Source organism: Peromyscus maniculatus, chromosome 1 (genome assembly GCF_049852395.1).
Source record: "Peromyscus maniculatus bairdii isolate BWxNUB_F1_BW_parent chromosome 1, HU_Pman_BW_mat_3.1, whole genome shotgun sequence".
Classification (NCBI taxonomy): domain Eukaryota; kingdom Metazoa; phylum Chordata; class Mammalia; order Rodentia; family Cricetidae; genus Peromyscus; species Peromyscus maniculatus.
Window position 1 is genome coordinate 108,081,900 of NC_134852.1, and position 121,896 is coordinate 108,203,795.

Here is a 121,896-nt window from a genome sequence, read left to right on the forward strand (position 1 = left end):
ATCACACACACTCACATGAGCATACACACACACACACACACACACACACACACACACACACACACACACACACGCACAGGCTGGAGAGCACCTTTGGGTGAAAAAAAACGGTGCTGTAACACCTATCTGCCCACACAGGACTCCTGGAGATGGTTTGAAAGGAGAACGTCTTGGAAATGGGCCACAGAGACAGAAAAGTGAGCATTTAACATGAAGACGACTGACCCCATCTCAGATCCTCTGGTTTTACAGGGATGTCTGGGAGGGTAGGAGTTTGGTTCCTAAAACACACTCATTTTGGCATTGGGATGTGAGGCCACACAGTGGGAAGCATGGTTATGGTGACCTGCTGTGCTGCAGGGCTCCCTGCTTGGAATCTAGCATGTCTGGAGAACATCAAAGTCTGCTCCTCACTGCCTCAGATGAATCATCAGCACAGTGTGATAAAGCCTGGGACGGCAAAGCCTTGGAGGCACGCTCCATGGAATGTGTGACACCCAATCCTGGAAGCTCAGACAGCCGACATCTCGCTGGGTTATCTCCCAGTTCTGTGATCTGTCAGCCCTGCCTTGGGAGAGGCAAGCTCACCTTTGTTCAAATGCAGACCCAGGGCGGAAAAGCCTGGGAGGCTGGTCTCTCTGGGAAATAGTGACTCACGCCAAAGTGGTAGGTGGAGGACAGAGAACCACTGGAAAGGGGGAAAAGACGGTGGACTCAGGGAGAAAACCCTGAAGTGAGAAGGAAACAGAGAAGAAAGAAGGAAAAGGCAGAAACACAGAGAAAAGAGCCGGACAAAGACCAGAGTTAGAGGAGGAGGAGGAGGAGGAGGAGGAGGAGGAGGAGGAGGAGGAGGAGGAGGAGGAGGAGAAGCCAGTCCTGGTGACATACATTTTTAATGCCACATTTGAGAGGCAGAGGTAGGTGGATCTCGGTGAATTCCAGGCCAGCCAGGGCTTCTCTCTGTCTCTGTCTCTGTCACACACACACACACACACACACACACACACACACACACACACACACACACCACTCACAAAAACAAAACCACTAAAACAAAAAATTAGAGGAAGCAGAAAGAGAGAAAAGGGACAGAAAAAGAAAGGAAGCATGGGGACTGGGGAGGGGGTGGGGCTGGCCTTTGGCGTCCTCCAGAAGAATGCTCCTGCATCAGATCCGGCAGGACACAAGACACAGCTGGGGGAAGCCTTGGCTTGCCTGTAGGTCTGGCTGTCAGCCAGCCTGGCTTGCAGTGTGTGCCCTGTGAGAGGGCAGTTTGTAGGGATCAGTTCTTCTGGGTCCTGACCTCACCTGGGCGGACTTGAAGGCAAGCATCCTTATCCGCTGAGCCATCCCTTCTGGCCCAGACAAAGGGATTTGAAAACAATTGTCACGCAGCTGGGAGGTACCAGACTTGAACATGAGGCAAACACAGAAACAGGGATGCCCACACGCTGTGTACCCAGAGGGTGGCATAGTAGCCCTAGTGATTTAGCAACAGGCTAAGGCCCTCCAAAAGGTGCATACTCTTGGCACAAGCGCTTAGACATAAAGAATGCTCATTGCGTTGCTATTTACGATACAGAGAAGGAGAGGGAGAGAGAAGGAAGAGATGAAATGTAGCTTCACACACTTAAGACAAACAATATGAATGTGTAGCTACAGTGTGGGCAGAGGCTGGGGACAAATGGCTAACTGAGGTGTCCACTAACGTACCAAAGCGGATGCTCACCACCAGGTCCTCCCTGCATCCCTCACTCCCTACCTATTATAGGGTATGGCTGGCATACACTGCCCCTACCCTAAACTTCTCCAGCCCAAGCACTGGGCTGCCCTCCCCCCAGCTGCCCTTCCCTATGTAACCCAACCATTTTGTTTACCTGGTCTTTTTCATCTACCCTTGACCCTCCTGGCCTCTTGGTCTGGCTCTCCACTCTTCACCATCCCCTCTCCTCACATGGTTCAGGGGCACAGCCACTCTGAGCTCTCCCAGATGTTCCTGCCTCTGGCTATGCTCTCCCTTTTACCTACAATAAACTTTCTCCCCTACCGTACTTAGGAGCAGTCATGTCCTTCCTTTTTATTTTTTATGTTATTTTTTTCCATTCAGCTCAGTTGGTAGAATGCTTGCCTAGCATGCCTGAAAATCTGGGTTCAATCCCTGGCACCCAGTGGCACATGTCTGCAATGTTGGACTTTGGAAGTGGAGGCAAAAGAATCAGGAGTTCAAGGTCATCCTCAGCTCTGTAATGAATTTAAGGCCAGCCTGAGCTACATGAGACCCTGTCTCAAAACCTAAAAATAAAGGTGGAGAATGATTAGAGGAGGAAACTGACGCCCTGCCCTGGCTTCCACCAAGTACATGCTCACAAAAGTACCATGTGGGCGCGTGCACACACACATCACATACATGTACAAAAATACAAAATTTCTAATTTAAAATTTTTTACTTATTTTTATTATTTTAATTTTTTGGAGCTGGGGAGATGGCTCAGTGATAAAGAGCACTGGCTGCTCTTCCAGAGGTCCTGGGTTCAATTCCCAGCACCCACATGGCAGCTCACGACTGTCTGTTAACTCAAGTTCCAGTGTATCCAACACCCTCATGAGCACATACATGCAGGCAAAAATACAAATGCACGTGAAATAAAAATAAATAATTAAAAAAGTGTGTGTGTGTGTGTGTGTGTGTGTGTGTGTGTGTGTGTGTGTGTGTGGAGGGGTGTTATGTACCTGTGAGTACAGTGCCCTAGGAGACCAGAGGTCTCAGCTCCCCTGGAACTGGAGTTATATGTTGTTGTGAATCTCTGATCAAGGTGCTGGGAACTAAACCCAGGTCCACTGGAAGAACAATACACGCTCTTAACCAATGATATATTTCTCTAGCCCCAAATAAATATTTTTTAAAATAAAAATAAGGAGGTCAGGCATGGTGGTACACATCTTTAACCCCAGAACTCAGGAGGCAGAAGCAGGTGAATCTCTGAGTCTACAGAGAGTTCCAGGACAGCCAGGGCAACCCTGTCTCAAAAAAAAAAAAAAAAAAAAAAAAGTAAATGAATAAAACTAAAGGTCTGGGGAAATGGCTTTAGTGGTCAGGAGTTTGCACTGCTCTTACAGAGGACTGGAGTTCAGTTCCCAGCACCCACATCCAGCAGCTCACACCGGTCTGTAACCCCAGCTCCTCAGAGTGCTGACACCTCACTGGGCGTATGAAGACACCCACAGACACATGCACGTAACTAAAAACAATAAAAATAAAAAAGCTGCCGGGTAGTAGTGGCGCACGCCTTTAATCCCCGCACTCAGGAGGCAATGGCAGGCAGATCTCTGTGAGTTTGAGGCCAGCCTGGTCTACAGAGCGAGTTCCAGGACAGTCAAGGCTACAGAGATAAACTCTGTCTCGAAAAAACAAAAACAAACAAAAATGTTGATACAAGTTTGGCAGGCACTGCACTCAGTACTTGGAGGAAAAGAATAGCCCAGTGCCAGGTGCGGTGGCCCACACCTATAGTCCCAGCACTTGGAAGGCTGGGACAGATGGGTGGGAGTCTGAAGTCAGCCCAGGCTACATAGTAAGGCCCTTTCATAAATATGTAAACAAATGCATAAACAGAAATAAAGAAAAATAAAAGAGAAAGGTCCTTCATAATACGAGAAAATCCCTCATGATACTAGACAGGGGAATAAATGCATGTATGTATGTGTGGACATGAATATTTAAAACAGCACAATTCAAATTTTCAAAAGGATAAACATGTGACAGAGCGTCACTAACCTCTGTCACCCCACCCTGTTCAAGGTCATCTTGAATTTCAGTTCGGTTCCACCCTTGGTAAATTGTTTTAATCATCTAACATTGGTCCCTCCCTACAAGCCTTGTGCTTTCCCTGGGGAGTGAATCTTCTCAAAGTCTCTGGCAGGAGGCCAATTCCTGCTCTCTGCTCTCACTGTGGAAGCCCAGTAATTGAATTCACCAGAAAACTGCCTGTCGCCATAGCAGCAGGGATCATCAGCTATGATCCGGGTCAGGGTTCTGCCCCTGGGGCACCCTGGGTTACCATCCTCCATGAAAACAAGACAGCTTAAAAATGTCTTTATGACAGTTCCATCCAAGCTTCCAAGGGAGGGAAGCAAGGGTCCTGCCCAGCTGTGGTGTCTAGGCCCTACGAGCAGTGTGGCACAATATTCCCCAGGGCACAGGAGTGCATCTGTATGTCAGCAGCAGTAGCCAGCAGCTCTCTAATTGGGCTTAAGGCCACACAATAAGAGAGAAACCATGTCTGCTACTGGAAACCTAGTTAACCACCCTAGACTAGCGAATCATGCCTCTTGAAGGAGAACCTGCACCTAACCCTTTACTAAACCAGTACAGACCAGCTGCATACTAAATATTTGTCTTTATAACCCTCAGATAAGTATAGATCTCACCCCCATCAAAGAAACGTCTCCTTGCAGCATATAGAGACTGTTACAAAAAACCCGCACGTGATCTAAGTGCAGAAAACAAGAATACAACTGCATTAAAGACCCGGGGATCAGAACAAAGGGCTGACAGAGATTGTAAGAGCCAGAGAAGCAGAAAGCTGGCTGTGAAACTTGGCCTCCTAGAAACGTCAAAGAAGCTACACCCATGAATTCTCATCGACATGACTGTCTAAACATGACCTGAACAAGGACGACACCAATGGCCTTACGAGTATGCACGGAAGGGGGTATCTTCTGGGGCAGCGTTCTCAGTCTGTGGGTCATGACCCTTGGGTCATAGGAGCTGCATATCAGATATCCTGCATCTCAGATATTTACATTACAATTCATAACAGTAGCAAAATTACAGTTATGAAGTAGCAATGAAGATAATTGTATGGTTGAGGGTCACCACAGCACGTGCTGTATTAAAGGGTCCCAGCATCAGGAAGGTTGAGAACCACTGTCATGGGCCTCAATCATAGACAGAGAACTCCAAGCTATTGAGCCATGCTGAGAGCAGGAGAATTAGTTTTCCCCAGGGAGGAGCCTCCAAATTGGTTAACCAAGCCAAATGGTCATCCCTGAAAGCATGCACATCCAAGTAACTTTATATAAACCAAGCAGACTATATTCACATGTTTAGGAATATATACACACATATATTCATATATGTGCACATAAATTCACATATATATGTATATTATATGTGTGTGTCTGTGTGCCAATGATTGAAGACAGAGGTCATGAAAACCAGGAGAGCAAGGAGAGTTCATGGGAGGCTTGGAGGGAGGAAAGGAAAGGGGAAATGATGTAATTATCTTAATTTCAAAAGTACTTTTAAAATCGTATTCCTGGCATGGTGGTAAATGCCTTTAATCTCAACATTCAAGAGGCAGAGGCAGACAGATCTCTGTGAGTTCAAGGCCAGCCTGGTCTACATAACAAGTTCCAGGCTAGCCAGAACTACATAGTAAGACTCTGTCTCAAAATGCAAAATAAAAAAAATAGTTATTTGTATTTTATGTTTATGAATGTTTTGTCTGTATGTATGTATGTGCACCACATCCATGCCTGGTGCCAGGGAGGTTAGAAAAAGTCCCGGACCTGGAGTTACAGAGAGTTGTAAGTGAAATGATCAAGGAAGGGTCATTTTCTTCTGAGATTCAAAGGCCACAGGAATCCAGGTAGCCATGGCAGCCATTGAGCCCAGGGCCTCACTGAAGTATTTATGTAATCCCAGCACTTGGGAGGCAGAGGCAGGTGGATCTCTGTGAGTTCAAGACCAGCCTGGTCTACAAAGCAAGTTCCAGGACAGGCTCCAAAGCTACACAAAGAAACCCTGTGCTGAAAACCAAAAAACAAAACAAAACAAAAAAAACCCTCGGGCGTCAGATATCAGGGTAAGAACCTGATTGGTCAGAGAGATGGCCTCACTGTTCTTAGGACCCCCTTGCCCTGTGCCACGGTCTTTGATTCTGCCCACCAAGCCTGGACACTCTTGCTTTGGTTTCCATTTTTCAGTTTTCGGGGAACAAATGCCTTATGGGTATAATATTCAATATTCAAAATATATTGTCATGCTGTGTTTAGCTTGCTGAAAAGCTCTGGAGATGGGAGCTGGCCTTCCTATTTCAGACCCAAGCACGTTTGTCTCAGGGTTTTCTTCAAAGCCCTGTGCTGGGTCAGGCTGGCCCCCTGACTCTGTGGCAGGGAAAAGAAAAACAATAAATTGCCCTGAAAGAAAGATATCTCTGTAATTACACGTTTTAGCTCTGACTACTTCTCCCTTTCTTGGTTCTTATTTTTTAAAAATTGCTTCCCCATACCAGGTCATCCATATCTCTGAAGCTCTTGCTGAAATGTAAACTTTCTCTCTCTCGGGGCCTGTAAGACCGTGATGGGGGAGGTTAAAAAGCTCTAAAATTCCAAGCAGAGAAAAAGTTTTCTTAAAACTTGCAATAAAAAAGCCTGGCAAATGTATGTATACAAGTAATCTTAATTTGTTGCATGACATGTGTGTAATTTGGCTTCAACTCTTGTTTAGGGAAATGAAATAAAACGAAACAGTAGGTATGAGAAAAATGTTAAAAATGGTTGTAATGTATGCGGTTCTATTTTTCAGTAAAAGAGGTTGAAGTCTTTTGAATAAGGATGAATTTTGTATGATGGAATGAAATCTTTGTCCTAAGAACGGAAAACAACAGATGGGAACAAAACCATGAAAGTTTAAAGCCAAGTCCCCAAGGTCTGAGTACATCAGACAAGGTTTGAGGAGGACTTAAGGATGCGGTGTGTTTGATGAGTGGCATCTGTACATTCTGAAGGTCAGAATGGTCTACTGGCGGTACCAAAACTGACTTGAAAATGTATTCTCATCACTGATGCCCTTGCTAACTCTGTTCAGCTTAACCATTTGGAGAAACTAAGTCATAAGGAAAACTATGGTAAATTCTTCTAGAAGTCTCCTTACGGAAACCAGACTTAAGCTGTTCTCTCTGCAACTATATTCTTTGTGGTAAATTAAGCTTCTCAATAGGAAAAGTCTATTAAGTTAATTAGAGCTTGTGAGAGTACACTCTAAAAAGGATCAAGAGAATAAGTTTCCCAATTTCTCCATGGACTGTATTTGTGATCTAAAGTTTATTTTGATACTGAAAGAGCTTCAATTTCAAAAAAATTGTAAATTTAGCTGGGTGGTGGTGGCACACGCCTTTCATCCCAGCACTTGGGAAGCAGAGGCAGACGGATCTCTGTGAGTTCAAGGCCAGCCTGGCCTACAGAGCAAGTTCCAGGACAGCTAGGGCTGTTACACAGAGAAACCTTGTCTCGAAAAACCAACTAAAAAGAAAAGAATTTGTGTCATGTTATGTACAAATGTAATTCATTTCCAGAGGGCAAGAGGAATTTATGTTTCCCATTGTATAGTTAAATATATATGTACTGTCAAAGTTAAACCTAAAGCAAGTAATCCAAAGTAAATTTCTAATAAACTTAAATTTTAATGTAAAATAATATTTAAAATTAGTTTTTCTTTGCTTTCTGTTTTGGTTTTTTGAGACAGGGTTTCTCTGTGTAGCTTTGGAGCCTTTCCTGGAACTCACTCTGTAACCCAGGCTGGCCTTGAAATCACAGAGATCTGCCTGCCTCTGCCTCCCGAGTGCTGGGGTTAAAGGCTTAAAATTAATTTTTTTTTCTTTCTTTTTTTTTTTTTTTTTGGTTTTTGGTTTTTGGTTTTTCGAGACAGGGTTTCTCTATGCAGCTTTGCGCCTTTCCTGGGACTCACTTGGTAGACCAGGCTGGCCTCGAACTCACAGAGATCCGCCTGCCTCTGCCTCCCGAGTGCTGGGATTAAAGGCGTGCGCCACCACCGCCCGGCTAATTTTTAAAACTGTGGAAAATTAAATCTTTAATGATAGGATAAATTCATTCTTGCATAGAACATACCTATGCTCAAGTATTACCCTTTCTTTTGGGAGGGACACAGACCCCATCAGAGTAAACTGGGTGCTAGCCTCATTACAGGATAAAGATGCTTGGGGGAATAAGACCTGCCAGTCTGCGGCAGCTGCCTCTGGCTGTGTAAACCAGGTCAGGAAAACCCCTCATTGTCTATAGGGAAGATAAATTGCTCATGTTTTGAGTGACGTGCGCGTGTGCGTGTGCGTGTGCGTGTGCGTGTGCGTGTGCGTGTGTGTGTGTGTGTGTGTGTGTGTGTGTGTGTGGCGGGGGAGGGGTGTCTTAGAGTCTGGACCCACATCTTAAATGTCCCAAAAAAACACAGAGGCAAATAGCAATTACTCTGCACTCAGCGTCTGAGATGACATATGAGGATACTGTGAACAGGGGACCTTCATACATAAGCCTGCCACCGGATCAGTCTGGAAACTACATGCAATTGGCCACGCCCTATACCTGGCCTCTGAGTTTCCTACCATTAGCAAAATCTAATTCCAGGGCTGAGAGGTCAATACCTGATTCGGTAAAGAGTCCCCCAAAGAGTTTTAAATAATGTAAGTATAGGCTCTGCACAAGGCCGGTCGGCAGAGCAGGCTAAACTATGGACACTCATTTGATCGCAAAGTGGAAGAGCGTCATCCTGTGGATCCACCACACCCAGGTAAAGAAAATGATCCTGCCCAAGGAGGGAGGAACTGGACCATGAAAGTCCACCCACACCAGCTTCTCTCAGTCACCTTGCAGAGACATCAGGGACCAGCTCTCTGGCCCTGTTTCAGTCACAAACCTTGAAACCAGGAGGTCTTGCTCAGCCAAAGCTTAAGAGAGTCAACAGGGGACATTTGAAGACGGGCATCACCATGTCCCTTCCCTTTGGACTCCTGGTAATATTAGTCATAATGCTTCCTATAGGGCTACCCCTAATGGCTCCCCCAGGACCGGACCGTGACACAAAATTCTACAAAAAAAAAAAAAAAAACCAAACAAACAAAAAAACCAGATTTTTTAAATAAGTTATGCCTGGTTATACATCCAAATAACAAGTAGTCCTTATAAATAATAAAGAAGGTCAAGAACCTCTGTTTCCATAGCTGGTTTGGTTGGAGTCATGGCTGACCACCTTACTCACAGCCCCCAAAGGGCCTCTCGTCCTTTCCCTCCTAGGTCTAATGGATCCTGCAGTAACTGATTGTTAGATGTAAAGCAACAGGTGGCCACTGTTAAATTAATGACCTTAAGGGTCCAGTGTCTGCCCTGTCATAAAATCAAAGATCTGAAAGTGACTAAAGAAGGGAGGGAGGAAATGGGCAAGAAACACTGTCATGTCCTGACTTCACCCTGACTCCATCTTGTGTCTGCTCAGGAGCTCTCCAGCCCTGGCCCCTCTGAAAAGTCACATTGGCCTTGGCAACACATTGAGACTTTCCACGAACTTGGCCATACTCAGATCCATAACCAAATATCTGCTGAATATATTACCAGAACACATGTCACCAGGTTCTATTTAACAGTAAGCTGCCATGTAGGTGCTGGGAATCGAACCTGGGTCCTCTGGAAGAGCAACCAATGCTCTTAACCGATGAGCCATCTCCAGCCCCCATAGACAGGTTTCTATGGCAAGGCTTCTTAAATTTAATTCACTTGTGACCCCTTAGTGCCCAAGAAATTTTTACAGGACCCTAGTGTACAAGGATATAAAATAGGCATACAAACGAAACATTTATTACTAACAAACATAAAGAATTATTTTTTTAAATATATTTATTTTGTGTGTTTATGGATATGTGTGTCATAAAATGCATGTGGAGGTCAGGACAACTTTTAGGAGTCGCTTCTGGAGGTCAAACTCAGGTTATCAGTTTGAAGATAAACACCTTTCTCTACTGAGCCATCTTGCCTGCTCAAAGAAATTTATTTTAAAGCAATTATTTGTCATGCATATAATTTTATTGTTCATTAAAGATAAAAACAGATTTTCAGCCGGGTGGTGGTACTGGTGCATGCCTTTAATCCCAGCACTCAGGAGGCAGAGGCAGGCAGATCTCTGTGAGTTCAAGGCCAGCCTGGTCTACAGAGCAAATTTCAGGACAGGCAATAAAGCTACACAAAGAAACCCTGTCAAAACCAAACCAAACCAAATCAAAACAAAACAAAAACAGACTTTCATATCAACAAGATAGATTTCATTGCTTATTTTTAATGCCAAGAATTAAATTGTGGCTAAAATTTGATATTGTATGATACAGAACACTGTCAACAGTTTCCAGTTGATTGATATATTGATTTTGCAATTGTTGATGCTGAGATGCCACTTTGCATAAATATATATGTAAAAGTATGCTTAGGGCCATTTCTGAAATTTTTGGAAATCCTTTCTTAATCCTAGAGTTTAAGAGGAGGATTTGAGCATTCTAGCCAGGAGGATTTCAAATTGGAGATTGACCTTGACCACACAGTAAGACCCTGTCTTGAAAACAAACAACCCAGCATTGCTTAACACCCCAGAAACTCACTTGAGAGGCAAAGTTTATTTGTTTGTTTGTTTGTTTGTTTTGAGACCGGATTTTTCTGTGTAGCTTTGGCTGTCCTGGAATTCACTCTGTAGACCAGGCTCATCTTGATCTCACAGAGAGAGATCCACCTGCCTCTGCTTCCCGAGTGCTGGGATTAAAGGTGTGCGCCACCACCACCTGGCCTTCTTAGGTCTGAGAAAGAAAAGACCCCCAAGCACCAGCCTGGGCTGATGCACACATCTGAGGACTTAGCAGAAATTCCCCCCCACACCCTTATTTTTAAATCATCAGAACTTGGTAAGCTGGCCTGCATGTTGGACTTGGGGTCCCAGGAGCACCATGCACAGTACCTGGGGTTTAGGTCCAGCCCTGGGAACTTGATGAGTAGGTTGCTCATAAATAGCACTGAAAAGAGAGCTGAGAATCCCTACAGGCCACACACCAGTGGACTTGGACCTATAGCCTGAGACCAAACAGGGAAGGGCATGGATCCCTGGCTGGGCTGGAAAGTGTGTGCTTGAGATGCTCTGGGAGTGGCTGGCTACAGAAGAATGTCCACAGGAGACACTATTTGCTCTCCAAGTTTCTATTTGTCCAAGAATGACTCACATGACTTCCATTGGCCAGCCCTTCCTCCTGTATTGTGGTCAACCCTTGAGTGAGGGACAGAACAATGAAAATGTTTGTGACAATAGATGGGCCAGTATTTGAAATCCAGCTCATAGCTGTGTGACTTTGGGAAACTCATATTCCCTCTCTGGTCTGCTTTTTTGTTAATAAAATGGGATAATGACTATCTTAGTCATTGTTCTATTGCTGTGAAGAGACACTATAACCAAGTCAAGTCTCATAAAAGAAAGCATTTAATGGGGGATTGTTTATAGTTTTAGAGGATTAGTTATCTATTTATCTATTTAATGGGGGATTGTTTATAGTATTTAGAGGGTTAGTCCATTATCATCATGGTGGGGAGCAGACAGACATGGCACTGGGACAGTAGCTGAGAGCTTTACATCCTGATCTGCAGACAACAGGCAGGGAGAGAGGTGAGGGTCTGGTATGGGCTTTCGAAACCTCAAAGCCCACTCCCAGTGACATATCTCCTCCAACAAGGCCACACCCACTCCATCAAGGCCACACCTCCTGATCCTCCCCAAACAATTGCACCAACTAGAAACAGAGTACTCAAATCTATGAGCCTAGGGGGGACATTCTCATTCAAACCACCACAGTGACATACCATACAGGATAACAACAAGGGGCAAATAAAACAAATCCTGTGAAATGTTTGACATGGACAAGCACTCAATAAATAATTTCTTCCTTTCCCTTGCCATTTTTAACTTACTATGGTGGTTTGAATGAGAGTGGACCCCGTAGGCTCACATTTGAATACCTGGTCCCCAGTTGGTGGAACTGTTTGGAAAGGATTGGAAGAGTCTGACCTTGTTGGAGAAGGTTGGGGGCAGGCTTTGAGGGTTCAAAAGACTCACACAGCCAAGGTTATGTAGAGAGACCCTGTCTCAGAAAAAAAAAATTCCCTAGTACTAAGCCAGGCGTGGTGGCACACTCTTGGGAGGCAAAGGTGGGTGAATCTCTGTGAATTTAAGGCCAGCCTGGTCTACATAGAAAGTTCCAGATGAGAGTTATATGGTGAGACTGTGTCTCAAACAGCCATCCCTAGTACCAGAGGCTGGGCAGCTGAGTGGTACACTATCCATCTCCTACCAGCTTTGCTAAGATAATCCAATGAGTGGTCATGATGGTTGCCCGGGTAACTCTTCCGGGACTAGAAAGGTGCTTTTTTAAAACACTGACTCTTCACCTGTGATGGGAAACCTTTTGATATCGGGAAGCTGAATCTCAACCTCGGATCACACCAGTTGCTACCTACCACATCTGGACTTGCATCCCGTGATCAGGAATGAAAACTGACCACAAATATACAGGTCTCCGACCGCTTCACCCCCAAATCTCACCCTTCCCCACACCTTAATTCACCTATTTGTCTATTCCGCAAATATCCCCAAATCATACCCAGAATGTCTCCTTCAGGGAGACAGGTGTGAGTCCTGGTCTCCCGCCTCCATGTCCCCTCATACTGTCTTGCTTACAAATAAACTGTCTTTTCAAAAGCTCATTCCAGTGATTGGCTTGCTTCGTGATGCATAAAATCAGCTAGGATCGTTAACAGGGATGCTTTTCTCTTTAGGATCTTTTATGGATTTGCTACAAAGACTAAATCCATGTCAGCAGATAAAACAAAAGATAATGCCAAAGAAACAAAGGGTCTCTTGTCAACACTCAACACTCTGGGCATCTTGAGTCTCCTTGCAAGGGGTGTGCTTGAGGGTAAGGGTCCCTGAGCTGGAGACGTAGGAGTGCCCCTGACCTCCCAGCCACATTCTCTGTTTTTCTAGTCAAGGCTAAATTGACCAAGCTATCAATTGCCTTTGACTGAACCCAGGTCTTAGCACATGCTAAATAGGTGCTCTATCACTGAGTTACATCCCTTACCCAAAGACTCTAGTATCTACTTCTCCAGAAGGGACCTAGCTAGATCTGGGGCTTTTGGAAAAGAAGCTCAGGCATTCCTTCTGCCTATGTGGGTGCCTGCATTGACAGTACATGGTCCCCCAGATTCCTCCCAGAAATTCTATAGGGGTATCACCAAAGAACGTGAGACTCTCAGAGGTAGGGGTGTGTGTGTGTGTGTGTGTGTGTGTGTGTGTGTGTGTGTGTGTGTGTGTGTGTGTGTGTGTGAGAGAGAGATTTGTGGGTTGGTGGGTGAACAAAGGCTGTTCGGAGGTGAGAGGACAATGTTGGCTCCCTCCTTCCACCCTTATTGGTTTCAGGGCTCGAACTCAGTTCACCAGGCTTGTTAGCAAGAGCCTTTTCCCTCTGAGCCATCTTACCAGCTCAGAGGTGCCCAGAGCTAAAAGGATATGATAAGATAAAGAATTCCCAGGAGGGGTGGTGGGCTTTCCTGGGAGAACAGAGGACACTCTGATGTGGTGACAATTCACAAGGACACTCCATGGTGTGGGTTCATAGATGGTCTTTCCTTACAGAGGACGCCTCAGCCAAAGGCTGACGATCGAAAGAGGGAGCGCGCGTTTCTTCACCTTCCACCACAGACTTGGTCTTCCTATTCCTTCTGACTTAGCACCTCCCTCCTGCCTTGGGGCTCAGAGCCTTGTGCACCCCCACCCCACCCTGATTTTCCGCTTAGGTCCTCTTCCCTTCGGAGACCTCACTTCCCAGAAGTCCTCACTGACCTGCCTCGCCCCTAGTCCACCTTTAAGAGAAATCATAGCTTGTGTTCTGAGCTGACTGATAGATTTACAACTCTTAAGGTAAAGCCACAGGCCACAAGGGTTGCACAGGGAAGCTAAAACATGACTATTGTAAACTGTAGTCTTGTTTGTAAGAGTCTCAGAAAACTTCATTTGGAATTTGTATCTGGAAAAGGAGCAGGGCCATGATGGAAGGTCATGTACACAGGCACGGTTCATTGTGGTCTTCACACTATATCATTTGAAATGTCTCCATATAAAAGCAACATTGGCTCTATGTGGGCAAATTTCACACCGTTTTATTAATTGCGCTTGAATTCTTGATTCCCTGCTGATGTGAGACTTCAACCAGACTCCAGGGTGAGGGCCACCTTTCTCTTCCCATGTCTCCTTTGTTTTCCCTGTCCTTCAATTCTGCCTCAGCAGACACTCAGGCATTCTTTTAAAACAGATATACACCTGTAATCTCAGCACTTGGGAGATGAAGGCAGAAGACACAATAGTTCAAGGTCAGCCTGGGCTATATGAAACCCTGTCTCAAAAAAAAAAAGAAAAAGAAAGAAAGAAAGAAAGAAAGAAAGAAAGAAAGAAAGAAAGAAAGAAAGAAAGAAAGAAAGAAAAAGAAAAAGTGTTCCAGCACCCAGAACCCAGGAGGCAGAAGCAGGTGAGTGAATCTCTGTGAGTTTAAGGACAACCTGGTCTACATAGAATGTTCCAGAACACAGGGCTACATTGACTCTGTCTAAAAAGGGGGCATGCGCTTGCTTAGCTTGTAAGAAGCCTGAGCGTGAGCTCCAATACCTCATAAGCCAGATGTGGGGGCATATGCCTGTAACCCAAGAGGCAGGAGGATCATAGGTTCAAGGCCAGCCTGGGCTAAAGACCTTATCACAAAAAGAAGGGGAAAAAAGAGGAGGAGGAATAACAAGAGGAGGGGGGAAGAGGTGGGTGAGGAGGATGAGGGGGGCACAGGAGGGAGAGGGAGAGAGGGGGAAAGAGAAAGAGAGGGAGGGAAGAGAGATGGCGGCCAGATGTGTGGTACACAGTTTAATCCAAGCACTCAGGAGGTCGAGGAAGGAGACTTGCAAATTTAAGACTGGCCGGGTTACATAACAAGTGAGACCCTGCCTAAAAAAGAAGAAGAAGAAAAAGACAATCTTGCTCCCAGTGCAGTTCTGAAGATTAAATGGGATAAAACGTTCCAAACTCCCTGGCACAAAGGTAGGACAGCGCGGTCTAAGCCCGAAGCACTCCCTAAGGCCTAGTTCTCAAACTATTATCGCGCAGAGGAAAGGGAAGGGGGTAGCCGTGGGTTGGCAGGGATGCGTCCCTCTGTGGGGCTCACAAAGAGAGCCTTGTGTGGGAATGGTGGACAGGATGCCTCACGGGACATGTGGGCTCAAAGCTGCCAGGCCTGGGCTGGGCATTTTGCCACAGGTAGCTTTCTGAGGGCCCTTTCATCTGAGTCCCAGCTGCCACTTGACTGGCTGGCATGAAGCCCAGCTGCTCGGGGAGTATGGGGCTGGCAGCTTCGTCTCGGGAGGAAGAACAAAGGGCTGGGGTCGGTGGGAGGAGGCAGAAGGGAGCAGGAGAACTAGGCCAGAGGGGAAGAAGATCCCGTCACAGGCGGGCGCAAGCAGCATTCTGAATTCTTTTGTGGCCATAGCAGGAACCAAGATGAGAGGACAAGGACCCTTTTAGATAACGCCTCAGCCTCTACCATGTTACCGGCAGAGAACGAGACCCAGAGACGGACAGGGACTGCCCGAGGAAATACTGGGACCCAGTAGCAGAGCCAGAACTAACACTCTGGCCTCTTGTTTGCTTCAGACTCTGAAAGAGGCTCTTAATTCTCTGGGAGCCTAGGGGGTCAATGCAAAGGAGGTGCCCTTCCCTTATCAGAACTGTGAGGGTCAAATGTGCTAATAAATAGAGAAGTGTGTGTGTGTGTGTGTGTGTGTGTGTGTGTGTGTGTGTGTGTGTGTGTATGTGTGTGTGTGTATGTGTATGTGTGTGTGTGTGTGTGTGTGTGTGTGTGTATGTGTGTGTTGGCGGGTGGCGGGGTGGGGGGATGGGGATGGGGGGCAACTCAATTCGTCTTCAAAGCTCAGTCCGAGTTTTCTAGGCAAACTAGGGCAAAGGGCATTCAAAGCAGAGGGCACAGTGCAAACAAAGGCAGGAGTGCAGCCTGTCTCAGAACAGCTGGCCTGAGGGAGACAGGAAGTGGAGCTAGGAGCTGTTCCTCGGAGTGCTGAGCCCTCCGCTCCGGGTTGAAGACCCTTGAGAACTCTGCCTCGCCATGGAGTCTTCTGAGTCTATGCCATATAATATCCCTCTGGGGGTCAAGCTGCTTAAAGCCAAGTGCTTTGTGGAGTGTAAAGCAGGGAAGCATGACTCTGGGAGATCATAGGCCCCTCTACATGGCTTGGACACTTCTGCAGAATGATGGTATTCGAGGCACATACCTTGCCCGTGGCTGTGGTTTGGATATGGCATGAGAATATGCCGTTTCATGTGTTGGAAACTTTGTCCTCAGCGTGGTGGTGTTAACAGGTGGCTGAACCTTTAAAAGGTAGGGCCTCCTTGTAGGAGGTTGTTGTTGACCCTTGCCTGGTCTCTCTCTGGGATTTGATTTGAAATGTGATCTCTCCCTTTCTCCCATGTTTCCTTGATGCCATGCACCATAATGTGATCCAGTCAGGGGAGTTCTGACCAGAGACTGAATCAATAGGGACTTCTTTTTTTTTTTTTTTTGGTTTTTCGAGACAGGGTTTCTCTGTGTAGCTTTGTGCCTTTCCTGGAACTCACTTGGTAGCCCAGGCTGGCCTCGAACTCACAGAGATCTGCCTGGCTCTGCCTCCCAAGTGCTGGGATTAAAGGCGTACGCCACCACCGCCCGGCCAATAGGGACTTCTGATCCTTCATCCTCCAAAAACTGTAAGCTGAATAAATCTCTTTTCTTTATAAAACATCATGCTTCAGAAATTTGGCTGTAGTGACAGAAAATGGAACAATACACTCTGAAACAAAGCAATTAATTCTGCATGGTCAAGAGAGAGGACTGTTGAGAGAGAAAAGTCTTTGTCATAGTAACTTTTCTATTGCTTTAATAAAATTCTCTGGCAAAGGCAAGTTGTTTATTTGGCACACAGTTCAGGTCACGGTCCATAATAGTGAGGAAGTCACAACGACAGGACACATCTGGGCTAGTGACCAGCTGATTTGTCAATCTTATACAGTCGAAGATCCCTTGCCTAGGGGATGGTGCCACCCATAGTGGGTGGATCTTCTTACTTCAATGTAATCAAAATACTCATCCACAGACATATCCAGAGGCCCAGTTCCAAGGTCCTCCTAAGGTCTGTCTAGCTGACTATCATAGCCACAGAGTTCAAACTTGGCTCTGAAAATCCACGTGATTTCATGTAATTTCTTCAAGCTTCAGTTTCCTCACCCGCAGAATATATTTATAGTTATTTGTAGGTGTTAAATAAGAGACTGCGTTCAAACTGGGCATGGTAGCACACACCTTTGATCCCAGCATTCGGGAGGCAGAGGCAGGTGGATCTCTGTGAGTTCGAGGCCAGCCTGGTCTACATAGTGAGTTCCAGGACAGCCAGGACTATATAGACATTGTCTTAAAAACAAACAAACAAAAACAAAACAAAACTTTCTTTCCTTTGCCACCACAGGAACTCAAGGCAGAAAACTGGAGACAGGAACTGAAACAGAAGCCCTGGAGAAATACTGCTTACATTCATTTAGTTTAATTGGCTTGCTTTGCTGGGCTTGCCCAATTTGCATTCTTTCTTTTTTTTTTTTTTTTAATTCGGAGCTGAGGACTGAATCCAGGGCCTTGTGCTTGCTAGGCAAGCACTCTACCACTGAGCTAAATCCCCAACCCCCAGTTTGCTTTCTTATATAACCTAGGACCACCTGCCCAGGGATGGCATCACCCATAGCGGGCTAGGTTCTTCCAAATCAAGTGTCAAGAAAGAAAATGCCCCTCCAGCTTACCTACAGGCCAATCTGACAGTGGCATTTTCTCAGTTAAGTTCCCTCTTCCCATGATGACAAAAATCTAACCAGCATTTGGTGCTTCATATAATGCACCGATACACATAGATACAAACTTACACAAGAGATGGTGTGTATGCTTGTTATGGTTTTCACCACAGATTCCCACTACACCACTGCTACAATACTTACTAGTTTATTTTTTATTTGATTTATTTCTTTTTTGTTTGTTTGTTTTTTGAGACAGGGTTTCTCTGTGTAATTCTGGCTGTCCTGTCTCTGTAGACCAGGCTGGCCTCAAATTCACAGAGATCTGCCTGTCTCTGCCTCCTGAGTGCTGGGATTAAAGGCGTGGGCCACCACTGCCCAGCCATTTTATTATTTTCAATTCTGTGTGCATGTTTGTGGAACTGCGTGTATAGGCACATGTGTGGAGGCCAGGGGACAACCTCAGGGGTCACCCTCAGGAACACTGTCTACCTTACACAGGGTTTCTTTGTTTTGGCAAGCCAGTGAGCCCCAGGAATCCTCCTCGATCTGTTTTCCCAGATCTGGGATGACAAACTTGAACCACTGTACTGAGTTGTTGATGTTTGGTTCTTGTTGTTTTGTTTTGTCTTGTGATTTTGTTTTGGAGACAGGGTCTCACTGTAGAGCTTTGCCTGGCCTGGAACTCATTATGCAGAATAGGCTGGCCTCAGTCTCATAGAGATCCCCAGCCTCTGCCTTCTCTGTGCTGGGATTAAAGGCGTGCGCCACCATGTCAAGCCATATTGAGCATTTTTAATGGCTTCCAGGGGTGGAAGTGGGGTCCTTGTGTTTGTAAAGCAAGCACTCTATCAACCAAGACATCTCTCCAGGCCTGTTTTTTTTCTTGTCTTTTTTCTTTGTTTATTTGTTTGTTTGTTTGTTTCAAACAGGATCCCATGTACCCCAAGCTGGCCTAAAATTTGCTATGTAACTGAGGGTAAGGATGACCTTGAACTTCTGACCATCTGTTTGTCCTCTCTCTACCTCCCAAGTGCTAGAATCACAGGTGCATGTGTGTGTGTGTGTGTGTGTGTGTGTGTGTGTGTGTGTGTGTGTAGACTAGAAGAGGGCATCAGATTCCATGAAGGTGAAGATAACAGGTAGTTGTGAGCATCCTGATATGGGTGTTGGGAACCAAACACTAGTCCTCCAAAAGAACAGTAAGCAACTCTTAACTGCTGAGCCATCTCCCGGCCCCTATCTCTTTCTTTTTAACAGACACATTTAACACTGCATGGCAAAGACAGACAGTGATTTAGTGAACTATTTATTAACTATGTCTAATTTTACTAATGCAAACAGATCAGTGGTAAATATATTCATTCACATATCCCTTCAGAATGGTGCTTTTTAAAATTTCTGTTAGGTAGATTCCCAAGAGTGGGGTTCTTTTTTCTTTTCTTTTGTAGAGATGGCCATATTAATGTCTAAAGATCACACCAGTTCACATTCCAACCAGGAAGGTTTGAGCACCCCTTTCCTGTCTTCCTACCATCTCAGGCATTTACTCTTCTATTTCCCATATTTATGGGTTAAAAACAGTACATATCATTGCTCCTTCAACTGTTTGTTTAATTCTTTCTAAACTGCAGTAACGATTTAGTTCAGCTACTTTAGTTTTCATTTTTAGAGGTTCTATTGGGCTAAAAAAATTCTCCCCAGTCTTTAAAAAAAATTATATCTTCTTGTTCTTTACTTATGTTTAGGTTTCTGTTGGGTTTTGGTTTTGTAGATGTGTGGCTAGGACGCAGGTCCTGGTGCGTGCTAGGCAAGGACGCTACCACTTAGCCACGCCAGCAGCCCATGTTTTGATGCCCCCTTTGATTTATTTCATGACAGTCAATATGCTCACACCATATGCCTAGCAATCTCAGGGTCTGAGGGGCTCATGCTCGGCTCTGTTTGACTTTTCCTTGTGATTCTTTGTTTCCTTTCGTGGTTTGTGGTTCGGGACTGTGACCTCTTGCTATCTGTGTACATTCTTTGAAACTTGGTTTGATTATACTTTCACTCCGGGAGGGTTTCACTTTCTCCTTCCTTCCCTCTTTCCTCTCTTCTTTCCTCATGGTGTGTGTGTGTGTGTGTGTGTGTGTGTGTGTGTGTGTGTGTGTGTGTGTTTCTGGAGGGTCAAACCCAGACTTCATACATGCTAAGCAAATGTGTTACCACTGAGTTACACCCCAGTCTCTCAGGTTTTATTTTCTTTGCTGAGTGTGTGATTGCACTATCTTATCAGTTTTATTTGAATTAAGTTTATGGTTGTTGTCTCTGTTGATGACCATACTGGGCTCCTGTAGTGTACATATTATGCTCTTGTAGTGTAAATATGTTTTAGAGAAGACTTTTCTCACTCAGAACTAAGGAACGAAACAGGTAAGTTTCACAGCACTTGCCTTTGAGTGGCAGCTTTTTTTTTTTTTCCTTCTAATTTACCATTTTGTAGTCTCTGGTCTGACACTCTACCCTCTGAGAGCCCGGAGAAGTTATAGGTTACTCGAAGCTGATGACAGCCCACAGAACCAATGGAGTCCATGCTCCACATCTCAGAGCGCTTTTAACCCAGCTAAATAAGCACTACGGATGTTTTACAAAAGACGGGGGGGGGGGGGGGTAATAGCTGTAGAGTTTCTCAGGGGCGGGGAGTCACGAGCCTCTCGGGCTGGGAAGTTATCGACACGTGGCAGGACCGTGTTTCCCGCCCATAAGTTATCTACCATAAGTTATCTACCCAAGGCTGTGCTGGGTAGTCAGTGCGTGCTGCCCTTTTCCACCAGGATGAGCCTGCCGGCAAACCAAGCTAAGGAGGCCAGCCAGGAGTCTCTGCCCGCAAACCAACTCGAGGAGCACAGCCCGGAGCCCCGGATCGTGTGCTCAGACCCGGACATCGTAAGTGCGCCCCTGAGCAGCGGCTGGACGCCCCACCCCCAACCCCGGCCGCATGCTTTCCTAACTCCGGTCCATTTTCGTTCGCCCACCCTCCAATAGTCCCTACCTCCGCCCCCGGGGAGCATTTTTTTTTTTTTCCACCTGCCAGTAAACTCCTTTGATACCTGTGCGTCCCCGCCTCCTCTCCACCAAGCTCTGGGCAGTCTTTCATTTGCTTTTTTCTTCCCTGGCTCTCACTTCACTTAGTCTGCTTTAGTTCCTGTGTGTGTCCCCTCTGAGATCCCCCGGCTTGGCTAGGCGTTGTCCGGGGGTGGGGTTGGCGGTGGGGAGGATACTTCGGTTAGTCCCTTTACTCTGCCACCTGAGAGGAGTAGCCTGACCAGCTCCAGCACGCTCTCTCTGCCCCCAAGAGTGCCCAGCTTGCCTTCTGTTGTGGACTGGGTGAGAGGATTTGTGAGCGCAACCCGGGTTTGCTGCGGTGCGCAAAGCCAGGAGGAAAAGAAAGATTAACTGAAGTGAATGAGGCTAACACGGGAGCTATTCTCACAGCTGTAGTAGACCCCAAAAAGGAAGACGGGTGGGCATTTTATTGAAGACGTCTATATATGTCCATACAGGAAAGCACATACTCAGTTTTAGTTCGTAGATCAACCGTTACAGAGGCCAGTTAGGCCCAGGATGTGGCTCAGTGGTAGAGACAGCTTACTAGGAAGACCAGGACTCAACCCCAGCACTGCCAACAAAACAGGAACAACAAATAATAGTAATCATTCTTTAATTGAATTCCACAGCACATACCTACAATCTTTCTGGGGCATTTGGAGACTGCCTTTTAAAACAAATGGCCAACATGAACTCTTTTAGGACATGCTCACTCGGTGTCATAGAAGTTGCCTATCAGAAAACACAATGAATCTCTCCAGAGTTTTAGTTGAAATAAAAGAAAGGACAACTTTGGGGGTGTGTTAAGTAGGTGGTACTCCCGCCCCCCCTCCACCCCCACCCCCTACTCCCCTTCCCCCATTTAGTGTAGAAGTTAGCCCCTAAAGGTGCCCACCTCACTTAGCAGCTAACAGTAGTAAGTCTGGGTACACGCTCGCTAAGAGAATAAAATTCTCATTCTCATCAGGATTGAGTAAGGAGAGACAGCAGGCCCAGCAGCAGGCAAAGTGGCTCGTTCCAATAGTGTTAGGAGGATGGCATTGTTGGCTGTTTTCAAAGCTACCTGCCTAGTGTCAAGGTGTTCAACATTCAGGGTGTTTCATCTTCCCTGCTCAGGAAGGGCTTGAATGAGTTCCTGGGCGAAGGTCATGCATGGAGCCAGCACTGAACCTGATACCAGGTAGGGCAAGACCTGGGTTTATCAGAATACCAGGTTCTGCTGTGGATCGGGACAGGGTGAACTTCATTCAATATAACAGGTATTCATTGAGTGCCTCTGGTGTGCTGAGGCTTGCCAGTGGGTGCTAGTGATGTATATGGAGTAGGAATGTGTCCCCTTTCAAACCTCATGGTCTAATGGAGGATGGACAACAGGGGATCCCAAGGGAGCAGCTACTGTAACAGTAGCTCTACAAGTCACCATAGAGTCATGAGACCACCCTTCCGGAAGGCCTCTGGGGAACTAACTTGAGAGATGCTAGACTTGCCAGGCATGGTGACACATGCGTTTAATTCAGGCACTTGGGAGACAGAGGCGTGTGGATCTCTGAGTTCAAGGCCAGCCTGGTCTAACAGCAAGTTGCAGAACAGCCAGGACTACACAGAAACCCTGTCTCAAAAAACCAGAAGGATTAGAAGAAAGAAAGGAAGGAAGGAAGGAAGGAAGGAAGGAAGGAAGGAAGGAAGGAAGGAAGGAAGGAAGGAAGGAAGAATAGATGGAGAGATGGGTAGACTTGGTGATAGGAAGGTAAGCTGTAAGATATTGAAGTCCTGCAGCCCTGGGACCCCGCCTGCCGTGGATAGAGGGAGGGAGCGGTGCAGTAGGTGATTTTGTTCTGCGCTTGCTAGAGGCCACATAGTAGGCCTGTTGCAAAAGCCTTGGAAAGCTCAAGCCATTCAAGTGTTTAGTGCAGGAGACTCAGGTGTGCTTCAGAAAAAAAGAGCTCTGGTTCCCATGTGCAGAATGGATCCGGGAGTCGACCTGGCAAGGGGTAAGCTGCTATGGAACTTCCCAAACACACAGAACTGCCAGGACTTGGTGGTGAATAAGTGTGTGGGGTAGACTGAGATCAAGGAGAAGACACATTATCCTAGGCTTCTGGCTCAGCTAAAATGGGAAACAACAGGAGAGGTCAGTGTTGGGGGTTAGAGAGAGATCTTGAGGGGCCTAGAGAACCCCTGAGTGGAGATCTCACTCATTCACTCAGCTGAGGGGGATCTCGGGAAATGTATGAGTGCTGGGTAGAGCACGGTAAGATGTAGGGACCCTTCTGACCGAACTGAGTGAGTCAGGTCCATCCTTGCATCTCCATGGCCTTCACAGACTCGACACCCAGCAGGTTCCCCTCAGAGGCAAAGTCTCTCCCAGTCACTCACCACAGGCTTTCCTACCCACCCAGGAACAGGCAGGGGGACTGGTAGTAAAGACAAAGAGGGGCCTTCCTCCTGAGAGCGAAAAGACGTTCATCGTTCTAGGAACACACTGGGCAGTGTTTGTGGATGAGATAGGAAGCCATGACTGACACGGATGCTGGAAACTTTGTGGGGCAAGAAATAAAAGAGAAAGAAAGGAGCAGCATAAAGAAGCACGTGGACAGGGCTGAGGTCTTATTTGATAAACAAAAGAATGGGGTACAGGGTGTTAGAGTAGGAAACTATCTTTTGTTTTGTTTTGTTTGAAACGTGGTCTGATTGTATAGCCATGATACAATAGCTCAGATCCTCCCGAGTGCTGAATTATGTTTCAGCTAGCTAGGAAACTGGTTTCTGTAAATTAGCTTCAGGAAGGACTTTTGTTTCTGTTTTTGGTTTTTTTAGACAGGGTTTCTCTGTGTAGCCCTGGCCGTCCTGGAACTCACACTGTAGACCAGGCTAGCCTCAAACCCTGAGATTTGCCTGCCTCTGCCTTCTGAGTACCGGGATAAAAGGCGAGCACCACCACTGCCCGGCCAGAAAGGACTTTTGACGTGGCTGGGTGGACTAGACTTTGAGAGTTGGAAGGATTCGAGTTCTCTATGTCCATTTTGCTTCCATTTTCCCAGACGCCGAAGCTTAAGGTAGAGAAAGACAGTGAACTTCCGGGCATGGAGCTAATATTGGCTGCAGTGAGGCAGGAGTTGGGGTGGGCTGGACACCCACCCTAACGTGAGTTAGAGCAACTGATGGGCGTGTGATCCTAGCCGCACTCGTTGCTTCCCTGTCCTGTGAGTCTTTTTCTCTGGGTGTTCTTCATCTGTAATAGGAGGGCCTGGAGGGGGCCCAGGAGCTGAGCTCCTGCGGAACAGAGATGCCAACACATTGATTTATTCAAGGTCAGTCTGTGCTCCCTGACTAACTGCCTGCTTCATAGCGGTGACCTCAAGGTTAACCGAACAGCCTTGCCAAGGGGCCTTGAAGTTTAGGGGAGGCCGAAGGACATAGGTTCTGAGCTTAATTTTCCTCAGCTGTACGGTCTGGGTCCTGCTTCTCCTGTTGTCTCCCCTTTAGACTTCTGAAATGGCCCCTGTAGGACTTGTTGCCATGGCAGCTCAATTCTTTTTTTTTTTTTCCTCCAGCAGCTTGGTTGCCTTTGGCTCTCCTAATTCCAGTACAGTACTTAAATTGTAATAGGCAGTGCAACAGACAGGCTGAGAATGAGGTCATAAACCCGCGTCAGACTGAAGGACTGGTCCCATCACTGGCCCCCACTGACTTGCGCTTAGATCCAGGTTGGAAATCCAGCCTGAACCTTTAGCACTGCACAGAGGTGGTTTTTTTTTGGGGGGGGAGGGGTGGGTTTTTTTTTGTAGCAGCAGCCAGCACATCCTCTAATAAGTTGTAGTGGTGTGTCTCCTGGACATGTGCGCATTGTTGGCTCACTCTACTGTTTGTGTCTGCAGGTCGTGGAGCTGAATGTAGGAGGGCAGTTCTACACCACCACCATGGGCACCCTGATGAAACATCCAGGCTCCAAGTTCCCAGAGATACTATCCAGATCAGCGAGACACTACAAAGACGCACAGGGCCGCTTCTTCATCGATCGTCCCGGCACCTACTTTGGGCCTCTCTTGGACTACCTACGCACGGGGCAGGTGCCCAAAGAGCACATTCCTGAGGTCTACCGTGAGGCTAAGTTCTACCAAATCCATCTTCTGGTCAAGATGCTGGAGGATATGCCACAGATCTTTGGGGAGCAAGTGGCCCGGATGCAGTTCTTGCTGGGAGTGCCGAACTACAGAGAGAACCTGGAGGTCCTGCTGCACCTGGCTCGGGCAGAGGCCGTGGCGATGCGCTCGTCCAAGGTGGTGGTGTGTGTGGTGCACTCGGAGGAGGAGGATGCCAAGTGTGCGGAGCCGTTGCATATCTTGGAGGCCAAAAAGACGCCCGTTGTCAAATTTGGGCCCTGGAAGGCAGGCCCTGGGACGGAGGACTTTGTGCACTGCCTGGAGAAGGACATTAGAGCCCAGGGGTATAAGGTGTCCCCTCAGAGGTACCATCTGAGTAGGGACCCCTACACATGCTTCTGGATATTCGTCTTCACTTGGTGGTGATCCCTAGGAGGGGGCGCTGTTGGCTAGGGGCCGTGGTGGGACTTGTGAAATCAATTGCCATCAAAAAATCCATGTTCTAAAGTAGTTCCAGGCCTTGGGAGGCTGAGATAAGAAGATTCCTATGAGTTCGAGGCCAGCCTTGGATATAGACTGAAACCCCATTGAAATGGCTCAGGAGAGGCCAGGCTACCCTGACTCCACACCTGCTCCCCTCTGGATCCACATCTGCTTGCCAGAATAAAGTAGGGTTCTCCCATCTTCTGAGAAATGAAGCTTGTCAAATGTTTAACAGACAAGTGTAGCCGGAAATTTCTCCGGTCCCACCCTGCCCTGCGGTCCCACAACCACTTACAAAATAATCACTCGAGGCTTATATTAATTACAAACTGTATGGCCTATGGCTTCAGCTTCTGGCTAGCCAGCTCTTTCATCTTAAATTAACCCATTCCTATTAATCTATATGGTGCCCTGCAGCTGTGGTGTTACCAGTCTGCTGGCATCTTGTTGCTCCTTTGGTGGCAGCTGGTGTCTCTCTTGACTCTGCCCATCTCTCTGTATCTCTGCTTGGATTTCCCACCTGGCTGTAAGCTTTCTCGCCATAAGCCAAAACAGCTCAATTTATTATCCAATGGGAGCCACACATATTCACAGCATACAGAAAGACATCCCACAGTAGACAAAGGGTTCCTCCTTGCTTGCTGGGAAATAACCCTGATGTAAAAACTCCCCTAGCCTGTACCTGGTGTGATGTAATGTGGTTTTGTCTTTATAAACTCTGTGGTACTCAACTTGGGGGCCAAGAGTTCTTTGTGGCAGGAGTCTGACATCAGTCACAGATTATTAAAGGACTCTGATCTGGCTTCCTATCTATGGTGGTCTGTAACTTCGTAACAGTATCTTTGAAACAGTAGACTAGTGGCCTAGTGGTTCACACCTTTAAGCCCAGCAGGGAGACAGAAGCAGGTGGATCGCTGAGTTCAGGGCCAACCTGGACTACAGAAGGAGTTCCAGGACAGCTAGAGCTATATAGAGAAACGCTGTGTCAAAACCCATAAAGACAGACAAACAAGGCTGTGGGTAAACACACTTGCTGTGCAAGCCAAATGGCTTAAGTTGGATCTCTAGAGCCCACAGTGAAAGGACAGAACCAACTTTTAAGAGTTATCCTCTGACCTCCACAGGTATCCCATGGCATATATACACCCATGTGGGTGAGTGTGAGCGCACACACACATACACACACACACACACACACACACACACACACACACACACACACACACACACACACACGCATGCATATACACACAATTAAAAGAAACAACATGAGGCTGAAAAAAATGGCTCAGCAGATAAGAGCTTTTGCAGAAGACCTGGGTTTGGTTCCCAGCATCCCGGTGCAGTGGTTTACAGCTTAACTGCCTGTAACTCCAGCTCCAGGGGATCCAATGCCCTCTTCTGGCTTCCATTGGCAACTACATCCTCGTATACATACCTTCACACAGATACACGCAGATAGACATCATTTTTAAAAAGTTTAAATGGGCTGGCAAGATGGCTCACCAGTAAAAGGCATTTGCCAAGCATGGCAACCTGAGTTTCATCCCTAGGACCCACACAGAAGAAAAGGGAGAATTGTATCCTATAAGTTGTCCTTTGGCCTACACAAACAAACAAATACCAAAAACATTTAAGACATTTTCTAGCCAGGCACAATGGCATATGCTTGTGGGGTAAAGGGTCCAGCGAAAGAAACCCACCCTGGCCCTGAAACCAGAGCCGGGGAAAGAAGCTTGCGAGGTTGAGGCAGGAGGATCACATACAAAAGGAAACTTTTGGCTACATAATGAAACCCTGTATCAAAATCAGAAATCAGAAACAAAATACTTGCCCAAAGCAACGGGCAGAAAGGTCTGAACCTGGCTGGAGCTGCTAAAGGTCTGGGCTGGATCACTTCAGAGGTTCTAAGAGGATTGCTCAGCGTTTTGAAGAAACAGGAAGACACAGAAAAACTTAAGCCTCGAGAAGTCTGGTTCTCCAGTGTTCAGATGACAGGCATGTGCTGCTGCACCTACCTCACTTTAACCCTTCACAAGAGGAGTAAATATTATCCGGCATATTAGCTGCTTTCCTGCTCCTATGCTAAAAACACCACGACCAAGGCAACTTATAGAGGAGGTTTTTTTGCGGTGGTGGTGGGGATTTGGTTGGGGGGGCTTACAGTTCCAGAGGGATAAGAGTCCATCAGGGCAGGAAACTGTGGTAGGAGGCAGCACACATGGTTGTAGGAACAGCTGAGAGCTCACATCTGGAACCGCAAGCAATACACAGAGTGAACTGGGGATGACACATGGCTTTTAAAACCTCCTAGTGATGTACTTCCTGCAGTGAGGTCACACATCCTAAGTCTATCCAGAGTGCCAATAACTGGTGACCAAGTATTCAAACATCTGAGCATGTGGGAGGAACATTCTCGTTCAGACCACCACAGCTGGGGAGGACCTCAGTGGTGGAGTACTTGTCCAATATGCACTTGGGATGATCTCCAGTACTAAAAATCTAAAAGAAATTGAAAAAATCTAAAATACTAAATCTAATGTACCACCCAGTGAGTACCTGTATTTTAAAAAAATTTAAAATATTAAAAAAAAAACAAACGTATTTAAAAAAACAAAACAAAAAAAACTTTTGAGATCTAATTGAAGTTCATATATCAAACTTGCTTATTAGGAAATTTAATTCAATGGTTCTCACACTGGCTGCATGTTGGAACTAGTCAAGCAGTTTCAAAAAGTATGCCTGGAGCCGGGCAGCACGCCTTTAATCCCAGCACTCAGGAGGCAGAGCCAGGCAGATCTCTGTGAGTTCGAGGCCAGCCTGGTCTACAGAGTGAGATCCAGGACAGGCTCCAAAACTACACAGAGAAACCTTGTCTCAAAAAAGCAAAAAAAGTCGGGTGGTGGTGGTGCACGCCTTTAATCCCAGCACTTGGGAGGCAGAGCCAGGCAGATCTTTGTGAGTTCGAGGCCAGCCTGGTCTACAGAGCAAGATCCAGGAAAGGCGCAAAGCTACACAGAGAAACCCTGTCTCGAAAAACCAAATAATAATAATAATAGTATGCCTGGGCCCTATCCCTAGAGATTCTAATTGTGGCGTGTTGTCTAAACACTGGGTTTAAAAAACATCTCCCCTAGATATTTCTTTCTTTTTTTTTTTTTTTTTTTTGGTTTTTCGAGACAGGGTTTCTCAGATATTTCTTTCTAAAGATATTTTTATTAGATCTATTTTATGTGTGTGTTTTGCTTGCATGTGTGTATGCACATCATGTGTGTGCCTGGTGCCTGTGGAGGTCAGAAAAGGACATAGGACCCCCTGGAACTGGAGTTATTGATGGTATTGAACCATCATGTGGATGCTGGGAAACAAACCCCAGTTCTTTGCAAAAGCAACAACGAGCTTTTAAGCACTGAGCTATCTATCTCTCTAGTTCCTCCCCTAGATATTTCTAAAATGTACTAAAGTGAGAGAAAACTGACTTATTCTTTTAGCCACTTCTTAATTGAAAAAGCATTTGTTTATCCATTGCTGGGGATTAGACTCACAGACTTGCACACGCTAAGAAAAGTGTTCCTCCACTGAGCTGTATCTTAGTCATTGGTTCTCTGAGATCGGATCTTGAGGCTTGTCCTGGGCCGGGGTTATGGGTGTGCACCACAAAGCTGGGCTTTTGTTTTTGTGTTCATTTTTTTGAGACAGGATCTCGTATTACTCTAGCTGACCTAGAGCATGCTATGTATACCAGGTTTGCTGAAAATTTGTAATCCCCCTGTCTCTGCCTCCTGAGAACAAGGATTTCAGGTGCATGCCACTAAGCCCAATTTAAAAAAAAAATAGTTTTGATTTTAAATTACATCATGCACTAAGGCCAATAAGGATGTCCCTTCCTCCATCAAAGTTCTTCTCAGTTCCTTCTAGAAGCCCTTGAGATTAGTAGCATTGCCTTTTTATTTTACATCATTGCCTTGACCCAGGCTAATTAGTACTACTTGTTCTATTTGTTGAGTTTCCTGAGCTATGATATTCCTAGGGCCTATGTGAAGCTACAGTTAAGAGACTTTATTGGCGCAGTTTTTATTTATGATGGGAACACCAAGCTAAAACCAGATGTAGTATTCGTCAATATTGAACTAAATGCTTGGGCATTATATAAAATTTCCAGCTAGCTACTCTATGTGATTGTTCTCTGAGCATGAGAACTTTGGAATAGCCTAAGAGAGTCCTATACGAAGCAAGTAGTTACATGTCCAACTCCTTCCTGGCTTACTGAAGAGCTACCTCCTTGACTTATGCGGGGTAACCACAATACTCTTGATGTGGCTATATGCTTCCCCCCCACCCCCACTCTGCTCCATGTTAGCACGGCATAGTTCTCCCAGTATTTGCTACTTTTCTGTTGTTGTAATAAGGCATCATGACAAGGCAACTTGTAAAAGAGTTTAGTTTGGTTTGATGCTCCAGAAGCTTGAAATCCATAAGGGTAGAGGGAGGGAGGGAGGGAGAGAGAGAGAGAGAGAGAGAGAGAGAGAGAGAGAGAGAGAGAGAGAGAGAGAGAAAACGGCAGCAGGCCGCAGACATGGCTGTAGGCATGGCTGCAGGAGCAGACAGCTGAGCCCTCAATCTTGAACTGTAAGTACAAAACAGAGAGTGACCTGGGAACGGCAGGAGGATTTTAACGGTCAGAACCTATCCCTAGCGACGCACTTCCTCCAGCGAGGCTGCACCACCCCCTCAGCTTCCTGTGCCACTGAACTGCCAGATCAAAGGTTCAAATGCCTGAGACTGGGGGGTGCATCTCTCATTCCAGCCACCATACTCCTTATCACGCCTGCCTTACTGCCTGGAGACAGGGCCTCTCACTGAACTGGAAACTTCCTATTTAAGCTAGGCTGGCTGGTCAGTGAGGTCCGAGGACCCACCTGATTCTGTCTCCTGAGACTTGAACTTGGGTCCTTACTCTTGCATAGCAAGCATTCCTAACCGCTGAGCCATCTTTCCAGACTCTGACTTCCCCGTTTCACTTAGATGACAAGAGCCAGATTTACCCCTGTACTTGAAACAATGAAAAAACTGGACAAAATATACGAAACAATGTACAAAAGTGCAGACAGAACAGACAGCAAAGATTTGTCCTTAGTTACACAGCTAGAAACAAACAAACAAACAAACAAACACACTGAGCTGCTGTTGTGTCCTTTACCTCTTTTTCGAGAGAGACGGGGGATCCTGAGGTCAGGGAAACATGATAAGAGTTCATCTCACAAAAATGAAATAAAAAATACTTTTAAAACATACTAAATGGAGCCAGGTGGTGGAGCATGCTTTTAATCCCAGCACTTGGGAGGCAGAGAAAGGTGGATCTCTGTGAGTTTGAGGCCAGCCTGGTCTACAGAGTGATTTCTAGGACAACCAGGACTACACAGAGAAAGCCTGCCTTAAAACAAACAAACAAGGGTTGGGAATTGAGCTCAGTGGTAGAGCGCTTTTCGGTCCTCAGCTCCAGAAAAAACAAACAAACAAACAAAACAACGACAACAAACTTCAGTGGGATTAACAGCAGATGAGACACTTCAACCCCTTTGTCCCACAACAGTGGACTTGAAGTCATAGCAACAAAGGATATCCAAAATGAATCCCAGGGAGGAAAAAAACTATGAGAAACAAACAAACAAACAAAACAACCCAGGGCTGGAGATAGCTCAGCAGTTAGGAGCACTTCGTACTCTTCCAGAGCACCCAGGTTCAGTTCCTAGCACCCACATTGGGTGGCTCACAACTGCCTGTAGCTTCAGTTCTAGGGGATGAGACACCCTCTTCCAACTTCCACAGGCTCTGAATGCAATGTGCACGCACATACACACACACATAAAATAAACGTCAAAAACAAACAGACAACAACAAAACTCAAAGCATCAATGAGGTGTGGAACAAATTCAAATACCAAATATCCCTCTATTTGGAGTTCTTGGTGAAGTCAGGTGCTACTGATACAGTAGCCAGCTCTCTGTGGGTAGTCAGGGGAAAGGCGCATGGAGAAAAACTACAAGTGACTCCCCGTGTCACAGTCAGAATGGACACCAGGGTTACAACAGCAAGGCCGGGAACCCTAAGAATGAGGGAGAAAGAAGCTCACAGCCGGGTTGGGATAGCTAAGTGGATCTTGTAAGAGACATTCAGGCTCTGAGAGGCAAAGCCAGCGTCAGTGGGCAGGTTGTCTAGCTTCCGTGAGACACCGCCATATCCCCGCATCTGGGAAAAACATGCTAGACCCCACTGCGCTTTTCCAGTGTTGCTTCTTCTGCAGCGAATTCTAAGATACAGTTCCTAAGAAGGCCTCTACCCATTTGCGAAAAGAGACGCTAGACCTTCTCAACCTTCCTAATGCTGTGACCCTTTAATACGGTTCCCCGTGTTGTGGAGACTCCCTCAATCAAAAAATTATTTTCGTTGCTATTTCATAATTGTAATTTTGCTACTGTTATGAATTGTCATGTAAATGTTTTGGGGGATAGAGATTTGTGGAACAGGTTGAGAACCACTCGACTAGACCACCCCATAGACAAGGAGTTAATTAAGATAACTAAGAAAAACTAGAGCTACTTTCTGGAATCTGTGAGAACAATGAGCTTAGTGTAAAGTAACAACATTTGAAAGAGTTGCAAGGTCTAAGGGAGCAACCCAGCCAACCACTAATGCTAGAGAGACACAGTCAAGGTCAAGAACTAACAGAGTCAGAGTCGGAGATGGACAAAGGAGGCTTCAACCATCCCCGACAGGGTGAGAAACACTGTGATTCTGGCTGGACCAGGAGGACATGTGTAGAATGTGCAGTCTTCCATCTGGCCAACTACTAAGGCCAGACCCTCATGAAAAGCCCCAAGACCAGCTTACCTTGACAGACAGCTGTAGGCCTCCTCTCTGAGAGCTTTGCTTTCCTTCTACACTAAATCTTAGGATTCTCTGTCATTTTTCTTTGATTTCTTACTTTTCTGTAACCCTCTTTAATAAAATCTGCCTTGGGCTGGAGAAATAGCTCCGCAGTTAAGAGTGCTTGGTGCTCTTCCAGAGGACCAGTGTTTGAATCCCAGGTTCCACGAGGCAGTAACTTCAGTTCCAGAGGATCTGATTCCCTCCTCCGGCTTCTGTGGACCCCAGGAACATACATGTGCACAGACATACATGTAAGCAAAATAACTATATACATAAGATAAAAATAATAAAAGTTTAAAAAATAAAGAGAAAGAATAATCGGATTTAGAACATTGCTGTGAGTGTAGTAGGGTGAATAATGGTCTTCTGAATGATATGCTCACCTCTTAATTCCAATCTCTGGAATTTGTAAATGCTATCATGTTAGAAAAAGGGTGGAAGCAATTAAAGTAAAAATCTTGTAATGAGTCATCCTGGATTACGTACATGGATCCTCAGTCACATGACAAGCGTATTCAGAGAAGACACACAGAGACGGACGGTTCGACAGTTCAGAGCGCACACTGCTCTCGCAGGGGCCCGAATTCAGTTCGCATGCTAGGCGGCTCACAAACGCCTGCAACTTCAGCCATCTTCTGTCCTCTGAGGATGATGCCCTGACACACGTGGCATACACTCCACAGACACAAACACAAATAAAAATAAATCTTAAATCAATAAGACACACCGAGGGAAGTGAGGCCTCTTCTTTCCCTGCCCCCTCAGTTCTTATGTGTGTGGTGGGGGAGAGGTCACAAGCCCGGGAATGCTGAAGTAGCCACCAGAAGCTGGAGGAGGCAAGGCACAGAGTCTCCTTAAAAATCCTCTTTGGGCCGGGCGGTGGTGGCACATGCCTTTAATCCCAGCACTCGGGAGGCAGGGGCAGGCAGATCCCTGTGAGTTCGAGGCCAGCCTGGGCTACAGAGTGAGTTCCAGGAAAGGCACAAAGCTACACATAGAAACCCTGTCTCGAAAACAAAACAAAACAAAAAACAAAAACAAAAAAATTATTGAAGAAATAAGTAATCATTTCATTCAATACAATGCCTTCTCTTCTTCTTCTTCTTCTTCTTCTTCTTCTTCTTCTTCTTCTTCTTCTTCTTCTTCTTCTTCTTCTCCCTCCTCCTCCTCCCCCTCCTCCCCTTCCTCCTCCTCCTCCCCCTCCTCCTCCTCTTCTACTTGTTTTTCAAGACAGGGTTTCTCCGTATAACCCTGACTGTACTAGAACTCACGCTGTAGACCAGGCTGGCCTTGAACTCACAGAGATCTGCCTCCTCTGCCTCCCAAATGCTGATATCAAAGGCATGTGCCACCACCACCTGACCTCTTCTTAACAAAAAAATAAAGAAGAAGAAGAGGAAGAGGAAGAGGAAGAGGAAGAGGAAGAAGAAGAAGAAGAAGAAGAAGAAGAAGAAGAAGAAGAAGAAGAAGAAGAAGAAGAAGAAGAAGAAGAAGAAGAAGAAGAAGGGAAGTAAAAGTATCAACAAAATTCAAGATATCTAGGCAGTGGTGGTACATGCCTTTAATCTCAGTGCTCAGGAGCCAGAGGCTGGTGGATTTTTGAGTTCAAGGTCAGCCTGGTTTACAAAGTGAGTTCTAAGACAGCCAGGGCTGTTATACAAAGAAACCCTCAAAAAAACAAACCAAACTAACGCAACTAAACAACCAAAATCCCCAAAAAACAATGTTCAAGATAGTATGTTTTAGCTGTGCAGTGGTGGTGCACGCCTTTAATTCCAACACTCCGGCAGCAGAGACAGGCAGATCTCTGTGAGTTCGAGGCCAGCCTGGTCTACAGAGCAAGTTCCAGGACAGGCCCCAAAGCTACGCAGAGAAACCCTGTCTGGAAAAATAAAAACAAACAAACAAACGAAAAGATAGTATATTTCTTCTTTTTTAAATATTTATTTCATGTACATTCGTGTTTTGCCTGCATGTATGTCTGTGTGAAGGTGTTGGGTCCCCTGAAATTGGAGTTACAGACAGGTATGAGTTGCCATATGGGTGATATGGGTGCTGGGAATTGAACCTGGGTCCTCTGGAAGAACAGCCACTGCTCTTAGCCACTGAGACACCTCTCCACCTCTCTCTCTCTCTCTCTCTCTCTCTCTCTCTCTCTCTCTCTCGTGTGTGTGTGTGTGTGTGTGTGTGTGTGTGTGTGTGTGTGTGTTACCTGTATGTATGTCTGTGTGAGGGTGTTGGATCCTAGAATTACAGACAGTAGTGACCTGCCATGTGGGTGCTGGGATTTGAACCCGGGTCCCCTGAAAGAGCAGTCAGTGCTCTTAACTGTTGAGCCATCTCTCCAGCCCCAGTATGGTTCTTTTATGTGTAAGACTTTGCTTATCTGCTTGACTAACTGAAGAAAATGGCAGAGCTGGAAGATGAAAACTTCAGACAATACTAAACACAGCTGCAATACTCCAAAGGAAAAATGCAAAGAGGTAAAAATCTCTGTAGTTTGCCCTCACGGAGACATCCTAGTTCAAAGCACTACACCACGTTTTTTGGGTTTTGGGTTTTTTTGTTTGTTTGTTTGTTTCCAGATGCACACTGTTAATCTAGGGTAGCCATCCTTTTCACTTCCTGTTTATTTTCTCCATCCTTCCCTGTCTCCCAGCACTAACTGGCCTCTGCCCTTTCCCGCTGTGCAGAGTCCTCTAACTGGGCCTCCTAAAGGTTCCACAACTTCTCAGACAGCTCACCAGGTGCTTTAGGAACCAAGTGGTCTAACATGTGAGCCCGTGGTGGACATACCACGGCCAAGTCATGGAAGTCAGAATAAGGCAAGAGGAAGAGACTGGTGACAAGTAGACCTGAGAAACAATACTGCTTTTTAGGTGTGTTCACCAGAGGGCATCCATTCCAGGAGGGGCTCTAAAAACTTAAATGGACACAATAGTCCAGCCTATGGGTGTCAGTCAGTCTTTTTGACCAGTTCCTTGCACACTTGCTTAATGAAGTAATGAATGAGCAAAATGCTACAAAGACAGGTTGGAGGTTAGGGATGGGTTCTACAGTCCGGACTTCTTCCCACTGAAGCTAATCTTGCCACTGATACACATCTCACCTGTGCATAGCAAAGACTGGTGCTTAGCTCCTGAAAGTGCATCATTTTGCAGGGGACTCTCCTTAAGAAACAAGGTCTCATGTAATGTAGGCTGGCCTCCAAATTGCTATGTAGCTGAGGAGGACCTTGAACTCCTTATTCTCCTGGTTCCACCTCCCAAACGCTGGTATTACAGGCAAGTGCCACCACATCTGGTTCCTTTGGGGATGCTGTGGATTGAACAGAGGGCTTCACACATGATAGACACACAGCCTACAACGGAGCTACCTCTCCATCCCACGAGCACTCTGTGGTGGCAGATTTATTGCACTGCAAATCAGTTAGCTCTGCTAACTGTGACAAACTGTTGGGATGTCTGTCATCTCTGAGCAAATGGCACGGACAGCTTTGTTTGTGGGTGTTTACAAATCTGCTAAGAGCTAGAAGCAGATTTACTTTACACAGTGGGGTAATAAACTAGTATATCCCTCCATTCTTGGAGTTATTTCGGGGTGATATGACTCTCTCCCATGGGTTGGAAGGCAGATTCATTTCAGGACAGTATAATCAAGTGTTTTTCCAAAGGGCAGGTGCACATTAATGCTTAAGTCAAATCTATTATATTGTTACTTCTGCCATATTCTGCTGGCAATTTTTAATGTCAACAAAAATTCAAAGGCTGGGAAGATAGAGTCTACCTTTCCTTTCTTTTCTTTTATTTCTTTCTTTTCTTTTTTTTAAAAAAAATGACGTGGGTCTTACTTAGTGGCCAGAAACTCCCTATATAAACCAGACTAGTCTTGGACTCTCACAGAAAGCTGCATACCTCCGCCTCTGGAGTGCTGAGATTAAAGGTGTGTGCCACCACATCCAGATGAGCCTATCTTTTAATGAAAGAAGTCTCAAAGTCACATTGCCAGGGTGACACATAGGGCTGGCAGCAGGATTGTTGCTGAGTGCACACATGTAAACACACACAGTGAAGTCCGAAGGAAATGGTGCTTTTATACGTTTTACACAAAGAACAATAAATTTGTGAAGGAATGATGAGAATTGAAGCTATAGACTAGGGTGGCAAGCTCTAGAGACATTCCTCAGAGATCTGTCAGGGTAGAAGTGGAAGCTCTCGGAAGAGAAGGGCTACTTCACAGTTTACTCCGATTCACTACAGTTCCAATTGCCAGTCTCTGGTGAGTAAAACTTGGTATGTGAATGACATCGCTCCTATAGTGCTCATTAGCATGGCTTTTTACAAAGGTGTGTGTGTGTGTGTGTGTGTGTGTGTGTGTGTGTGTGTGTGTGTGTGTGTGTATTGTGTCCTCTAATAAACTTGCCTGAGGATCAGAGGACAGAGCCAGCCACTAAAGATTAGACATAGAGGCCAGACAGTGGTGGCACATACCCTTAATCCTATCACTCAGGAGGCCGAGATCTCTGTGAGTTCAAGGCCACACTGGAAACAGAGCCAGGCAGTGGTGGCACACAACTTTAAACCCAGTACTGGGGAGCACACACGCCTTTAATCCCAGGACGTGACATGGCTGGGTGGAGAAAGGTATATAAGGTGTGAGGAAACAGGAACTAAAGCGGTTCAGCTGAGACCCTTTAGGGTGAAGACTAAAAGGATTTCAGTCAGAGGATTGGTGGAGTAGGTGAGGTAATAGGTGGTGGCTGTGGCTTGCTCTGCTTCTCTGATCTTTCAGCTTTTACCTCAATATCTGGTACAGGGTTTTTATTAAAAGACCATCTAAGATTCGAACAGTGTGTGTGTGTGTGTGCACTTTTGAGGCAGGTACTCTCACTAGACTTGGGGCTTATACTTTGGCTAGGCTGACTGCCCAATAAACTCGGTTTGTCTTTGACTCCCTAGTACTGAGGATGATCCACACCGCTGTGCCTGGCTTTTATATGGCTGCAGAGATTCCAATGTGCAGCAGGTCCATAACTGATGGAGCCATCTCCTAAGTGTCTTCTACTCAGTTTTACATGTGTATGCACATGCATGTGGGGGCCTGACGACAAACCTGGGTGTCCTTCCTTCAAATGACCAGGACCTAAACTTAGACCTCCAGTACCCAGTGCTGGGTGTAGCAAAGGGTTAAGGACACCACTGGGATTTAGAGTCAGTCTAGCCAAAACTGTAGCGAGAATTCTAATTGGTCTTAAAAAACCTGGAGTCAGATATTGGGGTAGATATCTTCTCTGAAATATCAGAGAAGTAAAGGAGCAGCCAAAGTCTCCTCTTACCTCCACGACTCCTCAGACCTAAAAGGTGGCAAGCTCCTCTCTCTGCCCAGCCTTATCACTTCCTGTCTCCTGACTGTGCAGACCTCCAGACCTCTATGGTTAACTAGTGGCTAGCACCACCCTGTGATCTTCAGGCAAGCTTTATTTGTTAGAGCACAAACAGAGTATCCCCACACAAAACCAGCACTGTCTCAAGAAGTAGGTGGAACTGGCAGAGGAAGACACCCAACATGGACCTTTGGCTTCTACACCTAGCCGTGGACACACCACCCACACACACAAGGGTCTCACTTGTTAATTTAGTGTTGGCCACCAATTTGAGGAGCTGAAACCTCCAAAAACCTTCTGCTTAGGTGCTGCTCTAAAAATATGGGAGGCTTCATGAATTTGCATGGGTCATCTTTGCCCAGAGGCCAGGCTAAGCTCAGGGTCATTCCACTTCCATGATGTTGTTGAAGCAAGTGTTTATTCATTTACTCGTTTTATTTCGAGGCTGTTTTGTTTCCTATCTGTAGGATGGCCTTGAATTCACTATATACTGAGATGGGCTTGAGTTCCAGATTCTCCTATCTTTTCTACCTCCTGGGTGCTGCAATTACAGCTGTAGGTCACCACACATTGTTTTGTTTTTATTTGTGTTTGGCAGACCAAAGAATGTGTTTCAGTATGGCATTTTCATAAATATGTCATTATACTTTGACAGTGTATTTATTTCTTGAATCACTACTTTTAGTTTCAGTTTTTCTTTTTCTTTTTTAAAGATTTATTTATTATGTATACAGTGTTCTGCATGCCAGAAGAGGAAGCCAGATCTCATTACAGATGGTTGTGAGCCACCATGTGGTTGCTGGGAACTGAACTCAGGATCTTTGGAAGAACAGCCAGGGCTCTTAACCGCTGAGCCATCTCTCCAGCCCAGTTTCAGTTTTTCTTAATTTAACACATAAAATAATTGGCACAGACTTGCTATGAAGCTCAGGCTAGCCTAGAAAAGATCCTCCTACCTCAGTCTCCCTGGGGTTAGGAGGACAGGTATAAACTCATCCAGTTAGTAGTTTTAGACAGTTTAGTGACATGGATTTGACAGGATATCCAAATATTGGAATGTTAAGAACAGCTAATATTTATTCAAGGTACTGTTTGCTAATTATTTCCTTTGACACATTGTATGCTCTGTTGTCTCTGAAGTCTGAGATGCCGTCTTTTTCTCTGGAAAATGTACTCTTTTAAAGTTAGATGAAAAAAATCCTCCTAAGGAAAGTTGACCCTTCTAAGCCATATTCCTTTATCCAGCACACTTTGGTTGCTCTGTAACCATCTATTTAGGTATCTCTTTCCACTTAGACTATAGGATAAAGATAATCTTTTGCTGGGCGGTGGTGGTGCATACCTTTAGTCCCAGCACTAGGGAGGCAGAGGCAAGCGGATCTCTGTGAGTTCAAGACCAGCCTGGTCTACAGAGCGATTTCCAGGACAGCCAGAGCTACACAAAGAAACCCTACCCGATCTCGGAAAACAAAACAAAACAAAAAGAAGGAAAAAAGACAATCTTTTATGTGTTTTGGGTCCTCTATACCTACTAATCTCCTGTCTCCTCCCCTAAATATCCTACCCACATTAACTTTTTTTTGGGGAGGGGGTTGTAAAACTTGACAGTACCACATACATTCACTTACAGGCTGCTCTTGTTTCTGTGTTGTTTTATTCCATTGTAAGCATGTTTTTGTCAGGTTAGGTATTATCAGTATGTTTTTAGTGGAGGTCACTTGTTCAAGTACCAGAGCCTTACAGGCGCTTTTGGCTTCATCCTCCGTCTCAAGATTCTTTTCACTCTCCCACAGCTGTCAGAGGAAGTGTTGGTCTCTTCTCTAGAGATTCAGGGAACATTCTGATAGTTCTGACAGAGGCTTGGTCCCCGGAAGGATCACCAGCATACTTAAATCTTCACTTGTAGAGTAGTATCATTCAGGAAAATGATCTTAAACCTTTCATTAATTCTACAGGAAGCTTTTGCTTTATTGTGCGTGTGTGTGTTTCAAAATTAATGGTATTGTGTTTTGTTTTGTTTTGTTTCCTGAGACAGGGTTTCTTCTCTTTGTAACCACTCTGCTTGTCCTACTCACTCTGTAGAGCAGGCTGGCCTCGAACTTCTGAATTACTGGAACTAAGGAAAACGAACTTCAGGGGCAAGTTTGAACTAAGACTCTAGCAGGAGACCTCGGGATGGGACTTCAGCTCCTCCCGGAGAACACAGCTCCGGGTTTTGCCTCCAGCTCCGCCCCGCCCCGCCCCGCCTCAGGCGTTGACTCCGCCCAGCTTCCAGGACGCGCCCAGACTTCCGGCTCCGCCGGAGTCAAGGCCGCCAATGGACTCACAGGGCGGCCAAGCAGTCAAGCTTCCGGAAGCGGCCTCTCTATCCGCGAACCCCACTGCCTTGTGGGATTGCGGCGGAATTCGGTGTACTGGAGAGGTTTTGCAGGGCTCTTTCAGGAACTACGGAAGCCCAGAGTGCCCGTGCAGCCATGGCGGCGCACCTTAAAAAGCGGGTGTATGAGGAGTTCACTAAAGTGGTTCAGGTAAGCTCTGGCAGGAGGGGTCGTGGACCGGTCGGCGCGGGAAGGTTGTCCTCACCCCACGCTGTTCTGCAGACAGGCGCCTAAGCTTGTGTAAGCGGCTCAGGTTCAGGCTCTCGGGCTGCACGTCAGGGGGTGTGTTAGGTCGAGGCCGCTGTGCTCATGTGGAGTCTGCCTTGGTTTTGGTTTTGGTAGTTCTGGGGATAGAATTCCGGGTCCTAAGCATGCTAAGCAAGCACTTTAACCTCTGAGTCACACTCCCAGCCCACTTTGAAAACAAAACAAAACAACAAACAAAATTATCAGGAGAAACAAAGTGCTGTATAATTTTAAAAACTCATCTCCGTTACCTTATTTTAATCTCTCACAGTTTGGTCGTGCCAGATCGGGTTACATTTGCATCCCTCTGTTCTCGGCTGGTGGCAGAATCCCTCCTAACTCTCGTTCCCTACTGTGATAGACAAGGTGGGCTATATGCAAAGCTCCAAGGGGCTGGCCAAGTGGTCTGCAGAATTCAAGCCCCAGACAAAGCCGGTGAGGGTCACAGGACCGCTACACTGTCAGCCTCCCTCGGAGTTTTTTAAGGATAGGTGGACCAAGCTCCTGTCAGAACTGTCAGTGTGCTCTATAGCATGTCTGTAGACGAGGCAGATCTTCATTCTGCATCTCACATTTCCTCCTGTATACAGATACATATAAAATATGATGCAGACTTTTAAAAATTTAGTTTTTATTGTTTGGTAGTAGTGGGATTGAACCTAGGACCTCCTCGTGGATGCTGAGGCCCATGTTCTACCACTGAGCTACAGACCCAGCTCACTTGAGGATTTTGTTAAAATGCAGATTCTGTTCAATAGGTTGGTGAGGTGAGGCAAGATATGCATTTCTGACCAGCTCCCAGTTTATGCCAGCGAATCACCAACATTCCTCGATCTTTAGGCAGAGCAGTACCATTTAGGAAAATGATTCTTTTTATTTTTTATTTTTTTGAGAGACCAGGCTGTTCTTGAACATGCAGAAATCAGCCTGCCTCTGACTCCCAAGTGCCAGGATTAAAGGCATGCATCACTATGTCTGTTGGAAAATGATTATTAAACCTTTTATTCATTCATTAATTCAACAGGAGGGATTTTATTTATATTTTTAAATACTTGAGTGATTTCAGTGTACCATGTATGGTGGGAAGTGTTCGGCTACAAAGTCTAATATGCATCAGAGGGCCTACCTCTTGGGATCACATAGTTGGTGAGCCAGACAGTGCATCTATGTCCCTGGAACTGGAGTTAGACAGCTGTGAGCCACCAGGTGGGTGCTGGGAATTGAACCTGGGTCCTCAGCAAGAACAAGTGATATTAACCCTCAGCCATCTCTGCAGGCCCAACTATTTTTTTTTAAAGACAAGGTCTGAGCCAGGTGGTGGTGGCTCAAGCCTTTAATCCCAGCACACAGGATGCAGAGGCAGGTGGATTTCTGTGAATTTGAGGCCAGCCTAGTCTACAGAGCAAGTTCCAGGACAGCCAGGGCTTCACAGAGAAACTCTCTTGAAAAACAAAAAACCAACCAAACAAACAAACACAAAGTCTCATAGAGCCCAGGTGCCTCAAACTTGCTATGTAGCTGAGGTTGACTTTTAGCTTCTAAACCTGTCTCCACATCCTGGTTTGTGCAAAGCTGGGGATTGAACCTAGGGACCTGAGCATGCTAGGCATTACTCTACAAACTGAGCTACATTCCCTGCAGCCTCTTATAATAGCTTTGACTGAGAGTTGGCGTTAATATTTTGTTGTTCCTTTCTGTGAAATTAGTTCTGAACTTTGAATGAATCAAGGGTCAGAAAGCTTGTCAGACCTGCATCTGGGGCTTCCTTTGGGATTTTCTGGCTCTGTATTCCTCCCTCTTTCCTCCTCCCTCTCTTCCCTTTCTTCATTAAAGATTTATTTTTATTGGTGTGTATGTCTGTGTGAATGTATTCCATGTGTTTGCATGCCTGTGGAAGCCAGAAGAAGGTGTCAGATCACTGGAGCTGGAGTTAGACAGACAGACGTATTTGTGAGCCACCTGACCCAGGTGCGGCTCTTAACCAGTAAACCATCTCTCTAGCCCCACCATATTTTCTTTCTGTTGTAAATATAGGTATCGTAAGCTTGCCAGCTTAGCAGGGTTTCTTTGTCTGTCTGTCTGTTTTGCTTTCTTTTTTTAAGGTAGAGGCATTCAGAGCATTTACATTGTTGTATAGTGTCACTTCTCTCCTACGTTCCTTTTGTAGCATGCCATGTTTCTACACATCTCTGAACTTTTGTAGTTGTCTATTTTATACAAAATGTATGCCATTCTTCATTACTTCTTATCCTATACTGAGTGGCCTTGTGTTTTTGCTTCACGACTTGATTGAAAATTCAACAAGAGGTTAGTTTCTTCTGCTGCTTCCATGCTACTCTGTTGTGCTATTTGATCTCATCACCCTGCACTGCTGTACTTACCTGTGTGAAGCTCAGTCCTAATAAGTCTTAACAATAGAAACCCAGAGTCAGATATCGAGGGTGAAAGCTGAAAGATCAGAGAAGCAGAGCAGCCAGCCACTAGAGAGTTCTTACCTCTGCCAGTGCTCAGACTGAATCCTGTTTCAGAATGGGGCAGAGATCCTGTCTCCATTTCCCTAGTTCTAGGATTAGAGGTATGAGCCTCCCATGTGCTAGAATCAAAAACTTGATCCTCTCAAGTGCTGGGATCAAAGGCATGATCACCCAAGTGCTAGAATCAAAGGCATGATCCTCCCTAGTGCTGAGATCAAAAGCTTGATCCTCCCAAGTGCTGGGATCAAAGGCATGATCCCTCCCAAGTGCTGAGATCAAAGTCATGATCCTCCCAAGTGCTGAGATCAGGTGTATGCTACCACTGCCTGGCCTCTATAGTTAACCAGTGGCTAGCTCAGCCCTCTGATCTCCAGGCAAGCTTTATTTGTCAGAACACAAACAAAATACCATACAACACTAGTGTATGTGTCCTCACCAGTATGTGTTCCTTAATGGCAGAAATAATAGGACCTGGCTCCCTAAAATGTTACAATGGTAGATATTCCCTTCCTTACATACCCCCAGAGGGTAAAATTCACTCCTCGATTTTGAGCCAACTGCAATCCAGGTAGCACTGAGAACTAAATTTGTGTTTTAGAGCCCCTCTTCCATCTCCCGAATGCTGGGGTTGTAGGTGTGTACACCCAGCTGTCAGAAAAACTCATTTTAAAATTTTGTATGCATAGTTAGAAATAGAGTGATGAAATGAAATCTTTGTGTTCCGGTGTTTTTTTTTTTTCTTTGTTATGAAAAATGAGGAGAGAGGGGAAACTGGTGTGTGTTTAGTGCTTATATGTATGTATAGTAAAAATAGAATAATTTAGGTTTCTCACATAACCCCTTGAAATGGTATTGGGATGCTCTTCTTATAAATGAGAAAGCCTCACCTAGCTAGTAGTGTATAATTCTTTGGACTTCAAAGCCGCTTTTTTTTTTTCATATTATATAATGTTCCTGACTAGAATTTTCCTGATAGAGCAAATTTGAGGGAGATCATTGCCGCCTACACTAAAGTAATACATTAGAGAGTAAACAAAATGCGTCATTATGACATTTTTCTTTTTTTTCTTTCTTTCTTTCTTTTTTTTTTTTTTTTTTTTTTGGTTTTTTCGAGACAGGGTTTCTCTGTGTAGCTTTGCGCCTTTCCTGGAACTCACTTGGTAGCCCAGGCTGGCCTCGAACTCACAGAGATCCGCCTGGCTCTGCCTCCCGAGTGCTGGAATTAAAGGCATGCGCCACCACCGCCCGGCGATTATGACATTTTTCTATGCCTGCCTATTTTGTTAGGACTTGAGGAACCTACAGTGATAGGTTCCCTTTTATACAAACTTACACATTTTTTTAATACTTACTTATTCTGTGCAGTTGTGTGTGTGTGTGTGTGCGCGCGCGCGCGCGCGTGCGTGCGTGCGTGCGTGCGTGCGTGCGTGCGTGTGTGTGTGTGTGTGTGTGTGTGTGTGTGTGTGTGTAAGAACTGGTTCTTTTTTCCACCACGCAGGGTCTGGTGCTGGAACTCAGGTCATCGTCAGGCTTGATAGCGAGCACTTTTACCACTGAACCGTCTCCCTGGCCCCGTGATCCTGGATTTCTAAGTTCTGTTAGCTAAGCTGTGTGTTAGAAAGGAAAGATTATTTCCACCAAATGAACCCAAGTTAAATTTGCAGACTGTTTTCACATCTTACCTTCTTTACTGTCTTACAGCAGCAGCAGGAGGAAATCGCTACTAAGAAGCTCCGGCTAACAAAACCAAGTAAATCTGCTGCTCTCCACATCGATCTGTGTAAAGCCACCTCCCCAGCAGATGCCTTGCAGTACCTACTCCAGTTTGCCAGGAAGCCTGTCGAGGCAGAAAGCGTGGAGGGGGTAGTTAGGATTCTCTTGGAACATTATTATAAGGTAAGAACCCGGGGGATTACTTGTAAGAGCTGTGCTGTGTCTGCCTGCAGAATGAGTTAATGTTGCAGAGAAGCGGGAAGGTAGTCATTCATATTCTAGGCACCGTGGATACTGAGATTAAAGTGAGGTATATGTTGTCCTCAGGGGCTTGCAGGCTAGTAAGTGGAGACAGGCATGTAGATGACATGCTCAAAGGACTGTGAGTTCTGTGTGTAGAGGAGGGAGAGCACAAAGAGTATCGGCCATGTCTTTTCTGCGGTCACCTCTGGAATGTAGTGTGCCCCTCATCCTGCTGTTCCCTGTTTAAGGCCTTCATGCCTACTGTAATAGCCCTTTACTTTGTTTTTAAGGTAAAGTGGCATTTTTTCCTTTTTATAGAATGCCTTGCTGTGCAGCCCAGAGTGGCATCAGATCCCCTAGAACTGGCGTTATAAATGGTTGTGAGCTACCATTGGTAATCAAGCCCAGGTCTTCTACGAGAGGAGCAAGTGCTCTTAACCATCTAGCCATCTCTCTAGCTCCTATTTATATTCATTTTTGTAATGAGTTTGTCTTTATACTACCTCTGGCTGGTTTCAAAGCACTTTCTCTTTCTCTTCACTTATACCTGAAGATTAACTGTACAAAAATGATGTTCCAAAAGTAATGTGCATACTAAATGGCATAACAGGCGGGGTTTTAGGTCTTCTGACCATATCTGTTTTCCTTTCCCTTGCTTTAGGCCTGGTTGTGTCTGTTGCTTCCTTAGACACTAGATGAGCTGGTTGTGGTGCATGCCTGTAATCCCAGTGCTGAGAAGGTGGAGACAGGGAGATGGAGATTGCAGCCAGCCCGAGCTACACAGTGAGCTTCAGGACATCGTGGGCTGTAGAAGCAGACCTTGTCTCAGAAAACCAAAAACCAGGCTAGGGAGGTTGGCTCAGTGAGGTAAAGGTGCTTGCTATATAAACGTGAATTGAATTCCCAGAACCCACATAAAGAAGCTGGATGCTGTCAGGGCAGTGGTAGCGCACACCTTTAATCCCAGCACTCAGGAGGCAGAGGCAGGTGGATCTTTGAGTTTGAGACCATCCTAGTCTACAGAGTGAGTTCCAGGACAGCTGGGGCTGCACAGAAAAACCCTGTCTAAAAAACCAAAGCAAACTAACCAGCCAATCAACCAACCACACAGACAAACAGGAAGCTGGATGCTGCAGCACACCTGTAATCCCAGCACTCCTATGGAGAAATGGGAGGCAAAAGCAGAGGAACCACCTAGCAGTTTGTGGGCCAGCTAGCTTGCGGTATGTAGTACAACAGAAAGGAGAGACCCAGGCTCAACAAGGTGGAAGCAGTGAACCAGCTCTCGGAAGTTGTCTTCTGACCGCCACCCATGTGCTGTGGTACACGTGTACCTGCATACGTGTGTGCACACATAAATAAATAGATGGGAAGTAAAAAACAAAACCACAACCAAAAATACGTAGGTGAGGTGTGGGCTGGTTATGATCACATTTGGATGGCAGTTTGATTTTTCCAACCCAAATTTAAATACTTTTGTCATTGGTATAGAAAGATTGCTTAATGTCAGCACTGATAAGGCACCCCTCCTCCAATATATATTCATTTATCATCTTTTCAGCGTTGGATATTGTGCCACATACTTAACTATACAGTATGGTGAAGAAAGGGACATGTTCTTTTGTCTTGCAGAGAAATTTCTTAGCACAGCAATCTTAGAGGTTCATCTCCTAATTTTCAAGCTAAAATGACCAGACATCTTATTTTTTTTCTCCCTTGCAGATCTATCTTCAGTCGGTTGTACTTTTCTATCCCAGCTTTCTAATCTGGATCTGGTGATCCACAAAAGTTGGTGATGTAGAGTTTTTTCTAGTGATAACAGTGGCACCTGTCACTCCCACTCTCCAGCAGTGATGCTGGGTCCAGTGCTAGCCTTGTTGGTGGGGAAAATGTCTGTGACATCCAACACTGACTGAATAGTGGAGATAAGGTACTTTTAATGTCAAATGCACATTTTTTAGTTTAGAAGTTAACGACATCATGGAAATGTAAAAATTTCCGTTCGTAGTATTGAGGGTTACATTGGTAGAGTGAAACTCACTTGAGGTGTATGAGTTAATTTTTCAGAATGAAGCCCTAGAATAGTTGGGTCTTTGAATATCCTTTGGGATGTCAGTTTCATGTATACTGTGTGTTTGATAGCTAAGAGTAGATTATCAAATGACTGTAGACGAATTTCTAAGCGGTCTTATTAAATAAAAAAATACGGAGCCAAATATAGGGGTGAAAGCCTTAGAGATCAGGGAAATAGGAATAGCCACCAGCTAACCTTACCTCATCATGCCACAGCTTCCAAGTGCCACGACTTCCTGTCTACCCAGGCTTTTATTGCCTTGCTGTTCTGCCCTCTCATTGGCTCTTAGCCCAGCTGCCTCACTTCCTTGTCACTGCCTGTCTGTACAGACCTCCAGGTCTCTGTGATTGGTACTGGGATTAAAGGCGTGTGTCACCACCTTGACTCTGTTCCCTAATGTGGCCTTGAACACACAGGGACCCTGCCTGCCAAGTGATTGGATTAAGGGTGTGTGCTGCCACTGCCTGATTTTTATGTTTACTTAAAATGGCTTGCTCTTTCCTCTCATATCCAGGCAAACTTTATTTATTAACATATAAATAAAATATCACCACAAATGACAGTTGCCTTTTTTTTCCCTCTAGGAAAATGATCCATCTGTGAGACTGAAAATTGCATCATTGTTGGGATTATTATCAAAGACTGCAGGATTCTCTCCAGACTGCATAATAGATGATGCCATTAACATACTACAGAATGAAAGTAAGTTGCAACTTAAAAGCTGTATAGTCAGAGAAGAAATTTTTAGTTCTTATGTAGAGAATTTACAACAAAGGTTTGTGTTGGTTGTTATTAAAAGGAACATTTTATTTACCTTTTTTTTAAAGATAGGGTCTCGACTGGGTGGTGTGGTGCACACCTTTAATCCAAGCACTCAGGAGGCAGAGGTAGGCAGATCTCTGTGAGTTTGAGGCTAACCTTGTCTACAGTTCCAGAACAACCAGGGTGGTTACAAAGAGAAACCCTGTCTGGAAAAGCCACAAAAAAAAAATAAAATAAAATAAAAAAATAAAAAAAATTGGGTCTAACTCTAGCCCAGGCTATCCTGCAACTCACTAGGTACCCAAGATGACCTGAAGCTTGAAATAGTCCTCAGTCTGAGTCCCCTGGCATAAGCCACACTCCTTGTTCTTCAAAGGAATTTGAAGATGGTTCAATAGAGATATGTACATGTATTTGTATTAGGGCTACAGTACCATTTTATGGGAGGGTTGTAGCTCAGTTGTGGAGTGCTTACTTAGCATTCATGAAGCTGTGGCTTCGACTCCACCACTGCATAGGCTGTGCAGGTTATAGCTCAGTTGTGAAGTGCATGTCTGGAATGTATGAAGTCCTAGCTATGACCCCCTGTGATCACATAAACTGCACGTGGTGGCTCACCATGTAATCCTAGCACTTGGAGGTAGAGGCGGGAGACTCAAAAGTTTAGGGTCATCCTTGCCTGCATAGGGAGTTCAAGGTCAGACTGGGCTAGAGACTGTCTCAAAAAAAAGTGTTTCTATTTTCTGTCTATAGCTTTATCTTAATAACTTTCATTTGTGACTTCTACAAAGTGCTGTATATTTATAGCAACTTATTTAACATAGAAGATAGATATTACTATCTCTTTAAAAAATAATTCCAAGTTTTTTGTTTTGTTTTGTTTTTTTGTTTGTTTGCTTGTTTTTGTTCTTTTGTTGTTTTGGTGTTTTTGAGACATGGTCTTACTATGTAGCTCTGGCTGGCCTTGAACTTGAGACCATATGGGCCTCACTCTTACAGCGACCTGCCTGCTTCCTTCTCCAAGTGCTAGGGATTAAAGGTGTACATTACCAAGCCTGGTTCTAAATACAGACAGACAGACAGAGAGAGAGATAGATAGTTTGGTTTTTTATTTTATTTTATTTTATTTTATTTTTGAGACAAGGTTTCACTGTGTAGCTTTGGAGCCTTTCTTGGAACTCACTCTGTAGCTCAGGCTGGCCTCACACTCACAAAGATCCTCTTGCCTCTGCCTCCCAAGTGCTGGGATTAAAGGCATGCACCACCACTGCTCGGCTCTAAATATATTTTAAAAATGTTTTTTATGTATGTGTTTTTGTGTGTATGTGCATATGTGTGTGTGTGTACCCATGGAGGCCAGAAAATGACATCAGATCCCTGCAGCCGAAGTTACAGATAGTTGTGAGCTGCCTGATGTGGCTGCTGAGAATTGAACTCAGGACCTCTGCAAAAGCAGCAAGCACTCTTAACTGCTGAGCTCTCTCTCTAGCTCCTAGTATCCCTGTTTTACATATAGGTAAAGGAAAGCTCAATGAAGTTAACGTAATTTGTTCAGGGCTACATGGTATGTGGCAAAGTTGACTCGTGGTGTTGGCAGAACTGAGAACTCAGTAAAGTGTCCTTTCATTTTTCTTTTATTCCTCCTGTTTTTGGCTTTTTGAGACAGGGTCTCACTCTGTAGCCTGGCTGTCCTAGAACTCACTCTGTAGACCAGCTTGGCCTTGAACTCACAGAGATCCTCCTGTCTCTGCCTCCCGAGTGCTGGGATTAAAGGCATGTGACACCACTGCCTTTTTTATATACTAGCTTTAACTGGAAATATTTAAAAGGGTCTTCATCAGTATACTGTTGCTGTGAAGAGACATCATGACCTCGGCAACTCTCTCTTTTTTTCCCTTTTATTTTATTTTACAATACTATTCAGTTCTACATATCAGCCACGAGTTCCCTTGTTCTCCCCGCTCCCACCTCCTCCCCTTACCCCCAGGCCACCCCCCATTCCCACTTCCTCCAGGGCAAAGCCTCCCCCAAGGACTGCGATCAACCTGATAGACTCAGTCCAGGCAGGTCCAGTCCCCTCCTCCCAGACTGAGCCAAGCGTCCCTGCATAGGCTCCAGGTTTCAAACAGCCAACTCATGCAATGCGCACAGGACTTGGTCCCACTGCCTAGTTGCCTCCCAAACAGATCAAGCCAATCAACTGTCTCACCTATTCAGAGGGCCTGATCCAGCTGGGGGCCCCTCAGCCTTTGGTTCATAGTTCATGTGTTTCCATTCGTTTGGCTATTTTTTTTTTTTCAATAATTGAGTAAAACCGAAATTTATTATAAGCCACAGTTGTCCTAGGGACCTCCATGCTATATATATAGCCTCCATGGTTCTATGGGTTGTGGTCTGATTGTTCTTTATTTTATATCTAGAATCCACTTATGAGTGAGTACATACCATGACTGTCTTTCTGGGTTTGGGTTACCTCACCCAGGATGATTTTTTTCTAGTTCCATCCATTTGCCTGCAAATTTCATGCTTTCATTGTTTTTCTCTGCTGAGTAGTACTCCATTGTGTATATGTACCACATTTTTTCATCCATTCTTCCGTTGACGGGCATCTAGGTTGTTTCCAGGTTCTGGCTATTACAAATAGTGCTGCTATGAACATAGCTGAGCATGTATCTTTATGGTATGAATCAGCATTCCTTGGGTATATGCCTGAGTGGGATGGCTGGGTCTTGAGGTAGTTCGATTCCTAATTTTCTGAGAAACCGCCATACTGATTTCCACAGTGGTTGTACAAGTTTACATTCCCACCAACAGTGGAGGAGTGTTCCCTTTGCTCTACATCCTCTCCAACATTGACTGTCATTGGTGTTTTTGATCGTAGCCATTCTGATGGGTGTAAGGTGGTATCTCAAAGTCGTTTTGATTTGCATTTCTCTGATGATTAAGGATGTTGAGCATTTCTTTAAATGTCTTTCAGCCATTTGTGATTCTTGTTTTGTGAATTCTCTGTTTAGCTCTTTAGCCCATTTTTTAATTGGACTGTTCAGTATTTTGATGTCTAGTTTCTTGAGTTTTTTTTTTTTTTTTTTTGGTTTTTCGAGACAGGGTTTCTCTGTGTAGCTTTGCGCCTTTCCTGGAACTCGCTTTGGAGACCAGGTTGGCCTCAAACTCACAGAGATCCGCCTGGCTCTGCCTCCCGAGTGCTGGGATTAAAGGCGTGCGCCACCACCGCCCGGCTATTGAGTTCTTTATATACTGTGGAGATCAATCCTCTCTCTGTCAGATGTGGGGTTGGTGAAGATCTTTTCCCATTCTGTTGGCTGTCTTTTTGTCTTATTGACTGTGTCTTTTGCCCTGCAAAAGCTTCTCAATTTCAAGAGGTTCCATTTATTAATTGTTGTGCTCAGGGTCTGTGCCGTTGGTGTTTTATTTAGGAAAAAGTCTCCGGTGCCAATACGTTCAAGAGTGCTTCCTACTTTCTTTTCTATTAAGTTTAGTGTAACTGGATTTATGTTCAGGTCTTTGATCCACTTGGACTTGAGTTTTGTGCATGGTGACAGATATGGATCTATTCGTAATCTTTTACATATTGAGATCCAGTTATGCCAGCACCATTTGTTGAAGATACTTTCTATTTTCCATTGTATAGTTTTGGCTCCTTTGTCAAAAACCAGGTGTTCATATGTGCATGGTCTTCAATTCATTAATGTCAGGGTCTTCAATTCGATTCCATTGGTCCGTATGTCAGTTTTTATACCAGTACCAAGCTGTTTTTATTACTGTAGCTCTATAGTAGAGTTTGAGGTCAGGGATGGTGATGCCTCCAAAGGTTGCTTTATCGTATAGTATTCTTTTAGCTATCCTGAGTCTTTTGTTTTTCCATATGAAGTTGAGTATTTTTCTTTCCAAGTCTGTGAAGAATTGTGTTGGGATTTTGATGGGGATTGCATTGAATCTGTAGATTGCTTTTGGTAAGATTGCCATTTTTACTATGTTAATCCTACCTATCCACGAGCATGGGAGATCCTTCCATTTTCTGATATCTTCTTCAATTTCTTTCTTTAGAGATTTAAAGTTCTTATCAATTAGGTCCCTCACTTGTTTAGTTAGTGTTATCCCAAGGTATTTTATATTATTTGTGGCTATTGTAAAGGGTGATGTTCTCTGACTTCTTTCTCAGCCCTTTTATCATTTGTGTATAGGAGGGCTACTGATTTTTTTGAGTTGATCTTGTATCCTGCCACTTTACTAAAGGCAAGTCTCTTTTTTTTTTTTTTTTTTTTTTTTTGACCTCAGCAACTCTTTTAAAGGAAAGCATTTAATTGGAGCTTGCTTACAGTTTCAGAGGTTAGTCCATTATCTTCATGGCAGGAAGCATGGCAGCAGGCAGACATGGTGCTGGAGAAGTAGCTGAGTGTTCTACATCCAGATCTCTAGGCACCTGGAAGAGAGAAAGCCTCTGAACCTGGCTTGGGCTTTTGAAACCTCAAAGTGTATCCCCAGTGATACTTCCTCCATTGAGGCAACACCTACTCCAACAAATAGTACCACTACCTAAGTATTAAAATATATGAGCCTATGGCCGGGTGGTGGTGGCGCACGCCTTTAATCCCAGCACTTGGGAGGCAGAGGTAGGCGGATCTCTGTGAGCTCGAGGCCAGCCTGGTCTCCAAAGTGAGTTCCAGGAAAAAAAAAAAAAAAAATATATATATATATATATATATATATATATATATATATATATGCCTATGGGGGTCATTTTTTTTAAATATGCCGAATGCCATTTATTGAAGGAGGGAGGAGACCTTAAATACAGGCTTACAGCACAATGGGAGAACCCCAAGGACAGAAGTTTGCTACTGATGTTTTATATTTTATAATCTTGCATCTAAGCTGTTAACGCCCATTATGCAGGATACATACACAGGGATCTTCCCTTAAACATTCAGGAGGGTGGAACCTGGCAGGGAATTAGCATAGAGAGGATATCAAGGTCAAGGTCAGCAAGCAAGGCAACAGTTACCCAAAACGGGGCCAGGGCCCTACAGGTCCCCCTTTTACTAAAAAATGAGCTTCTGACTTCGGTTGTGTGGGACGTCAGCAGGTCACCTTACCTATCATGGAGACGCCTGCCCAGGCCACACAGGTGCTCTGTCTTAGGTTGCTGAGTGCCCCCCAGGCATTACCCATCTCTGAATACCCATTATCATACAGGCTCAATTGTGTGTGAGCTGCAGAGTTAACTGCTGCCAAAGATCTCAAAGTGGCGCTGGCCTTGCAATCTGTGTGTTCGACACAGAAAAGACCAACAGAAGTCCTAACCCACCCATAGCCAGTAGGCTAAAGGCAACTGAGCCATTCCCTTCCTTAACGAGCCTTACTGCAAATTGGAGTCCTTGTAAGATGGTATCTCAAAAGCAAATGGAACTGGAGTTTATAAATTTATAATTTTCAAAGCCAATCGAAATGTATATAACTATTGAATTAAATTTATCATGCCCAGTAGAATGAAAGATTAACTAACTGTGGTAGCTACTTTTGTTGCCAGGGTCTGCACTGTGCTAGCTGTAGTAAGCAATTATGAAATGGTAATCCCAGAAAATAGTAGCATCGGTGGCCACCACTGCTATAACAACAACAATGGCAGCAGCAATGTCAAATTCTCTTCTGGAGTGTGTGGGCATCCACTGGCATGGATACAACTCCAGGAACACGAACCGCCAAGGCCCATTTTTCTTGATCCCAGCACGACTTAAGCTGGCAGCTCTGCAAAAGAACAACTAAGAACCATAAAGAAAAAACAGGCAGCTCATAAGGAGCAGAACTAATGGTCTTATAATGGCTACATTCAGGCTCATAAATTTTAAGGTATCTTCAAAGGGGGGCTAAATGAATTTCAGGAGGCCAATAAATGTTGCACAGAGCCACTCCTGAAAAGTAGGTACTACACCAGCTTGAAGAGGATTGTGAAAATGAAAAGGCTTAGCTGGCATGCTACTGTTAACAAATGGAGGTCAGTGACCTTCAGGGTTATCCTTAATCTCCAAGGTGTCTGGATGACATGTTCTCAAACATATTTGAAAAAGCAGTTATATGGGGACCATTCTTACTCCACCACATTCCATTCCCTGGCCCCTGTAGGCTTGTAGCCATAGCAAATGTAAAAACACATTCAGTCCAATTTCAAAAGTCCTCATAGTCTATCTCAGTCTCAATACTGTTTAAAAAGCCAAAATTCAAAGTCTCTTCTAAGTCTCAAGGCAATCTCTTAACTGTAACCTTCGTAAATCAAAGTAAAAAAGTAGGTCACATACTTTCAACATATAATGGCACAGGATATACATTACCATACCAAAAGGGAGGAAAGGGAGCATAGTGAGGAAATACTGGATCAAAGCAAGACCGAAAACCAGCCAGGCAAACTCTAAGCTCTGCATCTCCATGTCTGATGTCCCTTTTCAGCTCTCCTTTCAGCTTTGTTGACTATAACACACTTCTCTCTCTTGGGCTGGTTCCACTCCCTGCTAGCTCTCCCTGGCAGGTGTGGTGGTTGAATGGGTATGGCCTCCATAGACTCATGTGTTTGAATGCTTGGCCGAAGGGAGTGGCACTATTAGGAGGGGTTGTTGGAGGAAGTGTGTCCCTGTGGCTTTGAAGCCTCATATACTCAAGCTGTGCGATACACAGTCTCCTGCTGCTGCCTGAGGATCAAGGTGTAGAACTCTCAGCTCCTTCTCTAGCACCATGTCTGCCTGCATACCACCGTGCTTCATGCCATGATAATAATGGACTAAACCTCTGAAACTGTAAGCCAGCCTCCATTAAATGTTTTCCTTTAGAAGAGTTGCTATGATTATGATGTCTCTTCACAGCAATAGAAATCCTAAGACAGCAGTATCCCTTGACTCTGCCATCTCTAATATCTTGGGGTCTCCAGGATTTACTTTCACAGCTTCAGGCAATGGCCTCTCTTGAGCCTCCATGTGGGACACCTCAGGCACATGCCTGGTCTCAGCAGCATTCCGGAGCCACAGGGAGATTCCATCCAGAACTACATGGCTGAAACTGCCAAGTTCTTCTGCTTCCTAAGGCTGGAGCTTGGCCCCCTAATTCAAATACCTTTTCACCAGCTTTCTATTTTTGATGATTTCCTTTACTCCTTAAACTTTTCTTTAATTCCTTTTTACAAGTTGGAAGCTTAGCTGGGTGGATTCTTGCCCTGAGGCCACCATACTCCTTTTATTCCATTTATCATCAGGCTTTTCTTTAAACATTTTATCTCCTTGAGCACTGGACTTAGCTCCATTAAACTTCCTGGTGCTCCTTTTCTCCTTAAACTGTACATTTTGTATTTTTCCTTGCTCGGCTTATTCCTTTTCATTATAGATCTGCAGAAGAATGGCCACTCATAACCACCTGCAATAGTCAGGCTGTCTTGAAATCTCCTCTGCCAATGCCATTAATCCAAAACTCTTCAATTTAGCCTCAGGCAGAATTTTTGGACAAGAGCTGAAAGCAGCCACATTCTTTGCTAAAATATCACAAGAATGGATCTCTAGGCCATTTACTAATATTCATCTCTGAAACCTCTTGAGTTGGGCTGCAGTAATCTACACTGTTCTCAGCACCACTGTTTTCCACCTTCCTACTAGTATGGCCTGTTAAGCCTTGCTTAAAATGTTCAAGTGCTCTCCTAATCCAAAGTCCACATTCCACCAGTAGGCAGCATGGTCATGCTTATCACAGCAATACCCTACTCCTGATAGCAACTCTTCAGCTTCTAAGTCAGTGGGTTTTTTGTTTTATTTTGGGTTTTTCGAGATGGGGTTTCTCTGTGTAACAGTCCTGTCTGTTCTGGAACTCACTTTGTAGACTGCCCAGCTTTAGTCTATTTGCTGTGAAGAGGCACCATGACCACAGCAACTCCTATAACAGAAAACATTTGATTGGAACTTGCTTACAGTTTCAGAGGTTTAGTTCATTATCATCATGGTGGGAAGCAGGTGGCATGCAGTTAGACATGGTGTTGGAGAAGTAGAGTTCTACATCCAGATCCACAGGCAACAGGAAGAGAGTCGCTGGACTTGGCTTGGGCTTTTGAAACCTCAAAGCCCACCCCCAGTGACATACTTCCTCCAAAAAGGCCATACCTCCTAGTCCTTTCAAATAGTCACTCCTTAAGCATTCAAATATATGAGCCTATAGAGACCATTCTTATTCTAACCACCACAGAGAGTTTTGATATTAACCCTATCCTAGCCTTTAAAAGAGACTCTGATTATACAATGTCCATGGCTAGTTTATTTATTTATTTATTTTGCTAAGTCTTTTTTTTTAAAGATTTATTTATTTATTATGTACATAGAAGAGGTTGCCAGATCTCATTACAGATGGTTGTGAGCCACCATGTGGGTGCTGGGAATTGAACTCAGGACCTCTTGAAGAGCAGTCGGTGCTCTTAACCTCTGAGCCATCTCTCCAGCCCCCTATTTTGCTAAGTCTTCTAATCTTGTCTCCTAATCATTTCTTAGAGATTTAATCTTTCCTTCTTCTGAGTTCTAAGTTTCTGGCATACCAAGATGTGCAGGGGATAGAACAGGATAGAACCATAGAGATCATGTAGTTGAACTCAGTGAAGTTACTACTAAAGTCAGCCTGATATTTGTGGACACCATAGATAAAGAGACTCCTAGTTATTCAGCATACTGTATACTTTGTTCCAAGAGTGTTGTGATTCATACTCTCTACTAAAAGTTTTTCATTTTAGTTCAGCATATATATGAGGGCTATAATTCTTTGGCAAGCACTGGATGAGGACATGGAGATATAGTATATACTTGCTTCTTCAGAGCTTATTGTACCATGCATAATGACACAAAAAGTGTTGTTTTAGAGGATTATAGTTAGTGGACTGTGGAAGCTGAGGATGAGATCTATGCTTACTGGGAGAATGTAGAACCACTGAGTGAAGAGGTAGGTTTGTGTGCTGGCTGGTTTTGTGTGTCACCCTGACACAGGCTAGAGTTGTCAGAAAGGAAGAAGCCTCAATTGAGGACATGCCTCCTTGAGATCCAGCTGTAAGGCATCAATGAGGGAGGGCCCAGTCCAGGGTGGGTCGTACCATGTCTAGGCAGGTGGTCCTGGGTTCTGTAAGAAAGCAGGCTGAGCAAGCCAGGGGAAGCAAGCCAGTAAGCAGTACTCCTCCATGGCCTATGCATCAGCTCCTGCCTCTAGGTTCCTGCCCAGTTTGAGTTCCTGTCCTGACTTCCTTCAGTGACGAACAGTGATGTGGAAGTGTAAGCCTAATAAACCCTTTCCTCCTCAACTTGCTTTTTGGTCCTGGTGTTTTTTCGCAGCAATAGAAACCCTAACAGTTTGTAAAGCATAGATGGAATCAGGTATGGTGACACATGCTCATACTCCTGGAAGGGAGGAGGACCTAGAACTCAAGGTAATCCTTAGCTACTTGGTGTGTTCCAGGCCAGCCTGGAATGTGAGAGGTAGAGGAGAGTAATGCAAAGGAGAGGACACGTCAATAAAAAGCAGAGCTGGGAATGCTCGTTCAAGAGATACGTAGGAACTGAATAGTTTTTTGACACCTCAGCAGGGAGCAGTAAGATACTTCAGAGTCAAAGGTTAGCCCCATCCCATGGAAGTCTCAAATTTTCAAGACCAAAGTGTTTTGGATATTTAGCTTTTGGTTTAGGGGATGAAAGATTAGGCAGTAGGATCTATGTGACAAAAATTAATAAATAAGAACCTATGTTCCTTACCAAAGTAAATTAGTGTTGGCAATGATCTCTCTTGAAGTTTTGAAACTCAGCCTTTTCTCTTTCCTAGAGTCTCATCAAGTCCTAGCTCAACTGTTGGACACGTTGCTTGCAATTGGCAGTAAACTACCCGAAAATCAAGCTACCCAGCTGCGATTAGTGGATGTAGCCTGCAAGGTAAGAGTACAATGCTCTTCATTCTCAAACAAAGAGGCGGCTAGAGCTTTGTGAGATCTGCCCAGTGCAGTCTTCAGAGAGAGAAGTACAGGACTCTCAGTGATGGTGAAAGTGCTCTTCTTGGTCCTGGTGTTGGGGAGAAATAAAGCTAAGTGCTGTAGTAATTAATTCTTTAAAACAAACACATTTGTGTGTTTATTGGGTGGGGGACATATTGGAAGTCAGAGGACACCTACCTTGTAGGAGTTGGCTTTCTCCTTTCACTTGTGTGTTTTTGAGATTGGTATTGAACCTGCTCCAGAGCCTCTACTCACTGAGCCAACCTTCTGGTCCTACCGTAATGATTCTTATGAGAAGTCCTGGTACCTTGGATTAAAGCAGTGGAAAGATGGAAGATGTGGGTAGATTTTGAGAATTACTTAGAAAGTAGTCTTAAATTGATTGATTTTAGTTTATTTAGTTGTTTATTTTTCCTGACCTGACCAGACTGTCCTGGAACTTGCTCTGTAGACCAGATTGGCCTCAAACTTCACTGAGTGTCACTTGCCTATGCCTCCTAAGTATTGAGATTAAGTCATGTAACACCACACCCAACCTGTTTTTATTTTTGACATTGACTACCACTGTTACTAAGGATGTGATTTGGTTGCTCACTCTGTTAATATAAAAAATGTTGGCATTTTGTGGCCTGACAAAGTGTTTAACAGACAATTGGCCCCTGGCTCTCTTTTTAAAAATTTGTATGTAGTTGAGGAGGTACATTTGCCTCTGTGTGCACGTGGAAGTAAGAGGTCAGTGTCAGGTATCCTGGCTTTGTTGCTCTCTACTTTATTTTTGAGACAAGATCTTTTACTTGGAGTTGTCTCTTCTGGCCTGTGAGCCCCTAGGACCCACCTGTCTCTGCCCCTACTGCACTGGGGTTGAAGGTGCACTGGGATGCCACTACCAGGGGATTGGAACTCAGGTCTCCATACTGTGGAACAATCGGTCTACTCACTGAGCCATCGCCCCAGCTCCACTTGGCAGTTTGTAATGATGTGGCTATGACATAAGAAGTGACCTGTAGGGGAAGGATAGCATCATAACTTGTATTTGTTGCCTGAAGGCAATGATCCAGTGTGCTAAGATTGAGTAATATGTTGGTTATGTGTCATTGTTGCCTAGTTACCTTAATAGAGGCTAGAAGGTTTTAGTTCATTTGGAAATCTCATGAAGTATGTGTAACAGTTGTGACAGACCTTTCAGGGGCTGATTCAGTTAGTAGTTTGGTTAGGAAAAATGATGCTTCCATACTAAATATAAGTAAGTCACTTTAAAAAACTAATAATAGTCATTGTCTGCCTCATTTCTGGGTTTTACTTTTCTGTTCCAGTATCATATTTTCATGGATATTTTTAGCACTTATGTGTGAGGCGCTGTGGAGACGTAAGAGTAGGGTTTAACATTTAAAAAAATATTGCTACTGTGTGCGTGTTAGGGCATGTCCAGAGGTCAAGATGACAACTTTGTGAGTTGGTTCTCTCCTCCCACCATTATGTGGATTCCAAGGACTGAACTCAGTTGGCTAGGCTTTAAGGCAAGCAAGCACCTTTAACCTGCTAACCCATCTCACCAGCCCTCCCTCACATTTTTCTTTTCTTAGATAATGTGCAGGCAAAGAATTAACTGAAGTAAAATGCTTGATGGAGTATTTCTGGATTTCTTTTTCTGTGCTGAGATTTGAACCCAAGGCTTCAGGCATGGCAGGCAAGACTTCTACTAGTGAGTTACACACTCAGCCCTTGAGTGGGTCACGTTTACAAAGGGGGTCCCCATGCTACTAGTGAGTTACACACTCAGCCCTTGAGTGGGCCATGTTTACAAAGGGGATCCCCATGCTGAGAGCCCAGGCTCTTGAAAAGGAGCTTCCTCATGGAATTTCCTTTGTCTCTTGCCCATGTTACCTTGGGATTGAAACAAAAGTGAAGTGTTCTAAACACTTACTCTGTGTATCAGGTAATACTTCCCTAATATTTATGAAACAAGGTGTTCATTTCTTACTTTGCTTAGAATACTTGATTATTTTTTTTTAACTCTAAGTTTGGGTCAGGGATGGGGCTTGCCTACCATGCACTGTGCCCTCACATTGATTTCCGACATTGTAAAACAAAACAAAATAAAACCTCAGATTTATAGAATGATTGCAAATATAGTCATTTAATTTTATTTTTTTATTTTTTTGTTTTTTGTTTTTCAAGACAGGGTTTCTCTGTGTAGCTTTGCACCTTTCCTGAAACTCACACTGTAGTCCAGGCTGGCCTCGAACTCACAGAGATCCACCTGGCTCTGCCTCCTGAGTGCTGGGATTAAAGGTGTGCGCCACCACTACCCGGCTGCAAATATAGTCATAAAAGATTTTTTTTCCTTGAGCCATTTGAAAGTAAGCTGTCAACTTGATGCCTCTTTGATCTAGAATACTTGTAAAGATACCCAATGGTGCCATCAGAATCAGCACTAACCGTGGTGTATTGCTAATATGTAACCTCCAGGCACTGGGATTGTCCTCCATAATGTCTCTTAGAAAAAAGATTGAGCTGGATGTGGTGGCACACGCCTTTAGTCCCAGCACTCAGGAGGCAGAGGCAGGAGGATCTCTGAGTTCGAGACAAGCCTGGTCTATAGAGCAAGTTCCAGGACAGCTAAGGCTACACAGAGAAACCTGTCTCAAGAAAGAAAAAGGATAGGTTCAGAATAACTTTAACTGCCATATGTTAATGGTTGTCTTGAATTTGGAATAATTCCTGAGTATTTCCTTGATTTTATAACTTTGAAATTTTGATAATTTAGGGATCATTACTTTGTAGAACATCCTTGAATTTGTATTTGCCTGATAACTTCTCTTGATTGTATTAAAACTGCCTGTCTTTGACAAAACTGTCAGAGCCCCGAAGCAGTTACCACTGCATAGTATTAGCGACACATTACTTTCGTTACTCAGTACTGATAATGTTTACTGACCATTGCTTCACTGGTATCTGCTTGCCTCCTTCACTGTAAAGTTATTCCCTTTGAAATTAGTATTTCATGGAGAGATACTTTGAAATTGTGTATTCTGATGCCAAAGTTTCAGTTTATATCAGTTTTGAATTTATTGTTTCTACTCTGGGATGTAATCTCTTACTGTTATTTCTCCAATTTGACTAAGTGGGCCCTCTTCAGGATGTGTATGTGTCTTTTTGACTGTGTCTCAGTACTGTTCTTTAATAGTTTATTTGGGAATTGATAGAGTAAGATATTCTACATACATCTTGTGCTTTGTCTGCTCTAGCCCTGGTAGCAGCTTCTCTCTAAAGGAAGCCCTGATTCCCTCTAGTAGAGAATCATAGTGTCTGGAGATTTGTCTCCTATGTGGTTCTAGATCCTGCCAAATTGCTAGTCAATACTAACTGTTACGGTTGTTTAGCTGTGCCATTCTATCTAATTAATTATGCTTGGTTGGTTACAGTGTTGGAAGGGATTGAACCCGGAGCCCATGCAAAGCTAGCCAAGTATTCTACCACTGAGCTACAACCCTAGCCTAACCCAGTTCTTTACTTTTGAAACTGGGCTTTGCTGAGGAGAGGAGTAGATGATTTCTGAGAATCCTTGAGAGACTCCGTTCCCACACCAGAGAGAGAGGGAAACTGAGTGACAGAGACATGGGACAGGGGCAGGGGACAAGAAGGAAGGTGAAGGGAAACTAGTAGTGCATATTTCAAATCAGTGATTTCACACATAGAAAACAAGTGTAGACATTTTGGACTTGAAGGAAATAGGTAACCTGTTTGGGCAGTTGTATGTGTGGCTGTTACGTCATGAAACTGTGTGTGTAACTTTTCACCTTCCTTACTGTTTTAGATGATGGAACACTAGCAAATGTGAATACTGTTGTTTAAGGAGTATAGTTATTTTTAATATATTTTCTTTCTAAACTGAGCTTTTTGACAGCCTGTGAGGAAGACAAGTGAGAAGCCTACAGTCTGAGCCAGAACTCGACCAGACTAGCCTGCCAGCTGTCAGAGCTGCAGTCTTTGTAAAGACAGTCTTGCCGTGTGTCCCTGTTAACCTGGATTGCATTATTTTGTCTAGCCTGGTCTCACTATGCAATCCGCCTATCTCAGCTCTGACGGCTAGGATTACGGGCATATGCTGCCATACCCAGGTGCTTTGTCATTTTGACTATATATTTCATAATTACTTTTGTGATCTTTTTCATCCATTCTCTTCTCATTTTTTGTTGTGTGCTATAGTATTTTAATGTGAATCTCTTGACATCATGTTGTATTTCACAAGTACTTCAGTAAATATCTCTAAATGATAAATATATTAAAGAATATTCAGGGTACAGCTGTAAGCAATAACTCCTTAATATAGTATCCATTTGTATTAATATTGCATTAATTGTACTAAATATACCCTTCTTGGTGTTTTCATTTTTGTTTTAGATTAGGATCCAAAAGACCCACATACTACATGTGGACAGTCTTGTATTTCTTTCAGTCTTTAAGACTGTTCTTTTTCTTTAAATGTCGTTGAATCATTTGCCTTGTGAAAAGCCTACAGTCTATCTGTTTTGATTGTTCTTGTTTGGCGTCATAAAATATTAACAGTATCTTTAGCCCAGGGAGAGGGCTCATTGGGTAAGAGTGCTTGTCTTTAACCTGATAATTTGAGTTCAATCCTCAGAGCCCATAGTGAAGGGAAAGAACTGACTTTAAAGTTGTCCTTTTACTTCCACATGCATACTGTGACACATGTACCACACTCACATGTGTACATCACACATAAACATAATAGTAATAAATACAAAAAGACAAACAGCAACATCAAAGACGGTATCATCTTTACTTTCTGGTACAAGATATCCCAAGTTCTTCTACAGGGTCTCACTTTGTAGCCCTGCTGGCCTAGAACTTGATATGTGAGACCAGGCTGGCCTCAAATTTAGAGAGATCTGCCTGTCTCTGCCTCCAGAGTACTGGGATTAAAGGCGTGCCCTACCGTGTAGATGTAACCAACCGTCTTATTAAGTAAGAAACACAGAACCAATGTAAAAGAGAAAGCCAAGAGGTCAGAGCTCAGAGCTAAAATCTCACCCTGACTTCTTGGCTTTCTCTTTTACATTGGTTCTGTGTTTCTTATTTAATAAGACAGTTGGTTACATCTACACTACCATGCCTGGACATATAGTTCCATTTCTTTGTCTAGTTCTTAACTTGTGTATGTATTCAATTTGTGAGAGTTTACTGTGCTCTACACTTAAGGCTTTTTTCGTCTTTCTCTCTGGCTGTTAAAAGTTTTTAATTGAGATGGGCGGCGGTGGCACACACCTTAATCCCAGCACTTGGGAGGCAGAGCCAGGCGGATCTCTGTGAGTTTGACGCCAGCCTGGTCTACAGAGCGAGATCTAGGACAGGCACCAAAACTACACGGAGAAACCCTGTCTTGAAAAACAAAACAAAAAAGTTTTTAATTGGGTTTGGAGAGATGGCTAAGCAGTTAGGAGTGTATACTACTCTTGTTAAGGACAGGAGTTTGATTCCTAACGCCAGTGTAAGGCAGCCAAAAGCTACACATAACTCCAAGCCTAGGGGATCTGACACCCTCTTCTGGACTCTTTGAGCACCCTCACGCACATGTGCACACGTGTGTGCACGTACACACTCAGTTTTTAAAAATAAAAATAAATTTAGGAAAGTTCTTAAATAATTCTATTGTATCGTGGTTAGTTTTTAAATTTTTACTTATTTATGTATGGGAGTATTTTGTCTGCATGTATGTCTGAGTGTCTTATGTATGCCTGGTGCCTGGAGTCCAGAAGAGGGTGTTGGATCCCCTGGGACTGAAGTTAGAGGTGGCTGTGCAGCACCATATGGGTGCTGGGAATTGAACCTGGGTCCTCTGGAAGAACAGCCAGTGCTTTAGCTATCTCTCCAGCCCCCAAGGTTTTACATTTTTATTTGTATTCAAATTTGATAGTAGAGCTGAGCATTGTGGTGTACTCCTTTAATCCCTGCACCTGGGAGGCAGAGGCCAGCAGATCTCTGTGAGTTCAAGGCTAGCCTGGTCTACACAGCAGTTCCAGATTAGCCATGTCTTTTCATAATGAGACCCTGTCTCCAAAAAAATTGCTATTAAGTAAAATGTAGAGACAGACTTTAAAGTATCTGTTATGTATAAGACAAAGTGCTGGCTGTTGGAAATGTAAAGATGCAGGAAGGAGAGAAAACTTTTAGTTTTCTAAAGAAATAGTTTTGGGTAAAAAATGCTTGGCATGAAAACCTGACAACCTGAGTTCAATCCCTGAAGCCTACATAAAGTGGAAAGAGAAGACCAACTTTACAGAGTTACCTCTGGCATCCACACATGCACTGTGGCCCCCACTCATGTCCCTCCCACCCCCAATCACACACGCAAATAATAAATAAAATAATTTAATGAAAAAACTTTGTTTTAGAAGAAGATGAATCCTTAGGCAATGTAATGCTGCACAGACCACAGAGAATGAGAATGCCAGGGTGGTGGTGGTCCCTAGGGTTGATGGAGTGCTTTTCCCCCAGTTTTTTGTTTATTTTTCAAGATATCTTATTCATACTCTTTCTCTTTCTCTCCTTTTTGTAGCACCTGACAGATACATCCCATGGTGTAAGAAATAAGTGCCTGCAGTTACTTGGCAATCTTGGCTCTTTGGAGAAGAGTGTCACAAAAGATGCTGCTGCTGAAGGCTTAACTGCTAGAGACGTCCAGAAGATTATCGGGGATCACTTTAGTGACCAAGATCCACGTGTCAGAACAGCAGCTATAAAAGCCATGGTAAACATGATAAAAAAGTATCTGGGGATGGTTTCTTTTTGGTTTTGTCTTTGTTTTTTGTTTGTTTGTTTTTGTTTTTCTGAGAAAGGGTTTCTCTGTGTAGCTCTGGCTGTCCTGGAACTCACAGAGATCCACCTGCCTCTGCCTCCTGAGTGCTAGGATTAAAGGTGTGGGCCACCAAAACCACAGCCTGGCTTTTTTTCTTTTCTTCCTTTTTTTCTTTTCCTTCCTTCCTTCCTTCCTTCCTTCCTTCCTTCCTTCCTTCCTTCCTTCCTTCCTTCCTTCCTTCCTTCCTTCCTTCCTTCCTTCCTTCTTTCTCTCTTTCTTGAGATAGGGTCTGGCTGTGAATCCATAACTGACCTTGAACTTGGGGCGGTCCTCTTGCTTTAGCCTCACACCTGGCTCATCTCTTATGATTATGGTGTGTGCTGCTTTGGATATATTCTGAAATCCCCTAGTGCACACTGTATTGGTGCTGGCCTCATAGAACTGAAGATACAAGTTCCTGTATGACAAGTATGCTTTTCTTTGGGCTTCTTTGGGACCCTTCATCTTTATCTCTGAAACAAGGAAGATACAATCTGTGTCTGTTCGAATGCCAAGTTAGATCCCTCCTTCAGGTATACTGGTTCCAGCAGGAAAGAGTGTGACTCAGTTTTATGTACAGTAGGCACACCATAGATGGCCCTTCAGAAATGGAAATGGGAGCTATGAGGGAGGTGCTCTTTAGGGGAAGTTGTGGTAAATGTTTGTTCCTTGGGCTTCTTTCTTCCTGGACCCAGAACTGGACCCAGGGCTTGGTAAACGCTAGTCAAGTATTCTACCAGTGAGCTGCAAACCTGACCTTCTTTTTCTTTCTTACCATTATTTTATAATCTAGTTGCAGCTCCATGAAAGAGGACTGAAGTTACACCAAACAATTTATAATCAGGTACCTTACAATGATTACTTTCTGGAAGGGGAGGAGGTTCATGAAGCTGGGAGGGTGTTGCACCGCTTCTCAGGGTTGGAAATCTTGGAGACTTTAGCTAGCGATCAGTGGCCACGCTTATTGGGATGGACGTGAAGCCATATCTAAAACATATACTTTTGAGAACAGTGTGGGATATATATGTAGTTCGATAGTACTAATGAATGTAAAAAGAATTGTAGTAAGATTTGTGGAGCTCAGTGTACATGAATGCTAAATACATGAAGAAAGTATGGTTGGAAGTGAAGAAAGTGGACTGGGGATGTAACTCAGTGGGGTCCTAGTACTGAAAAGTAGTAATAATTAGGGCAAGTTATAGTCTTCCTTATCTCTCTTTGGCTGGGCCATACTGTAAGCAATTCTGGCACCACATATGGTAAACTGGAATGTTCTGGAGGGTGACCAAGACCACAGATCATATGAGAAGATGGCACATGAATGTGTGTAGTATTGGATTAAAAAAAGAAAATTGGAGTTGTGGAAAGGCTGTTTGACAGCTTAATCAAATGCCTTAGAAGATGATGTTGCTACTGAGGGTGATGGAGTGAGTCTAGGGATAAGCAGTCTAATTCATCCTCAGATCCGGTTTTGTTAGCTTACCATGAATAATTTTATCTCTTGGTGGGAATTATAATTAGCCACATGTCTGGGGCTGATATGTAAATATCTTTTGTAGTACTGTGGGCTTTGAGTACTCTGAGTAGACTTTACTAGGTTTGATGTTATTCTAGATATCTGTCACTCTGTGTGGGTCTGCTTTTCACATGGGGTATGATGTTACATAGTTAGAGTACAGCCTGAGAAGCATACAAATGCCAACATTTCTTTGTTGGGCAAAGGTTTAAGAAATTAAAAGCACTCTGAAGTATTTTGGTTGCTGTCCTTATCCTGCCATCCTATCTTCATTTTGAAAGTATTTGAACATCATCTTTGAGGACAGAGACTGAGAGACGTGTAATCCTTCTTTGCAGGCCTGTAAATTGCTCTCTGACGACTACGAGCAGGTGCGCAGTGCTGCAGTCCAGCTCATCTGGGTTGTCAGTCAGCTCTATCCTGAGAGGTCAGTAGGTGTGAGTTGACCTTTGCTCATTGCTGTGCCATTTCTTTCTCCTTCCACCATACAAAAGCCGTCTATAGACAAAATTGTCGGGATTTGTGGAACGGTGTGAAATAGAGGGGGGCAGGGTACAGCTTTGATATCAGGCTGCTGTGAACTGTGTGCTTTGGGAAAGATACCTAACTCTTTTGGGTCCCAGCGACCTCACCTGCAATTGAAGAAACTGAACTGTGTCTCTAAAGGACCTTTTTTATTAAGATAGGCAGATCTAGATAGAGAATGAGAATAAGAAGTTTAGTGTAGTTTGGTTTAGGTCAAATGTCGTATATAAAAGATACCAGGTGTGTATGCTTGTGGGCATGTGTCACATGCATGTGGAGAGCAGAGGACGTAGTGCAGGAATCATTTCTCCTTCCACCATGTAGATTCTGGAGATAAAGCTCAGGCCGTTAGGCTTGGCAACGAGCACCTTACTTTCCGAGCCATCTACTGGCTCTGGCCAAAAATATCCCCATAGCACTTCAATTAGTGATTCACAATGATTCCTTGAGATGGAGATTTATAATATTTATTCTGTTTAATAGAAGGGTGTTTTCTATAGGAAAAAAGTAGGTGGTGGTTTCCTTTCCATTAAACTGTTATCCAGCATTGGAAAGCAAGAATGGACTGATAAACCCATAGGAATGAGCTTTATTTATAGTTATTTGGAACTTACACACACACTTGTCTAGAACTTGCTTTTTTCAGACTCAGACTGTTTTATATAGGTCTGTTTTATATAAGTGCTAGGGACTGAATGAGGGTCAGCATGCACTCTGCCACTGAACTAGAAATCTTTCCACCCCAAGTTCTTGGTTTCTTCATAAATCTTTGAACCTAATACACTGAAAGTTTGCAGTGCAACTAGAAGTCACTGGACAAGTTTCCCTGAGTGATAGGTTGTGCTGAAGTATCTTTCCGTCTAGGATTCACTACATACAGTTTTCATTGATATTCCTCAGTACCGAACCTGTAGGCTCAGGCTCAGGCTTTGTCATGTGTGGTTTCTCCCCATTTCTTTTTATTTAGTATCGTCCCAATACCGTCTTCTAATGAAGAAATTCGTTTGGTTGATGATGCATTTGGGAAAATTTGCCACATGGTCAGTGATGGCTCCTGGGTAGTTCGTGTTCAAGCAGCAAAGCTATTGGTAAGTTACACTTTCTTTAATGAACAAAAAGTTTTTACAAACATTTTGAGAAACTGTAGATAGGGTCAGATATGTCATATTTTTAGAAATCCCATGATTTCTCCAGTAGCTTGCCCCCCTCTTTTACGTTATATGCTTCATTACTGTGTTTATTTGCAAATAGGACTAACTTGAATATAAATGGTTAATAAAGGTAGACATCAGTCCAAACTCTTAAACCTGGAGTGTAATACTGCCATACCGTGCACAAAAGATGGGGAGGGGGGTGGGGGTGTCAGTAAACAAACACCCGTGAAAAGAAGAGGTAGTTAAACCCTTACCACTCAAATTCAACAGCACTCAGTGTCTTTTACCATGTGGGAGCCAGGGATCAAAGTCAGGGCTTCAGGCTTAGTAGCAAATGACCTTAGCCAGTGAGCCATCTCATTAGCCCATACATTTTTGTTTTCTTGTCTGTAAAATGAAAAATGTAGCCGGGCGGTGGTGGCGCACGCCTTTAATCCCAGCACTCGGGAGGCAGAGCCAGGCGGATCGCTGTGAGTTCGAGGCCAGCCTGGGCTACCAAGTGAGTTCCAGGAAAGGCGCAAAGCTACACAGAGAAACCCTGTCTCGAAAAACCAAAAAAAAAAAAAAAAAGGAAAGAAAGAAAGAAAAATGTAATACCAAATTGAGAATTTAAAAAGATTAAAGATTGCCCACAGAAAGTATACCTATGACTATACGTGTATATGTATGCATATATTACATGTGTTTCTAGCTTGGCGGTGGTGGCGCATGCCTTTAATCCCAGCACTCAGGAGGCAGAGGCCAGCCTGATCTACAGAGTGAGTTCCAGGACAGCCAGAGCTACATAGAGGAACTCTGTCTCAAAAAACAAAAACAAACAAATAAATAAATAAATAAATGAAAGTGTGTTTCTATATAAGAAAGAGGCATAACTATATGTAAATATGTGCATATATGTATGCTCATATATGACTAAAAGCCTAGTGGGCTAGAAGTGTTGTAACTAATAGCATTTGTAATTGCCAGTGTTATTAGTAAGATTGGATTATTAATCACTCTTTAATACAAACAATTACATAATTTGGAGCTGTGTAGATTTAAAGTTATTAAAGCAGGGCTGTGGAAATGGCTCAGGAAGGTGGATGAGTTTGCTAAGATAGGGGATAGGGATGATCTGTCTAGAGTAGCAGGGAAAGAAGATGAGGTAAGAAGTAGTTCAGTGGTGGGTGAGATGTGTGTGATGGGGTAAAACTCACAGAAAAGGAGAAATCAAGTTCCTTCAGAATTTAAAAGGAAATGAGAAGGGGTTCGATTTGTCTGTGCTGCACAAAAAGTGAAAGTTTTCCATTCCTCATTGTAACAAAACAAAAAAATTCCACATGTAGGTTGTATTGGAAAATCGAAGACCATTGGAAAGAGATTGGGTTGTTACTATTATTCGTAATTCCTCAAAGAGGTTTTCTTTTTTTTTAGTCCCCCAAAGTGTGACTGCCACGTAAGCAAATCCATACAACAGATAGTTACTGCTTTGAGCTTAGGTCGGTCTGGGATGTGGTTTTTTTGTGCGGAGGCCTCTTCAAAGTATGTTGAATTTTTCTTATCCAGTAAGGATTAAACTACATTTAAGTCTTTGATCTTAGAAGTTGTAACTTTTTTAGACTCTTTGCTATATGCTTCTGTGCTTATAAGTGTGCCAAGCACTGGTGTTCCCTGAGGCAAATGCTGATGTCCTAGTTAGTTAGTGACAGCTTTACATCTGATGTACTGTCCATCTTGGCTGGTGTTTTGCTGTCTTTTAGTCTAATTAGATAGAAGCATTAAAGCTAGAAAGAATGAGTTAGTACACGGGCTAGAGATGGCTCAGTGGGTAAAGTGCTTGTCTGACAAACCCACAACCTGAGTTTGATTCTCGGAACCCATGTAACGGGAGAAAGAGAACTGACTTCCGATGTGTCCTGACTACCACATGGACATTGTGGTGTTTATGCATACACATATGTACACATACACACAATTCTAATAAAATAAAAATTTTGAAAGCAGTTTTGCTCTGGAGGTGTGTTTGACACTGTTACCTGTCTAGTTTCAGAGACACTTTATAAAGCTCTCCAGTGAAAGGGCTTTCTTGGGTTGCAGTTTAGGTTGGGTAGTGGAAGTTATACAGTTGGGGAGGTGTATTATCTTACCTGAAGATGTCTAATATAGACAAGAGTGTATCGTCTTCTGATTAGTGCAATGTATATGAACTCTTTCCCGAATACTGTTCCTCTTGTGTTTTCCTGAATGAGTCTGCCATCTAAGAAGTCATGGACTAGAGAAATTCAGGGATTTTAAGTTATGGGTGAGTGTATAATGTGTGTACAGGTGTGCGTCCATGGCGGAGGTGAGAGGAGGGACAGCTTTGTGCAACTGGTTCTCTCTCCACCTCTGCAGGAGTCCCAGGGATTGAACTCAGGTCACGGGGCTTGTGTGCCAAGGGCTTTTTCCCACCAAGCCATCCTGTTGGCCCAGGAATTCTTTGTTTGTTATTTGAGACAGAGCTCTTTTCTTTTCTTTTCTTTTCTTTTCTTTTCTTTTCTTTTCTTTTCTTTTCTTTTCTTTTCTTTTCTTTTCTTTTCTTTTTTCTTTCTTTTTTTATTTTATAACTTATTTATTTTTATGTACATTGGTGTTTTAGTACCCTAGGACTGGAGTTACAGATAGTTCTGAGCAGCATGTGGGTGCTGGGAATTGAACCCAGGTCCTCTGGAAGACTAGTCAGTACTCTTATCCACTGAGTCATTTCTCCAGCTCCTCCCCCACCCCACCCCACCCTTTTTTTTTTTTTTTTTTTTTTTTTTTTTTGGTTTTTTGAGACAAGGTTTCTCTGTGTAACAGAGACAGGGCTGTTTTCTGTGTGGCCCTGGCTGACCTGGAACTATGTAGACCTTGCTGGCCCCAAGCTCAGAGATCTGCCTGCCTCTGCCTCTTGAGTGCTGGGACTAAAGAAAGGCATGCGCCACAATGCCTGGCTAGGAATTCTGTTTTATTTGACCTTTAGCCATCAATTCATCAGCTTATATCAGTTCTGTCCCTATGACATTACTTAAATTCACCCCTTCTCCTTTTCTGCTGGGCCCATACTAATGTAAGTTTCACCATTTTTTCAATTGAATTACTATGCTCTTGACATTTGTTAATTTAAAATGGAAAGCTTCAGCTATTCTTAGATGACACTGAAAATGTATGGCAAGTGATATAAAATTTCTTGAGGCCTGACATGGCTAAGACCTCTTCTGTGCTACTGTGTTAGGAGAGAGCTCAGCTGAAGGCACTGAAGGAGGGTATTGGAAACTGAACAAACAAACTTACTGTGAAGTGGCTAGAATGTTTCTTTGTTGGGGAAAAATGCTCTTTAAATCCAAGTAATGCTGGTAATAAAACTATGGCGAAAGTTGGAGATCTCACCAGATTTGATGGCGCATGCTTGTAATCCCAGCATTGGGGAGTCAGAGGCAGGAAGATCACTGTAACTAGAGAACAACCTACTCTAGTAAGTTCCAGGCTAGGCAGGGAAGAAAGATCCAAGCCTGTGTAAGCATTTCCATATCTGTTAACGTAGGAATCACAGGACTTAGATGTATACCTCTTGTGCCTAGGGCCTGGTCTTACAGCCTCCTAAGCTGGTGGTGTTGCTCTTGTTTTGACCGTGTCTGGTCCATTCACCCCTGCTGCAGGATGAGCATTATGAGATACAGATCTACATTCTCCTTTATTTGAAACAGGCAAACCAGCTAATCTCAGCTTCAATTTTTCACATTAAAAATGGACATTATTGGGGCTAGAGAGATGGCTCAGTGGTTAAAAGCACTTACTGCTGTTTCAAAGGACCCAGCTTTGACTCTCAGAACCCACATGATGATTCACAACTGTCTGCATCTCTAGTTCCAGAGGACACCCTCTTCTGACCTTCCACAGGCAAAACATCCATGCACATAAAATAAAATTTAAAAATATTTTTTAAAAATATATGAGTGGATAAATAAATAAGTATATGGAAAGAATAGAGTAAGAAGAGATGGAAGTTAGGCCTGCTGGGAGGTGGAAACAATGAACATCAGGAGTTCAAGACCAGCCTCAGCTAGATAGTGAGTTCCAGCCAGGGCGATATGAGACCTTGACCCCTCCCTACCCCCCCCCCCAAAAAAAAAAAAGAAGGAAGGAAAGAAGGAATGGGAAAAAATATGATGAGGAAGGATGACTAAAACAAAGGGTTTCTGGAACCTATGTTTATATTTCAGCTCTGGAATTTGTGACTATGTTACTTACTATTTGTATGCCCCTCCCCCGTGCATAAAATAGGACTAATGATGGTATTTACTTCGTAGCATACTACAGGATTAAATAAGTTGAGATATGTACAAAGCTCTCAGAACAGTATGTGAAACACAGTAATTTCCAACTCAGTCAGAGGTAGCTTCTATTACTGTTGTCCATATTTTTAACAGTCTGTTCCTGATGATTTAGAACCTATCTTAGCTATCAAGAATAATGTTACCTTTATGCATTTACGTGTAAACTCTGAATGTTAAGATGATGTTTGGAATATGCTTTGGATTCTTTCTTTTACAGGGCTCCATGGAGCAAGTCAGTTCTCATTTCTTGGAGCAGACTCTTGACAAGAAGCTAATGTCAGATTTGAGGGTAACTTGAATTCTTTGTTTAAACTGGGTTTCTATAATCAATATCAGTGTAGATATATGGTGAGCTGTGATGATTTAATGTAGCAGTCCATGCATATGTTACATTAATTTAGGTTACTAGATTACATATTAATTCAAAATCATAGTAACTTGAACAAAATTACAAGCTACATCATGGACTTCATTCTGTAATAAAATATTTTGCAAAGGTTGTATTAAACAAAAAAGAGATAGGATTTGCTTTCTGTTCCTTAGAAACTATGGAGGTATGATCTTATTTTGTGTGATGTGTGACATGGTGGGACTCCTTTTTAGCAACAGTTCTCACAGAAGGGTGAGTGAATGAATGAATGCTTTCTCTGGACAATAACCAAATGCCTCTGTGGAGTGCCTTAGACATTAACTGTGGTGGTGCTTCTTAACATGGTCAGCTAGATGAAATATGACCTAAAGTAGTATGTGCATTCATTGTCAGTACCTTAATTTTTATTTATAAACTCATAACAGAGTTATAGAATTGTTTATAAATAAATACAAGGAAAAATGGCTTGCTTATATAATCTCAGTACCTTTGACAAATTTGGTATCTTCTCTAGCTTTTTTTTAATTTTTTTATTTATTTATTTATTTATTTTTTTTTTTATTTTTTTTTTTTCGAGACAGGGTTTCTCTGTGTACTTTTGGTGCCTGTCCTGGATCTCGCTTTGTAGACTAGGCTGGCCTCGAACTCACAGAGATTCGCCTGGCTCTGCCTCCCGAGTACTAGGATTAAAGGGGTAGGCCACCACCACCCAGCTTCTCTAGCTTTTTAAATGTGTGTTTAAACACTGAATTGTTATGTAGATAACTTTGTAGCCTCCTTTTTACATTCACCACTATATCACATAACCTTTTTTTAATTGCTGAGTTTATACTTCATGTCTTTAACAGTTGCACACTTTGATAAGTACATGGGCCATCTCTCTTTAGCCTTTTCACCATGGTAGGCTCAGATTCTTCTGGTTTTCTTACCACTGTAGATCATGTGAAGGATATTATCCTTGTGACCTTAGTGACCCTTTCCTTTTTTTGAATTACTCCATAAACTAAACCTTTCAAAATGGTTCTGGAGTTGATGTAGGCATGCCATAAACAGTGCTGTGTAGCTTTCCTTGATTTGAGTTGGTATTTAAGTCTGTTTTTGGTGTACCGGGTAGAAGGGTAAGGAAGGAAGTTCTTGTGGTGAATGAGAGGAGACGAGCAATTTGAGGATTTCCAAGACACATTTTGAGGTGCAGGTTATATTGTGGGGTGTGACCCACATTCTTATAGACTCTGATGCTTTGACTCATTGATGTTTCTGAAATGACTATCCATGGATTACGGCTCGTTTCTAAGATGTTTAAGAATTATGGTATGAAGCAGAGTGGCAGTTAGTATTTATTTATGATGAGAACCATACCTGTGAAGCACTTTTGCTCATCAGTATGCTCTCCCTTGGTGCTCTTCTAGAAGGTTATTTCGAGAGTACAGTTTTGCTCAACTAGAATATTGTTGCTATAGAGAGACAATGTTTTCTTTCTTGTTGTTGTGTTTGTTGTTTTGTTTTACCAAGACAGGGTTTCTCTGTATAACATCTCTGGCTGTCCTGAAACTCACTCTGTAAATCAGGCTGGCCTGAAACACACCGAGATCCACCTGCCTCTGCCTTCGGAGTGCTGGGATTAAAGGTGTGCGCCACCACCACCCCGCAATAGACAGTGTTTGCTAATGGGACTGACAAACGTTTTTAGAGTGGGTATATTTTCCACTGGAGACAGTGTGTGATGAGGCACTGCTTTTGTCTGCCCCTCTGGCTCTCCTTTTCCATGTTTAGTGGTAAGTACAGCCGCCTCTCCAGTCAACACTTTATCCAGGTTACTGGAAACTTATAGACTTGTGGATTTCTTGTCTCGTTTTGAGTTGGGTTTGCATTTCTCTACTCTGAACTGTCGAGTCGTCTCCAAGGGCAGTTTTGTTGCCTACATCCTCTTGGTTTTAGGTGCACTTTAGTGTTCTTGGCAAGCAGTAATTGTTGTCATCTTCTTCAGAGGAAACGCACTGCACATGAGCGTGCCAAGGAACTTTACAGTTCAGGGGAGTTCTCCAGCGGCCGGAAATGGGGAGATGATGCTCCCAAGGAAGAAATAGATACGGGTGCCGTGAACTTGATAGAGTCAGGAGCTTGTGGAGCCTTCGTTCATGGGTTGGAAGATGAGATGTATGGTAAGTATGGCTTTGTATTATCAATAGTACCACATGCTTTGCTTTGTGTCATGCATAGGAGAAGGCGATAATAGATGCATCATCTGTCCCTGCCGTATGGCTCAGCAGGTAAAGGTGCTTCTTATACAAGTTTGGAGACCTAAGCACGATCTCCAGAACCCACATGAGAGATCTGACTCCATAATTGTTCTTTCACCTCCACACATGTGCCGCAGCCCTCATTGTATCTCTCTCACACACACAGAATTTATAAAGTGCATCTTCTCATTTAGCCTTTTAGTCACTGTGTAAAGAGCCTCTTAGGAAGGAATGGCTAAAGCCCAAGCAGTATGATGCAGTGGTTAAATTCAGATATCTGCATTTCTATAAAATGGGGATGATAATAATAAACATCTTTCTGAGCTGTAAAAATTAAATGAGATTCTGCACACATAAAGCACTTGGCATGATACATGATCTATTTGTAGTAAGCACTTAGTAATAAAAAGTCATATTAATAATAATAATTTATTTACTCAGACAGCAAGATTTAAATTCAGGTGTTTGTGACCAGAAAGCCTTTTATCTATCTTCCTTTTTGCCTTTGTGAAAATTTTTGTGTCATGTTATCTGTTTGTCTATCTGTCTTGTCTCTGTCTGTCTGTCTGTCTGTCTGTCTGTCTCTATCAACTTACCTACCTACCTATCTATCTATCTGTGTAATGGAGCCTTACTGTATAGCCCTGACTGGCCTGGAACTTGCTATATGGACCAGGCCAGTCTTGAACTCACAGAGATCTTCCTGCCTGTGCCTCCCCGGTGCTGGGGTGGAAGGTGTGCATAGCCATACCTGTCCAGTTATTAGTCCTTTAAAGGTTTTCTGGTTCCACATATGCATTACGATCCTGAAGTTTTTCTACAGTGTCCTTCTGCACCTCTCTTCCCTGTTGCGTTTTACTTTGAGAAATATCTTCCCATTTCCTGTTTCTCTCCCCTCAACTCCCTTCCTCCAACCCCTTTTCTCCTCCTCTTCCCTTTTTCCTCTCTCCTCTCTTTTTGTTGTTCTCGACATTAGAAAAGTTCAGTTAGAGAGGTGAGGTTGTAGCTTGGTTTGCAGATTACTTTCTAGCAGGCCTGAAGTGGTGAAGATCACTCCACACAGTTTGTGCTGAGACCTGTCTTCATAGGAGGAGCATGTCCCTTAACCACATACAGTGTGATGCTAGCCTGGGATTACAGGTGTGAGTCCTGGTGTTTTCTCTTCCCTCATTGACTTTGTGGCAAGTAAATTCATTTTGCCAATTCTTTGTTCTAAGATGATGATAGCTAGCTTATTTCAACCTTAACAGTAATAAGTTATATAACATCTGACATTTAAGTATATTTTCATGTAGTTAGAACACCGAGGTAAGGCAACACCATTTTCAGGAAATTCAATACTCTTAGTCATATGTGTTACTTGATCACATGCACATGGAATAAGATGCAGGCCTCAGTCCTTGGTGTACAAAGCCCATGCTTGTGCATCATTGTGATGGTGGCAGGAAGAAGATGCTACAGGGAGAATCTGTAGAGTGAAAGAAGAGTAGAGAATAAAAGTGGCCTGTGTGAGAAGGAATCCATGGTTTTCGTGGCTCTTAAATAATGTTCAGTTTAATTTGGTTTTCATTTTTTAGAGGTTCGCATTGCTGCTGTGGAGGCTCTTTGTATGCTGGCCCAGTCTTCACCCTCCTTTGCTGAAAAGTGCCTTGATTTCCTAGTTGACATGTTTAATGATGAAATTGAGGAAGTGCGTCTACAGTCCATACACACGATGAGAAAAATCTCTAACAATATCACCCTCCGAGAAGACCAGCTTGATACTGTCCTGGCTGTGTTAGAGGTGAGTGTTTGTAGCTGTCATTCATTTCCTCATCAGATACCTAGGAGGCCATCCCCCTTTAACCCAGGTATTGTGAGGCAGCAAAGTTCTGCCCTCTTACCATATTCCTCCTAAAGTGGAATTTGAATAAGCTTGTTATTACTATGACCAGGGAAGGGAATAAAAAGAACATCTAACTTGAGCTGGCTGAGTCAAGGAGACCAAAAAAAAAAAAAAAAGGCTATGAGGACACTTTAAGTAAGAAAGCATGGGAGGTGTTTATTTTTAAGGACAAGGTGGTGCCATTGACTAGACAAGGAAAACACTGTGAGTGGTTTCTGAAGGTTAGAAAGGTTCCAGAGGTTAGAAAATCTAACACCCAGGGATTCAAAGCCCTTCACTGCAGTGGTAGCACATGACTGAAGACATGAGAGAGGGCAGGGAAGTACCTGGAGATAAGGCAGGAGACTGTGATAAAGAACTCTTCTTAGCCTCTGGTTTTATTCCATTCAGTTGCTGCAGCAGGAAAGGGTCTTAGAGGTCAGTTCTTTCCACTCTATAGTTTTATAGAGAAAAAGTAATTTGTCTGAGGTCACACAGTCAATTAAGTGGTTGCTTTGGGTATACAAAGACTCCCCAGGCTGTAGAACTCATGTTTTTGGGTTATTTTTCTGAAGTGTCTGGATCTTATTTGCAAGTACTGAAGTTGGTTTCTCAGTATTAACAAACGAGATCTGGCTTTAGACCCTCACTCATGAAAGGTACCTCACTATTGGCTGCTATGGGATGTCTTTCTGTATGCTGTGAATATGTGTTGCTCTGATGGGTTGAAAAATAAAGCTCTGTGGCCACCTTCTGAGAGGTCTCCAGATGAACCAACATCCAGAACAGCTTCAAGGCAACTGGCTCAGAGAACACAGCATCACAGACTAATCCAGTCAGGACTTGACCATAATTCTAAAATTTTCTTTGTGTCCCCATAAGACTGCCAGTGCCCTCAATCAGCAGGAAGTAGCTTAGAAACTACGCCAATATTCCCTCAAAATGGATTATAGATGTTTATCTTTGTTTAGATTGTTGATTCCAAATTGTTACTGGTCATAGTAAATCTCTTTCTAAAAGAAGAAAGGGTGATATGATATAGAAATGTAGGTATAGATATTGTAGGATGAAAGGGTAGATTATTGAATCTATTTTTAAAGAGCAACATCTTGTTTAAAATGTTTTACATTTCTGTGGATTTTAGTTTATTGATACAAATTTAAAGTTAATTTTGTTATTCTGTATGTATATTCCTACTCTTGTTTAAGGTATTATGTTTATGCAGCTCACTTGAAATTGTAATATATAATTAAATACAGATTAATAGTCATCTAGGATAATCAAACTTATAATCATGCTAGTTAAGTGTTTTAGGTATATAAAGGTGTATTTCAATTAGGTAGGTAATCTTCAAACACTTCAAAGACTTACAGAATATGGCATTTAAAATGTTTCAAAAACTTAGACTTTCTGGACAGTGAGACACATTTGCTCCTGGCAGCACCGACTTACTTCAAAGAGAAAGATGGGCATCAAAGATAGTCTTCATGGAGTTTATCTTCATCTTGGCAAAAATAGCCATTTGGACAAGAAACTGCTCTTGCCTGGACTGCTGATAATATGTTGTATAAACTGGAATACAGGTTCCATAGGAAAATGACCACTGAATTTGCCAAAACAAGGCAGAATGGTCCTTCAGGTTCCTACTTCGCAGAGGAGACTGCCAGATGTTCTACAGGACAGGGAAAAATGACTGAGAGACTAGGCCTATAGGCTGAAGATGGATGCCCCAACGTTGCAGAGGAACTTTGGGTGACTGTCCAGGCAGCCGTCTGTCTCTGTCATTCTAGATTTTTAGAAGTTTCGTACAATGTACTTCCTATTTACTTAGGTAATATTATATCCTTCTGGGGTCTTTGATATAGTTGAAGACTAGCTAGTTATAATTTCCCTTGGTTATGATAAAAGATAAATTAGATATGAAACTTTAGACTCATAAATATAAGATAGAATATTTTCTTTAATTTTGCCAAATACAAATAGACTAGGTATTATAATTGTAATTCTGCTTGATAACTGTTTTGTTATATATAATTTTACTATGTTAAAGTTAAAATCTTCCTTTTTGATTAGACAGAAAAGGGGAAGTACTGTGGGATGTCATTCTGTATGCTGTGGATATGTGTTGCTCTGATTGGTTGATAAATAAAATGCTGATTGGCCAGTAGCCAGGCAGGAAGTATAGGTGGAGTGAGCAGATGAGAAGAATTCTGGGAAGAGGAAGGGCAGAGTCAGGAGTCACCAGCCAGACACAGAAGAGGCAAGATGACAAGGCAGAACTGAGAAAAGGTACCAAGCCATGTGGCTAAACATAGATAAGAATTATGGGTTAATTTAAGTGTAAGAGCTAGTCAGTAATAAGCCTGAGCTAATGGCCGAGCAGTTATAATTAATATAAGTTTCTGAGCGATTATTTTATAAGCGGGCCACAGGACTGCAGGGGGCCTCGTAGGACCGGCGAAACCTTCTGACTACAATTAGCATAATTATTTCAGATTTCTGCTGCATTCTTTTTTTTTTTAAGATGAATAGGCTTTTTAAAAAATGACTTATTTAATCTTTATTTTATGTACATTGGTGTTTTGCCTGCATGTATGTCTGTGTGAGGGTGTTGGATCTCCAGGAACTGGAGTTACAGACAAATGTGAGCTGCCTTGTGGGTGCTGAAAATTGAACCCAGGTCTTCTGGAAAAACAGCCAGTATTCTTTTTTTTTTTTTTTTTTTAACTAGTAAAATATTTTCTCTGTAGAAAATAGTATAAATGATAACATTTCCCAATAAGCTCTTTTAAGCCAAATGATAGCTGAATTATACATATAAATATTGATTAGATTCTGGGATACAGAAGAGACCTGTTTTTTTTTTTTTTTAAGATTTATTTATTTATTATGTATACAGCATGTATGACTGCAGGCCAGAAGAGAGCACCAGATCTCATTACAGATGGTTGTAAGCCACCATGTGAGTGCTGGGAATTGAACTCAGGACCTTTGGAAGACTAGTCAGTGCTCTCAACTTCTGAGCCAACTCTTCAGCCCCAAGACCTATCTTAATCTGTTCAGAGAGCTATGTTTTACTTAAGTTGTATATGTGAGATTCCTATTCATCTTCCCCTTCACTGATTGATTTATGGCAGATAAACTCTATAGGCTAATCCATAATCTAAAAAGATTTCCTATTCATCTTCCCTTTCACTGTTTGATTTTACGGCAGATGTTTTTCTATAGGCTAATCCATAATCTAAAAAGATTTTAGCCTCCCCTCCTGAAAGGACGGCCAACATTTTCTTTCATCAGTTTGATACAAATATAAATTCTTATCCTAATAGTGAAATGTTTCACTAAAGCTTGCCCAGTGATTGGGTAAAACCAAAATTTATTATAAGCCACAGTCATCCTAGGATCCCCCCTGCTAGGTAGCCTTCCTGGATCTGTGGGTTGCAGTCTGATTGTCCTTTGCTTTATATCTAGTATCAACTTATGAGTGAGTACATACCATGTTTGTCCTTCTGAGTCTGGGTTACCTCACTAATGATATTTTCTAGTTCCATCCATTTGCCTGCAAATTTCATAATGTCATTGTTTTTCTCTGCTGAGTAGTACTCCATTGTGTATAGATACCATATTTTCTTAATCCATTCTTCAGTTGACGGGCATCTAGGTTGTTTCCAGGTTCTCAGGCAGTATTGTTAACTACTGAGCTATATCTCCAGCCCATTCTGCTGTATTCTCTGTAAAATGGGGTGCTTTTTAAAGAATGTTATCATTTAAAGAATGTTATCAGCCAGGTGGTGGTGGCGCACACCTTTAATCCCAGCACTCGGGAGGCAGAGCCAGGCGGATCTCTGTGAGTTCGAGGCCAGCCTGGGCTACCAAGTGAGTTCCAAGAAAAGGAGCAAAGCTACCCAGAGAAACCCTGCCTTGAAAAACCAAAACCAAAACAAACAAACAAACAAAAAAAAGAATGTTACCATTCTCCTACTTCCATAGCACTTCTTTTAAGAATTTTCATAAGTTCACACCTATTTGTTTTGTTTTGCTGAGACAGGGTTTCTCTGTGTAGCCTTGGCTATCCTGGAACTCACTCTGTAGACCAGGCTGGCCTCGAACCCACAGAGATCCACCTGCCTCTGCCTCAGATTAAAGGCATGCTCCACCACTGCTTGGCTTCATGTCTTTGCAATTCTAAGAAGGCAAATTTATGCTGCGTGTATTGTTTGTCATAGCTGGTCTCTATCCTTTTTAGTTTCTTTTTGTTTGTTTGTTTTTTGACAGTGCCTCACTCCATAGCCCAGACTGGTTAGAACTCACTTTAGGCTGGCCTTACACCCAAGGACAGCCTCCTGCCTCCTCAGTGATGGGATTATAGACTTGAGCCGTCTTGCCTGGCTTTTCGTTTAATGTATCATCATTTATGACCTTAAATTTCATACTGTAATCATTTCTGTGTCTTTGTGCCTTTCTTTACTATTTCACTGTAGTTTCCCCCTCTGCCTACAAAACTGCCACTGTTCACTCATTGGGATTCTGTTGATCTCCACAGTGGATAAGCTCCTTGACTCCGAATTTTCCAAGGAGTTAGACATAAACTATTCTTCCACTGTGCTGATCATGGCTCCTTTGCATTTACTGTGTTACTATACTTCTTTGCTTTGAGCCTTCCAGCTAGAATTTCTTTTGGGGGCTATGCTGAGATGCTGTCCTACCTAGAGAAATTTGTTTATTAATCAAGTACTGTCAATGGATTCAAAATATTGTTGTGTCAAAAACATATGTGCTTTGAGCATAATTATAGTCTTAAAAGAAGTAAACAGTTTCAGATGGTGACAGATCGTATACAGAAGATAAACAGTCTAGACATGTGGGAGATTTTATGATACATCTTCAGGTTAGTCAAGCTTCTGAGGAGAGGATACTTAAAGGACAGAACAGCCATTCCTGTGAAGACTGAGGCAAAGACCTGCTCCTGGAAAGGCTAAGGTACAACAGAGTAAGAATTTCAGTCTTCATGGAACATAGTGAGAAAGCAGGGGTCTTAGACGTAGATAGGCAGGGGGCAAGTGACTGTGGAGAGAAGTTGACAGGTAGACTTGCCTCTCCTTCAGCATTTCTTGTTCTTAAAACATTTTTGAAATTTATATCAGATATACTGTTAAATTCTGTCAGTCATTTGATGCATATTAAATACTGGTCCCATATGTCTCCTCTTTATTTTTTTTTTCTTTTATCATGTCTAGCAGGTTTGTCTGTTTGTTTTATCTCCCTGATGAGATCATTACCTCTGTAAGTAGAGTCGCTAGGTGATACCTTTTATTATGTTCTTTTCAGGTTCAATCTAGTGACTTAGTCATAGTGAATGCTTAGCAAATATTTCCTGAAACAAATCTGTACAAGTTAACCACATAACTGGCAATTATATAGTTCTTAAGAAACACATAAATTAAAATTGTTTTTCTTACTAGTTTGAACATTGTTTTTCTAAGACATCAGTACAGCTTCCTGCTGTCAGCAATGGAGATTTACTCATTTGGGAAGCATTTTCGGATGGTTAAGTTGACAGTGTGTAGAGGCAGACAGATCTGAGTCAGCTCCTCAGTCCCTCTCTTTGGTCTTTACTTTTCCCTGTTGTCTTGGCTATGTCTGTCTGTTGTGTGCCAGGCACTGTTGTAGGGGAAGTTATAATAGTGAGTGAAAGCCATGATCCTGCTCTCATGAACCCTTATAATTTAGTGGGAGTCAGAAATACTGATACAAAGGCATAGCAGTAAAATGAAATAAGTCCATAGCATGAGTGAGATACCGTAAGAGTGTATCAGGGGAATTTGGTTCTTTGGAGTTAGAGGATACAGCAGTCAGGAAAAGGACCTAATGTTGAACTCAAAGAAGGAGGAGCTAGGCATTGACTAGTTTGGCAAGAATTGTCCACAGTGTGAAGTGTAGCAGATGCAGATCTGTGGTGAGTAGGCATGTGGCACAGTTGAAAGACCAAAGAGAGTTGTGTGTCAGGAAGAAAAATGACTGCAAGTGTGCTGGGACATGGTGCTGGAGGTAGTGGGCCAGCTCATGCAGTCTTACTACTCATTTGTTGATTTGCTCTGGCCACGCAGACTTCCACGCTATTTTACACATGATACTATGTGGCCTTTATGGGTTTTGTTCCTTTTAATTATAAAATACTCAGACATCCTAGTGCTCTTTCTTTTTTTAACCTGTTCCCCTATCCTTTGTGCGTTTCGGGGCGGAGGGGGGGGAGGGGTCTTATTATATAGCTCAGGCTACCCTCAAAGTCATAATCCTACCTCTGATTCCCAAGTGCTGGGACTGCAGGTGTGTGAAACCATATCCAGCATGGCCTGCTCTTTTTCATAGTTGGAAGGAGCCTCTTATAACTTGGACACTGAGTTCAAGTTTCAGACAGGGAGAAAAAGGAAGGTTAAAGAGCAAAAAAGGGCTGGGTATAGTGGGCCAGGGCTGTAATCTCAGGACTTAGGAAGTAGAGGCAGGAAGATCAAGACTTCAGGGTCGTCCTCAGCTACATAGTTCAAGGTGAACCTGGACTGTATGAGACCCTGCCTCAAAACATGAAGAAGCCAGGTGAGATGGTGCATGCTTTTAATTTTAGCACATAGGAGGCTAGGCAGGTGGATCTCCATAATTTGAGGCTAACCTGGTGTACATAATGAGCTCTAGGCCAACCAATACTACATAGTGAATGAAACCCTGTCTTAATAAACAAACAAATAAATAAATACAGGAAGAGAGAGAAAGAATAGAAGAAAAGAAAGAATATCCCCTTCTTAGATCAATAAAATGAGGTCTTTCTCGGGAATTTTAGCTAGTAAATTTCTAAATATTTTTTCCTGTGCCCACCCTATATGGAAAAGTAGCTATGGCCAAGGGGATGATAGATGGAACTTGAGTTTGCTAGCAATTACTGTTGTTAATTATTGCCTTTCTTTCTTTCTCTTCTGAAAAAGGACTCCTCCAGGGATATTAGAGAGGCTCTTCATGAACTCTTATGCTGTACTAATGTTTCAACAAAAGAAGGGATTCATCTTGCACTGGTGGAGCTACTAAAAAATTTAACCAAGTACCCTACTGACAGGGACTCCATATGGAAGTAAGGACATTTACCTCATTTACTAAGTCTCGTTGTAAGATAACTGTACAACGTACACTGTTTGGGGGATATCACAGACTGGATAGCCTTCCCTTTCACCTTTAAATAGAAACTGGGTTCAACTTTTCCAAACTTTTTTTTGTTTTGTTTTCTGTTTTTCAAGACAGGGTTTCTTTGCGTAGCCCTGGCTGTCCTGGAACTTACTCTGTAGACCAGGCTGGCCTCAAACTCAAACTCAGATCCACCTGCCTCTACTGGGTGGCATGCCCCACCACCTCCTGGCTATCTTTTCCAAATTGTTAGAAATCTGACTGCTTAAATGAACATCACATATTCGATTAGAGGTTCCCATCCATCCACCTGGTAATATCCTATCTCTATTGTGTACGGACTGTCAAGTCTTAGGGTTAGAGAGATGACTCCTAGGTTTCCTTTTTCTCATATAATGTCTTTGTTTGTTTGCACACCGTCCAGCATTATAGCCATTATCATTGAGTTTAGAGGCAGGCCTGGCACTTGATCTAAAGATAGAAAAGTTCAATCATTTTCCCACCCAGTTGACTTTAGCTTTACTGACTTCAGCCAAACTAGTAATACTGTTTATTAACATCTGTTGGAAGAACTACCTGTATACAGGTAATAACTCCTGAGCTGGAGAGATGACTCAGTGGTTAAGTGTACTGGTTGCTCTTCCAGAGGTCCTGAGTTCCATTCCCAGCACCCACGTGGTGGCTCACAACCATCTGTAATGCATAAAGGCATGACTACAGATAGAGCACTCATATACATAAAATAAATAAACAAATATTTTAAAAAATGAAAGAAAGAAAAGAAAACTACTAAGCTGGACGTGGTAGCACACACCTTTAATCCCAGCAGAGGTAAGTGGATCTCTGAGCTCTAGGCCACCCTTGTTTACAGATTGCATTTCAAAACAGTCAGGATTACACAGAGAAACCGTGTCTTGAAAAACCAAAAAAGAAAAGAAAAGAAAAACTATTAGTAAATTACCTGTGGATTAAGTAAGGTGTTGGAAGATACATGTACATATACCTATACTGATGTCATTATTTAGACAGATGATAGAAATCTTGTGCTTTGCCATGTGGTAGGCAAGTAGTCTGTCACCCAGCCAGTCCCCAGCTCCCTGGCAGATGCAAGCTAAAAATGCCTGTGGAGTCTTGTTCTAGATCACATTTTAAAAATTACAGTTTGCTTGTTTGTTTGTTTTGTGTTTGTGTGTGTCTGTGTCTGTGTCTGTGCACACGCCATGTTGAATATGTGGAGGACAAAGGACAGCTTATGAGAGTCAGTTCTCTTCTTCCACCATGTGGGTCCTGGGGATTGAACTTGGGTTGTCAGTCTTGGCAATAAGTGCTTTAACCCACTGAGCTGTTTCACTGGCTCTAGATCACATTTTTGATAGCACTTTTCTGTTTTGTCATTTCCCCATGTTTGTGCAGTCCATTTCAGATCAAGTCAACATATATTTGTTGATTGTCTTCAAGGAACACTCCGTCGTTTGGCATGTGGATATATAGTGGTGGTTCACAGCTCTGTCAGTAAGTGTAGAGATGTAGAACAAAGGATTAATTCTACCTGATGATAGGTGTGATTGTGAAACATTTGTATTAAATAAGATTTGTTGAGGCTGGAGAGCTAGCTCAGCAATTTAGAGCACTTGCAATTCTCCATTGGTTCTGGCTTCTCTTCCCAGCACCCACATGGTGGCTGCCTGTACTCCAGTCCTAGGGCATCTGATGCCCTCATGTAGCCTCTACGGTCACTGCATGCAAGTGGTGCCAGCCATACATGTAATCAAAACACCCTATACATAGGAAACAGTTTAAAAATTGTTGAAGTGGAAATGAAACCTAAACCAAACCAAAACAATATATAAAAATAAAAAAAGATTTATGGCCTGGCGATGGTAATGCATGCCCTTTATCCCAGTACATGGGAGGCTGGGAGGCAGAGGCAAGCGGATTTCTGTGAGTTCAGGGTCAGCCTGGTCTACAGAGTAAGTTCCAGGACAGCTAGGACTACAGAGAAACCTTGTCTCCAAAAAATAAAAACTAACAAAAAAGATTTGTGGTTGTTTGATCTTCCTGTAATGTGTGTGTATATACATACATGCATACATACATACATACATACATACATACATACATACATGTATACTTACACATTGTTGTCTTGATTGGGTGATTGTGTAAAAGAAAAGAGAAAAAGCCTTATCTTTACAGTGCTTTGAAATATTTTTGAAGTTACTTATTTTAATCATCACTTAAACTTTTTTAATCTCTAGAAATAGTAAAAGAAATATATTAAAAGGAATAAAGGAACAATCAGAGGTGTCTTAAGATGTTACTAACAATAATTGCAAAAGTGTAGAAGAGGTTGTTTGGTTTTGGTTTTGATTTTTTGAGACATGGTTACTCTATGCTGCTTTAGCTGGTGTGGAACTTGCTATGTAGACTAGCTATCCTCAAACTCATAGAAATACATCTCCCTCTGCCTTCCAAAGGGTAGGATTAGAGTTGTTGTTTCTGTTTCTAGTTCATTCCTGAATGTTTGCTGAGCACTTGTTATTATGCCATCACCACGTTAAATGCTATGGAGGTTTAGAAATGGTTTAGCTCTCGGATATCACAGAAAAGAAAGTCAAGAAATAGAAAGGTTGGACAGGATATTAAAAAATCAATTATAGTAACAAACATTTAAAAATGAAGTCTAGTTTTAGAGAGGCTCGGCTGTGTGGGGATCTCCAGTGAGACCTCCTTAATTCCCTTTCCTACCTGAGTTCTGAATATAAGGAGAGAAAATAAAGCTGGCCAAACCACAGCCTTTACAGTATGCCTGGAGGCAGCCTTTACAGAGTGCCTAGAGGGCTGAGAGGTCAGAAAATTAATGAAGGGCTATCTTTCCCAAAATGGGGAATATAAGGTTGGGTGTGGTGGTGCACACCTTTAATCCCAGCACTCAGGAGGTAGAGGCAGGTGGATCTCTGTGAGAGTTCAAGACCAGCCTGCTCTACAGATTTGAGTTCCAGGACAGCCAGGGCTATGTAGAAAGATCTTGTCTTAAAACACCAAAAAAGCCAGGCAGTTGTCAGGGACCAAACATGGACCATGGAAAAGTACTAGCTAGGCCAGAGAACAAGCCCCTGCCCTAAACCAGATGCCCCAAAGATAAAGAACAGGTCAGGTAGGTCAGGTAGCATAGCAACAGAACAATGGGCCCTGACCAGTGACCTCACCACCTAGCAGCCTCATGACTTGCACGTAGTCCTTTACCTGCACGTCTCCCTGTACGGCATGTTGTGCACCCCTTCCCTCCTTCCTGCCCCCTCTCATGCCATATAAGCCTTGCTGAGGAGAATAAAATTTGCAGCTTGATCAGAACACTGTCTTGCTGTCTTCTCTTGTGTCTCTCCCGTCCCTTTCATTCTCTCCCACAGGTAGGTCACCCCCGTTGACACCCCGCTGGCCGGGGCAGGCAGTGGTGGTGCATGCCCTTAATTCCAGCACTCAGGAGGCAGAGGAAGGCAGATCTCTGTGAGTTCAAGGTCACCCTGGTCTACAAAGGGAGTATAGGACAGCCAGGATACTACACAGAGAAACCCTGTCTTGAAAGAACAGAAACCAGGGTTGAGGATTTAGCTCAGTGGGAGAGTGTTTGTCTAGCAAGCGCAAGGCCCTGAGTTCGGTCCTCAGCTCCGGGGGGAGGAGAAACTACAGAAACCACTCTGGCTGCCTGTAGAGGACAGAGCCACACTGGCACTACTGCAGTTTCTTCCAACAGTGTCGTGGTGGAGCCTGGTGCCAAGATTTTTATTTTTGACACCTTGATGTGAACTGTCAACAAGAGTTCTGGTATGTGTTCCTGCAACATAAACTTAGAGAAGAGTTACAAGAGAGAATGGCTGTATCTCCAGTAAATGTGTCCCAGAGGAATATATATGGGGGAAATATATGAATGTCTTGGATCAAGGGTCAAAGCTCATTATCTACCATCCTGTGAATATCCAAGAGAATTCTTACAAATTTAATGAGATTGGCAAGATGGTCCACAAATTCTCCCAATGTACACCTTATAACACAAGTGATCTTACAAAGAATTGAAGCAAGTGTGGATGTGGTAACCATAGGAATGCCTCTATTGAATCAACAAACCCAAAGAATCATAAAAGTGGGAACACTGAAGAAGAATCTTGCAAATATAAAGACTGTGGAAAACGGTTGAATTTGTATTCCATCATTAGTCAAAGAATTCACATTAGAAAGGAGCTACACAAAACTATAGACTATGATAAATCATTTTATTCTAAACGTAACACTCATGCTGAAATCAATCTCTAGTGTAGATAAACACACCAATACGGGAAATGTGGAAAATGCTTCAGGTCGTACTCGAGTCTCAGCAGACATCATAGACCTCATTCTGGAAAGAAACACTACAAATGTAAAGAAGGTGGCAAGTGCTTTTACCTGTTATATCAGGTTAAAAACCATTATAAAATCCATAGTGGAGAGGGACCTTACAAATGTAAGGAATGTGAAAAATGCTTTATCCAGAAAGACCAACTTGGGACACCTGGGAATTCATATAGGACAGAAACATTTTATGTAGTAATTATGAGAAATGCTTTGTATGGGCCTATTAGAGTACATCAGAGAATTCATACAGGAGAGAAACCATTCAAATGTATTGATTGTGGAAATCCTATACATGTGGCTCAAGTCTGAGAGTACATCAGAGAAGTCATAAAGGAGAGAAACCATTCAAATGTAGTGTTTGTGAGAAATCCTTTACACGTGCCTTACATGTGCCTCTTCTGTTAGAGTACATCAGATCATTCATACAGGAAAGCAATCTTAGAAATGTAGTGAATGTGAGAAATCCTTTATACAGGGTTCAAGTCTTAGACAACATCAGATCATTGATATAGGAGAGAAAATGTGAGTGTAATGAATGTGACAAAGTCTCTGTGTACCCCTCACTTCTAAGAATACTTGAAAAACTTCATACTGGAGAGAAAAGTCTCCATAATAAATAATGTGGCATATGATTTATTCAAAGCTCTGTTCCTAGAGGTCATTGCACCTCCATACAAGAAAAACATTATGAACATGAAAAATTTGTGAAAGCCTTTAATGTGCAAATCTTTAAAAAAAAAGAGAGAGAGTTTATACTGAGAAAATATTATGAAAATGTGACAGTGTAGGAAAATTTTTGTTAAAACTTTTATTTTTTCAGACTGGAGAGATGGCTTAGTGGCTAAGATTACTGGCTGTTCTTCCAGAGATCCTGGGTTCAGTTCCCATTACCCACATGACAGCTCACAACTATTCCAGGGGATCTGACACCTTCACATCAATACACATAACAAATAAAGGAAAACAAATCATTAAAAAATAAGTTTAAAAAGAAAAACTTTTACTTTTTCAACCTCAAAAATTACCTAAGAATGAAAACTCAAGAAGTCTACAGAATATGCTGTGTTATAGCAGTTCCCTGGAGACTGAAACATTCCATCCTGAGTAGAAGCTGATTAGTCAGGAAATAAGCCCCTCTACTTCATTTCAGGAAGTCCAAGAAACTGTAGGTTTCAGTATCCTGCACACTCCTGAAAAAATGGAGACCAGTCATGCTGCTTAGAGGCATCACTGATGAACTAACCCTCCAAGAATGGATGCTGTATAACCTGTAGCAATGCCTCCAGGGGTGCAGTACATTCTAGATGTCCAGCAGTCATAAGCCCTAGCCCATGCTGGGTTGGGAGTTTCATGATGATATCTATTTTGGTCTGTTTTGCTCCTATAACCAACTTGTTTCCATATTCCTGAAGGCAACCCAAATAGAGCTTATTGATTTCATTTAAAATAAAAAAAGAAAGAAAGAAAAAAGAGAAAAAAAATGAGGTTGGGAAATTTACTGGGTTTTGTTGTTGTTGTGTTTTTTTTTTTGTTTTTTTTTTTTTGTTGTTGTTGTTGTTCTTATTTTTTTTTTTTCTCTTCCATCACAGGCAATTTATTTTGTTCTATTCATTCACAGTTAATACAGAAAATACTTGGAAACATTTCCATATAATATTTGACACAGAAATCATCAAATAGAAGTATACAATGTTGACAGGAGGCAGTACATTTATAATTTATAACCCCAAATGTATTTATAAATTAGAAATGGAAAGATCTACAAATGAAATTATGAAGGTTCACCAAAGTCATTTAATCTGTCAGTTTCTCATTCATTTTTATGTCTTAATAATATTCTATTGTATGAATAAGCCACATTTTATTTCTCTCCAGTATTTGATAGCTATTTGAGTTGTTTTAACTTTTTTACTATTAGCAACACACTGCTGTAAACCTTCATGTACATGTTTCATAGGTGCACATTTTCAGTAGTTTGAGGTTATATTCCTAAGGGTAGAATTGTTGAGTAACAGAGTAACAATGTTTTGCATTTTGACCAACCACCAGACTGTTTTGCCAAAGTGGCACACCATTTTACAATCTTACCAAATCCTTGTTTTTAAGGCTCTGATTTTTGTACAAAAGCATTCAATCATTCTGTCAGACCAAACCAGGAAAAGTAAGCTATAGTTCAGAGCTGTTCTATTCCATTTACTATGCAAAGCCAATCTTGGCGTTTGCAACTCTCAGCCCTTTTGAGTATTCTTGCAGTGTTCACCTTTTCCTCCACCACTTTTTCTTCTTCTTTTTTTCTGGTTTATTTCTATCTATTACAAATGTATAAAAAATCCTCCATCAACACTGCTGATAGCAGCAGAACCTTGAGAAATATACCTTTGGTTTGCCTCAGAAAAGGAACACATATTGTACTGTAAAGTTTATAAAATTGGTGCAAAACATTGTAATAATGTTACAATACCAGTTTTAAGAGTTCAGTGACTAATGGGGAGCTGATGGGATACATGCAGAACTGTGAAAGCGATCTCACTTAGCCAGCTGTACACGTAGACTGTAAATCTACATTCAGATCATTTCTGAACTAAGACTATCATCTCAGTTTATCTGTTGAGGTCAACCAGGAAACCCTAGAATATACCTTGATTTTTGCAAAAAAAAAAACAAAATAGGGGGAGGGGTTTCTTCAGCATTTCAGTCCACGAGTAACAGTATCCTAACAGGCAAAGTGTTCTCTCACTGTCAACATAATATGAACTGCTGCTGGAGGTCAACTTGGGCTTTAATTTGCATTAGCACTTACATGCATAGTAGTCCAAGTTGTTGACCTCATGACTTTAAAAAGTAACCCTAAAAAAGTAAAATGGCCCTTCTTGGAAGACTAAAGAAAGACATCCAGCCACAGTTGTAAAAAGTCTCATCAAAACAATATACCCTTTTATGAATTACGCCTCAATTAAAAAAAAAAAAAAGTAGCCCCAAATAAGAAGCAGCTCTGAAAAAGAAAATACAACTTAAGATATTTGAAAAAAACAAGGTGAATACAGGTTCAAAAGTAATTAAGATATATTTTCTTAAGGCTATCTAGAATTAGGCTTTAAAGAATTCTACCATTTCAAGTTTACCACTAGTTACTAGGTACCTATTTACAAACAAGATGTTCACCTTTTTTGTTCCTGTTTTGTTCCTGTTTTGTTGTTGTTGTGTTTTTTTTTTTTTAAAACAAATGTTCACTGAAACCTTTTTTTGTTTTTTAGAGTTTTTTTTTTTTTTAATGTGTATGAGGGTTTTGTCTACATGTGTGTATATGCATCACATGTGTCCCTGGTGCCCAAGAAGGTCAGAAGAGAGTGTCAGATCTCCTGGAACTAGAGTTACAGATGGTTGTAAACTTCATTGTGGGTACTAATAATCAAAGCTAGGTCCTCTGTGAGAACAAATGTTCTTAACTAGACCTCTTCCTGGTGTTTTCTCTCTTTGCTGATCTATGTGCTCACAGGTCTCTGAAGTCCAGTCAGCTATATACTTTATCTGATTCTGATGGTCTTTCCTTCATTGCCTGTTAGAATGTGGAAAGCCTCATTTGACTTATTACCTTGCAGGGCTGGTTACCTTTTCCCTAGCTGGCTGGAGTATAAATTCAGTGAGGACAGACCTTAACACTTATATTTCTTCTTGTGTGTAGGGAGGTGGGGTGTATGGGTGTGTGTGTGTGTGTGTGTGTGTGTGTGTGTGTGTGTGTGTGTGTGTGTGTGTGTGTAAGTCAATATTGGATATCTTCCTCAATGTTGCTTCCACTTTATTTAAATTTTAAAAATTGTTTTATGATATGAGTGTTTTGCCTGTGTGTGTGTCTGTGTACCACTTGCATGGCTGGTGCCCTTGGAGTTGAGAAGAGGGCCTTAGAACCCCTGGAACTAGAAGGTGCCCTGTGGGTGCTGGAATCACCCTGAGTTGTCTGGAAGAGAGTCAGTGCTCTTAACCACTGAGTCATCTCTCCAGCCCCCTTCACTTTATTTTTTGAGACAGGGTCTCTTACAGAATCTGGAGCTTGTTACATGGATTTTCTGGCCAAGAAGCTCTCAGGGATCAGCCAGATTCAATCTAAGTGCTGGGATTACAGGCACAAGCTGTTCAGTTTTGTGTTTTGTTGTTGTTTGCATGGGTGTTGAGGGCATCCGTCCTCAGGCAGCATGCCAGTCTCTTTACCACCTCTTCAGCCCCTCTTTGTAATTCAGTGTAGCCAGACTATTAAACTTCTAACCCAGAACTTATACAAAGATAAAAACACAATTGCCTCACTCGTGTAGTTTTGTATAGCTTGGGAAAGCCCTTCCCTTCGCTATAAGAGCTATTTTTGACTGAGTTCTTTCTTACTAATGACACTCTGCTTTTTTGTTTTCTCATTTAAATCCTGTTTTATAAACAACCTGCCCAAGGCTGTGTGGTTTCAGGACATCCCCTAGGATATCAGTTGTGTTATTTTAAGTACACATTAAAAAAGACAAAACAACAACCAAAAAAACCTGGCTCAAAACATCCTAAACAATAAATCTAACTTTTACATAGCAATACGTGATAAATTAGTTTCAGGATTGACCATCTTGTCAGGGTGAGAGTCCTGGTTGATGAGTTCACTTGGCATTCTTCTTCACAGTTGCAAGATGGTTGCTTCATAAAACAGCATCTAAAGACCCAAAGAAAGGAATGTTCCCTCCACGGGTTTCTCTCTGTGTGGTTAGAAAGTCATCATTGAGCAGCTCCCCAAGCAAGCTGACTTCTCTTCTTGCTCCGTTGACTAGAATTGAGTTCTTTGACTACTAGCAGACCAGCTACTGGGAAATGTGTGATTGCTGTGGTGGGTTGACCGATAGTGGTGTAGCCCTTGGGCTGGACATTCTTTCTCTTAGCATCTTACTATTGTCCTGGTACCCAAGGAGTCAGTTTTCTTGGCAGGAACATGGAGAAACTGGCTATTGTTAAGCAACCAGTAATCTGCATTTGAGTTCTTCTATTTCCGTAATAGCCATTTCTGGAAGAATCAGTTAAGTTCCTGAATAATTGGACAATTTACCTGAAGGTGTGGAGTTGTGGAAAGTGGATAATTAAGAGTGTCTGTTTCCAAATCAGGCTTTCTGCTATAATTCCTGGACCTGTTGAGGCACTTGTTAATTTACTGATGTCATTCCTATTTGTTTCAGGTGCTTGAAGTTTCTGGGAAGTCGGCACCCAACCCTTGTGCTTCCTTTGGTGCCAGAGCTCTTGAGTACTCATCCATTTTTTGATACAGCTGAGCCAGACATGGATGATCCGGCATGTATCCTCTTGTGCTTAGCTCAGATGGGCCCCTGTCTTAGCAAAGAGCAGTGGATTTTTTCTGCAGTGTTTGCTGTGGTAATATAGTATGTCAGAGGGACTCATTCTCAGCTTTCATTGTTTTCATGGTAATTCCTCTTTGCCATTTAATAGCAACAAATATTTTTGCCTTGTATTTACCACTTCTTACATTTCACATATTCATTATATTGTTAGTACATTTTATCACTAATTTGCTACACAACCTTAGAAGGGAATTTTTTTTTTTTGTTTGTTTGTTTTTTGTTTTTTGTTTTTTTCGAGACAGGGTTTCTCTGTGTAGCTTTGCGCCTTTCCTGGGACTCACTTGGTAGCCCAGGTTGGCCTCGAACTCACAGAGATCCACCTGGCTCTGCCTCCCGAGTGCTGGGATTAAAGGCGTGTGCCACCACCGCCCGGCTAGAAGGGAATTTTTATCTTCCTGTTTGTTTGTTTTGTGGTTTTTTTTTTTTTTTTTGAGGTGGGGTTTCTCTGTGTAGCTTTGGCTGTCCTGGAACTTGATTTGTAAACCAGGCTGGCCTCAAACTCACAGATCCATCTGCCTCTGCCTCCCAAGTGCTGGACTAAAGGTATGTGTGTACCAGGCTTTTTCTTTTGGGCTGCCAAACAGCTCCCAAATCATGACACAGAGACTTACTATTAGTTATGAATGCTCAGCCTAGCTTAGGCTCGTTTCTGGCTAGCTCTTTTAGCTTAAATTAACCTGTTTCTCTTTATCTACCTTTTGCCTTTGGGCCTTTTCTCTTTCTTACTCCCTTTCTGTATGTCTTACTTTCCTGCTGTCTCTGGCTGGCTGGCAGCTGCCTGATGGCGTCCTGGCTTCTGCCCAGGGTGTATCCCTCATTCTCTCCTCCTCCTCTTGTTCCTCTCCTGAGCCTAGATTTCTCTTCCTATTTATTCTCTCTGCCTGCCACCCTGCCTGTCCTTCTCTGCCTAGCTATTGGCCATTCAGCTTTTCATTAGACCAATCAGGTGCCTTAGGCAGGCAAGATGAAACAAATGCAACACATCTTTACATAATTAAACACACATCCTTACATCATTAAACAAATACAACATAAACAAATGTAACACATCTTTACATAGTTAATTTCCACAACAGGTGTGTACCACCACCGCTCCATGAAAATCTTGGGTTTTTCTTTTTCTTTTTTTTTTTTTAGATTTATTTTTATATGCATTGGTGTTTCGCCTGCATGTAGGTCCATATGAGAGTATCAGAATCCCTGGCAGTGGAGTTACAGACAGGTATGAGCTACTATGTGGGTTCTGGGAATTGACCCAGGTCCTGTGGAAGAGCAGCCAGTGCTCTTAACTGCTGAGCCATCTGTCTAGCCCCAAGAAACTGAGTTCTAAGTAACTCAACAAAAATCAGATCTGGGGGGCTGGAGAGATGGCTCAGTGGTTGAGAGCACCAGCTACTCACACTTGTCTGTAACTCAGGTTACAGAGAATCTGGCACACTTGCAGAGACATACATGCAGGGGAAAAAAAATTTAATGCACATAAAAGCAAATAAATCTTTTTTTTTTTTAAAGCAATTTACTTGTAAAAAAAAAAAAATCAGATCTACAACCAGATATTGAGGCATATACCTGTGGGCTGATATAAGACTTTCAAATGAGGCACGCCTAACCTATGTCTAAGATACATTGTGAAGCTGTCTTTTCTTTTCTTTCTTAAGATTCGGGGTTGGGGGAAGAGGCTGGAAATATAGCTTGGTGGTAGAGAACTTGGATAATATGGGCAATGCTGTCTTCTGCCTCCTGCACCACAACAAAGAAAAAAAAAACAAAAAAACCGAAAACTCCCAGATCTGCCATTAGAGCGTGAACTGTCTGATTTTACAGCTTGTGTGCTCTGCTGTGTCTCAGTCGAGCTTCCTTTGACCTGCAGCCGGAGGAGGGAGGCGCTACTCTGAGCCAGGCTGCATGCTCACCGGGCTTTGATCTCCCCCTGTAACACGATGATATGGGATTGGATTGTTTCCTGCAGTGAAAGTGTGTTTACACCAGTGCATCCTCATTCTCCCTAGGTTCCTTTTGCTTTATAGGCAGATCCAGCTTCACCATGAATTTTAGGGATTGTTGTGAAACCTAAGAAACATCAAAACTAGTGACTACAAGGAGACCATTGCATTCTCCCTTAATTCTGTTTACTTCCACAGTGTATTGGGGTTTTGTTTATTTGTTTAGACAGGCTGTTATGAACCCCACTTTGGCCTTGAGCCTGACCATAATCTCAGCTTCCTGATCCTTCTGCCCAGATCTCCCATGGGCCTGTATTACCTGAGATTTCAGGCCTGCCCTAGTGTATCATGTGGTTCTGAGGATGAACCCGAGCTGCTTGCCTGTTATGCAGGCACTCGACCAACTGGGCTGCATCTCCAGCCCTGAATTTTCATTGTTTATCGGGATTCATTGATTATCGGGAAATTGTGGTTCCTTAATGGGAACTTTTTTGGTTTTTTTGAGACAGGGTTTCTCTGTGTAGCTTTGCGCCTTTCCTGAAATTCACTTGGTAGTCCAAGCTGGCCTCGAACTCACAGAGATACACCTGTTTCTGCCTCCCGAGTGCTGGGATTAAAGGCGTGCGTGCGCCGCCGCCGCCGCCGCCGCCGCCGCCGCCGCCGCCGCCGCCGCCGCCGCCGCCGCCGCCGCCGCCGCCGCCGCCGCCGCCGCCGCCGCCGCCGCCGCCGCCGCGCCAATGGGAACTTTGGAAATGGGAAGTGAGGTGACAGATTATGTGTGGCAGACCTTTACCTTTTATATTCTAAGTTTACTTAACCCACTAATGTATCAGACATTGCAGTTTTAGTTCTCATCTTCAACGCTGCTAAAACCTGCCCAACAATGCCAGCGCTGTTCTCAGATCACACCTTCAGGCATTATGCCTACCTCCGAGACAGTCTTTCTCATCTTGTTCCTGCCTTGAGGGTATGTTGAAAGTATTTTGTTTCGTTGATTTCTGGTGCCTTGTGGTTGTTAAATAGCAGACTATATAGTCTATGAAAATTCATCCAGCCAGCCATTCTCGTTTTATCTTGGGCTTTCTTGTTCTGTACTTGAAACATTTGTTGAGACAAGAACTCTGTAGTCTAGGCTTGGCTTGAACTTGCGTCCTTCTTCCTCAGTCTTCCCACACTAGGATTTCAGGCTTGTGCTGCTTGCTTGGCTTCTGTGTTCATAGCCTCCCCTCAGGCTCCTCCCTCCTTCCCTCCCTCCCTCCCTCCCTCCCTCCCTCCCTCTCTCCCTCGTCTCACTTCTCTCCCCTCCTTCACTTCCTTCTCTCTCTGTGCTGAACATACAATTAAGGACACCCTCCTATCAATTTCTAGTAGTGTCCCTGAGATTTTAGTTACATAATGTTAGGCAAGAAAAAAGGAATATTTAATAATAGATTGTATTTTAGACCAATGGCAACTTGTGATTTTTTTTCCTATTTATTTAATTTGTGTACGTGTGTGGAGGGAGTGCACATGTGCTGTGGCATACATGTGGAGAGGTCAGCTAGTGAGAGTCAGTTCTTTCCACCATGTGATTGTGTCTGTGTGTGGGGGTAGTGAAAGACACGTTTTGGGAGTTGCCTCTTTTCTACCACATAGGTCTCAGGGACAAATCAAGTCCTCAGGCTTGATGGTCAGTTGCTTTACTTGCCGAGCCATCTCACTGGCCCTCCATCTTTCTTAAATAGTAACTTAACAATTAGAACAGAAATTACAATTACCCTCATAGAAAACATTTTATAGCATGCTTCATAAACTTACTTGGAAATAAATCATCATACTCCAATGAAATGAAACACAAATCTTAAAAATAAATGTTACACGCAGATTAACTTTTAGTTCTGTTCCCAAGCTCAGCAACAGACATGTGATACAGTTCTCTTTTCTCCTCCTATGGTATTGGGTAGGCTGGTTAGCACTCTCCTTTATATTTGTGCCTGCCTTCCTAGCCTCTTGCCTTGTCTTTCTCCCCTCCCGCCCTTCCCTCTGTCTCTCTGTCTCTGTCTCTCTTTGTCTCTCTGTGTGGCGATACCATAAACCAAGCCACAGAATTTGCTGATACTGTTGTCCCGCTAATTTTTTAGTTACCAGGGAGGAAACTAGTGTCATCGGCCGTCTCCTCTCACATCACCCCTCATGAAGATCCTTCCCAGCAGTTCCTGCAGCAGAGCCTTGACAGAGTGTATAGTGTTCAGCACCTCGACCCTCAGGGGGCCCAGGAGCTGCTGGAATTCACCATCAGGTAAGCAATCTTTGTCTGCTTCCTCTGACCTAGCATTTTTGTCCTGCTTGCCTGATTGCTGTGAATTGCATTGTTAGTTATTCAGCTTCTCTTTCTGACTGCTGGCCTTTATTCTTGAGTGGTTTTGAGACTTTATTTATACTTGATTAGATTGTATAGTTTATTATTTTTTTAATGCTATTTGTGTTCATGAGTCAAAGAGTAGAGCTAATAGAAATAGTTACAAAGAGCTCACACCTCTAATCCCAGCCCCTGGGAAGCAGAGGCAGGCCGATCTCTATGAATTTGAGGACAGACTGGTCTACAGATCAAGTTCTAGGACAGCCAGGACTACACAGAGAAACACTCTCTTGGGAAAACAAAAACAAAAAAGGAAAGAAAAAAAAATAGTTACAAAGATATTTTAAACTTTTTTTGTTTTGTTTTGTTTTTCCAGACAGGGTTTCTCTGTGTAGCTTTGCGGCTTTCCTGGAACTCACTCTATAGACCAGGCTGGCCTCGAACTCACAAAGATCCGCCTGCCTCTGCCTCCCAAGTGATGGGATTAAAGGCGTGTGCCACCACCGCCTGGCTTAAACTTTTCTTTCTTGCTAGATGAGTGACAGAAATGCAGAGGAGCAATGGTTTAATAAGACAACAGTTTCACCCTCCCTTAGGCCTGAAGGGCTGAGATCATCATGGGTCCAGGCTCTGATTCCTGACTCATTCCCATCTAACTAAGCATTTAGAGCTTGTCCTTGACGGTTTTAGCCTATTGGAATGAAAACAAATACAGAATGCATAAAAACAAGTCAACTTAGTCTTTAGCTGTGATGCTGACTGTTAGTAGGTTCTCAGTAAACACCTGCTGGATTGAATTCTCTTCATGATCTGGTGTTTTATTTTTATTTATTTGTGTTTTTACATTTGTGTGTGTGTGTGTGTGTGTGTGTGCGCGCGCGCGCGCGCGCGCGCGCGCTACATCCCACATGTGGAGTGGAGATCAGGGATGACATGAAGAAGTTGGTTCCTTACTTCTACTCTGTGGGTCCTTGAACTCAGGTCCTCTGGCAGTAGTCCTTGTAAGCTTTGAGCTGATTGGACCACTGTTCTGGTGCTGACTAGCCCTGGGCATTATGTTTCTGGCTTGAGTGCATTCTCAGTAGAGTAACCAGACAATGGGAAAACTTGGAAAGGAAAGCAATAGAGCAGTAGCTACTGAGGGTCCCCTCTGCTCTGCAAACGTTACAGGTGGGATGCAGTTTGTGAGACATGTCAGGACAGGATTGGACTGTAGCTTTGTCTGACTCTGAAGTTCATGTTGAGAGTTATGCAATAGTGAAAGGAATTCCTGTGTCAAATAGAGATTAGATTAGATGATCTCTGGGGTTTGGGCTTCTGGAGACGCCACAGTTGGTTAAGAACTTACAATAGGACCTGAACTCAATGCCCAGAACCCATATAGCAATGCTGGGTGTGTGCATGTAGTCCCAGTGGTGGTGAAATAGGGCGAATCAGATCCCTGGGTCTGGTTGGTCAGCCAGTCTAACCTAATTGGTGAGCTCCAAGCCAAAGAGAGACTCTGTCTCAAAGGAGGTGAATGGTGCTGAGGATGACACCCAAGGTGGTCCTCTGGCCAATACACACATGTGGACACACACAAACACATGTATGTATATCTTTTTAAAAAGTGATGATTTCTAAAATTACTTTTTTTTTTTTGAGACAGAGTCTCTCTACATAGTCTTAGTTGTCATAGAACTTACTTTGTAGTCTAGGCTGGCCTCGAACTCAAAAGTTTCCCCTGCCTCTGCCTTCGAAGTGCTGGGATTAAAGGCATGTACCACATCCAGCTTCAAAATTACTATTTTTATAGTTGTTAAAAGTCAGTGTTAATAGGGGAACCCGTGGCTGATATGTAGAACTGAATGGTATTGTAAAATAAAATATAAAAAAATAAAAATAAAAATAAACACTAATTGACACAAAAAAAATATAAATTGGGAATATAAAAAAAAAGTCAGTGTTAGTTGGAGTTTTGTACAGAATAGTCTCTGATTACAGCCAGGGTTACATATTTGTTCCTGTTGATGTGAAACCAGCTTTACTGTCGCGGTCCTTGCCCTCTATTGTCATCCACGCAGCCATTTAGACTTTATGAATTCTGACGTAGTTCAGGAAGAGCTCAGGGAGATTTCATTTCATTTCGCTTTATTGAGCTCTACATAGCTACTTTGCTTCACCACTGTGTCTGGGATTCCTTACAGGAACTCAGATGCTTGTTATAAACAATAGTTGTCATGGCGGAAGCAAGAGTGATGTCATTTTTAGAGATGTAATTTACTTCTGGCCATACTTTATATCTAGATATAGACTGATGGTTTATAAAAGCCTGTATTCCTTGATTATGTGAGCTGTTACCAAATGCCCACTGAGTACCTTTGCTTCTCAGAGCTTTAGAGCTCTTATATCTGTTGAGTTGAAGAATGGCCCCAGCTGGGTGTGGTGGCCACCCCTTTAATCCCAGTACCCAGGAGGTAAGGGCAGATGGATCTCTGTAAGTCTAAGGCCAACCTGGTCTATATAGCAAGTTGTAGGCCAGTCAAGGCTAGATAGTGAGACCCTGTCTAAGAAACAAATGAAAAAGCAAAGAGTTCATGATAATCACTGTATTTATATAAGCACGACAGCACTCCTATAAAAGAGCTAAAAGAGCTGGGGTTCATTCATGCGCACCCTGTATTTTCTGTTGCCAGGTACTGTGCTAGCTAGAAGAGGCACAGTGTAAACAGACAGTTCCTGTTGTGAGGGCTTTAGTTTGATGAGAGTTAGTTGGATAAATAGAAAATATAGAATTGTGCTTTATTTACTATAGTAGATAAGCAGGGTCTCTAGAAGAAAGGAAGATTCTCTTAGTCCTTCTAAGTAAGGATGGTCTAAGTAAGCAGTCCTCAACCTGTGGGTTGTGACCTCGTTGGAGGTTGAGTGGCCCTTTCACAGGAGTTGCCTAAGACCATTGGAAAACACAGATATTTACATTATGATTCATAACAGTAGCAAAATTACAGTTATGAAGTAGCAATAAAAATAATCTTATGGTTGGGGGACACCACAGCATGAGGAACTGTATTAAAGAGTCAAAGCATTAGGAAGGTGAACCAGTGATCTAAGTGATGGCTGAAGCATGAGAAGTTAGTCAAGCGAAGGAGGAAAAAGAGTTTATAACCGACTAGGGATAGCAGAGTCTTGGACTAAAGCACTGGTCTTTCTAGCTTCTTATCTGGTTAACGGTTTGTCCTCATCTAGCATGAGGTGTGAAATCCAGAGGAATGGCTCAACTTACAAAGAGATCTGCTGTAACTTTGATGTTTAGAGCACAGAGGAGGTTGAAAAGAAAGTATAGCCATAAACATTTGATCTGCACATCCAGAGGATTTTGTCTCTGTTATATAGCCTGGCTATTCTGGAGCTTGCTGTGTAGACCAGGCTGGCCTCACAGATCTGCCTGCCTCTGTCTCCTGAGTGCTGGGATTAAAGGCGTGATGCCTGGCTTAGCTGTAGTATTTGAAAAATGATGTTTGTTGGCTTTATGGCCCAAGGATTGCTATTGTGTGTTTCTGAGAGGGGCATTTTTTCCCTACCAGATCATTATAGAAATATGCTTCAATATAGCTAGTTTTCAGTTTTTGTCTCATTATTATTTGATATACTTCATAACTTAAGAAAATTAATAGTAAATAAGTAAATGGAGTTTTATATGGTAGTGGTCAAAAGAAATGATTTTTTTTTATTTTTTATTTATTTTATTTTATTTATTTATTTTTTTTTTTTTTTTGGTTTTTCGAGACAGGGTTTCTCTGTGTAGTTTCAGTGCCTGTCCTGGATCTCGCTCTGTAGACCAGGCTGGCCTCGAACTCACTGAGATCCGCCTGGCTCTGTCCTCCAAGTGCTGGCATTAAAGGCGAGCACCACCACTGCCCAGCTAGAAATGAATTTTAGACTTAAACAGGCCTGGTTTGTGTCCTCTTTTTGCCATTTTCTAATTCTGTGACCTTGGGCAAACCACATAATGTTAGTTTTTTGTTTCATGCTCAGTGAAACAGATTAATTACAGTTCATGTTGTGGGGATTAAATGAACTTTAAAAAGTAGAGTTGTACACAGAAGGTGCTCTTTGTACTCTTTTAAAGAGTTCACAATCTAGATGGATGTCTAGACTGCCGCTTCTGAGGATTGTGGACAAAAAGAGACGTATAGGAACACTGGGACATAGAGCATTTTGCCCGTGGCCAGCAAGTTTCCACTTTTGCCTGTACTGTAGTTGAGGTTTCTCATGGCTAATTGGGTTGGGTTATATCTTGTTCTGTGAAACTAAGAACCATTGTTACACTGCAGGGGCAGTAGACTAACCTAAGACCTGGAGGTACTCAGTGCAGGATCAGCTTGGCAGTGTTCTTTTAATAGTAACAGAAGGCAGAATCTTGCTGACAGTAATTGCTTCAGAAGTTGAACTGTTCGAACTTCTCTTTGAAGAAACATGTTGGAGAAGTGAACTGAATAGACAAGCTGGCCACCAAAATCCTACTTCATAGACATGGATAGTCCAGGGTTTTTCCTTTTATGTGATCGACCTCAGGATGGACCAGGCCACTCAAACACATGAGACACTCATTTCGTCAATCACTGCCTGGAAATTGCTCTGTGCTTGGTTGTGGGCATCTCCTTCTTAGTAGCAGGTCTCTAGGAGGCAGCATTAATTATCAGGATGTTGCCTACTGAGCATGAGGTTAAAGAGAGGGGCTAGTTTTGTCCAGCCTACAAAAAAGTCTGCTGTGCCTGAAATGGCTTCTCAAGTGATTCAAACTTTCACCTTTCCTGCAGTTACTGTTTTTATATCGAATTTTTTATGTTGCTATTGAAAAATAACGAGGCATCGGGTGATGGCGCACGCCTTTAATCCCAGCACGTGGGAGGCAGAGGCAGGCGGATCTCTGTGAGTCTGAGGCCAGCCTGGTCTACAGAGAGTTCCAAGACAACCAGGGCTGTTACATAGAAAAACCCTGTCTCAAAAAACCAAATGAATGAATAAATGAATGAATGAAGAAAAAGAAAAAGAATGAGGCAGAAGCTAGGGAGATGGCTTCGTAGGTAAACTACTTTTGGTGCAGGACCTGAGTTTAGATCTCTAGAGGGTTTTTTTGTTTTTGTTTTTGTTTTTGTTTTTAATTAAAAAAGAAAAGTGAGTGGCAGTGCATGTGCCTAGCTCTTAGAAGGAAAACAGGAGGATCCCAGGGACTTGTCAGTTGGTGAGCTCCTGGTGCTGTGAGAGGCCCTGCCTTTAAAAGAAAAAAATGGAGGGCCAGAGGAAGACATTTTGCCCTCTGGCCTCCATAGATGAGATGTACTAGTTGGCCTAGTTGGATCCAACTCACTACCTAGAGGTGGGTTTGAGGATATGTTCCCTTGATCGATTAGTAGTGAAGTGGAGAGGGGCTGAGTATACACGCATACTTTTTAGATTTTCTTTTTCATGTGTGAGTGATTTGCCTGCATGTATGTGTGTACGCTACTTTTGTGTCGGGTGCCTTCTGAAGGTTACAAGAGGTGGTTGGATCCCTGAACCACAATTACAGATGGTTGTGAACTACTGTGGGGTGCTGGGAGCCATACTTGGATCCTCTGCAACAGCAACAAATGCTTCCACCTGCTGAGCCAGCTGTCCCCTGTATAATATTTGTACCCATAGAGCTTTGAAAATATTTTACTTATATTTACTTGTTTATTTTTGTGTATGTGGTGGTCAGAGGATGACTTTTGGGAGTTGGTTCGATCCTTCTACCGTGTAGATCCTAAGGATCCAACTCAGGTAGCCAGGCTTGGTGACAAGTGGCTTTAGCCTCCTCAGCCATCTCTCTGGCCCTCTCCTAAGGTGCAGTTCTTGCGTAGTTGAACTCATATACTTTATTATCAATTTTTTTTGTTTTGTCTTTTGAGACAGGGTCTCTCTGTGTAGCCCTGGCTGTCCTAGAACTCACTTTGTAGACCAGGCCAACCTCAAACCACAGAGATCTGCCTGCCTCTGCCTCCCTAGTGCTGGGATTAAAGGCATGCACCACCACACGAAGCATTATCAATTTGTTTTTTAATAGCTGTAAAATATTTTATTGGATATACCATAATTTACTTAGCAGTATTTCTGTTATAGATCTTTAGTTAGTCACTGAGTTTTTACTATAATAGTCCACATAGCAATGAATAGTATGGAATATAAGTCATTTCTGTTGACTATTTCCTTAAGGATTATTTCCCAGCATAAAACCTTTGATAAAAAATATGGCTTTATGACATTAGTTATGTTTTACAAATGAGTGTATCAGCTTGTAGCCAATTTCATTATAACCACTCCAGCATTGGAGTGTTTATATGGTGTTAAATGGTGTTGTCATTTGTTACTTGGACTAGCTATAAAATGGTTAAACAATTGTGACTTGATCTTTACATTACTTGAGGTTTTATCCCTCTGCTCTGTCTAATTTGGATTTTTGTCTGTGTGTGTATTGTTTGTTTTTACTGCAGAGACCTGCAGAGACTTGGAGAACTTCAGTCTGAGCTGGCAGGAGTAGCCGACTTCTCTGCCACCTATCTCCGGTGTCAACTGCTCCTTATTAAGGTTTGCTTGGATCCAGTGTGTTTATGAATTTTGGTGCTAAGAATGAACTTGAATTGATCCAGCAGTGTTTGAGACCCTAAGTGGAAAAGCTTCTGTGAGACCATCCAGCAATGGGAAAATCACATGCTCTACAGTGATATTTTATTTGTCTCTATTTAAATAAATGTTAACTCATACAGTATCTTAGTTAGGCTTTCTCTTGCTGTGATGAGACATCCTGACCAAAAGCAACTTGGAGAGAAAAGGGTTTGTTTGGCTTACACTTCCATATCACTGTTCATCATGGGAGTCAGGACAGGAACTCAAACAGGGCAGGAACCTGGAGGCAGGAGCTGATGCAGAGCCCATGGAGAAGCTCTGCTTACATGGCTTGCTCAACCTGCTTTCTTACAGAACTCAGGACCACCAGTCCAGGGATGGCCCCACCCACAATGGACTGGACCCTCCCTCATATATCACTAATTAAGATAATGCATCTTGGCAGTGGGGCATGTGCCTTTAATCCCAGCACTCAGGAGGCAGAGACAGGCAGATCTCTGTGAGTTCGAGGCCAGCCTGGTCTACAGAGTGAGTTCCAGGACAGCCAGTGCTACACAGGGAAACCCTGTCTCCAAAAACAAAAAGAAAAAAAGAAAATGCCCTACAGATTTGCCCACACTCCCAGTCTTACGGAGACATTTTTTCAATCAAGGTTACCTCCTCTCAGATGACTCTCGCTTGTGTCAAGTTACCATAAAACTAACCAGCACATATGGAAATTTTTTAATTTTAGGAGAATTCTTTAATCATTCTCAAATTAGAAGGCCAGGTGTGATGGTTGCATGCCTCTAATCCCGGCACTTGAGAGGCAAAGGGTGTGTCTCTGAATTTGAGGCCAACCTGGTCTACAGAGCAAGTTCCAGGACAGCCAGAGCTGCACAGAGGAAACACTGTCTTGAAAAACAAAACAACAAATTAGAGCAGATTTTAAGTTTAGAATCCTAAAAATTGGGGCAAAGGATATATAGCTTAGTTGGTAGAGTACCTGCTTAGCACTCTCAAGCTCCTGGGCTTGACCTTAGCACCATATAAACAGGTATACTATAATCCCAGCATTTGGAAGAGTGGGAATTGGAGAGACAAGTTCCAGGGCCACATAAGACCCTGTTTCTAAAACAAAGGACACTAGGGATTATTAAGTGTTTTATTTAATGGGATTGGCCACAGATTTATATAAACTTGTATACTTTCTTCTTCTTCTTTCTTTTCTTCTTCTTCTCCTCCTCATCCCCTCCTCCTCCTCCTCTTCTTCTTCTCCTTCTCCTTCTTCTCCTTTCTTTTCTTCTTCTTCCTCCTCCTCCTCCTCTTCTCCTTCTTCTCCTTCTCCTCCTCCTCCTCCTTCTCCTTCCTCCTCCTCTTCCTCCTTCTCCTCCTCCCCTCTCCCTGTGTAGCCCTGGCTGTCCTGGAATTCTCTCTCTGTAGACCAGGCTGGCTTTGAACTCACCTGCTTCTGCCAAGTGCTGGGATTAAAGGCATATGCCACCACTGCCTGGCATACTATTTTCCTAAATTGCTTTTGATTTTGTTTGTCAAAGTTGAAAGGTTAATTCATTGCTCTTAAAAGGGCCAGTTCCCCAGGCCTGTGTTGGCACAGGCCTGTAATCTACCTGTTTGGGGGATTAAAGCAGCAGGATTGTGTAGCTAGAGTTTTCCTGCTTTGCCCACAGTCAGGACAAATCTTTGTCACCCGCCAGTCCCACAGCCGCTCAGACCCAACCAAGTAAACACAGAGACTTATATCGCTTACAAACTGTATGGCCGTGGCAGGCTTCTTGCTAACTGTTCTTTTATCTTAAATTAACCATTTCCATAAATCTATACCTTGCCACGTGGCTGGTGGCTTACCGGCATCTTCACATGCTGCTGGTCATGGCGGCAGCTGCAGTGTCTCTCTGCATCAGCCTTCCACTTCCCAGAATTCTCCTCTCTCCTTGTCCCACCTACTTCCTGCCTGGCCACTGGCCAACCAGTGTTTTATTTATTGACCAATCAGAGCAATTTGACATACAGACCGTCCCACAGCAGGATTGGAAACTCATGGCCAGCCTAGTGAAACTGCCTCCAAACTAAAAACAGCTGGTGATGGAGGTGAGTGGGAGGACATTTGCCCAGCATGTGTGTGGGTCTGGGTTACTTCCCAGTTGGGGACAGGAAAATGGAAATGGGAATAAAGGGCAAGATTGCTGGCATGAGACCCTGTCTTATTGAAAGTAGAAAAACAAAACCCACTTTTCTTAGAGCAAAAGAGGGGAATGAGAAGACATTGCTCAACTATCTGATTATTCATGCCAGCCTAGAACCTGAGCCAGGAATGCCTTTGCCATAGGGAGGAGTTAAATAAATTGTGGCATCTACTCAGCCATATGGTCTGTGGTTTCTATGGGGAATCACACCTCAATCTAACAAAATACTTACAGTGTAGTTAATATTATGTACTCCAAAAAAGATACAAAGCCTTCTATTCCAACCACACCTGTGTAAAAGCTTGCACAGGAGAACTGATTAGAAGTATGTAACCGTTTTCTATTATCCGTAGTCTCAAACCTGCTGCTGTTGTTCAATGTGATGCTCCCAGATGTGTGTGGCTCCTGAGCACTTGAGTGCTACTAACTCACACTGGGATGTGCCGAAAGTGCAAAGTACCTACTGTATTGTTTAGACTCATGACGAAATGTGAAAATGAACCCAGCTTGAAGTAGAATAAGGTAGAAAAGACCAATTCTTAGGGACTGATTTATTGATTTATTTAGCAGTTTACTTAAAGCATTGCTTGTACTGCCTATTTGCCAAGCATGACTTCACTTGCTACCTGGAACAGAATGACCTAGAGAAATAGCAAAAACAATTCGTCGTTGCCCTTAACAACCTGCTGACTGCCACTTATACTTCTATAAAATTTTACTTGCTGGTCCCAGCTTGTGGTTTTAGAATATATAAAATGAAAATACCTACTAGGCCCGGCACTGAAGGCTTTCAGGACCTGTCCTGGCTTCAGTCCACTGAGGACATCTCGTCTTCTACTCTCACTGGTGTCAGAGTGCTTATTCACAAAAGATTCCTGCAACAGCCTCACTAGTAATTCAAAACATATTATTTAGGGCTTGGGAGATGGCCCAGCACTTGTTCTTCCAGAGAACCCAGATTCAATTCCTAGCACCCACAGGTTGTTCCCAACCATCTGGAACTCCTCTAAAGGCACCAGGCATACATGTGGTTCCAGACATTAAAACAACAATAACAAAACAAAAAAAAATTTCCACATTTGCTAAAATGTTAGTATACTGAATTAAATAGACTATATGCATATTTTTAATTTTTGATATTTTTGAGATAGAGGATCTCTATGTTGTCTTGCCTATCCTAGAACGCTCTATGTAGACCAGGCTGGCCTTGAACTCATAGAGATCCCCCTGCGTCTTCCTCCTGAGTGTTTGGACTAAAGGTGTGTGCTACACACCTGGCCTAAATAGACTGTATTTTAAACATTATTTTCAGTGAGCTGGGCATGGTAGTTCACACCTGCAATCCCAGTATTCAGGAGTCTGAGGTGGGAAAATTGCCAAGTTCAAGGCCAGCTTGGACTATAGTATGAGACCATGTTCAAATAAACACCCCTAAAATTTAATTTGCCCATGGTATAAACATGCCTACTAGAAAATCGAAAGTGATATGCCCTGACTGCCATTATGTTTAGACAGGGTTAGTCTAGGTTTTTCATAATGTCATTCACTATACATGTCAGGAGGTCCTTGAAAGCCAGGCACGATGCGTTTACTTGTAATCTTGGCACTAGAGAAGCTGAGACAGGAGGATCATGAGTTTGAGGCCAGCCTGGGTTACATACATAAGGACACCCTTTCTGAAGAACAGGAAAACAAAGGAAGAAGAAACTCCCTGAAAATAATGCTCCACAGCAGAAACAGAAGAAGTTGAGTCCTAGACATGGGTAGATGAAGAGAGGGGTGGACAGTAGAGTCTGTGGCTGTTGGTGAGAGTTTCACTGTAGAGAAACCAAGAGAAGGAAGGAAGGCTCTAGGGAAGAAGCTGCCTGACTTGGAGTTTTGCAAGTTGGGTAAGTGATAGGGTGTGTCAGAGGACACCGAACACAAGTGCAAAGGGACTCTCGGGTGTAAACACGACAGTTTAAGTTGCTCATGTCAATGCAGTGACCCTGTGAACAAGGCCCCAGGCCCAGAGTGCAGGCAGCTGATTGCCTGCCAGTCCTTAGGAGGGTTTCATTAGTCCTGTCTCCAAACAGTCACGTGAGCAGCAGCTGTTGCTCTTCTGTGCAGGAGTAGGACTTGTTTACTCAACCAGTGCAGTGATGGAGAGAAGCCCTGAGCTGGTAAGTTCTCAAATCAAGTGTGTGTCAGCTTTGTGACTGCCATGCCTGTCTCTTCTCTCCCCTGTCTGGGTAGGCCTTGCAGGAAAAGCTGTGGAATGTGGCTGCCCCCTTATATCTAAAGCAGAGTGATTTGGCCTCAGCAGCAGCAAAACAGGTACGCCTATGGAGACTCTTGAGACAGATCTGTCTGGGGATTAGCCAGCCTACAGGCCTTCCTGTGGCCATGTGCCCTGGCTTCTGTGATTTCAGGTCCATAGACGTTAGTACTAGGCCTGTGTGATGACTCTGCACAGCACTGTGCACAGCACTGGGCTGCAGAGTCAGGCTAGTTCTGGTCTCAGGTCTCTTCCACCTTACTAGGTGATAAATTGAGGAAGTTATTTGAGTCTCTTGGAGTTTCCTCCTCTATAAAACGTGGCGGTTGAATCACATGATTTCTGAGATTCTTTGGTGGTCTAACTAACCTGTTATCAGCTTGTGGGCCATTGAGGAGGCTCAGCAGGTCGAAGTGCTTGCTGTGAAGGCCTGATAACCTGAATTCAGTCCCCAGAACTCACATAAAGTACCCACACTCACACACATCACATACGCACATACGCAGTTTATATTGTACCATTTATATTAGTGTGTGTTTCAAATATATTAAAACCTAATAAATACAGTTGTGAATCTTATATCTAAAAATGCATGTAAATTGATTTTGAGGTTAAGTATTTTTATCAATTCTTTGATACTTTCATACAGTGTATTTTTATATTCACCTATACTCTTCATAAGTTCCCAAATTCACTCACACCTCTCTACCTCCCAATTTTGTGTCTTTTAAAAAAAATAATAATAACTTGTTGAATCCAGCTTGTGCTGCCTACATACTCCTGTGTGTAAAACCAACCACTGGAATATGGTTAGCCTACCAGGATCCACACTCGTAAAGAAAACGGAAGCCATCACCTGTCCATAGCTCCTCAGCTAGGGGTGGAAGCTTGTGAAGCCGTTTTCCTTCCATGATATTTTACTGATTGTTAAATGTCTTTTCCTTATAGATCATGGAAGAAACCTACAAAATGGAGTTTATGTACAGCGGTGTGGAGAATAAACAGGTGGTGATCATACACCACATGAGGCTTCAGGCCAAAGCTCTGCAGCTTATAGTAACTGCACGAACTACTCGAGGGTAAGATGTCGTGCTGAACAGAATAGGTGGCATTCTCCTTCTGAGGACACCATCGGATACATTCACAGCTCTCTTCAGGCTACTGATGAGTAAGATGTAGGAGGGTCTGCTAATTTCATTTTCAGAATATTATGCTTGGGTCAGATTAGATGCATGCTGACCTTTCTAACCGAAGGTCGGGCTCCTGGTCCTCTGATCCTCAGAGAGATCATTGGCTTTGCTTGTTGATGTTGTCTTCAGAGCTCAGTTCTACGGTGTAGTATATTCACTCTCTTCTCACGGATGCTCGGGGTTCTGGGACTTCATGTCCTCACTCCTTCGTTCACAGTCACAAGTCTCTTACACTTTGCTTTTTTTCTGCAGCGTTGACCCCTTATTTGGAATGTGTGAAAAATTTTTACAGGAAGTGGATTTTTTTCAGAGGTAAGTATTTGGTAATTCTTATGATGGTTTTTTTCATCTTGTATGCAGAAAGTAACCTAACAGGCACCAAATGAGATCACGTGTCTTTTTCATGCTGCTGAGCTATCCATCACCTGTTGTCAGTGTGCCCTAACGTGATATTTTCTTTAATGATGTATAAACATTCCTGAATCTAGAGCTTCAAAAGTAAACATATGACTAAATAATAAAAACATCAGGGGCCATTTGGAATCGGCACTTAGCTGAACTACAGAAAAACAAGTATGAAGGAAATGTATGAACTGTTCAATGAAAAATTACAACTTCTTTCCTTGATTTTTTTCCTTGTTATTCTAAAATTTGCATATTTCTCTACAAACAACAACAAACTGTTCTTTAATTCCTTTTATGTTTTGCTTGAGATAGGATCTTGTTATGTTGCCCAGACTGGCCTTGAATTACTGATCTTCCTGCCTCGGCCTCCTGAATGGCAGGATTACAGGTGTGCACCAGTGTGCCTGGTGTTGTTCTTTGCCTTTTTGAGACAGAATCTCATGTAGTTTAGGCAAACCTTGAACTTGCTGTGTAGCTAAAGCTGGTCTTGAACTCCTGATCTTCTTGTCTGTACCTCCCAAGTGCTAGGGACTATTGGCGTCCACCACCATGCCAGGTGTCCTTTAATTCTGTAGTGAAATAATAACAAGCGAGGTGTGGTGACACATGCGCAGTCAAGAGTGGTGATTGTTCTCTGAATGAAATGGAGTTTGGTTCCCAGCACCCATATTGCGTGTCTCACAACCACCTGTAACTCCAGTTCCAGAGGATTTGAAGCCTCTTGTGGCTGCTGCCAGCACCTGTACTCATGTGCACATACCCACACACAGTGCTGGTTCCCAGCACTCACATCACAACCGCCTATAACTCTAGTTGCAGGGGATCTGATGCCTTCTTTTGGCCTCCCCCAGCACCAGGCATGCACATAATGCACATATATAAAATTAAGATAAATTCAGGCTGGAGAGATGGCTTAGTATTTAAGAGCACTGGCTGCCCTTCCATAGGATGTGGGTCCAATTCCCAGCACCCAAAATGGCAGATCACAATGTTTATAACTCCAATCCCAAGGGTCTGACATCTACTTCTGTCCTCCATGGACCAAATACACACTTGGTGTACAAATATACAAAGGCAAAATACCCATACACATAAAAATAAAATTTACATATTAAAATAAACCTTTTCCTTTCACCATGTAACTGTGGCTGGTACAGAATACTGTGTAGACCAGGCTGGCCTCAGACTTACCAATTTCTGCCTCCTGTGTGTCACAATAATCTGTCAAAAAGAAACCTTAAACAAGAAAGTGCTTTCTGGCTTCATGGAGGACACACCCTATAATCTCAGCAGTTGAAAGGCCAAGGTTTCTCTGGGCTATAGTGAGACCCTGTCTCAAACTACAGCAAAAAAATTTGGGGATATAGCTCAGAGGGAAAAAGACTTTCATACCATGTGTAAGGCCCAGGGCTCAATCCCTGATACTACTACATATGGGTAGACAAAAAACCCAGTTCTGTGGGCAGGTGGTGGTGGTGCATGCCTTTAATCCCAGCACTCGAGAGACAGAGCCAGGCAGATCTCTGTGAGTTCGAGGCCAGCTTGGTCTATAGAGCAAGATCCAGGACAGACACCAAAACTACACAGAGAAACCCTGTCTCCGAAAACCAAAAACAAACAAACAAACAAACAAAAAAGTTCTGTTTTCTTGCTTATTATCATGTTCTTCAGACCTACAATAGTACCTGGCACTTGATGGGTCCTTCTAAAAAAATATTTGTCCAATTAATGAATCTATAAGAAGCAATGATAATCCTAATAGTGGAATGATTAAATATGGCCATGTAAAACACTCAGGTATATGTCTCACATTCATGGTTATTCTTTCTTCTTTCTGTTTGTTTTGAGACAGAGTCTCAAACTATAACCCAGGCTGGTCTTAAACTCACACAATAACCTTCCTGCTTCAGCCTCCCAAATTCTGAGATTATAGGTATGAGCCATTCACACCCAGTGAAACAGGCTCTTAAAACAAGCAAAAAAACAAAATCTTGTGTGTATGTGTGTGTGTGTGAGTTTTCTATGTTTACACATGTTTTGAATGTGCCAGATGTAGTGTTTTCATTAAACACTTTCCACCTTATTTATTGAGGCAGGGGCACAGGCTAAACCTGGAGTTTGCTGATGAGTTTGAGCGGCTGGCCAGGAAGCCCTGGGGACCCTCTGCCTTCCCAGTGCTGGGATGATACAGGCTCATGCTATGGCTCCCAGCTTTTTTCGTGGATGCTGGGGGTTCGATTCAGTCCTCAGGACTGCAAGCAAGGGAGTTATTGACTGAGCTGTCTCTCCGTCTCAGCTGTGGCTCTTTGGCTGATCATGTTGCTGTTCCACACCGATCTGTGTCCCTGTCGATTTCAGACATGATCCCCAAGCTCTTCCCATTTCAGTACTCTGCCTGCTTCAGGGCTTGGCAGAAGTACAGGCTTAGCTTAACTGCGGTGAGTGAGTGGATAGTCAGTTGCTTCTGTGTGTGCATGCAGGTGTTTCATTGCCGATTTGCCCCACCTCCAAGACAGCTTTGTGGACAAGCTTCTTGATCTTATGCCCCGACTCATGGCATCTAAACCCGCGGAAGTGATCAAAATTCTACAGACAATGCTGCGGCAGAGCACCTTCCTCCATCTCCCGCTTCCAGAGCAGGTCAGAGTCCATGGCGTCTGTCTGCCAAATCTGTCCAGATACTAAAAACCATTTACTGGGGGCTGGAGACATGGCTCAGTGGATAAGAGCACTGACTGCTCTTCCAGAGGTCCTGAGTTCAATCCCCAGCACCCACATGGTGGCTCACAACCATCTATAATGAGATCTGGTGTCCTCATCTGGCCTGCAGACATACATGCAGGCAGAACACGGTATACATAATAAATAAATAAATCTATATAAAAAAAACCAACCATTTACTCCAGTGAGCTTCTTTGATCAGGGGATCAAGTAAGCTTGGGTCCTTCCTCTGACTGTTTTTATTACCTGTATTCATGGGGGAGGGGTGCCACAGCACATGGGTGGGTCCAAAGGATCAAACTCGCGTTATCAGCCATGGTGGTAGGGCCCATCCTCACTGAGCTATCTCACTGGCCTAGAAATCAGCATATTTTCTTGTTGTTTACAGATCCACAAAGCCTCAGCCACAATCATTGAGCCAGCAGGCGAGTCGGACAACCCTTTGCGGTTTACGTCTGGGTTGGTGGTAGCCTTGGATGTGGATGCAACCCTGGAACATGTGCAAGACCCTCAGAACAGTGTAAAGGTCCAGGTGTGTTAGGTTTGGGCTCCGGGGGGGTTTACACTGGTATTGTGTTGAAACACTTAACTTTGGTACTTTCGTAATCTACTTAAGGAACCAAAACTAAAAAGAGATGAAAAGATGCTCCATGGCAAGAGCCTGGGCTTGGAGGCCAACTGTTGTTGAGCAAATAAAACTCTAACCTCAGGTTCTACACCTGAAGATAGGAATAGAAGACATTAGCATGGAGTGTATATAAAGTCCTCAGAATCCAGGAAGGTTTACTAAGTGACAGGCCCCTGCCTGTCTGCTGTATAATGTAGACTTTAGATGTAACTCTTTCTCATACCTCATATACCGTTTTCTGCCCTGCCATATTACTTCCTGGGATTAAAGGCATGAGATCTCAAGTGTTGGGATTAAAGGTGTGTGCTACCACTGCCTGGCTGTATGTCTTATCTAGTGGCTGTCTCTGTCCTCTGATCCTCAGGCAAGTTTATTGGGGTACACAATATATCACTACAGTATCTCAAAACATTAACAAAGATGACTTAATGAGCAAAAAGCTTAAAGTCGATAGAATATAAAAATCTAGGCCACACATTCTTGTAACATGAGCTTAGGTGGGTGGGTGTGGAGATAGGTGGATTCCTGAGAGCTCATTGTCCATTCAGTCTAGCCAAAATGCCTTAAAAATAAGATGGAGTGTCCCAGCACTCTGGAGACAGAGGCAAGTAGATCTCTATGAGTTCAAGGCCAACCTGGTCTACAGAGCCAGTTCTAGTACAGACTCCAAAGCTGCACAGAGAAACATTGTCTGGAAATAAGAAAGAAAAGAAAATGGAGTGTGTCCTCTGACCTCCTGGAGTATTACTACCCCTCTCCCCATACACACAAATACCCCAACAGCAAAACAAGAATCAGAGCAGAGAGAGAGAAAGAGAAAAATAAAAATAGATCTGTCAGACCTTGAGAGGACCCAAGATATGTGGAGAGATGAAAGATTTGAGCAAGTGGATAAGAGCCATCCTTCCCTGAATTTTGGCGTTGAAAGGATGATCTGATTCCTGTAGCTGGTCCAATCTGCTCCTAGTGTCAGCTTTATTTGTTTCTCCAGTCGGCTTGTACCCTGTGTCATGTGATAGGCTCTCTACACAGGTAGCTGGAGGCCCTCAAGTTGTTGAGGAAAGAATTCATTCTGTGCCCATTGGTGAGATGCGAAGACCTGGCTAATGGTTTCAACACACCCTTCTTTGATACTCTGTTTGTGGAAACAGTCAGATAATGCTTTCCTATCTGATAGTACAGAGTGACTATTACAGAAATTGCTTTCTCACTGTCAGGTGAGGGTTAAATGCTGGGCCCTGATATGTTTCAGAGCTAAGGAGGGAAGTCATTCTAATGGGGTGCTTGGGAGAGTTTTCCACAGTTAGAATTATTAACTGTTACCTATTAATAGGGACACTATTCCTATCATTTATTTACCAGGGATTTGAGAAATATTTACTGGATACTGTTTCTTCTAGTATTGTGTGTGTGTGTGTGTGTGTGTGTGTGTGTGTGTGTGTGTGTGTGTGACCCCTTTTTTTTTATTTAGGTTTTTTCAAGACAGGGCTTCTCTGTCCTGGAATTTACTCTGTAGACCAGGCTGGCCTCATGCCTCTGCTTCTCAAGTACACCACCCCTGCCTAGTATGTGTTCCCTTTTAAGAAGCAGTTCTTTATGATGGCTAGGGTCACCTTTCTACTACTGACCTGGGGTTCACAGTAAATGTCATCATTATTTTCTTAGCTCCTCCCTCTTCTGTTGCCCCATTTCTGTCATATCTTAGGTCTTGTATCCAGATGGCCAGGCTCAGATGATCCACCCCAAGCCAGCAGACTTTCGGAACCCTGGCCCAGGGCGGCACCGTCTCATCACTCAGGTGTACCTCTCCCATACTGCCTGGACAGGTAAGAGTCAGTGGGGTGGGTGGGCAGGAAAATATCTCCCCATTAATCTCAGTATCTTCTCATTATGATTTCCTTTTTTAGTTTGCTTATTTGTTTGTTTGAGGGCAGCCCTGGCTGGCCCAGAACTCTATGTAGACCAGGCTGGCCTCCAACTCCACCTGCCTCTGCCTCCCGAGCACTGGGATTAAAGGCATGTGCCACCATACCCTGATTGAACTTGATCTCTCTTAAGTAAGGATTTCATAAGCTCAAACATTAATATGTTTGGACTAATTTTGTTTGCACAAGGAACAGAATTCTGTTAGAGGACACACGGGAGATTATAGAGTGCAAGTCTCCTGGAAACTAGGACTGGGCTGCACCTGAGGAGACCACTTTCCTGTTCTAACTGTTCCTGTGACACACCATTTGTTCTTGGGGAAGTCCCTCTTGAGTCTTCTTCTTCACTTCCAAAGTGAAGATGATAATTTTCAACCTATAAATGAGCGAGAATTGTTCTTGGTATTAAAGTTTCATGTTTCTTAACAAATATTATAAATCGTTATCTCTTTGTGTATGATCAGTCCATCTTATTCTTTTGAAACAAATCAAATGAAAAGTAACTGTTCCTCCCATAGCCATGAACTGTTTGGGGCTAACAGAGTTTGTTTTATAGACTTAGAACTGAACCTGGATGGCTTAGGTCTGTATGCGAGTGCGCACGCACACATTATATTCACCTGTAAGAATAAAACGGGAGAATACAGATGCGTAAGACTTTACAATTGACGCCCATAGTGCTTCTTAGAAAACTCAAAGAAAATCTCAGTCTGCAGATTCTAAGACACCGGACACAACTGGCCACAGTGGTGTTTCCTAAATCACTGGGGATGACTTAGGAACATGACTTTCACTAGGAAAGGTGATACTGCCACCAGTTTGGTTTTATGAATAGGGGACTACTCTCTATAATTTTATTTTATACTGTCTTTTGTGTTTTGAAATATCTGAAAGGGGGCTGGGCACATGGCTCAGTTGGTAAAGTGTTTGCCATTTGAGCAAGAGGACCTGAGTTCAGATCCCCAACACCCACGTAAAGCCAGGGGCAGCAATAACACCCACAGCCCCAGTGCAAGGGCAGTGAATATGGAGCATCCGTGAGGCTTGTCGGCCAGGCAGTCCGGCCATTTTGATGAGCTCTGGGTTCAGTGGCTGCAAAAAATAAGGTGGAGGGCTCAGAGAGATGGCTCAGTGCTTCAGAGGACCTGGATTAATTCCCAGCACCCACATGGTGGGTCACAGCTGTCTGTAGCCCCAGTTCCAGGGGATGTGATGTGGTGCCCTCTTGTAGCTGTGTGTATAGCAGGTGCACAAGTGGTACCCAGACATGCACACAGTCAAAACAGTCAGACACTTAGGAAAAACATTTTAACTTTGTTTTTCAAGACGGGGTTTCTGTGTGTAGCTCTGACTGTCCTGGACCTCACTCTGTAGACCAGGCTAGCCTAAAACTCAGAGATCTACCTGCTTCTGCCTCCCAAGTACTGAGATTAAAGGTGTGTGCCACCGTATCCAGCTTAATTTTCTTTTTTAACTCTGAAAGAAAAAAAAGCAAGCAATTGAAGAAGACAGTGCTATCAACCTCTGGCTCCCACTTGTGCACATACATGCACATGCACTAGTGCACACACAAAGTACTAACATACATGACAAACTAGTGCCATCAAAGGTTTCCTTCTATCAGACATATTAGATGCATGTGATGACTATGAAGTTTTCATAAAGAGGAAGTTAAAGTAGCCCCTTTGGTGTTTTTGTGACATAGGACCAGGCATCTCAGGGTACCCAGGATCTGCTTCCCTGAGTGTCCTTCATTTTTTTTTGCACTATTTTGTGTGTGTGCATGTATAGCTAAGGATCCAATCCCGAGTTTCTACATACTAGGCGGGCATTCTACCACTGAGCTACACTCCCAAACCACCTAAATGGTTTGATTCAAGGATGACAGACACCAAGAAAGACACACCGTAGTACAGTATCGCTTGGAGAGCTATAACTCTCTGATTTGTCCCCTGAGAACTCAGTCCCTAGTTACTATTGTTCATCTCTAATTCTTTGCGTAGCACTTATTCGTGTCAGATGTTTTCTCACTTAATTGTTTACATGATGTTTTCTCACTTAATTGTTTACATGATGTTTTCTCCCATCTGAAATAAGTTTTGTGGTAGGGAACATGCTTGTCTCCACCACTACCGCCTGTGTCCACAGTACCTGATACGTGGTAGGCACTAGACAAATAATAACAACAGCATAGGTTATTTTGAGGCTCTGAAATGGACATGAGGCCTTTTTTTTTTTTTGGTGGTGGTGCTAGGGATAGAACCCAGGATCTTGGACAAGCTAGGCAAGTGCTTTGTCACTGATCCAGCTCTGGCTCTTAGAAATCTGAATGTCCAGGACCACCTGCCCACCCCTCTTTCCCCATTCATGTTCCCCTCTAGTCTGGGACAAGTAAGTAAAATATGGTCTTGCCCTGAAATCTCTTGATCCTTCTCCCTAACGCAGGAAGTGGGGGCCAGAATTTGTGGGGACCTTAGCTCCTTTGGGAGGCAGGATGCTACCTTATAGAGAGCTAAGTCTCACAGTCTGGCTTTTAGATCTTTCCTTTCCTGTGTGATCCTGAAGAACTTACTTAATATCTCCAACTCCTTTTCCTTTAAGATGGGAACCATTCTTCTAGGCAGAGGGAATGGATATATTGTAGGGTTTGTCTCGGGTGACTTTATCTCCTCCCACCATTGCCTCTCTTTTGCTTCCTCTCCCCTCTCCTCTCCTCTGGCATTAGCTTGAATTGCCATTCCTATCAGACGCTGATGAGGGAAGGCAGAATGACTACATGCTCTCCTCTGACGTGCCCAGGATTTGGCTCCTTGAAGTGCTGTGAATATTGACTGGGATGGTCTAGGAGTGTGATAAGAAAGCGGATGTTGCTGGGCTTGCCTGGCTCCACTCTGAGGGGAGATTGTTCTGGAAGTCTGGTATTGGAAGAGTGCTTGTGTCATCACTACACTCAGGACTGTGTCAGGCCTCATGGTGTGGGTATGTTTACACTACATGGCTGGAGCTGTGAGGCTGCACTTAGTGCTCATGCTGAACTCAGTGGGCCTGGATGCTCTGGCCTTGGCTGCCTGGAGGAGAGCAATCTAGCCTTTGCTCTGACCTGAGAGACCAGAAATAGAGTTGGTAAGGCATTAGGAGTCCTGGAGCCTTTGTCCTATTTGATGTTGAACCATCCAGCTCATTCTTACCCTCTGAACTTTTAGCCAGAAGATGATCTTTAACTCTTGCACCAAAGTAGAGCACACTCAAGCTTGTTCTGTTCTGTGCCTTGCAATTGCTGAATGTCCTTCTGAACTTCTCTCCCTCTCCTTTGTGTGGAAGCCATGTGGTTAAGGTGGCTCCGTTTCTCACAGGGTGGATTTGGGCAGCCACTTAGAGCTATCTGAGTGAGCTCCTGGACTTTTTTCAAGATCGTGATTCTTTTTTTCATGGTGTGGCAGGAAAGAACTCCTGGGGTTTTGTGTTTGGCACAGAGTGGGTATTTCATTCCAAAGCCTTCCTGCATTCTTTCCTCAGTACGTTTAGACTCAATTAGAGCATGTCCTATACTCCATTGCAAGTCAACCGAAACAGCCAACAGCTCCTAGGGGGTTTGTTTACTCTCGTTAGGCCTGCCACAGTCAGGCAGTAGATCTGCAGTGTAATTTATGAAAGAATCAAACGGATTCTGGTATTTTAGGTCCCCGAAACATGTTCCTTTCCACTGAGAACAGATTTTTGCCAGAACTATTGCCTTGAAGCTTTCGTCTCCACTAAAAAAGTCAAGTCTAAGATGCACACAGCCCAGAGTCCTAACACTGAACTGCCAGTCTAGGTTGAGAAAAGGCCACAGCCACTGTGGCCCCCTTCGGGTTTCTCTCAGGTGGTCTCAATTGCTGTGGCCTTGAGCTTCAGGAAGCACGTAGCCACGGAGACAGTGGCATTACATCTGCAGCCTCAGGGTCGCCTCACAGGATTCAGGCTAGAATGCTGTTGTTTGTAGTTGAGGATAAAGAGGGATGCAGACATAGGAAAAGACAGTGTCTCACTATGCAGCTCTGGTTGTCCTGGAACTCACTATGTTGATTAGGCTGGCCTCAAAGTCAAGGAGAGATTTGCTGGCCTCTGCCTCCAGGGTGCTGGGATTAAATAAAGGTGTGTGTCACCCCACTTAGCTTCGCAGCCCATCTTTGGTGGTACTTTATTTACAGTTTCATTTGAATTCCTAGAAGTTGCCCAGTGATGGAGGATTTCTTGTCTTCTTGTTGTTTTTCAGAGCCATGCCAGGTGGAAGTGAGGCTGTTGCTGGCCTACAACTCCGGTGCACGCATTCCAAAATCTCCATGGATAGAGGCTGGTGAGATGTCACCGCAGCTGGAAACCAGCATCGAGGGCACCATTCCCTTCAGTAAGCCTGTGAAAGTTTACATAATGCCCAAGCCTGCAAGACGCTGACCCACAAGCAGTCTTCACAGCCATGGCCTAGAGGCCCTTTCTAGGTACCAGTGAGCAGAAGTGGTGTGTAGGTGTGAACATGTCAACCTTACAATCTCATTTAGTATCCTACACAGGGTCGATCATTTTTGCATTAAAGACAGAAATACTCTGGCTTATCTCCTCCGTTCCATAATAAAGTTGAGAAAACACCTAGCTGTTCTAGTTTCTGGTCCTTAAAAATAAAAAAGACCCATAGCAGTAATAACACATTAATTCTGAGATGTAAAACATATGGTCTGATTTTCCAGGCATTTCCAAGTCCTGGTTATTCAAGCCATAGTCTTGTTTCTTGAAGTAACAGATTGTTTGCCAAAGTCAACTCCAAAGCCATTTTAGCAGCTGCATATTAATCACTAAAAGATTCTGAAGGACCTTAGACATCTGTTGTCTTCCTGAGAGACCTTTCCTAACCAGGAGATGGATGGGCCAGGAAATGACAGAATGGCAGGACAAGAAGTCCTTCTCATCCTGAGATAAATTCTCGATCTTGCTTGCCATTATCCTCAGAATCTCTTTCCGATTGTGGTTCGTGCCCTTAATCCCAGCACTCGGGAGGCAGAGGTAGGCGGATCTCTGTGAATTTGAGGCCAGCCTGGGCTACAGAGTGAGTTCCAGGACAGGCTCCAAAGCTACACAGAGAAACCCTGTCTTGGCGGCGGCGGGGCGGGGGGGGGGGGGGGGACGGACCATATTTTGGGAAAGAAAGCAGTGTTGTGGGAAGATGGTTCCCAGTAGAGGAAAGAAACTCCTACCTGGCAGCTTCTCTGCTGCACTGGAGCTGCTTAAAAGGTCCAGGTGAGACGGACTACGTCAGTGCTGCAGAGAGGCTAACTGGGAAGCAGGCCTGTGCTGTGTGTGCATGGCGTCCACATGAGGCTTAGAGATTAAGTCACAGTTTGAAAAACTGTATTCATTCAAAGGGTTCCGAAAGCCCAGGCTATTCCACTACAGGGAAATTATATGGGTGCTCTGGATTGAGTGTCTCTCCTAAAGTTCACACATGGGAACCACATCTATAAGGCCACATTGTGGGAAGCAGGCCTCATAAGGGGTGGTGCAGTTAGTCATGAGAGCCTTGCCTTAGGATTGGGTTAATGTCATTATAATGGGACTGGGTTACTTAGCAAAAACAAGGTTTTTGGGCCAACCATGGTGGTGCACACCTATAATCCCAGCACTCTGCAAGCAGAGGCAAGTTGGATCTCTGAGTTCAAGACCAGCCTGGTTTACACAGTAAGTTTTAGGACAGCCAAAGCTGAGACTCTCTCAAAACAAAAAACAAGATGTGTGGATTTTTTTTTATGTGTAGGTGGGGGTGGGGAGAGTTGGGGGTGTCTCAGTGGCATTTCTGGGAAGAGCTGTGCAAGCATGAGGACCTGATTTGAATTCCCAGCACCCACATAAAAGCTGGACTTGTTGGCATGCATCTGTAACTATAGGATAGAGTTGAGGCAGGAAGATCCCTGAAGTTCATTGGCCAGCCTCCCTAGCCAAATTGATAAATGCAGACTCAGTAAGATTCTGCCTTGAAACTAAGGTAGGTGGGTATGGTGCTGTAAACCTTTGTCCCAGCACTCGATTGGCATGGGCAGGTGGGTCTCTGCATTCAAGGACAGCCTGGTATACACACTTGAGGTCAAGGCCATCGAGAGCTCTATAGTAAGACCCTGTCTTGGAAACAACGAAACACTTAAGGTGGAGGCAGAAAGATACTCAGCATATGGAAGTGTGCCACGAGCCTGACATCTCAGTTTGAGTCTGGATGTCGTGGCACACATCTGT

The 121,896-nt window shown here is 43.3% G+C and overlaps 2 protein-coding genes across 3 annotated transcripts; both read left to right on the forward strand.

The window, feature by feature from the left end:
• The first annotated feature begins 20,427 nt into the window (after nt 1-20,427).
• Kctd14 (potassium channel tetramerization domain containing 14) lies at nt 20,428-26,216 on the forward strand. Its single transcript, XM_006979892.4, has 2 exons — nt 20,428-20,665; nt 24,706-26,216. Exons 1-2 carry the CDS (start codon nt 20,555-20,557, stop codon nt 25,354-25,356), a joined length of 762 nt encoding a protein of 253 aa, XP_006979954.3. The 5' UTR covers nt 20,428-20,554; the 3' UTR covers nt 25,357-26,216.
• Nucleotides 26,217-40,099: 13,883 nt separating this feature from the next.
• On the forward strand, nt 40,100-120,267 carry Ints4 (integrator complex subunit 4). Of its 2 annotated transcripts, none has more exons than XM_076547569.1 (23): nt 40,100-40,254; nt 44,526-44,720; nt 47,439-47,556; nt 57,457-57,563; nt 64,203-64,394; nt 65,275-65,325; nt 66,336-66,424; nt 67,490-67,610; nt 72,228-72,299; nt 74,368-74,542; nt 76,198-76,403; nt 83,462-83,604; nt 93,242-93,357; nt 96,198-96,331; nt 97,485-97,642; nt 104,197-104,290; nt 108,748-108,828; nt 109,718-109,848; nt 110,212-110,271; nt 112,845-113,004; nt 113,474-113,617; nt 115,419-115,539; nt 119,894-120,267. In XM_076547569.1, the coding sequence occupies exons 1-23, from the start codon at nt 40,201-40,203 to the stop codon at nt 120,070-120,072; spliced, it is 2,901 nt and encodes a 966-aa protein (XP_076403684.1). In that variant the 5' UTR covers nt 40,100-40,200; the 3' UTR covers nt 120,073-120,267. The 2 variants fall into 2 exon arrangements, with proteins under 2 accessions (XP_076403684.1, XP_076403688.1); XM_076547573.1 differs by having other exon boundaries at nt 40,109-40,254; nt 44,529-44,720.
• The last annotated feature ends 1,629 nt before the right edge of the window (nt 120,268-121,896 follow it).

Bases quoted from the DNA above. Each gene is read 5' to 3' on its own strand.
- Kctd14 (XM_006979892.4), top strand. From the start codon at position 20,555: ATGAGCCTGCCGGCAAACCAAGCTAAGGAGGCCAGCCAGGAGTCTCTG. The intron at 20,666-24,705 runs GTAAGTGCGCCC...TTGTGTCTGCAG, and splicing joins TGTGCTCAGACCCGGACATC to GTCGTGGAGCTGAATGTAGG.
- Ints4 (XM_076547569.1), top strand. From the start codon at position 40,201: ATGGCGGCGCACCTTAAAAAGCGGGTGTATGAGGAGTTCACTAAAGTG. The intron at 47,557-57,456 runs GTAAGTTGCAAC...TCTCTTTCCTAG, and splicing joins TAACATACTACAGAATGAAA to AGTCTCATCAAGTCCTAGCT. The intron at 57,564-64,202 runs GTAAGAGTACAA...TCCTTTTTGTAG, and splicing joins TAGTGGATGTAGCCTGCAAG to CACCTGACAGATACATCCCA.